Genomic DNA, 144,179 nt, shown 5'->3' with positions numbered 1-144,179 from the left:
GGAGAGATGTCTTGTCCGTTTATACTGATGACAGCTTTAATGAGCAGGAACTGCTGAATTAATCTGACATGGAAAGCAGCAGATATTGACACACAGTTGATGAAGCACACACTGCTAGTGAAGAAAACCACATAATAGAGTCAAAGTGATGGAAGAGAAAACATCCAGAGCAGAGGTGCGGCTCGAGTGAGCGGCAGCTGCTTGTGTTTGTTAACTAGAGTCTGATTTCTCCTTAACGAGTCAAAATGTCACTGATCACTGAAATGCCACTGGATAAACTCTCACAAAACCAGTCAAAAACACATACATATTTCACCCCAAAATCAAAAGAAAGAAAGGAAATAGATTTTATTTAATGTAAATGAAGCCTAATTAGGATGATTTTTTTGCATTGTGACATTATTTCCATGATAATTAATTTTAATAAGTACATATATTATTGGAGATTCTTGTTAGATTTAAAAAAAAAAAAAAAAATTATATATGTTTCCTAACAATATATAAAATTCATATAAAATTAAATAATAACATTTAAAAATGTATTTAATAAATACATTATATATATTTTTTTATTTATATATTTTACTATTTACTATTATATATTATATTATATATATATATATATATATATATATATATATATATATATATAATATATATATATATATATATATATATATATATATATATATGTTTCCTAACAATATATAAATTCATATAAAATTAAATAATAACATTAAAAAAAATGTATTTAATGTAAATATTAATAAATACATTATATATATTTTTTTATTTATATATTTTACGTATTTACTATTATATATTAAATAATTTATACATTTATATATTTTATATATACAAAAATGTAAATAAAATTTACATAAAAATATTGAAGATTACTATATAACATTAGTTCGCTACATTATTTAACATTATCTAAAAATGGAAAATACTGACAAAACATTTATACATCTCCATTAATTTTAATTACAACATTTACTAATACAGTATTAAATCAAAATGTGTGTCTGTGAATGGTTTTTAATAGATCTGAACAACATGAACTAACAATGAACTGTTGCATTTCTATTAACTAATCTTAATAAAGTTATATACATACTGTAACAAATGTATTGCTCATGGCTAGTTAATGTCAGTTAAAGCATTAATTAATGTTAACTAACGGAAACCTTATTGTAAAGTGCTTTTTATATATATATATATTTATGATTATTATGACTTCAGATTCCTGTCAAACACTGTCTTTCTGTGAGCATCACACACTCATCTACCACAAAATGAACCGGAATGATCTCAAACTCTGACACACAGGATCAGAAACACCCTGAACCTGTGAAGAGACACGACAACAGACAAGTTAAAAGAGGCTTTTCTTTATTCTTGATCACATCTCACCGCAGCATCAAAGCAGAGCTCGTCAGATGAGAGGCGACAGAACAAAGAGGAAGAGCGACTCCTGATAGCCGGGGTTAGGCTGTGCTCTTTAAGTCTGACACTTACTGCTGGCTTTTACATCAAGCCTGAGGAAAACAAGAAGTAAAGGGACCAAATAAAACGGCAAGTTTGGAGAACCAGCCCAGCCATAAAGCTAAACCATAACAATTCACAAGAAACCCTGGAGATAACAGATACAGATCATCTGAGACTGCAGGGGATTTATTTATTACTATTATTATTATTATTATCACTACTACTACTACTACACTTAAACAACAATATAAATAATATTTATAATAATAATAATAATAACAATAATAATAATAATAATAATAATAATAATAATAATAATAATAATAATAATAATATGTATACTAGTTGTATGTAAATATGTATAATATTTATAAGCATAAACAATAAAATAGTAATAATAAATATAATAATAATAATTATTATTACTAAATTGGCAATAATATAAGCATAATTAAAAAATAGATAGAATTATTTAATGATTTATGATTTATATAATAATAATAATAATAATAATAATAATAATAATAATAATAATACAATGATGATCATTATATAATAAATTAACAAATAATAATTAAATTGGTTATAATTATGAATATTTATATGTATAATATTTATAAGAATAAAAAACTAAATAATAATAATAATAATAATTGTTATATCTCACCTAGCAATGTTGCATCCTTTCCTCCACTTATTTTCTTATTAATTATAATAATAACTATATTAATAATCACAATATACTGTAGCTTTTTTTAATATTATTTTTATATATATTTTATATTATGTTATTAAAAATTAGAAAAAAAGATGCTTTTCCATGAAATATCAAGCAAATTATACCTAATTTTCTCATTAATATAAATGCTAAAAATATCCCACTCTCAATACATTTTTAAATATATGTTTATAATATTTTATTTTTAAATTGTATATTTATATGTAAATTAATATATTTGTTGCATATTTTGTGATTTTAATTTATCCTTAACAGGGTTCTCATACAGTATTTTTAGTAAATACAGTATAATCAAATCAGTCAACTATCGGAAATTTACCCAAAAACAATTTTTCACGATGCATTTAGTTGCATTATGGGTATAAGACTTTGCAAACATGCTTAACTGTCATGGAGGAATCTATTAAATATAGTTTTTTCTTTATATGAATTCTTTTTCTTTTTTTTGATATTTTGTTGTATTCTGCTGTTCTGTTGGCTGTAATAGCGATTCAGCCATTTAGAGGTAATATTGTAGGAAACACTTTGAGACACAATTGCTGCAGGGTTATTGCACCTGATTACACAAACGCTTGTTTACAAGCCGCTCAAATCAGTCCTGTGGCTGCTTTTCTGCCTCTGGTGACATCACACCATCATACAGTTTGTGTCTGATAACCCAATATGAAGATCCAGATTAGGGTCATGAAACATCCAATTTAATTTGAATCAAAAGCATGAAAACGGGGGATAATTCTGCTCAACTCGGCCTCTGCTGAATTCAGTGGATGCAAAATTACTACACGCTGAAAATTAGCATGTGTTTTGTGAGATTACAGCCTTTCCTAAAGATCATTGGAGTAATTAGTCTCAATTACAGGCGTTTATGTCAAATTGAGAACTGAAGCACATGGTAGCCTTAAATAGGCAACTGATCGAAGTACAAGCCTGATTTAACAAGTTTCATTACATTTCTGATTGTGTTTAGAAAGCAGCTCGAAAGAACAACAAAATAAGAAAGAAAGACTTTTAGGAAAGAGTCTTTTTCAGATGTACGTAATTAAAATATCTATTTAAAACAGCCAAAAAAAAAAAAAAAAACTGCAGTTACTGCAGTTTAAAAAAGTTTGTTTTAAAATATTTGTAAATTATTTTCTTAAAAATATTTTGTATTTTTTCTGTTTTAAAACAGAAACAAACAGTTCATTGCAACATCAGCAATAGTAATAATAATAAATATTTTATGAACTGTATATTTATTATTTTAAAATGTAATATCAAAAATTATAAATAAGACATCATTCAAATGATTAAAAACATTAACAAGTACTAAAAGGCACCAAACTAAAAATATAAATAAAAATTGTATTAACCTAAAAAAATTATTAATTTATAAACAATAAAAAAAAAACTATACAGAATGTGCAATCTTCCTACATGACAAAAAACAAGGCAGCTGTAATGTGTTATTTGTTTGTTTTGATGTTTTGATTTTGTTAATTAGATAAATATTGGTATTTTGGTAATGTCATAGCATAATTAGGACTAATAGGGTAATTGTGACAATTAGGTAAAGTGACCATTAGGTGTTTTTTTTGTTTTTAGTTTTTTTTTGTTTTTACTGTATTTTGTGATATCTTAATTATGTGATACTGAAAAACTTATTTCAAGACCACGACTGGCTATACAGAAAACACTGATGGATTTACTTGGAAATGTTTATGACTTTGTTTGTAAATTTGTGTTCGTTTTTTAATATATTTATGCTTGTTTGAATGTTATTTCCCCCTCTGACAATGTTAACAAAGTGAGGGTAATTTAAACTTCAATCGCAAAAGCAAATAGTCAACTGGCGCATTTCATGAAAACAACAGAAAGCGACTTCCTGTGCAGGAGTGATTTGCATGCAAACAGGTGGAGAATAAATGACCATCACAGACAGGCAATCACAGACAGAAAGAGAGAGTTCGAAACGAAACAGAGGAAAAGTGCAGAAGAGCAGAACGGCGGCATCTTCACTGACCTCTAATCACACTCAGTAATGAATGAGAGAGAGCGAGAGAGAGAGAGAGAGAGAGAGAGAGAGAGAGAGAGATGATTTCAGTTGACCACTCACTGCTTTTGAATAAATTAACGCAAAAAGAACATTTAAAAATTGAAAAAAATAGAATTCAAAATCTTTTCTAACAATACAAGTCTTTACTCAATCAATTTAACACATCCTTACTAAATAAAAATATTAATTTCTTTCAAAAATAGAAAGAAAAAAAATCTGCTGACCACAGACTTTTGAACGGTAATGTAAATTGTTACTGAACATTTCTACTTTTACAAAACTTTTTATTCATCAAAGAATCCTGAAAAATCACAGGATCACAGGTTCCAAAAAAATATTAAGCAGCAAAATACTATTTTTAACACTGAAAATAAATCAGCATATTAGAAAGATTTCTGATGGATAATGTGGCACTGAAGAATGGAGTAATGGCTGATACAAATTCAGCTTTGCATTAAAGAAATAAATTATATTTTAAATTATATTAAAAAAGAAAACAGTTATTTTAAATTGCAATAATATGTAACAATATTTAAAAAAAAATCTGTATTTTTGATAAAATAAATGCAGCATTGATGAGCATAAGAGAATTCTTTAAAAAACTTTTGAACGGCAGTGTATGTTTAAAGTACATACAAATTGAAGTTATAAAAAAAAAAAAAAATTAATTAAAAGAGTGACCACTTAATGCTTTTTAATAAATGAACATAAAAATAGCAAAAAAGGGACATTTAAAAATTATATATAAAAAAAAAACACATGAAGGTCCCAAAATAAAAAATATTAAATAATATAAAAATTAAATTAAATAATTAGAAAAAATATATATATTCAAATTATTAAAAAAGTGCAATCTTCCTACAAAAGTTGTGGTTGTTGCAACAAAGCAAGTTTGTTGAAGAACAAAGAAACATATTTCACAGAAACATTAGTCTATTAGTTTGCATTTACACTGTTTTCACATACAGTATTTTATTTTTTTTTCAATTATGTTAATCAGATTTTTTTTGGATTCCTTATCATATTTTTGAAATGTATTATATATTATATTTTTTTTAAATTGTTATAAAATAAATTTAAATTGTAATTTATTATAGTATAATAATTTTTTAAATTGTTGAAAGATGTATTTATTCAGTCAATTTTTTTACAGTAATAACTGAAGTGAAGCAGATTTTAAAGTCCTGACCCTCAATAGCACCTCAAGCCCAGGGACGCTGGCAGGCTGTTTGGATGGACGACACTTCAGATGTCAGCCATGACCACATAAACAGTGCAGGCCTGCTATTTATAGAACAGAAGGCAAAAGGGTCAGTATAACTTTGTGTTGTTTTTTCTGCAACTGTCAGAGATAGAAATAAAAAAAAGTCAAGATCAAGGTGAACATCAGTGAGACATGAAGGTCTCTCATTGCCTGAGCCACTTCAACAGCCATATGACATCATTATATATTTCTCACCATTTATGTCATGAAGCATAATTTCAAACAATCAGCCATCACAGTAAAGTATGATTCAAAATCTAAATAAATAAATAAAATAATAATAATAACAATAATAACAGAACTAACACACATTTAATTATTTATCATTATTTTACTTTTGTATTTAATTCTTTTTTGTCTTTTTTCATTTTTATTTTTATAATTATTTTAATGCAAATTTGCACTCATAATTTTTAAATGCTAAATAATAAATTAAATATAAATAATAATAATAATAATAATAATAATAATAATAATAACAATAATAATAACAACAACAACAACATTTTGTATAATGTAAAATCATGAATAATTCAAACATTACATATGAAAATATTTCTGGTATACATTTACATAAACACATTAATATATATAAAAAGCATAATATGTGTGTGTGTGTGTATTATAGATATATATATAGATATATATATATATATATATATATATCTATATATATATATATATATATATATATATATTATATATATATATAAATATATATACACACACACTTTTGTTTTTTTTTTTTTTTTTTTTTATTATTATTTTTTTTTTTCCAATCGCCCTTCCTCCCTCTAACATGACATTTTTTCACACCTGTTTCTTTCACTGCCAAAACTACAAAATTATAATCTCATTTCAATTAAGGTCGTCATTTACGTCATTCAGTCGTTTGGGAATAAGGTACTGTACGCATAGAGCAAATCTGAAGGAATTTTCTGCCTCGGCTCTCATCCAAGGACTCGTTTTATGTGGACGACTGCTGAAATGAGTTATTGAGTTACTGTGAGTACTGGAGCGAATCTCAAGGAAGGAGAGAGAAACGGAGAGAACAGAGAGATACAGAACCGCTCTCGATTCAGTCATGTTTACACTAATACTTCCACAGAAATGGGAAGGCCAAAAATGTAGAATAAGTCTCTAGAAAAAAATTTGATCAAATATGAAATGCTGAATAAAAATGACTCGTGAATTAACCCAGGGGTGGCCTTAGAGACAAATAATCTGGTAAAATATTCTAAAATACTATTTGTTATTAAATTCCACCATTTTTAAATCAATAACTGCAACACTTTACATTAAGTTTACATTAATTACATGAATTAACATGAACTAACATTAAGATTAATAAATGCTTTAGAAGCATTTAGAAGCATCTATTTACTAATATATTACTAAAATAAAAAGTTCTATCTGATAATATTACTTAATGGGCCTGAGACAACTAATAATTAATGAAATATAAATAACTATTATTATTATTGAACATTTTTAATCCTATAAATCACATATAATTTAAAAAAAATATGAAAATATGATTTTATATTATGTAATATATTTAAATAAATACAAATTTACACATGCATAGGCTCAAGTCCTACAGATTAAAATCCACAAAAATCTAAATACTGCAATTTTTTTTATTTCATTTTATTATTTTTTATATTTTATTTTATATTAATTTTATTTTATTTCAGGAGTCAAGGCTTATTATATAGACTGATAAATAGGTTTTGTGACAGAGATACTGTTTTTATATTTACATTTTATTTAGATAATTAATGTAATTTCACACACAATTTTCATACACAACAAAATATATCGTAATAAAATACTTATAAATTAAATTTAAATAAACATGTATATACTACATTAAATATAAACAATGTATGTATTATTATTATCTATATTAATATTATTGATCATATAAAATCGCACATAATTAAAATATATGACCATATTAAAATATTAATGGAATATATTTAAATAGATACATATTTAATGTATTATTAGTATGATAAAGAACAGAAATAAATAAAGTAAGTATTTTTGTGCGATATATTTCTTTCTTTTCTTTTTCTTTTTTTAAGTCAAGGCTCTTTATGTAGACAGATAAACAGATTCTGGAACAGAGATCATTTTTTCCCCTTCAATATTATCTCCAAGTTATAGCATCCTATGTGTCTCCGAACTTAAATGTCTTTATTGCAATGACATTGTGTTGCCAATAAAGATTGAAGCTCAGAACCTCGTGAAGACTGTTTTAATTTACACTCTGCAATAGATTCAGATCCCAGAAGAACATGAGCTTGATCTGCGGAAATTAGTTCTGATGAGAACACAGTCACATGCAAACACAACCACAACGGTACATTCTCCCATCAGTACCTAAAAACGGCCTCCTTTCTCCCATCAATATGATTACAAATGCACTGCTGCTCTAGTGTACCGTACACGTGCCTGCAATTACTGCAAATGAAAACTCAAGCAGGCACATCTTCAGTCCAATAAATATTCCAAACTCTGATTCAACATGTCTCTAATTGGTTATGGAACAAGTCCAAGCTCAACAGACAGTGTGTGGTTGAAAAGCAGACAGACGTTATTAGACTAAAAACCAAAAAAAAGCTGCTTTTTTTCATATCCATAGAGGAATTCAATAGTGGGACGTTTTTAGGCTAAAAAGAAAGTGTGTTAGTCATATAGATATAAAAGTGGGAAAAGTCATTTATATTCAGCTGCCATGAAATGAAAGGGAGGTTCTAGTCTTGTTTGTTCATAAGCATCCAAATCTGCCTTTAACGGTTTCTAAATGCTACTTTATTGACAAAGAGGGAGTCGGGCTGATACCTAGTGTAACTTGGCCTCCATTATGGAGTCAAAGTAATCCCATTTCCAACAAGAAGCAAATAACTCTGTGCTTATTTGGCATTTTGTTGCATTATAAAAGAGAGCCTCTCTGATCGCTCGAGAAAAGAAACATTCTGTCATTATTTACTCAGCAACAAACCGTTCTGGAACAGGGTTATCACACACACACACGCAAATATAATATAACATAATATAATATTTACATAGATAAAATTTTTTTTATTTTTATTTAGTTAAACCTCAAGTAATGTAACTAAAATAACTAAATTAACTAATATAACTGGTTGTGGTATTTTAATTTAATAAAAATGTATTGTAATATTTATTTTTAATATACAGAAATATGTATTTTTAAATGAAATTAAACATGAAAGCAGAAAACAGACAAATAAAATCCAATTCAAAATATTAACAAAAACCATAAAACACAAAAATAACAGGTTTGGAATGACAAGGCAATATTTTTCTATGCAGATTATTTTCAAGCATCCTTTACATGCAATGTCAGTTTAAATGTCTGTTTTTTTTGGGGGGGGGGGGGATACAAATCCATTATTAGTTTTAAAAGAAGTCCATATGATTTGTGCAACACATTTAAATTATTATTCTCCAGTCTGCATATTAAACATATTGACTACTTTTTTGTGCTATTTTTGTTTTTCTTTTTGGAGCTTGATTTTGCAGCTTGATGTTGCATGAAAAAAGCTTTAATATTTATTAGTGAACTATTCCTTTAACGGTAACACTTTACCATAAGGTTCCATTAGTTTTAATGTAAGTTAATGTATGAACTAACACGAACAAATAATGAACAATACATTTATTACAGTATTTATTAATCTTTGTTAATGTTAGTTAATGAAAATACAGTCGTTCACAGTTAGTTCATGTTGATTCACAGTGCATTAATGTTAACAAGCACAACTTTTGATTTTAATAATGCATTAGTAAATCTTGAAATTAACATTAAGATTAATAAACCCTGGAGAATATTGTTCATTGTTAGTTTGTGTTTATTAAGTAGTTAACTAATATTAACAAATGAACCTTAAGGTTCTAATGAATTTTATTGTAAAGTGTTACCCCTTTAACGATCACAGTGGCTGTCCTTCATAACGTCACAAATGAGAAAATCCATTTGTTTATTGCAACAGTAAACCAGGGAAAATAAGCAGACTCCCATCAGAATGAAATAATGGTGGTGCTGGTCATTTGCACATTTCAAACACAGTAATTTGCGGTTTGACTATGAGAAAATAACTCACAAAGACATAATCAGTAATCTAATACTTCTTTATCTTATAGTCGTTCTGTGTTGGGCTGTTCTGACAATCTAAGGCATAATGATAATGTTAAATACACATATTAAAATCATGCATATCTAGGACAGAAAAATCGCTTGTCACTTTATAGATTCTAGTCAAATTAAACATGGACAAGATGTGTGATGCCCTCATCCTTAAAAAACCTCAAAACTACACAAAGTCAAAGAACATACAAACCAGATGCCATTTAATATGAGAATATAAATCGTTTATAAAAATCAAAACAGTTTGAGCTGAAAACAATGTGTTTTGCTAAACAGTAATATTCTAGTACAATTTTGTTAATGTTCTGAATTAGATTTTATTTTTTCGATTTTATAGTTTCACTTTTATTTTAGTTAAAAAAAAGTAATTTTGGTGTTTTTATTTTTATATATATATTTTTTTTAATTTCTTGGTTTTAATTATTTTATTTGTATCAGAAACTACATTAAAAGGGAAATTTGGCCTTGGCCATAGATTATTTATTTACTTATTTAAATTTATTATAGTTCATGTTTATTGTATTTCTAGCAATAATTTTTTTATGGATTTTAGTTTTAATTTTAGTTAACTATTACAACCCTGCTACTTACTACTGAAATAAATCATCAAAATTAAAGAGACATTCATGCGGTGTAAAGTTTTAATGGTAAACTTAACTACACTTTAACAAGCAATACATCTGTAAAATGACAGGGATCTGTTACTGAACTAAAGACATTAAATATCACGTTTAATAAGTGCCAAGCAGCGAACCCTGTGAAATCACCATATTTATTTTTTCATCTGGTTGTAAACTCCCCTGATACACAAGCAGAAATACCGTGAAGCTCAATGTTCAACCCCCTCACACCTGCATCAGACAGATGTTCAAAGTAAATCAAGTTTAACCTCCGAAACATCTTGGCGTCTCCAGTGGAGGACAAGAAACCACAGCAGCTGCGGTTCAATACGGTCGCCGCTCCTCTTCAGAGAGTTTCATCTCATTCTGTTCACAGATTTCAGTTACTCACAGGAGTCACACATTCACACATGAAAGATTCAGACAGAGACAACTGCATTTGCATAAACTGAATAACTAGTGCAGTGAATGGGTGCCGTCAGAATGAGAGTCCAAACAGCTGATAAAAACATCACAATAATCCACACCACTCCAGTCCATCAGTTAACATCTGGAGAAGACAAAAGGTACATGCTTGTAAGAAACAAATCATTATCATCAGATGGACTTTTCTGCTGAAGGAAGTGTTATTATGGACTTGTATTTTAGCCAGAAGCAACTGTTTGAAAAAAAAAAAAAAATGCTTAATGATGGATTTGTTTCTTACAAACACACAGCTTTTGTCTTCTCCAGATGTTAACTGATGGACTGGAGTGCTGTGGATTACTTGTGGATTATTGTGATGTTTTTATCAGCTGTTTGGACTCTCATTCTGACGGCACCCATTCACTGCAGAGAGCTCCATTGGTGAGCAAGTGATGCAATGCTATATTTCTCCAAATCTGATGAAGAAACAAACTCATCTACATCTTGGATGGCCTGAAGGGGAGCACATTTAGCAAATTTTCATTTTTAGGTGAACTATTCCTTTAACAAAATAAACCTGCACAAACCACTTCAAGCTATTTTATCATATGCATTTCATATTTTATAACTTTGTCTATCTCTAACATAATTTTAAAGAGCACCACGGCACAAACTGTAATCCATCTATTGCAATGCTTGTATCTATTTTACAAAGCCCATCTACTGTCAACAGCTCAGTGATGTATTAAAGTAAAGCATTCGCGGATGCTGTTTAAATGCTAAGGCACAAATTGCCTTGTTAAAGTAATCATAAATCATCAACACCATCAAACACACTGGCACTGCCCTTGGCCAACACTCATTCATCTCTAAAGAGCAGAGAGCGCTGCCAAGAGCGCTGCGTGCTTGTTACACCGTGAAGGATTCATCACATTATAGTGCCACTTTAACACAAATGACTGCAAACGTTAAGATGCGTGGTTTAAAAATACAGCCCTTTAAAAACAAATCATGAACAGCATCAGCTCATCTATTGCTTGATGTAAAATCAACAGGAAAAACTGCCATTGCACATGTCACTATAAGATATTTCATGCCCAAGATGCATAACTGATTCCCAGCGCTGACAGTAATATTCCAGTAACACAACATGAGAGAAAAATCCCCAGGGCATCCATCACCAATTCTAGTCTGATATGATTTATTCAAAAGGATGCGATCTGATTGGGCGGTTAGTTTGCAGCTCTGTTGTCACCTGTGGCCTCACGCTCATACGATTGAGCTTTATGCATTAAATACAAAGTGCTTTTTTAGTTTATTATGAAAAAAGAAAAGATACTGTTAAACATATTTATGATTAGATAAGTTAAATACATACTAATTGTAGTTCAACTAATTTGGGGGGAAATATGTAACCGTTTCAGATACATTTATTAAATTTCTCTGAAACGGTTACATATTTCCCCCCAAATTAGTTGAACTACAATTAGTATGTATTTAACTTATCTAATCATAAATATGTTTAACAGTATCTTTTCTTTTTTCATAATAAACTAAAAAAGCACTTTGTATTTAATGCATAAAGCTCAATATGCATTACTCATAATAAAATACTTTATTCTCAAACATTAAATTATGGGAAAAGAGAGAATAAAAATGAGCATTTACCTTTTGAAAAAGGACAATACAGCTTTTGATGATATTCAAAATACATCTTAATATTTGTGAAATTGTTCTTGAATGGTTCAAGATTTATTTTCTCTAAATTAGAAGAACATGTACATAAACCTATACATAAATACACACACACACACACACACACACACACACTTATTTTATTTATTCTATTCTATTTCTTTTGATGACAGTCTATATCTTTGCGAATTTCCCCCAGATGGGATTTTTTAATTTATTTTTCCAAATATACCGCAATTGGTGCATGTTCAACAGAATCTTTTATTTTTTCTTGAAGAACAACAACAACAAAAATGCACTCAATATTCAAACAATGACAAGCCGCAGTATGACACAATGTGCATTCTGGTGCAGGAAGACACAGCACGCATGACAATGAGGCCGCTAATGAAAATCAACCATCAATCTGCGATACATGCACATTACACCAGAGCCTTGATGATATTCAGCACGCAGCACGGCTGTTTCTGTTCATCGATTTCCCATTCTGAACATAGAATATGGATGTCAGAGGAATTAGGACTAATATTTGTATGATTACAAACCTTAATCGGTCACGTAACAATCATGTTACTGAACAACTTCCTGTTCCATCAAATCAACATTAGAATTTCAGTATGTTTCACCAGAAACCATTAATTCAAATGCACAACATGCTTAATCTCTCCTTCACCCAGCAACAGAAAACGTGCTGTGTTTGAACAGTGAATGCTGGGTAATTACTTCACTCCATAAAAGAGCCTTTAAATCATTAAATGTAAAATCTTGTTTAATGATCGGGATAGTTTAGTCCATTAATTCTGCTAATTGTTACAAGCCAGGGTAAACAAGAGTTGCAAACAATTCCCTTTTTCCTTTTTAAATTCAACAGCACATTGTTTAGCCCACTGTCTTTCATGCAAATACAAAAGGCATAACTGTGCAGCTAATTGCGGGTTAAAGATTAGCACGGCGTTAATGAGAGTAACCTTTTGCATGATGTAATTCTGTTACATTTAATGCATAAAGAGCAATAAACATTACTTAATTCTAAATTATGGAAGAAAAAAAAAAAGAAAATTAGCTTTAATATATAGCTTTAAAAAAAACTGGGCAATACAGCTTAAAGTCTTTTGATGATTTTCTCTTTATATGATTTTCATTTATATTTATAAAAATAAATACATATATATATATATATATATAGATATATATATATATATATATATAGATATATATATATATATATATATAATATAATAGATATATATATATATATATATATATATATAAATTTATTATTTTTTTAAATTTATTCATTCATTATCTTAAATATTTATTTTTACCTTTTGATCTTAATATTTATGAATTTGCTCTGAAATGGTTCAAGCTTTCCCCCCTAAATTAGAAGAACTATAATTTATATAAATCAAAATGATTCGTGTTCATTAAGTAACAAACATAACTAACTAGAGGTTTAATATATTTGACTTCTTCCTTGGTTCCACTGAGGATTAAAAAAGGGAAAAAGAGAAAAAAATATATATTTGGAAAAAAAAAAAAACAATATTAATATAATAATGATATATTATTAAAATTCTAATAATACACTCTAAAAAAAATGCTGGGTTGTTTCAACCCAACTTTGGGTAAAATTTGGACTAACCCAACTTTTGGGTTAAAAATTTAATGTCAAATATTTGACCCAAAGTTGGGTTGAAACAAAGCAGCATTTTTTATTGTGTATAAAGAAAATCTAAGACTTCTGTGTAACACTAAGTGATGACAAACATCACTGAATCACAGTTTAAAATGTGCCCTAAGAACCAAATATTTGTCCATTAAAATGTTTCTACTTCTATTAAACCTACTACTGACGAAATCCAATCGAGTCAAATAAACCTTACTTAAACACAAAGACACGGCCATTGTTCTCAATCAGCTCCTCTCCTGAAACTGCATCATCTTCCACAACCCTGGTAAACAAAGAGAGACTGCTAATTGATCAAGCAGTCAGTCGCGCTGGATTCCCCCGAGCGAGGAAGGTCATCCATACTCACTCACCGACGGAGGGGGAGAAACAGCGCCGTTACTCCCTCGCTGCCATTTTTCTTCACTGACAAAGACTCCATCTGCCACCGAGCCATTTGCAGCCTGCGAGTCAGAATATCAATGCTTTCCAACCATTCTGCAAGTCTGCCTTCACCTTGGCGTCACCTTGACGAGTGGCCTGTGAGGGGGTGGAGGAGAGGTTATTGAATATATATTCACTATGTGGGGACGACGGGATGGCTCTCATCCTGCTGAGTGCCGTTTATGCGGCTCGAAGAGGAAAGCGGATATTATTGGAGCCATTTTAGACACATATCCCTAAAGCAGCAGAATTTTCTTGCGGCTGCTTGAGTCAATTTCACAGAGGAAAGAAAACAAGGTTGAAGATACTTACATCTACTCAATGCTACTTAATTTAGTTCCTGCAGCAGCTTGTATCACATTTACCATCGTCTTTTAAGATAAGAGTTTATTGCACTGTGAAGCATACAGTTTATTTGGTCTAAATACTATATTTTTTGTTTTTTGAATGAATTTATGAATTTAATTTCTTACTTCCATTTATATAAATCAAAATGATTAATTATCACTCTTTTTTTCTGTTCATTAAATAGTAAACAGTGTGGAAAACATGCCTTGATTATTATAACTAGATTTATAATATATTATTATTTTCTCATTAATGTTTTTTATTAATAAATATTAATTTAGTTTATATTAATGACAATTGATGCTATTAATATATTTTACTTCTTACATTGAACATTTCATCGGAAAAAACACCTTCAATGCAATTTCAATTTCAATAATCTTTTTCAACTATATGCACCATAATGTAATATTATAATACAATAGTAACTGTATATTTTTATTACAACATTTTAATAATATATATATTTATTAATTCATTAATTTTATTAATGTATTTTACTTCTTACATTTAACATCTCATTGAAATTAGGGCTCCTTTGATCGAAAAAAAATTAAATATTAAGTAATCATTTTCAGTTACGTACACCATAATACATAATATAATAGCAAGTAAATATTTATTTTTACTACAACATACTAGTTAATATAATTTAATAAATATATAAATATTTATATATAAATTAATAAATCATTAATTTTATTAATACTTCTCACACTTAACATTTCATTGAGATGAAAAAAAACAGCTTCAATTCAATATCAAATTCAATTATATGCTCAATAATATGTAATATGATGATACAATAATATGCAACTATTTTTTACTACAGCATTTTGATAAAAAAAAGAAAATCTGAGACTTCTGTGAACATTGAGTGATGACACAAACGAATCACTGAATCAGTTAGAATTGATTCACTGACAGTTTGAACAGATTTGTGCAAATGATTCAAACTTTCCACATCTAATGCTGTTTTGAGATACTAATACAATAGCTGTCTGAACACTTTAAAATTTTCCATGCTCTATTCAGTTTTGAATTCACTGCACTATGAAACACACTGTATCTTTCAGAACTCAAAACTTGTTTCCTGTTGAAAAATAAAAGCAAGACGAAAGGACTAAAGTAGGACGTAAGCCTGCATGCGAACCATTCCCTGCATGGAGCCTCCATTGGACAGGTTTGGACGTCAGATCATCCCTACCTGTGTGTTTGTGATGTTACTGAAGGAGGCCGACCTCACCTGACCTGCTGTAGGTTCATCCCAGCTGAGCCCCACAGCTACCACACGCTCTCCTCTAATGAATCGCCACTTCACCGCCGCGATTTCAGCACCACAAAACACACTGATTAGTGGCGAGATTGATTTTTCCAAAGATGGATCTCATAACGTTCTGCTGTGACCTCAGGCCACAATCATCTCAGCAGTGCTCAGGAAGAACATCACAAATGTTTTCATCCTCCTCTCTGAACACATCCAGTGCAAATAAAGACGCATACAATCACACCCAAATACCCAGAAGTCCCTCTGCTTTTGAATTTTATTGATTGGTTTTTTATATGTTGTTATTGAGAACTAAAACTATTAAAAATTGTTTTCAGTAATTGAAATGAAAACTTCAATTTGAAATGTGCTAAAAGTGCCTAAAATAGTAAAATTATAATTAAACTTAAATTAAAGCTAAATAGGAATATAAAAAAATTACAAATAGCATATAAAATTGCTAAAACAAACTAAATAAAAAAAAAAAAATCTAATTCAAAATATTAATAATAAAAAAAAATTGTTACTTGAAATAAAATAAACATTAAATTAAATAAAATATTAAATATACACATGTATATACATATATGCATACATATATATACACATATACATATATATACACATACACACACATATACATACATACACACACATATACATATACATACAGTATAGGGCTGTGCGATATGGACAAAATAAACGTATCACGATTTTTTGATCAATTTTGCGATTTCGATTTTAATCAAGATTTTGACACACACAGACATGCTTTACAGTCATAAATGCATTCAATATAAATTTAAAACATATTTCCAAAAGAAAACCAATGAGAGCTTTACCAAAAAGTTGTAACATGCCTCTAGAACAGACATAAGTCAAATTAATCACTAAGTAAAGATGTCAAACAAAATGTCTAGACATATGGCAAAAAAATAAAAATAAAAAAAAACCTGTCCAGGGCTTTTTTTTTTTTTTGCCATGCATTGTTCATAGAGCTCATTGTAGCGGTGCCTCAGGTGTTGAAATAGATTTGTTATACATTATACAGGTTCACACATACTCCGTCTGCAGTGCGTATACAGTATGTGTATGCGGTGCAGAAGCAGCAGCGAGAGTGCATTATTGTAACGCGAAAGCACATTAAAATAATGCGCGAGCGCGAATCTCTCCTCTCGCCTTTGCTTTGTCACAAAACCAGACACACGTGCTCCGATACAGGCTGCTCTCGTCCGGAGAGAGTGCGCGCAATTACAACATGTCTCCTCTCACTCACTCACTCACTCACTCACTCACAACTCTCTCTGTGCTCATGCGCTAGATATTCAATCTTTTCGCACCTCTCGATTTCTAACATTTTCTGTTCACATCTTTTACCGGGTACAGTGTGAATGCTCTGATCCATTAACATGGGCTCGGAAAAAATACGCATCACAGACAGAGTGTGAACCTGGTGTTAGGCATATGCTGTTCTGTTCTGTTCTCGCGCTCCACTTAGGTGCGCTGCATTCTGATTGGATCGGATAGCATACTGCGGGAGGTCGGGACCGCGGAAAATCGTGCTATAAAGCGATTTAGAAATCGCGCACGCTCAAATCGTGATTTTATTACGATTTCGATTAATCGCACAGCCCTAATACAGTACAGACCAAAAGTTTGGAAACATTACTATTTTTAATGTTTTTGAAAGAAGTCTCTTTTGCTCATCAAGCCTGCATTTTTTTGATCAAAAATACAGAAAAAAACAGTAATATTGTGAAATATTATTACAACTTAAAATAATAGTTTTCTATTTTGGATATACTTTTAAAAAATAATTTATGCCTGTGATGCAAAGCTGAATTTTCAGCATCATTACTCCAGCCTTCAGTGTCACATGTAACATCCAGTCTATCACATGATCATTTAGAAATCATTCTAATATTCTGATTTATTATGAGTGTTGGGAAACAGTTCTGCTGTCTAATATATTTGATGAATAAAAGTTAGTTAAAAAGAACTGCATTTATTCAAAATAAAAAAATTCTAATAATATATATTCTAATAATATATTTTCTTTACTATCAACTTTTTATCAATTTAACACATCCTGCTGAATAAAAAGTATTGATTTTTTATTTTTAAAAAAAAGAAAAGAAAAAAAAATTACTGACCCCAAATTACTGACCAGTAGTGTATATTATTATTACAAAATATTATATAATATATTTATAAATTAAATATTTAAAAACATAGCTTTTTTTTTTTTTTTTACTTTTTATTCATCAAAGTATCCTAAAAAAAGTATCACATGCTCTGAATGATCTATATTAAGCAGCAGAACTGTTTCCAACTTTGATAATGAATCATCATATTAGAATGATTTCTAAAGGATCATGTGATAATGATCCTAAAAATTCAGCTTTGCATCACAGAAATAAATGATAATTTAAAGTATAATAATTTAAAAACAATTAATTTAAATTGTATATCTCAATATATATATAATAATATATATATATATATATATATATATATATATATATACACACACACACACACACACACACACACACATATATACTGTACATAAACCTTAAACTTATTTCAGCTAGTTGCCAAAGCAATGTTTCTCATTTTCATTAAGTGTTAAAATGATTAAACTAAAATTAAAAATAAAACGTAATAATAATAAACTCTATAGGCATATTTTTAAAAAATTAACAAACAAAAAAACTGTGAAAACAAATTAAAACGAAAACAGAAAATAATTAATATTAAATAAAATTTTGAATTATTATATTAAAATATAATATTATATTATTTAAGTGATATTAACTGTTTTTTTTAAATTTGACATTATGAAATATGATATTTAAATTTATAAATAAATAAATTATTATTGAATTAAAATATTTCCAACACATTACTCAATATTTAAAAAACTTTTTTTTTTTAATTAACAAAAAAAATGACATCCTGAAATAAATTAGTTGACTAAGCTGAAGCATTGAACTCTACTTTAAGTGTGTGTGCAGCCACCTGCCGGCTTTGACCTTAGAGATGCGATCTGGTCTCTCTGATGAGTGTCATTACAGCTCAACACATTCCTGACCTAACGAGCCGTCTCTGATCGCATCACAGCGGTCTGTCACTCACAAAGACACCGCTGGAGGACAGACGCACGAGAAATCCACACGCAACACATGACACACGTACACAATCATCAACACGACATCCCTTCAGCTTCAAAATGCAGTTCATTTTGCTGTAATGATCGGCTGATTGGATTTTGGGGTTCAAAATGGGTTCAGAACAACTGTGCGTGGATTTTAGCATGTGTGAGATTTCACTTACTGTCAATGACGGCCTCTACTTCAGCTCTGTGACGTCACTGTGACATCACTGCTCCAGAACCTGGAACAAAACACACGAGGAACAATTACTCTCCACAATAAAAAACATTACTCATCATTTTTTGCGCGTTAAAGTATGTACAGTACAAGGGATTCATTGTTAAAGTGTAAATACATTGATGCTGCTCTACTTATTTAAGCAACAAGCTCATCAAAATTTTTCTTATTTTTTATTTACAATATTTAGAAACTTTTACTGGTTAACAAGACACACATAATATTTTTCTGCTGTGCATTTATGTCTCATTCATTACAAATCAAATCAGTTAATCTGCCAGTTCTCAACGTATTAAGATATTACCATATGAGTGCATTTCGTGAAAGTGTTAAAGGAAATGAAGCCACATGTATCTTAACATCTGCAATTAATCTTTCTAACCCAAACACACACTCATCATTCATTTACATCCAAAGAGGATATCACAAAGTACTGAAATCAACCATCTTTAGAGAATAAATGCTCCTTAAAAGGAATAGTGCAAACCAAAAAAAACTACAAAAAATGTGGCCATCAGATGATAAAATATGTTAATGTTAATAATAGTCACAGGGTCTCAAAAATGTGCTGAGAGTAGAAGGTGCAAATTAACCGCAAAGATACCAAAGACCCTTGAGTTTCTAGTGTGTCAGCATCTTCATGAAAAGGTGTCAGGCTCTTAGAGAGCTTTCTTAAGAAAGAAAGAAAGAAAGGTTGAACCACGACCCCCACCTTTACAAGATGAAGAGTTTTGTATATTTTTGTGAAGAGTGATGACTTGGGTTTTTAATAAGTTTGGTTTTTTGAGAAGGTTGGATATTTTAAGGTGGTTGGTGATTTTAAGGTTTGCAGATTTTCTGGAAAACACGTCCATCAAACAAGACAACAGCATTCAAGAAGATCATGATCATTATGCAGCACAATAAATCGCCTGTTTACAAATCAGACGCTGTATGGCTAACCAGAAAAGGCTTCAAAGAAACATCCACCTGAAGCACTTCCCAGAAAAGGGAAAAAATGGCTGGGGAAAAAAGCACAATATATATATTTTTTTAATAAAATACTATAACAACAAAACTATAATTATTTATTATTTTAAAAAGTTATGTTCATTGTTGCATGATAATTTATATTCTTTGTCAAACCGTTAACATTTCTACTATTAAATCGTTAAGTATTATTCTGAAAACTATATTGAAACAAACGTTGACAACCAAGTATTTGTTTGCAATGCATTGATGAATGTGCATTACGTGCATTAAGGTTCTATCCTGTCAAACTTTACTAGATATAACCTTATTCTTCAACATCATCTGAATTTAATTTCATTTAGCTGCAGGTGTGGAATCCCTCTCAAATTACAGATCATATGGATGAGCCGACTACATAAAACACTCGGAGAGAGACAGAGAGATGAAGGGAGACTGACAGACAGAGATAATGAAACAGGAGAGAGACAGACTGACTGAGATGAGCTTTACATGAAAGTCACGTCATTGCGTATGGTCTCTCTCAACACACTGACATTTATGGTGGTTATTACCAGATGAGGTGAGAAAGATGGATGGAGGGAAAAAATATTTTTGTTGTGTGTGGGAAACTCACTTTGAGAAATATTAATCAATGTGGAGGCTAAAAGATCCTCATGGACATCCTAGAACAGGATTAGCACATGCTCAAGTATGAGTGACAGAGATCTGGGGTCTGATGTTTAAAGGTTCAAAAATGTATTAACAAATAAAACATTGCTATAAAAAATGTTCATAAAAGGAAAATCTGAAAATGACCACATTTATAAAAATATTCTTCCTTATGTTAATTTATTTAGTGTGAAATAAAAAGTGTTTCTAAACTTTTTATATATATATATATATATATATGGACCAAAAAACAAGTCATAAGCTGAATGAATAAGCTTTCTACTGATATATGGTTTGTTATGATCGGACAATATTTGGCCGAGATACAATTATTTGAAAATCAGGAAACTGAGGGTGCAAAACAATCTAAATAAATATGGAGAAAAATCACATTTAAAGTTGTCCAAATTAAGTTCTAAGCAATGCATATTACTCATCAAAAATTAGGTTGAGATATATTTACAGTAAAAATTTAAAAAATATCTTCATGGAACATGATCTTAATATCCTAATGATTTTTGCCATAAAAGAAAAAAAAAGAAATGTCTATTATTATGACCTTTTTGGTTATTTTTTGGAATATTGCTAAGAGACTTAAGACTGCTTTTGTGCTCCAGGATCACACATATACATATGCATATACATATACAGTACAGACCAAAAGTTTGGAAACATTACTATTTTTAATGTTTTTGAAAGAAGTTTCTTCTGCTCATCAAGCCTGCATTTATTTGATCAAAAATACAGAAAAAAAAATGTAATATTGTGATATATTATTACAATTTAAAATAATTGTTTTTAAATTTATTATACTTTAAATTATCATTTATTTCTGTGATGCAAAGCTGAATTTTTAGGATCATTATCACATGATCCTTTAGAAATCATTCTAATATGATGATTCATTATCAAAGTTGGAAACAGTTCCGCTGCTTAATATTTTTTCAGAACATGTGATACTTTTTTAGGATACTTTGATGAATAATAAGTAAAAAAAAAAAAAAAAAAAAAAAAAAAAACCTATGTTTTTAAAATATAAATATTTTGTAAATTAACAATATACACTACTGGTCAGTAATTTGGGGGGTCAGTAATTTTTTTTTTCTTTCTTTTTTTTAATAAATAAAATCAATACTTTTATTCAGCAAGGGATGTGTTAAATTGATTAAAAAAGTGATAGTAAAAAGAAAATATATTATTAGAATATATATTATTGGAATTTTTTTTTCTTTTGAATAGATGCAGTTCTTTTTAACCTTTTATTCATTCAAAATATCTTAGACAGCAGAACTGTTTCCAACACTCATAATTAAATCAGAATATTAGAATGATTTCTAAATGATCATGTGATAGACTGGATGTTACATGTGACACTGAAGGCTGGAGTAATGATGCTGAAAAAATTCAGCTTTGCATCACAGGGATAAATTATTTTTTTTAAAGTATATTCAAATAGAAAACTATTATTTTAAGTTGTAATAATATTTCACAATATTACTGTTTTTTTCTGTGATTTTTGATCAAATAAATGCAGGCTTGATGAGCAGAAGAAACTTCTTTCAAAAACATTAAAAATAGTAATGTTTCCAAACTTTTGGTCTGTACTGTACATATACATATATATTTTTTTTTAAAGCATAAAAGCAAAATAAGCAGACCTGCAGAAATAAAACTAAGAATCCCTTTCATTTCTTCACAAGCAGCTTGTCATACCAGCATACAATGAGGGACATTTCCATCCTACACAGCATTTCATCGGATAACAATCTAGTAATGCTGCTTTGTGCATGATGAGCCATAAATATTTTTCACACAAGATAGAGCATGCAGATTTCAAATGCAAAAACACAGCGGTTCATCTGCCGTTAAGGAGCTCTGCGTTACAACAGGTCTTTCCTGCTTTTCCGAACAGCCGGAATGTGTGACAGAAGGACTCGGTTTCTTTCATGAAGCCCATGTTTTATCCAGTGCTGGAGGTCACTGCAAAGAAAAGCTCTTCCCACAAACTCTCTGAAGCACAGAGTTAAAGACACGGCTTGAGTTACAAATCGCCTCGCTGCCATTGTTACAAGAGAAAGAGAAATCGTCTTCTCATGAGACAGGACTCACAATAATGACAGTAAAGAATGGCTATGTTGAGAAAAGAGAGACTTTCCTGTTCATCCACACCCCACACACCTTTGATTCCAACAGAAGTGATGGATTATGAGGTTATACCATTTCCTGGTGACAGAGGAACAGTATCTCACTCAGACCTCTCATTTCAAGACTTTGTTTGAGTTCTCCACCTTTACGTCTGAATTGAGCTGTAATTTAAGAATGGCTAACCCAGTGAAGGCGAGGAATGCAATGCATAAAAAAAAAAAAAACTGACTGAGAAGACCAAATATTATGTTAAGCACTCATTTTTATACAGTGACACTACCAGATTAAGTGTCTCGTTTGCTCTTGTGTTCATATTGAGCTCCTAAAGCTTGATGGGGACAAAAGTAGTGCCTCCATAGCACTGTGACTGGCTGATTCACCTTTCAAAACCTCAATCGTAGTGCTATTTTAGTATACAATATAAAATAGTTTTTGTTAATATTCTGAAATATTTTAATAATTCAATATTTTTGTTGCATGTTATTTTAATTTTTATTTTTTATTTATTCATTTTTATTAATTATTTTATATCTAGATAGTTTTTATTGATTTTATTTTATTTTATTATTATTTTTATTAATTTTATTACATTTAAAAAAATTGTATTTATTAGGGTTTTTGTTTTAAGTTAAACTAAATGAAAATAAGAAATGTTGCCTTGGAAACTTACTGAGATAAAATATGGTTAATTTCTTATATTTAATTTTATTTCAGCTAACATTTATTTTATTTCATGTAACTTTTTTTTTTTTTTTTTTTTTTTTTTTTTTTTAGATTTTAGGTTTAGTTAACTATAATAACCATGGTCTATCATGTTCATAACTGGTCTGCAAATCAGCTTATTTTGGTGTCTGCATCAAATTAAATTTACAAAAGTGATTTTATATACATCAAAAGCATATTAAATGTAAGTAAAGTGTCTAATTAATGTTTCAAATTACTTTTATGAAAATAAAATGTCAAAATATGCATGAAATAATATTCTATTGCCATTCTGTGTAACAGATATATTTATGTAAAAATAAAACAACATTTATTCTGATATACAGGATTTTTACGTGATATTATCTTTTATTGCTGTTTTTATATTTTTGTACAGCACTATGGTCAACTGCTGATATGTTTATCGGTGCTTAATAAATACACAAATGAATGAATGAATTGCTAAAAAAAAAGGGAGAGAGATCAATTTCATACTGGAAACATTTCCATTGTCATTAACTAATGGCAGGTAAAATTATAGGGCATGTGTTGTCTCAAGAGTCAGTGAGTTACAACTCAGACAACATGCTGCTGTAATCCACGGATAAAAGACCTGTGTTTGTGTGTGAATGAAGTAAACCGCTCACGGAGATCTGTGGTGTAAAGTCAGCAATTACTGAGTAGAATAGATCCAGGGTGAGCAATGGGTTATTAAAAGGGCTGTAAGCTTTCAGAGAGGAAAAAACCAAGAGCAGCACATTTCACATACAGGTCACCTTCACATGAATCTCCATAATGAGACGCTCACACATGCAGCGATCTTATCTCTGCTGGTCTGTTCCTTCCTAACTTTAAATGGGCATAAGATGACAACCTGATCTAACAATCTATTAAAAATGTATATTCTGGAAGAGAAAGTGTGAATATAATTACAGCCATGCAAAATACTGAATCAAACTCACTCACTCACTCAGATATTTTTCAATGCATTTTTTACATTATAACTGCATGTGCACAGAGACAAATTGTAAATGCGGAAATCTCTCTCCATCGTTCCGACGCTCGATTACAATATCAGACATGATTTATTGTGTGCTATATAGCGCTGGACAATTTCAAGCATTCATAATAAATTTGCTGCTTTGATTTTTCGGGTGATATAAAATTAAGCAAAGTCATAAATGAACACAATATTTTAATGTTCTCTTAATTTCCTCATTAAGCTTCCTAAAGACGGTGTCATAAGACTTCAAATGTTGAGATGTTTCAAAAGCATCTCAGATTTAAACATCAGAAGTGAGAGTAGTTTTAGTTTCTTTGAACTTCTAATAGTTTTGAGGTTTTTAGCAGTTTTAGGACGTTTTATATTTAGGGACATGCTGCTGTTTATCACCTTTTAAACCAGCTACAATCTAATACATACCTATCCAGATAAATTAAAAGGCTGAAAATTTCAAGATAATTATTTAACTTAATGAAATTACAATAATAATAATAATTTATGACAACAACAACAATAATAATAATAATAATAGAATGTTTAGCCTTTGACAAATAGTGCAAAGCAGTAATCAAGAAGGTAAAAGACCTGCATTTTAACATGAGCTCTTAACACCACAGGAAGCCTCGCTCAGTGCCTCCCTGAGAAAAGGACATGTGACATCCATTTACAGCAGATACTTGAGTGTCAGAAAGACTGAAGAAAAAAATAAGTGTGAGAGAGGGAGACAGTCATTGGCCATCTTTTTAATGCCTCATGCTCACCGCTGTTACACTTAACCTAGTATCACACTGCCACACCTGTGACTAACAGCATAACATCTGCCACAATTAATCAAAATAAAACTGAAGTCATGTTATTGCTTATCGAGATTATCAAATCACAAGGGCTGTGATTCAATTAAACACATGCACTGCATGTTTCAGAGTGAAGCGCAGCACTGTGTTAAGTTACACATGAGCAGCTCAGGATCCGACGTGTTTTCAGAGTCTCAGAGCGACTCCGTTCACAGTAAATGCTGCTTCACACAAACTCCATCTCTGCATCATCGCTGAGTTTGGGTTGCTTTAATGTGCATTTGGGAGTGCATCTTCCCATACTTTAAGGTCACCATGCAGTCTTCGTCAAAATAAAAGTTTGATGGAATTTGATAGTTTGACATTTGAAAATGAAGAAATTAAGACAGCCATAAATACTAATATTGTAATTTTATAGTTGTAATGAAAAATTTAATTATTATAATTACTACTACTACTACTACTATTTTACAGTGAAATATTGCAATACTAATATTTATTTTGTATTTTAGTATTTTTCTATTTTTATGCATTAATAATAATAATAATAATAATAGCCTTTGCAATTATTATTATTATTGTATCCACATTATTATATACTGTAATCACAATATTTTGACAAATAGTGCAGCCCTATAAACAAACAGCAAACCTGGAATTTTTTTAAACTATATTTTAAATCATATCAATTTTTATAACAGCTCTGATTCAATGACCCATTTGTGTCATCGTTAAAAAAAAGTTCACAGAAGTTTGTTGTATTTTTTCACACATTAAACTGCATTAGTCCAATATATTTAGCTATATACTGTATTGCTTTTTATTGCCCTTATAGATAAGCTACAATCTAACACATATTCAGATATATCAAAAGGCTGAAAATTTAACTTAATAATAATTAAACATATAATTAGATACTTTAGATATTTAATTAGATTTTTAGAACTTTTTATAAAATAAAAATTAATTGAGTAAAAAAAAATTGTGCAGCCCTAACATCTGGTCCGTTTATTTGTGCCATCTGTACATCAAAAGACCAAATACAGTTTGTTTTGCGTTGTGTTCACATGTCTACCAAGCACCTCAAAACAAAACTAAGTATCTTCTGAAGATTAAAAGCCACTAACCATGCAAACCCCAGTAATCCTGCTAGTGACTAGTGCACTCAACTCCTGGAAGTTGCTCACTATCAGACAATCTGAGCTTGCAGTTTTCACAAGTTCTGCGCAGTTGTGTGCATCCCGCATCAGTGAACGGATCACAGGCGGTCGTGGGTGTGCTGTCTGAGACAGAGACTATAGTTAACTCACAAAAAGACTCATGTCACGTCTGCAGCCTTCCAAAACATCAACCAGAGACAAAGAGGAGAAATTGAATTATGCATTCAAAGCCGTGTCACATTTATTCTGCTGCATAGGGGTCTAACTGCTGTCTTCAGACCCCCAAACAGCTCGACAGAAGAAAGACCTCCCGAATCTAATCTAAATCATCTAATGACCTCATCTTCAACACCATAGCGATTAGTCATTCCCAACCAGTAAAATATCTACAAGGACTTCCCCTTCAAGAAGACCTGTACACAGGACAAAATGAATGCATGCACTATGTTGAAGTTAAATAAAAGGACTATTAAAGATCAACCACTTTCTCAGCTGAAAAACCTAGTCTCATATAAATACTTTGAGTATTGGTAAGAGGTCTTGTGCAGTTTGCAGCTAACACTGGCCAAATAAATAAATAAATAAATAAATAAATACAAAAACACTAAAACTGGAAAAGACCATCTGCCCAACATGAAAAGCACCCAAACACAGTTTCTTTTTATGTGCTGTTTGAAGGCGAGTTTATCTGAAACAGACTTTACTAGAGCTGCACGATTTGGGGAAAAATGTAACTGATTTTTCTAATAAAAATTGAATAATTTGACTAAAAAATAAAAGATTTGATTTAAAACACAATTTAAAAAAAAAAATCCATTTTTTTTTTTTTTTTAAGGGCTGCACAATTTAGCCAAAATGTTATGATTATCAATTTGGCCATAAAATAACAACAACAAAAGACAAAAAATATTATTATTAATATTAATACTACTACTACTGCTACATAAAATAATAAATAAAAACAAAATAAAACAAATTTCATTGTAATATTTAAGAAAATTAATAATAATAATTTTATTTTACTTTACATAACAACTGTAAAATTACAATACTAGTATTTTTGTCTTTCTTAATTTTTTCATTTTCAAACTTTTATTTTGACAAAAATCTGAAGATATTTTGAAGAATGTGGGTGACCAAACAGTTGCTGGTCTTGACTTTGATAGCTGAAAAAAAAAAATGCTATGGAAGTCACTGGTGAACAGCAAATGTTTGGTGCACCAAGTTCTTCAAAATAACTTTTGTGTCCAGCAGAAGAAAGAAACTAATTCAGGTTTAAAACAACTTGAGAGTGAGTAAATGAGAGAATTTTCATTTCACAACAAAAAAGAAAATCCCTCACTGCTCTTGACTGAAGAACTTGAATACAGTTGCTTTAATAAGAATCAATGTAGGATAATTCACACAGTGAGGTGTATATATGCTACTGCTAAATACACCTAATGAACCTGAATAATAAAGCACTGTTTGTTTTATTTGTATATTACGTGAATTTGTAATGTGCGTATTTGCTCTTATTTTTTTAATAAAGATAAAACAATGGCAAAGATTTTTATCTTTTATCTCCCAATTCAACCTAAATATCTGACTTTTTTTTGTTACCTTGTAAAGCTATTTTTAAATAGGGACAAAGAATCGTGAATCATGATTTTCCTGAAAAAAATAAATAAATCATGATGACATTTTTTGCCACATCACCCAGCCCATTCTTACCCCCCCCAAAAAAATATATAAATAATAATAATAACTGTAAAGTAAGCCTCTCATGGCTTTATCATCACTACATTAAACTAAAGCTGATAAACAAACAAATGATGGAGCTGAGTATGCTAATAGTCTCTGTCTACTGCGATCACAAGCAGCACAGTGTTCATTCTGCATTGAAAATGAAAGCATGTGTGCAGTATGCCAGTAACATTTTGAATAATCAGAATCTGAGCAGTGATTCTGCTAGCATTTAAAAGTGCTGTTTCAAGCACTATTACTGTAACCTTGAGCTAATGTTGTTGCCTGCCGGGAGAGCGGAGCCTGATAACGTGCAGCACATTCAAATGGCACCGTGTTATTTTTGCATCCCCTTAAATACCAGACTATGATGCAGAGCGGTTTGTATTCACGGGTGGTTGTTGCACTTTCAAGGATGGCAGTTTTGAATCGGTGTTGACCTTCTGACTGTAACTCTGCTTTATTATTTGAATCTCTGGCCAGATGAATCCACAGAACTGTCAGTACAATCTCATTTCCCCCATCGCTGTTGGTCTTCTAACAGTTTAAGCCATGCATTTCAAAAGCAGAATCCATCTGTGTACATGTGTGCGTGCTTTACATATTTAATTAGATTCACAAGTCAATTAGGTTGTGTGGATGAATCTCGCGAAACCTATCAAGAGCATGTCCAGGTATCAATCAATCAATCAAATATGTAAGTAATCAAAAGGAAATGTAAATTATTTATATAAATTATTATAAACATTATAATAATATATTTTATTATTATAATTTATTATTATATATAAATTAAGATTTGTATTATGATGTCCTTTTTATGACAATTAGGCACATAGGTCTGCAAAAGAGCATTACTGTAATGCAAATAATATATTATTATTTTAAACAAATATTATTTGATTATATCAATATAAAAAGTGTGCTTAATTGTCACAAAATAATACAACACAATACAGATTTTTTGGAGCAAAAATGATGAAGGGTCTTATTTAAAAAATTAAAATAAATGAAAACATGAGCCACATTTTGATGTCATTTTTCAGAGAATTTTATGTGCAAATTCTCATTACTGTCATGCAAATAATGTATTATTATATAAAAAAACAATGTTTGGTATTAATATTTAAAACTATTGGAAATGATTTCTAGGTATTTAAATGTCATAAAATAATTATGTCACAATGCAAAAAAAAAAAAATTGTTTGCTGGTAAAATTGTACTTTTTTCAATAAACTTAAGCCATATTAAATAAATAATTATAATTATTCAATAAACTAGAGCCACCACTTGAGCCTTTACAGAGATTTAAATTAAAAAGTGATTTAAATTAAAAAGTTTTTACCACTATTAAGAAATACCAACCAACCAAATAAATAAATAAAGATAGTTCAGGAATAAACATTTGGGGCAAAATGTGCCAAAATACACAAACACACACACACACACACACACACACACACAAATAAATAAATGTAAAAAAGACTTAATTTTGTTTATTGGTGAAATATAACTACTTTTTTTCTGATTTGGGCAAAAGAAATTGACCTGAGATGAACTAGGATCTGATTCAAATCACTTGAGCCTGTTTGTAATGTTTCAGAAGGATCAGCATACAGACACACACAGCAAAGACTCGAACACACTTTACTCTTTATTACTTCTTATGCTATTGTTAGTTCTAGCATAACAGCATCTATTATTTACAAAATAAATATACAATACAAAATAACTAAGGCAAGGGTTTTTCATGAATGATTCTGAGAAACTCCCAGAAACCGGTTTCAGCAGTGAGAAGAAGAATCTTTATCACCGAAGGCTTTGTTTGTGAAACCGTGTTTTCCTTTCCAAGTAGCAAAATAAAGGTACAACCACAAAACAAGTCCTGACAGCTGTAGATTCTTCCTGCAGCCGAGATACAACAAGTACATCACAGACCGCTTTTGTGTTCAACTGCAGCTCCACAAAAAAGCAACAATGGATATTTGTTTGAACTATGAAACGTGAGTTTGAGAGAATGTATTAGTATAATCCGTGTCTCCGAATGTGTGTGTGTCTAAACGGGGGAGGAAAAAAAGAAGAGAGGAGGGTCTTTCTGTTTCTTTCAATTCATTTCCACTAATGGCTTCCAAGCATCTTTACACAATCATGCAGCTGCTGCGTGGTCGATGCATCAGCGAGGACGAGAAGAGATGCGCATTCCCAGTAGAGATGCGAAGAACACTGAGCTAATGGGTGGCAGCAGCTGTATTGCTGAAAGACACCAAAGCAGAACTGCGCTTTAAAGCACTTACCACAAATAAAAACTATCCTGAACGTGGCTCAGACTAATTAAAGTAGCACTGTAACAGCTTAAATACATATTTGAGCAGTGTGCAGCAGTATACAGTGCCGAGACTGCATGCAGCTGGTATTGAGAGCTCAAATGCGGCGAGATTTAAGCTCATTTCACGGATCTCTCGTGGCTTACAGCACAATGTCATGCTGTTAGGAAGACGCTCGGATCTCAGGCTTCGTCCGCTCAGCCGATCTCACCCAAAAGAGCGGAGCATTTGCAGAAAAAAAGGCAAAGACAAACAGAGGGAGGGAAATGCATAGAATGGATTTCACAAACTGGTCCCAAGCCAGAAAATCCAAAGGAGAAAAGCTGAATTTAGACATTTTCATGACAATTCAGCACCAAATATTCATTAGACATTGTAATTCCTCTTATTCTCAATAGCAATTCTCCTTACTCTAACTCAGACTTATTTATAATAATAAAACCTCCACTTTTATCTTCATGGCCAATGACATGTCTGAAATCTGAATCGAATCGCGTCTTATGTTTGCGAGACTTGTGAGACATCAAGGTCTGATGGCCTTATGCCATTTCTCACTGTCAACGAAGCTCTATACAAGCAAACATAAGAATTTCAAGAGATCAAACTAACAATATCTCATTGCATTTAAAGAGTGATTATGGATGCATGTAACACTTCTTCAAAAGCCAAACAGATCAACAACAATGCATTGATTTAAACAACCAGACCTTACAAGCAAGCAAGCGTGAAAAAAAAAATGCATCACAATAAAGCTTTATAAAACTTAAAACGGTAAGGGTTGCATAAAAAAGCCACTTTTTCTGATGCATGAATCATCAAATCACAAAACACTAAAATAGGCTATATTTAAGTTACAAACTAGTTTATAATTATTCCCAATCTCTCTTTTTTCTCCCCAAAATTATGTATTTTAAGACTTATGTGCATTAGAAACAAATACCAATATCAAGACATCACCACCTTCACCAGCTATATTAAATTAATCAAATAATAATCAAAAAACAACATCTTAATAGGACAGTCATGTTGTTCATTTTGACTCGAATAATTTGGCTAATGTTATAAATATCCATAACGAAGATAACACTAAAGAAATCTTCTTTCTGATTGAAAGCAAAGCTGAATACTGTGCAAACGTGACACGATTTCGTGTTTCTCTCCTCTATTACTAACTGCAGTAGACATCAATGATGAGAAAATAATCTTAACAGTACATTTTTGCCGAATTATTTTGTTTTATTATAAACTCACATTAATTGATCAACGCAATATTTGTACTTAAATATCCATAATCGTATAACAATTTGATATTAAACTGTGAACAGTTAAAACATACACATTCCCTTATAAAATATATAGATTTTATTATATGTTCGGTTTTGAATAAGAAAAACCTCATTAATGTCAACTACCGACTGGCCAGGTGATGCTAGTGTACACAAAGGGACTGTCATGACAGAAAACTACTGTACGCACGGTTTTAAGATTGAAAAGCCGCGTTTTTATTGAAATACTTTGGCAAGTTTCACATGCATTCTATACCTGATGACTTTAACCACAGATTAAGATCAGGAACTCACCTCTCGGTTAGTTTGTGACCGTTTTCAACCTGATTCAGCGCGCAGACAACAAACAGCAAGTAGACACAAACCAGCACGCGCGCGCGGTCTCCTTCAGATTAGTGAAATAATTCGCTTACCCTCTGCTTTCACTTTATGATAAATCATCCAGAGACTTCGTAAAAGGAAACGGGTGATTTCCGAGCGGTTTCTTAGAGTCCGACAGCGGTATGAGGAGCCGGAGCAGAGCAGAGCAGCGCTGCCTGAGTGCGCGTGAATCTGAAGAAGTGAAGAAGCTTCACGTTCACGGTCGCGCTTGAAGGAAGCGGCGTGACGTCAACAGAGCGCTTGATCAATGTTTCAGCGCTTCATTTGTGTCATTTTCACTTTGGCTACATGTAGAACAAATCCGCAACCGATCCCTTCACAGAATCTCTCCGTTTGATAGGTTGATATTAATGTTTTATCTGAGTACGGTAAGCAGAATTGAATTGCAAGCCCTTTTTTTTGTTGTTATTTTTTTTTTAGGATGGGCTCTTTAATTTTTTTATTATTAGAATTCAGAAACAGAAGAAAAACAGAAATGGCAAAAAAAAGAAAAAAAAAAAAAAAAAAGATTCTTGTTGATTGGTTTATTTATTAGTTTTTTAAGATTTTTAAATAAATAAATAAATAAAAAGTCCAAGTCCACGCTTACAAATAGAAGATATATCTATATATATATATATATATATATATATATATATATATATATATATATATATAATATATATATATATATATATATATATATATATATATATATATATATATATATATATATTTTACAGCTTGATAAACGTGGTCACGATTAACTTGTGTTTATAAAAAAACTATTACTAACAGCATACACTGAGTAAATAATGACGACATTTTTGGTGAATTATTCCTTAAATTGAAATGAATTTGTTGCACTACAAATGCATTTAAACTGAAATATTACATATTTTTAATTTACATTTAGGCACAGTGGCACACTTATAGCCTACCAGTTTTGTTTGCTTGCCTAAATCAGAGATTTCAGATAGTAAAAATAAAAAATAAATAAATTGCCACATGCTTAAGTTCATATGGAGAAAAGAAAAGAAAAAATCCTGAAGTGTATCAGTCAGATGCATGACCACAACACTGGATGTGACAAAGTCATGCAGTGAGAACACCTGACTTAAACCAACCTGACCAGCTGACAAGTGTCCAAACCCCCCCTAAAACCAGTTTAGCCAAGCTGGGAGACCAGCTAAGCATTGTAGACTGCGCCAAAGCTCAAAACAGTTTGATTTGTGAATAAATGAACATATTATTAATAAAGAGCACCACTGCTTGGAGAGAAAATATCATTTGTGACCACAAGTACACCTACATATATATTTAGACTGCTTTTTACCAGCACAAAATGATGTGGTCGATATATTTTTATGAGAAGGTGAAAATGACCAAGTTAACTGTTAAAATATTGATATGGTGTTTTTATCCACGGGGCCTGTGATTTCACACCTCGCTCCTGCTAACAGAAAGAGACCAATTTACTGACAAAGTCACTCCTGAATTAAAGATGTGAAAAAAATCCTTATTCAGCTCGCAGAATTTAAAGCAGGTTGCCGTGGCTGTGCACAGTCCTGAGAGTTCGTTGATTTTACCCTCATATTCTTTTCACTGAGGTTCGTGTGTTGCGTGTTGCGAGTGGCGTCGGGGACCAGCTCGCCTGCCTCATCAGATGCATTTGTCACAGCTGTGAGATGCTGTGATTTTAATTGTATTGGGGAATCTTGATTGGGAAAAGCAGAGGGAGAAGTGAAAGCTCAAAGCAAATTCATTACCTCAGAGGCCGTGCATACTGAGCTTTTCTGCATGCAGTGAAAATGTCAGCCTCACCTCGGTCATTTGTAAAGTAATAAGCAGAAGCACAATGACAGCAAGGCGCAGCAGCGCAACGGGGGGAAGGGCAAATCTGCCTGTCGCCTTAAAAAGGATTTTTAAAAGAGTCTTGATTAGAAAGTATAATGAGATTGAGGGCAACGCTGCACACTATCTCTCCAGAGGCTGATGGAAAACAAATTAATGTAGCTATTTTGTTTTAATTCCTATTTTTCCACATTAGTCTGCGGCGCATCCTGAGGACTTGTCATCATTGTCCACCAGAGCCCATGCAGTCAGAGTTATTGATTTTCTTTGGACATATCAAGGGAATGCAGAGAGTAATCTCTTCTTTCCTGCAAAAACAAGAGCCATCCAGCACGAAAAAAAAGGATGAAGACAAAAGGGAAACATTTTATTCCACAGAAGTAGGCCTATCATTATCGTTCCAAACATTTTGACATCACATTTTATGAAATGTAATTTGATCAAACAGGCACAAACCAACTAACACTACAAATATTGCATATTTTATCAAATTCATTGACGATATTGCTGATGATGTTGTCACTTCCTGGAGGTTGATGATATTGGTTAACACAAGACCCAAAAATGAAGCTTTGCTGAAAATGTGCTCACCCTCAGGCCATCCAGCTGTAGATGAGTTTGTTTCTTCATCAGAACATATTTCGGGAAATGTAGCATTGCATCACTTGCTCAGCAATGGATGCTCTGCAGTGAATGGGTGCCGTCAGAACGAGAGTCCAAACAGCTGATAAAAACATCACAATCATCCACACCACTCCAGTCCATCATTTAACGTCTTGTGAAGTGAAAAGCTGCATGTTTGTAAGTAACAAATCATTAAGGCCAAAATATCCAAAATAAGTCCATAATCCATAACAATGCATAGTTCTAATAACAAACCTATAAATGATCAATTAAAACAATATTTCCAAGAAATCATGTTTTGTTGGAATAAATTGAATAGGAGAAAAAATCAAGAAAAAAATAGAAAGTCTATATTCTGGATTACAGGAACCTAACATTACAGGAATGACCCATACACAGTCTTCTTAAACACAGTGACCAAAGATTTTAACAGTTAAACAGTAAACCTAAAAAAGGCCAAACCACAATCACACTGTTTGTTTGCTATTGTGCTATTAACCTGCATTAAATTAAAGACAGAGTAATCATGGCTTTGTATCTTTGGTAAATGTTCTCTTAAATAGAGTAATTGCTCTTTTATTGCAGATGAATCTGACAGCGGCAGGAATTAATTACTGTCAGATTGTAGAGTGCGTATCATTTAGATGGGTGACTATTCAGTTGCTTGCTGACATGGAAAATGTATTCAAATATTCAAACGATTCATCTCTCAGTGGTGGTTTTGTATGTGTATTTATAAATTAAAAATACCCTTTTATTTCATTGCACAATTTACATATGCATATTAATAATTCATGCATTTGAAAAGGAACAAAAAACACTACATTTTGAATGGGAATCAAAGAGGGATGAGCATTAAAAGAAAAAAGAGCATCTGACTTTGATGGGTAAAATCTTTACTCATTTATATTACCCAAAACACAGAGAAACAGATTCTGACCTTGTAATACTAACAGAAATGAGATGTCGGGTTCAGTGACCTCTCAGACAAGCCTAATAACTGTGTCTAATTGTGCTGATCTGTAAGAGAATGTACAGTCAGCCGGTCATCATTAGAAAATAAAAGGTTGATCAAGCCCCCAAAGCACTAAACAAATAAATAAATCATCAGATGAAATGACCTTACTCTGAAAAATTTGTAACCTTAAAATAGTAACATCTAAATTAATTAGTTTTATTCAAGTTAAAAAATATTTTTCAACATCACTGAATCAACCTAAATACATGCCAATTATTTTTATGGGTTAAATTAGGTAGAAATAGCTTTTATTAAAGTAACAATTGCAGGTTGCCACTTTTTAGTGTATTATGTGAGAGGAAAAAGCATGAGTGACCACTGGTGCATGCGATGATAATTCTAAATATATCATCCAGAACAGAATCCAGTGTTTGGTTTTATGTTTCCACGAAAAACTAAGCCAACTAACAAAAAAAAAAAAAAAAAAAAAAAAAAATCTTCTAAGAACTTATTTTTTTTTTTACATATTCCCATTAAGTTTTGAAAATATTATTTCTGAATGCTATTCTATATTTGAATGTTCACAACATCCAGTTTTTTAAATATTTAAAAAATGTTTCTTTTTAAATTCCTTTTTAATGGAACATTCCACTTCGCAAACATTATCAGATTGTTACTTTTGAATGTTCTCTGAACATTCTGTAAACAAGATAGATTAAAAAAAAGTCCATCTAAAACATTTCAGAAAAAAAAAACCATTCCATGAACAATGTACAGTATTAATAATGTTTTTATGCTAACGTTTTGAGAACATTATTAAAGGCCAGATAACTTTGAACAAACATTCTATAAACAATATGGGAAGTTCATAACTTTAAGAAAATGCTGCAAGAATGTTACTTGGAAACACACACACACACACACAAAACTGAACATTATTGAGACCAAACAACCTATTTAATCTTTCATATCAAGAGAACAAATCTAGCCATTGCGAGAATCAAGTGTTATCTTATGACCCTGGAAAATCCCCAGCTTCTGTCAGGCAACATTAAGACCTGAGAAGGAATGTTCCATTAAGGAAACCCATATCATCCAGCAAACAGCGAGAGCCGTGTTGATTTGACAAGATGAATGAGTACAGGATCACAGGACTTGTATTACCCAGCAGCCTCTTGGTTCCTTCCGTGGCTCCTCCAGTGGGCGGCCTTCTTAAAGGTCCTGCTGGTTTTGGCTCTGTTAATTGGAGCATCTTCACAGATCAAGGCCATGCCAGAGACAGTAGAGCACGAGAACAGAACAAAAGGAAAAAGAAGCACTATTGTTAGGAAATAATAATCAGTTTAGCTCAACCAAACGAAACAAAAAGAGCAGATGCGAAAAGAAAATGTTTTAGACATTTCAACATGTTCTGATTAGCTGTGTGTTTGACCTTTTAAAGCCTCAATAGAGCTTTACAGGCCTAAAAAAGCATATGGTTTCCTTTCAAGTTTTGTATTATTGCAGTGATGTGTTTTTGTAGAACAATCCAGATGTTCCCTCTGGATTATAAGCACTAGGACCAACAAAAGTTTATGATTCTTACGTGTTTTGTTCATCGTGATAATCTTTACAGATGAACAAAACATAAACACTATCTGCGGAAATAAGAAGCTAAACTTGGGCTATAAACAAACTATGCCACGATCACATGACTTCAACGTCACCACCACTAAGCTTTGACAACATTTGAATCATTATTTTAAAAAAAATCCCTAAAAGTTTGAGTTAGAATATTTTGCATGGGCACACAATTATAAACTGTAAAAGTGGACTGGTGAATAGTGATGTCTCTGATGCTCCTTGAATGGCAGTCAAAAATGACTTTTTTTTTACTTCACTGAAACAGATTGCATTATTTTATGGTACTTTATGCTAGTTTTATTTATGCAGTATTTTATGGTAGTTATATTTATGCAGTAATATAATCCATTTTTTTTATCATTTGTTTTACCACTTTTAGACATATACCTGAAAATAAAATTTACAGCTTAAACTGTCATAAATCTCAAATGCTTGGTGCACAGACTTACATATGGTCTCTTTTTAAAGTTTATTGTTAATACTATTTTCAAATTTCACAAGATATATATATATATATATATTCCACTTGGGCTGCAAAGGGGCAGAACATTTCCGGTGAATTTACCAGAAATATTCCGCCCCTTTGCAAAGCCTTATTTTCCAAGTTTTGCTCAAAAACTTCAAGAATAAATAAATAATAAATCTAAATAAGTTGTGTTTCAATTTTGAGACTGATCTCAAAAAATTTTGGGCGCAGCTTCAAAAATGTCCAGTAGATAAAATTTGTTTCCCATTTGCTTTCAATGCAGTCGATTTTGAACCATGAGGAGGACAAGTCTGACCTTTTTTTGTTTGTTTTGACTTCACATAGCAAGTGCCAAAAACCTTTACCCTGTTTTGTACAAAATGGTCAAAAAAACCTAACGCCAAAAATGAATGAAGAGCACCAGAGGTTCGATGTTATGATTTAGATATTTTGTTGTTTTTTGTCAATTGTAAACTATTTACTTTTTCAAGACAAGTAAAATCTGTAATGCCATTCTGTGTGCAAACACCATATTGTCTTAACAAAGGATGTGAGAAAGCGGCACATGTCTGGTGGTGTGCATACAGCGTCTGGCGTGCATAATTCCATGCCAACTGTCAGTTTGCGTCTTGTTATATTAACACTGAACGCTGTCCCTTTTAATTAACGATGTCAGGTCAGCGCTAACCTTTTTCTCCTCCATGCATCAGCATGAGAAAGCGAGAGACGTGCAAACGAGATGTCTTCAGTGTTATTTGAATAAAAAACAGGCCATTACAGCCGTAATCATAATAGTGGCAGGCCTCTTGATAATATATGCTCCTCTGAAACCATCCATCTCCTGGAACAGAAAAGTAAAGAGGGAGACGGAAGACAAAAGCAAAGGTCTGCTTGAAAAATCAAGCACTGTGCAACACCATGTAATCAAAGAAGAAGCTGGTGGGATCATTTTAAAGGACTCTGGATTTTTCTGCATTTTTACCAAGAGCTCAATTAATTATGTAAATCATACAATTTGAGAAATGCAATGCAAGAGACACATACAGTAATTTATTCATTTCCAATGCTGTAATAGTTTTTCTAATTTCTAAAAAAAAAAAAGAAAAAAAAAAAAGAATCTATTTTAGGTCAGTTAAATGTGTTATTTTCATGACAGTTAAAACATTAAAGTTATAAATTAAAGGAGGTACATCAAACACTATCATTATGTATGCATTATTTAAATTATGAATAATATATCTTATTTTTTCACTTTGCAGTAATTTTGCATTATGGTAATGAAAATTTGTGGGGTTGAAGTATGCTTTATTGTTATGCAAATAATTAATGGCTGACTGATATGGGTTATTTAATATCTTAATGCAAATACAGAGAGAGCAGGGTGGCTGAAGCACGTACACATGTAAAACAATATAATGACCACAAATGGACATACATAAAATTGCTGAAAATTTTACATTTAAAAACCACTAAAAACATGAATTTTAAAATAATAGTAAAAAGATATTAAAAGAATTTATATTCTTTCAGCAAAAATATATTATAGAATTTTTTAATTTAAGCAAGATATAATTTTTCTTAATTCTTTCCTTTGATCACAGGGCAAAATATGATTCAGTTTTGTGAGATTTACCCTAAGAATACTGCTGCCAAGTTGAAATCTGAAAGATGAAAATGGACGAGTCACTCAAAGGAAAAACTTCGGTTTGTCTATTGTTTCATTATTATTATTAAACTCTGTCTCTTTCTGAAGGAGGGTCCCCTCCACACTGCCTGTCTCCCCGAGAGCAGCTATTGTGTCCCTCTCTAATAAATTAGGCTTTGTTGACCTGGCTTTTGTGGTGTCCTAAGAGCTCCAGACAGCAGACTGAACCCTGGGAAAACCAGAAACCAGGACAAATCACCAAACAATACTCAGCTGCCTGGAGACTGAAAGCATTTCTGCTCTTCGCACTCACAACACCCTAGCAACTGCGTAGAACCACACTGACTACCACTCGGAACACCTTAGCAACCACATGGCAATGCCCTGGCGACCAAACAGCCACATAGAAACACTAACAACCACACAAAACACTTTAGCCATCACATGTCAATCACCCAGAACACCCTAGCAACCCCATGTCAGTGCCTTGATCACCACATAGCCACAGAATAACGACCAATTAGTAAACCTTAGCAACCACATGACAACACCCTAGCAACCATATAGTGACACAAAAACAACCATAAACAATACCCTAGAAACCATATGGCAATCCTCTGTCAACCGCCCAAAAAACCCTAGCAACCACATAGCAACACACTAACAATCACTCAGAACACCTTAGCAACACACCAACAACAACCATAAAGAACACCGTAGAATCCACATAGCAACACCCTGGCAACCTTCAAGAACACCCTAGCAACACACCAACAACAACCATAAATATCACCTTAGAAACCACATAGCAACACCCTGGCAACCACCACAAACACCCTAGTAAGCACATAGCAACACACCAACAACCACTCTGAACACCCTAGCAACTCACCAACTAAACAAACCATATAGAACGCATTAGAAACTACATCCAGGCAACCACATAGCAAGACGAGCAACCACAAACAACACCTTAGAAACCACATGGCAACACCCTAACAACATGGAATTCTCCAGCATTTGCACATGAAAACACTTAGTCTATTTTTTCTAAGGTTTCATAAGACTGGAGACAAACACAGGAAGCACAGACTAAAGTATGTGTGTGTGTGTGTGTGTGTGTGTGTGTGTGTGTGTGTGTGTGTGTGTGTGTGTGTGTGTGTGTGTGTGTGTGTGAGAGGCTTTAGGTGGACTTTGCCCTGGAAGTTACTTCCAAAAGGATTAACAATGACTAAACTACACAAGAGATAAGAACCGCATTTCCCATCAACAGCACAGTGAGATATTCATTTTTTTTTCATCAGCTCACAATAGAATTCATAATGAAACAGCAGGACATGCCTTCTCCATGAGGAACAATCCAGTTTTTGGCGTAGCTGAAAAAAAAAAAATCAGTTGTAGTTTTAAAAAAAAAAAAAAAAATTATAATTACATATGCATTTTACAAATAGCACCAGACACATCATAAGCATGAATGTGTAAATGTGCAAAAATGTTTTTTGATACTCATCATGGTTTCTGATTTCATTACTCACAAAATGAGTCAGTCCTAAAGATTGGATTTGAAAAATAGATGTGTGCAGTGAGAATCCGCATTATAGTCATTATACTCATTTTGCTTGTTTACTAAGTGCAATAAAAATCTTTGACTTTGTGTCTTTCTACGCATCATAATTCCTGTAATTCATAGTTTCATCTTCCAGCTGGAGTTTGGCATTGTTGATATGTCTACAAGTCATTACTAATTCACCCAACATAAATATAAAACCCTAGAAATATGTGCAAGGTGAGCGCTTTCGGTTCCTGCCAGCAGCAGAGTAATTTATCTTTGGGGATCTGTGTGAAAGAGGCGTATCACTTAGAAAAAAAAACACCGGCAGCTTCCTTACACTTCAACATCCTGATCAAGACTGGACACATACGACTAACAGACATGAACTTTAACAGATAAGAACTGCATTCTTATTATGAAATGACAAAGCCCCGACAACCACATAGCATCACACCAACAACCACAAAGTACACCTTAGAAACCACATGGCAATGCCCTAGCAACCGCCCAGAACAAAGAGCACCTTAGAAACCATGTGTCAACACTCTGGCAACTGCACAGAAGACCCTGTCGACCACCTAGAAACACACTAACAACCATTTAGAACCATATAACAACACCCTGGCAACACACAGCAACCTGCCAACAATCACAATGAACACCTTAGAAACTACATAGAAACGCCCTGGCAACCATCCATAATACCCTAGTAACCACATAGCAACAAACCAACAACCAATTAGAACACCTCAGCAACAACATAACAACACCCTGACAACCATATAGCAACACGCCAACAACCACTCAGATCACCTTAGAAACCACATATCAACACCCTGGCAACCACCTAGAAACCCACAGTAACCACATAGCAACACAACAGCCACTCAGAACACTTTAGCAACCACATGGCAAAGCCCTGACAACCACATAGCAACACACCAACAACCACAAAGAACACCTTAGAAACCACATAGCAAAACCTTGGCAACCACCCAGAATACCTATTAACCACACAGCAAAACAAGCACTCATAACACTTTAGTGACCTCATTGTAGCACCCTAGCAACACACCAACAACCACAAAGAACATTGTAATAGAAACCATGTATAAACACTCTGGCAACACAGAGAACACCCTAGAAACCACATACTCTAGCAACACACAAACATCTTCTCAAGACACATTAGCAACCACACGACAATGTCGCACAACAATATAGCAACAAACCAACAACCATATATCAATGCCTTGGCAACCACACAAAACACCCCAGTAACCACATAGCAACACACCAACAACAACAAAGAACACCTTAGACACTACATGACAAACCCTTGGCAACACACCAGCAACCACAAAGAACATCTTAGAAACCACATATTAACACCCTGGCAACCACATAGCAACACAACAACAACCACGTCAAATTTAAGCCCCAACATGGCAACCACATTGGAACACTCTAGCAACACAACAACAAACACACACACACACACAAAAACACTTTAGCAACCACATGACAAACCCTTGACAACCGCATAGAAACACACCAACAACCACAAAGAACATCTTAGAAACCACATATTAACACCCTGGCAACCACATAGCAACACAACAACAGCCACGTCAAATTTAAGCCCCAACATGGCAACCACATTGGAACACTCTAGCAACACAACAACAAACACACACACACAAAAACACTTTAGCAACCACATGACAAACCCTTGACAACCGCATAGAAAACACCCCAACAACCACAAAGAACATCTTAGAAACCACATATTAACACCCTGGCAACCACATAGCAACACAACAACAGCCACGTCAAATTTAAGCACCAACATGGCAACCACATTGGAACACTCTCAACACAACAACAACCACACACACACAAACAAACACACACACACACACACACAAAACACTTTAGCAACCAAACAACAACACCCTGGCAACCACATATTAACACACTAACAAAAGTCATGTGTGCAGTCATAGTCTATTTCTTGGTTGAATCTAATATACACATATTGACATGAACAGGTAATCCTCAAAAATCATGATCATAACAGATAACATATCTTTTTTTTAATTAGTTACTCTAATTTTAGAAAGTTTGAAAAGTGGACTGAAATCTCTGATTGGTGAAGTACTGTAGACTCACTGGCCTGCACAGTCTGTCAACAGGAATCATATCATGAGTCACAGCGCTCTCTTATGGGCATCAGTGATAACCTGTAATATGATGATCAGAGGAGCACAGTACATTCTGCCGGTTGTCGTAACAAAAGCACCTTAATGGCTGCAGATCATCTGCCAGCGAATTACTTACTGCCTTTGTTGCTATTTAATTGATTACAGCCACGAGTGTGTAGAGTATACTTACAATTAAATCAATAAATACATTTATAAAAAAAAAAAATACACAAAAATTACTAAACAAACACATTTAAATAATAAATAAACGTAAATTAATAAATTTATAAACATTAATTAACAAAAACATTTAAGTAAACAACCCAACAAACAAGTAAATCATTAAACAAATACATTTAAATAAATAAAGTCTGTTTATTTAACAAGCCTAAAGAATCTCACAAGCCATATTTAATGAGGATGTGTGTTATTTTCACCAGTGGAACCACTTTGGAGATGTGCCACAATGAAAAGCATTAAAATACTTTAAATATAATTCTAATTTATAATAAAAATATTAAAATTCAAATAAGACTAACAATATATATATATAGATATATTACTATTTTCTAACTATATATATATATATATATATATATATATATATATATATATATATATATATATATATATAATTAATATTACACCATATTTTAATAAAAAAAATATTAAAATAAATAAGAGTAGGTTTTGAGAAGTGATTGTGTTCTTCTAAAATATTTTTTGTAACTGGTATAATCTAATACTGATGCTTTTACTGTGCTTTTTCCCCAAAATGATGACAGTGAGACAAGCAGGATGGAAAGTGACACTGAGGACACAGGAAAAACCTATAAAATGTATTATCAAAACCAAATTGTGGTTTAAATACAAACTTGTATGCACAAGCAATCATAATGTAGTAGCAATCATAACATGGCCAAACGTGTAGGTGAAGCAGCTGGAGATACGGAGGGAAACTGATACTTTCAGGGTAGAACAATAACAGTGATCTATAAAAACCCCAGAGGGTAATTCATCTGCCCTGAATTAGCTGTCCCACTTCTTCCTGATCGCTCTCTCATTACACATTCATCTGCAGCTCATCTGGACACAGACGTCTGCAGCAAAGCAAACATCTTCTGTTTATTTGCACGTGTAGAAACTGACTGCTAATCATCCTGCATGCCTGTATTCGCTGACACGTCTCTGGAGAGTTTAGCCTGAATTTGCTTACAGCAGCATTAAAGTCTGAGCTATTAAAAAAGGATCATGTATGTATTTGTGCATGTATGATTTTTGGGGGGTTTGGTTGTTCTTGGTTTCAGATCAGACACTAAAAAAACAGAAAACTGAAATGTTTGAAGAATCTTTATTCATTTTAAAAAACCAAGACTTGATTAGTTTCTCTTTTATTGTTCATGCGTGGATAAATAAAGCCTTGATCAATGTTTACACAATTGGATTCATTCATAACAATACAGATATGAAGACTGTTAGTGGCAAATCCAAAAATAAAAACAACAATAACATTTAAAAAATATTGCGATTGGCAATCATGATTTTTTTGTATTTACAAAACTGAGGTGCTTATACAGTGACAAACACATATTTGTGAGTGAGATATTCAGGTGAGAAAGCTGGGAAATAAATACTGGTCCTACTCCAAAGGAAGAAATCTGACAAAATTTCCTGTTTTTTGAATCTCACAACAGAAACTGAGACAAATTTGGCACAAACAACATTAACAAATAATCCAGAGCTTTAGGAGCTGCAATGAGGACTAAATTGAACTGATTTATGACTTAAAGTTTAAGATCATGCTTACTAGGTGAGCTTATCCAGACTGCTTCTGAAAAACAAATAAAAAAGATTGAAAGTCAAATTACACTTTTAAATCTTTACAGGCAAAGCATACCTAAAATATATCTTTCATAATGTTGGAAACCAAAAATATGCACTAGTACGTTCTTTCCACAATTGTACCATTTTATATTATTTTAGCAAAATTATGATCATTCACTGCACCTGAAACCTATGGATGGCCAAATTACTCAAAAATAAATCATTAAATAAATATGTGAACATGTAAGAACTAGAAAGTTGACCTTAACCCTGTTACCCAAAATTAAATGTCAGGAGCTTGTGCTTAAATTAAAAACAATGCAAAATAAAATAAATAAATTCAGATTCAGCGTTATGATTGGTCAGATCGCAGAAGGGTCAACTGTACTAAAATAAGACTGAAGTGTGCACTTACTCGTCTTACACACTACTCCGTTCTCAGGCTCGTCCGTGCAGCTGATGTTTTCCCACTTCCCTGTGTTGGAGTGAAGAATGACACACCTGTCCAAGAGAGCCAGATCAGTGTCATCAGAGCCGCCTCCTCCCAGTTACTATACAGCGCAACACGCTGTTATCATCATGCCACTTAAAGACATCTTTTGCAAGACACACACAGAGAGATATGCTTGTAATGAGATACATTTCAAAGAAATTCTCAGTGAAAACAAATGATGCACTCTACGATGAGGATTGGTTCAGGGTGGTTCAGATTTGTACTTTCTTTGCGATCATTTTCATGTGAAACATGTTTCACAAGTTCACCTGCACATATAAATGCATAAATCCCACTTGGGCAGCTTAATAATGAAGTAAGTAATAGAGTAAAAGAAACCGGATTGCCAGTACTGATGTAAGCAGCTGTTTATACATTTATTGTGATGCGTTATGATTGACAGGATTAGCTCCTGCATCCTTCATTTAAAACTCAATGACAAAAATTTTTTTTTAATAAAAAATAATATATATATATTTCTAAATATAATAATAATTAAATAATATTGTACATTTATATTTTATATATTTTTTAAATATAATAGTTTATAAAAATAATATATATATTCCCCACCTCACACAACACAACATTTTCTTTACCAAAAAACAATTTGATTAATTGTTTTGATTAAACCATTCAGGCCATTCTTACTGAGCCATGAACACATGATCAAAGTTCACTTTGTCCTCTGCTTCATTGTTCAATAACTAAGTGAAGTCTTTCATCATGAAGCCTAAACAGTCTGGTGCAAACATGTGGCATCTGGAATATGTTTCTATAGTTTTCACTTGAAAGCATCTGGGCTCTGGGTGTGGATGATGCATTCTTTGAATATACAAACCATCCGATCAGATTCCCTTGTGTTGTGAGACGACACGTGTGAAAATAGAGGAAGACAGCTCGGAAAGTTGATGGGTGTTTACATGTACATTATGTACGGACTACCAATAAAACCTGAAGAAGATACAGAGCAACTTTAAAGGGCCAGTTCAAAGAAGTTGTCATCATTTACTCACCATTTAAACCTGTCAATGTTGTCAAACCGGCACAGCATGTCAAAAAGCACCATTTGAATTGAGAATAAGCACAAAAGAACAGCCTGAACATTCTGCCTTAAATTTCATGTACAAAAGAATAGCTCAGAATAACATGAGAGTAAGTAACCGGTGCCAAAATATTTATTTTAGCATAAACTAACCCTTTAAAACTTAAAGTACATATGATTAACTCAATTAGAAGTGATACAAAGTGACAGCAACTCTAGACATGCTCAAAAATAACCACAGACTGGTGAAGATTTTCCAAAGCACTTCTCCTTTAACAGTCTCGACTAAAAGCACTGAGGCAACAGTCTGGTAAACAGCTCTTTGCCAAGGCCTCTGGTTTGAACAGATTAGTCAAGTTCAGCTGCATTCCAGTGTAGAGAAGCTGGACCACGTCCAATAATCTGCCTAAACATGTACGGTATAGTTTTTTTTTTTGGTCTATAAGGGAAAAAAAAATCTTATTTTCAGAACATTTTACTATTTGATTCAATGCACAAGTTCTATTTTACTTTATAAAACAGAACTTGCACAATGAATTAAATAGTTAAAAATCTTTGAAATTCCTTTAATATTTAATTAAATATGATTTACATAGCAAAGAACAAAAAAAGCTATATTGTAGACAAAAAATGCAAACATTTCTATGTTCAATTTTGATATAATTCTTTAGAAAAAACTTTTTTTTTTAATTCTGAAATTTACTTATTATAATTCCTAATTAATATTACATTTTTTTTTATTTCACACTAAAATTTTACTTCCTTGGTAAAAAAAAAAAACTATACTTTAAAATCAACATAAAATTAAATTCATAACCCATATCACTTCTGTAATCTGATGCATCTCTGAATGAAAACAGGATATTTAAATATAGCTGCAAGCAGCGATGGCGGGCTCAAGCCATCAGCGCAAACGCCACCCCGGTGGCATCAGGTAAACTGTGCCCAGCGGGCACATGCATTTACAGTAATCCTCTGGCACTCAGGTTTTAAGGGATACGGCAATTAACGGGTTAATCCGAAGCATCAAGACTTTGAAATCACATACACAGAACAATATTCATTAAGAAAGTGAAAATTAAATGATTAATAAACTATTTATTCGAACCCTTGCTATTTTCTATTCTAATAAGAGTCTTGGCTGTGGAACACCTGTAATAGAGTTGGCTGGCTGGATGCAAATAAAGTCATGCCTTTTATTTGTTCCCCTGTTTGCTATTTCACATTCCTGTGACTGAAGCGTTGTGGCCAAAGACACAGAAGGTAACTGAAACAATGTGGTTTAAGTCCAGGTGATCATAAGGGGTCCAAGCACAATGGTTTGTGTAGATGATGCAGTTAAACAATGGACGTGTCTCTTTTCAAGTAAATTATTATACGCACAACATGAAAATAGATAACAAAATATAGTGTCCCTTCTTCACTACTTTCAGTAATGCGTGATAACTTGAGAATTATGTTGTCAATACTATTAAAATAAGATAGAAACGTAATGGTATTTCGGAGATGATAGTTTTTGCATAATTACTATATTGGGCTTTATTAAAGTTTATGAAAAAAGAATGAATGTATATGCATTTTTGATTTATTTACATGAATGAAACATTTTCAAGTCTTTGAACAGATCTTGAAGTATTTGCTGTCCTGTGGCGCCATCGAGTGGACAACATTAGCATTGTGCCCTTCATTTTTGAACAACATTATGAAAGGGGCCAATATTTTTTGATTGATTATAAATATTTAATGATTAGTTTACTGATAATATACCCACATTAAAATCGAATTTACTGATTCTGTATCTTATTTCATGCTTAATCATGAGTTTAATTTTCAACTTACATTTTTAAGCAGTGTTGAATGATTTACTATGTGAGTTGCTAAATTTGTTTTGTTTTTACAATTATAATACATAAACTATATAATGATGAAAAATACAACAGTTATTGTTTTCATAATATTTACTATTGACAATCGTTATTCTGTATTGTAAAGAAGAAGGTTTTTATGACAACAAAAATGGTCATTACTAAAAATTAAACACTAATTTAATTCATAGTTTTATTTTTCTATAGGTTAAGCACCTTTTCGTAAATATGGCTGTTTCCCAGTTTTATTTATTTTTTTGTTTGTTTGTTTTTTTTTTTGTTTTTTTTAGGATTTGCATTTAAAAAAATGAGCCTACTTCAAACATTTTAAGCAGCTTGAACAAAACCTGTTAATATTTATTATAGACCACTGTAACTGTCTATTATCAAAAAAACAAACAAATTTATTATGAAAATAAAAGTGTGTACACCAGTTAAACTGGACGATAAAGAAATTACTAACAATAGTTTAGAGCATGTTTTAGGTTTATAGGTGTTTAGATGCAGAAATTTAATTTAATTAAATATATATTAATTCTTGTTAGAGCAAAAAAAAAATAATAATAATAATAATAGTAATAATAAATACATGAATACATACAAAAAAAGCAGGCAAGACGAATGATTTTCTGTTTTTATAGATTAAAATTAAAGACAGAAAGCAGCTGGTAAATGCAGTCACTTTAATGTTCAAATCCAGTATCATGATCCACTTCAGATTTATTTCTCAACTGTTTATGTTCACGTGACTGTTTTCGTTTATATTCGCCAAGCTATTATGTATTTTGAAATAACCTTGTTCTTGATTTGTTCGTTCTTGCCAGAATCAGCGTCCTCTGGAGCTCGAGAGATCGATGTTATTCTGCCCTTAGACAGTCTCGCGCTGTCAAATAGTCTTTCAATTTTCACAATCAAACAGCTCACAAATACCTGAATTTAGCTCTTGTTGTGTTCTTATGGGTGGATTGTGTGCATTCGCGGTAATATTTTATTTTAAAAAGCTCTTAAAACTATAAAAATGCTTTTATTGTGAGCTCGTGAGACAGCACGCGCTGATGCAGCGGTGATTTCTCTCTGGTCTTTCTCACTGTTCTGGCCAGACATCAATTATTAATGAGATCTGAGCCGGTAATAATAACATATGTTGGTACAGCTTGTCAGTGTGAATTAAATGTGTATTTATTTGTCCGTTCTCGCCGAAAAACCATCACCGTGTTCTGGAGCGCAGAGCAATCGATGTGATGTTCAGCCCTTAGACAAAGAAAATCTCACAAGCACCATAAACACTCATTTTCATCTCTATAATATGTTCTTCTAATTGTTATCGCCGTAATATTTTATTTTTAAAAGGTCTTAAACAAGAATAAACTCGTTTGTTGTGAGCTCGTTGAGACTGCACGCGCTGTTCGGAGCGGTGACATATTTCTCGTCTATCTCTCGTTTCTCTGTCGGCTGACATCAATTATTAATAAGCCCTGACCCGCTAATAATAAGATAATAAGGTTTAGCTTGTCAGTGTGAATTAAATTGATTTATTTAGTTGTATTTTTAACCGATGTAAAAGTGAAACTAAGCGAGACTCCTCCCTCTCAGTCCCGGGAATTGCTCCTGTAGAGGCGCATTTTCTCTCAGACAATGAAAGTCTCAGCACACATACATTCTTCACACAGAGCCAAAAATCCATATTCAAATCAAAATAGCCGACTTCCTGTTGGTCGTAGCTGATGACTGTAAATTAGAAAGTTGTCCGTCTTAATAAGAACAATATATGTACCGAGTTTGGTGTCTGTAGCTAAAACTAAGCCCCCCACTTTTGACAAAAGGTGGCGCTATAGAGTGCCTCCTCCACACCCTTTTATGACCTTTTGCCAGTGTCTAGCTATCATTAATACTGATATGTGTTCTGAGTTTCATGAAATTCTAAGCATGTTATCTGCCTCAAAATCAGAATATATTATACAGAAAAATATTCCAGTTTGATATGTTGCCATGGCAACACTATATTAGATATCAATATCCCCTCAACAGTTTTACATGGGCCGTGTTTTTGTCATTATTCTGATGAAGTTTGAAGCAAATTGAGTAAAAATAAGATGCTGAATTCAAAGCATTTTGAAAATGACACACTTCCTGCTGCCAGTTGGTGGCGCTATAATTTTGACTCCTAATAGTCACATATATGCGATCGGCATCATACAACGAACAAACTGATCAAGCTTAATTAAAATCAGGAAATGTATGTGGATGTTATTAGACACTTCCTGTTTCTCATTTCTCGCCATAATTTCAACGCCTCGCCACAAGCAAACCATTCGAGATATCAAAAATCCCCTGGCAATTTTGCATCCCCAATGTCTTGAGATCATGTTGACCAAGTTTGGTGGCAATCGGGTAAAAAACCTATGACAAGTATATCAAATTCCAGAGCATGCACTTTTTACATAGCTCTAAATAGCTGACTTCCTGTTGGGCGGAGCCTATGACATGCAATACGAAAGTTGTTCGGCACAATGAGATCTATATGTGTACTGAGTTTCATATGAATACGTGCAAGTATGTTTGAACTATACATCAACATTTCTGACTGTGTTCCAGGGGGGCGCCGTAGAGCCCCTGTGCCACGCCCGGGTCTCAGCCTCTGCAGCCTCCTAATGGCCACAGATTCTAAGGTGTGTGCAAATTTTCAAGAGTTTTTGAGCATTTTAAGGGCCCCAAAAGCCCCCACAACTTTGGCGAAAAATAAGAATACTAAACCCTAAATAGCCAACTTCCTGTTGGGCGGAGCCTATGACATGCAGTACGAAAGTTGTTTGGCTTGATGAGATCTATATGTGTACCGAGTTTCATACGTCTACGTGCAAGTTTGTATGATATATGGCCCTCCATATTCCAGGGGCCGCTGTAGAGCCCCTGTGGCAACGCCCGTGTATCAGTCTCTGCACGGTCCTAATGGCCGCAGGTTCCAATGTGTGTGCCAATTTTCAAGAGTTTTCGAGTATGTTAAGGGCCCCAAAAGCCCCCGAGACGTTGGAAAATAATAATAATAATAATAATAATAATAAAAAATAATCCTAAGGAAAACAATAGGGCTCTCGCCCTCCAGGCTTGAGCCCTAATAAGAATCTAAGGCGGGACTTGAATTAATTCAGGAAACTTATTGGCTCCTGAAATGTGGGTGTTACTTTCCAGAAGGAAAGGGAGGGGTTTAAAGTAAAAGGAATTTGTGTCATCAGCCAAATAGTAAAGCTCTTTCAGAGACATTTTGCTAAAAGATTATGAAAACAAATATTTTTCTGCACCGATGAAGTGTTTACAGTAAGAAAAGCAAATGTTAAATTCTGAAGTTTAAAGACCTACAAAGTGTTTTCAGATGAAGCTCAAACTTACCATCGCTGTAGTAATACATTCCAAGCCATACACTCTTTTTGCCTTTCCATACAGAAGGGCTGTACTTAATGATGAAGTCATTCTCCTCGGCACTTTTTACTGTCAAGAGATCTAAAAATGTAATATAGGGAAGATTAAACTGTACCATACGGTGCATAAAAACTATTTTAGATATTTCAGTGTGTTACAGTTTGGAAATTGTAAAAATGTAACTACCATATCCTCAACACATGTCTTTCGCATCTTGAAAGGAGTAGCTTTTGGCGATGTCCTCTTCTCCATGGACGAAGTGATAGCAGCTGAGGCCGAATGGCAACCACGTGCATCCATCTGCAGGACAATCTGCACGGAAAGAACTTTTAACATCTCAACAAGAGTCCTAAGGCAAAGGCAACAAGTGGTGAAAAGCTCTCTCTTCCAAGCTAGTTTGAGGTTTTGTTTTAACCAGCCATCAGGCAACAGAACACTTTGATGACATTTTGATTTATATTTTTTGCAAGTCTTGCTAAACAGTCCTGCCCACAGAGAAATGTCACTGGTTCAAAATCACCAAACATCATATAAGTCATGAAATGGCTGTGATTGTGACATGCAGCATTTTTTTCCCTCCCAAGAAATACATAAGAGGACATCTTGAACTTAAACAGCTGTGTCATTTGTCAAACTCGAAAAGGACATAAAAACCTCATAAAAGTGCCACAAAACATAATAATGGTAGTCCATATGACTTTTGCACTATTTCTGAAACAAGAAAAATAGCTTTCATATCTCTCAAATCAAATATAGTGCCAGGCAAAAGGTCTGAATAACATTTGATAACAAGAAATGCAAGAGCTAATGATGTTTGTTCGGATAATGTCATAATCAGTGTTGGGGGTAACGCATTAAAAGTAATGGGAGTTACATAATCAGATTACTTTTTTTTTGTAGTAAGTAGTGTAGTGATTTTTTTTTTCATGTATTCACTGACTCTCCTGTCCTCATGTCACACAAAAACAGATTCAGTATTTCCTCAAATGGATAAAAACATTGAAATGCAAACTCAATAAAATATGAAGCAAACCTACAATAAGTACATATGTTTAACACAAATACACTTTATGTATTTTTAATCTCATTTTATAAACCAGTGCCTTCGCTGCTGACCTTTGATTATCCAATGCAATCATACTAATAAGCAAAAATGACTTTAGATAAACATCAAATTTGTGTTCTTTCTTTTTTTTTTTTTATTGCTGAAGAGTGTTGAACTTTCTACTCCATCCTAACCCTACAGATGTGAATTTACATTTCCTTCATCCTGAGGCTTATTCATTTCACTTTTGGTTTGAAAGGGCTTTTACATGTGCCAAATAAGAACTTTTTAGATTAATAATCAAACAAGCAAGCCCAGGCCAGAGGAGAAAAAGTAGTGCAAAAGTAAGATAATCTATTACTTTCCACAAAAAAGTAACTAAGTAATTTCCCCAACACTGCTCATTAACGTCTAAAGTTATCTTATGGCTTCATAAGACCTGTAATATAGCGCAAACGTCGTATGGCACCAGGTGTGTACATATTTAAATTAATGTAAATAATGACAGAATTTAAATTTTTATATAACTCTAAAAAGATTGAAAGATTGCAGACTCTTATTGTTTGTTTGCTTATCATATAAACAAATACAATATAAACTAGAAGAGAAGTTTATTATTCTCCTTAATCAAAAGGACACACAAATAAAAATAATTTTCCCAGTGTTTTCCATTTTGAATTAAAATATTTAAAATTAAATTTAAATGGGTAATGCATTATAATTATAACATAAATTATTACATTTATTCAAGTTAAATGTACATTACAACCCACCTCAGTTTTGGGGTCAATACAGTTTGTACTTGACACTAATTTACACAGTTTAGGGACAAGCCTTAATTTGAGGGAGACGTGGAAATATGAATATTATTGATCAAATCTGAGACACATGAGTTACAGTTGTTTAAACAAACTTAAAGAATCTTGCACTCACCAGACGTCTTTAGAATAATAACAGGAATAAAATAAATGTGTAATCATTGCCAGCTCAACATTACTAAAAAAACATTGTGCTGAGAGCTTCTTCTTCATATTTTTTTTAAAGAAAGGTTTTGAAAGAATAGTGTAGACTTTGTGTAAAACAAAAACCTGCTGATATTAGAGCATTTATAAAATGAATGTAATTACAAATGAAAATAATGTTTTTATTTTAAAAGTGTCTTCAGATCAGTTTAGTATAATTAATTATACTATTATATTTATATTATATTATCTTTTTTTATATTTTGAATTTTTTATTTTGAATTATTTTTGAATAACATTTTGAATTTTGAATTTATATATATATATAAATTGAATTAGTTTTATTTTTGTATTCTTTGTTTTCATTTTAATCTTACTGAAAGTTTTAGTAATTTTGTTTTTTCTCCAAAAATATGTCTATATAGTTTTTACTCATTTTATTTCATTTGAAAGTTTTAGTTATTTTAGTACATAGCTAGTTAAACTAAATAAATATGGCAAATGTTGGAAGGAAAACTAGCTTATTTTAATTTTTTAATTATATTTAAGTTAATGTTTTTCTTTTCATTTTATTTATTTCAGGTAAGGTCTTTTTTACAGTAATAACCTCAGATCTCATGTGAGACACACACGCACACACGCACACACACGCACACGCACGCATGCGTCCTGTAGATGGCGCTCTCGCTGCATGGATTGATGTAAAGTAGTGCTGCTCAAACTTGTCCATCACTGCACAGCTTGAATGTTCCTCATCGAACACACCTGATTCAACTCTTATTCATCAGATCATTAGTAGACTGCAAGATGAACTGAGTGTTTTTCATATCAACCCTCAGAGCGTCAGTTCAATAAATGGACCGTGTTTGAGCATCAAGAGTGAGACTTACAAAGTAGAGTTCACAATATTCTGAGTCGGTCTGCATTAAAGATACGTGCAGTGCTTGTTCTGCTGGAATCTGATAGCAGAATAATCTGCATTACACTCCCATTTGCTCTTTTTATTCTCCAGTTTTTCAGGATGCAGCACTGCATTGTGGAGGCGCTTACAGTATCAGTTACAAAAGCAGCATCAAGATGGACATAACAGGTTCAGCTGAAATCAGCTAAAAAAAAAAAAAGTTTTGCTCTACAAATAACTCTGCACTTGAAGTTTTGAAGAGATTTAGGCCTTGTGAGTTGGTTGCTAGGGTGTTCTGGCTTGTTGCTAGGGCAACATTTTTTTAAATGAACAAAAATAATTACAAATTACAAAATAAAAGCTAATAAAAGCTAACACAAAATATTAATAAATACTATGGATATATACATATTACTAAATATTATGTAGATAATGACTAAATATTATGTAAATGTTACTTAATGTTTTTAATTATTAAAATGCAAATAGTTTTCTTTTAGGGTTTGTACAGTAGTATTTATAATTAATTTAGAATTTATTCATTCTAAATTAATTAATATATATATATATATATTAGAGAATACTTTTTGTGAACAAAAAACAAAACAAAAATAGTTAATACAAAAACAGTCTCCTCTGTGTCTCTCCATCACCGTATGCTGTGTATGCTCTTCTGTATCATCCGCGCCACACCACGCGCCTCTACGTGTATTTAGCTTTAATTTGAAAGAAAACAGTGCATCCTTGTGGCACGGATGATACAGAAGAGCATACACAGCATACGGTGATATGAAGAGACACAGAGGAGACTGTTGACAAAGGAATTGTTGAATAAATTCATTATTTTTGTTGTCTTCATGTACAAAAAGTATTATCGTCGCTTCATAACGTTACAGTTGAATCACTGATGGCAGATAGAGTATTCTGATGATGCTTTCATACTTTCCTGGACCTTGACACTGTTATTTATTTGGCAGTCTATGAGACAGTCTCAAGCCTCCGTGTTTTCATCCAAAATATCTTAAATTGTGTTCTGAAGATGAACAAAGCTTTTACAGGTTTGGAACGACATGGGGGTAAGTGAATAATGACAAAATTTTCATTTTGGGGTGGAGTATCTCTTTAACCCCTCATGCACACACACACACACACACACACACACACACACACACACACACACACACACACACACACACACACACACACACACACACACGAACGCACACACGTACACACACACACACATTCCATAGGCGTGATGGTTTTTATACTGTACAAACTGTATTTTCTATCACCGTACACCGACTCTAAGCCTACCCCTTACAGAAAACTTTCTGCATTTTTACAATTAAAAAAAACAACAACTTTGTTTACTTTATTTTTATACCAGTTTTGCAAACGAGGACGTCCCCAAAGGGAGGTTTTTGGAGATTTCGTCAGGTTTAGCTCACTTTTGGGTATAAATTTGTCCCCAAAATATGGTTAAGTAGGCACACACACACCTCCTCTCATTGTGTGAGTTTCCCCACTGATTCAGACAAAAGTCTCCACACACTTTTTTTTTTTTTCTGCCTGCAACACAAGAATCGGATCCAGAGAAGATGCTGTGTCAGTTTGTCACTCCAGACATTCACAAACCACGCCAGACCGCCTGAAAACTTCTCTCTGTCTCTCTCACACACACACACACACACACACACACACACACACACACACAAAAACCACCTTCAGCAGTTATTCATGATGTACAGTATGAGAACATCACAACACAAACACATGAGAGTTGAACTGACACGACACGTCGTATGATGAATGAAGATTCAGTCAATTAGCTATTCTTCAATCCCTAAATAGTGGAAGTAGAAATACTATGGTGTGCTGAGTGCTGTATTGGCAGTTTACATGATTTTATCAGTTGTTTTCTGTTGATTTTGAACAGCTTTGAGCTTCGGTTTCTTTTGGTGTCTGAAAATAAAAAACAAATGGAAATGGGAAATGTTTATGGTTTGTAGCGTATTTTATCTGTCAGCTCCAGATCTGAAGTGCGGCTGTAATTCTGACATCAGAAACACACTTTAGAACAGACTGAAAATGAGAACCTCTGGAAGAATAAAAGCGCAGGACATGAGAGAATTATAAAGAGAGAGAAAGAGTCTGCAAATGATCAATAAAAAGCACAATGGCTACAAACAAAATCACATACATCTCTACTACAGTATAGTAGGCATATGATTTCAGATGCAGCCAGTCTGTATCTTCACAATATTCATTACAAAACTCATCATCCCTACCAATTACACTTGATTTATGTCTTAACAATTATTATAATCATTATTTTGCATCTAATAATCAGTGTTTTTGAGTATTATTTATATATACTAGTATTAATTGATATTTTGAATTAGTTTTTATGTTTATATTTTATTTTAGTTTAAGTTTTAGTAATTTTGTTATGTGCTTTTATCATTTTTATTATTATTTTATTTATTTATTTATTTATTTATATATTTCTAAATATCTCTAATTTATGTATTAGCTTTATTAATTTTAATGTTTCAAATCAAATGCATTTATTTAAGTTAATTGCCAAGGCAACATTTCTAATTTTCATTTTTTTTCAAGTTTTGTTTGAGTTTTTATGTAACATTTATATTTTATTTTATTTCATCTTTATTTTGATTCAGTTGTTTCTATTCAGAGTTATTTTATATATTTTTATTATAATTTTTAAAAATATTTTTTAATTTGATTATTTTATCATTTTATTTCAAATTTAATTTAATTACCAAAATCTGAAAACAGATGAAAATCTCAAATAATGAACTAGCAGTGACTGTCTATGATTGGCTGTAAATAAATCACTGAATAAATGAGTGTAAAGTGTGTGTGTGTGTGTGTGTGTGTGTGTTTGTGGGGTCATGTCTCTGTACCGGACACAGGTGGCAGAGAGCGGGCAGCTGCCATCCGACTGTCACTCCATGTCTGCTGCTCTCAGCCTCCCGTAGGGCGTCATCACACACACACGCACGCACGCACGCACGCACACACACACACACACACACACACACACAGCCCTGAAACCCTCCACACACCCAAACATGACACCCCTCAAGGTCCAGGACCTAGTTGAGACCATCTGATATGTCTGTGGACCATGTGATGCTGCACAAATTCAGCTGTTCCTGAGAAAGCCCCGCATGACTGTCACTCATACAGCTGCCTGTAACATTTTACTTAAAGCCTTCACGTATAATGCACTATAAAGGTACTTATTATGTATATAATGTATAATGCATTGTGTTGATTTTTATTTTTTTTTGTATATTTTTAATACATTTTAAAATGCATTATAATATTTGAAGGTTTGTTTGTCATGTGTTTTAATGCATTGCACTTTCTAAAGGTGTAACAATGTAAAAGAACTGAACTAAAAATCAAACATCCTTGTCAAAACCTAAACTATCTGTTCATCCATCCAACCTAAAGACACAAATATTATATATATAATTTTATATATCTACTATTTTATACATTTTTCATTATACACACACACACACACACACACACACACACACACACACACACACACACACACACACACACACACACACACACATATATACAATAGTTAATTATATGCAAATCATTATAAAAGAACAGAACTGAAATCAAATATTCTTTTATATGTCAAAACCTAGCCTAATCTAGTCATCCATCCAATCTAATTTGATAGATTTACAATTTTATATAAATGTATCTATAATCTCAAATCTAACTTTTTTTTTTTTTTTTTTTTGCTAAAACACTGACACCTGCTGGTCGAGATGAGCTACTGCAGGTCGCCGGGCAAACAGCAGACTGCTTAAACTCACTTCATCCAAAAATGACTACATTTATTATTCTGTATTAATTAAATTCCAATCAATGGAGTTAACTTGTTGTATAACATTATTTATTTATTTTTGCATTGCCCAAATATCATATTTTATCATATTCAGTTGATTCTATAGAGCATAATTACAGCTCAATATAATAATGTTCAAAGAAAAGCTTTATACAGTATGCTGTTGTCAAAAATGTATTCCTGCATGGAAGAAATGAATGGCACTTTGTACCTCTGAAACCCGTCTGCTGTGCTCTATAAAGCAGAATTCATAGTGTGACATTTTTTAATAACACTGAAACAGAATAAACTTGTGGAAATCCCAGCATCAATCAATTACAGACTGAGAGAGAAGTGAAAACTCATTCTGTTCTCAGAACTGAACATGAACCGCTGAGAAAAACACCCTCTGAAAACCAGAACAAAGAAATCATTTTCTGATGCAATCATCCTTTCAGAAAATCTGTTCTTTCATGCTTCCGTTTTTGCTCTTCATGTGTGGCATAATATTGTCAGAAAGGACAAAATATGCATGCTATGCTTCCAGATAATTTAATTATGATTTCTATCATGTTTTTTATATAAAAAAATATAAATAACTATAAACAACTAGAAAAATATTCACTACAGAATTTTATTATAATTTATATATATATATACATACATTATATATATATATATATACATATATATATATATATATATATATATATATATATATATATATATATATATATATATATATATATATTATTCGTCTGATGTTTCCAGGTTTGTAAATCAACATTTTAGAATTTCTCTGATATTTCCTTGGATTTTTTGAATATACAAGGGGTTCAAAAAGTCTGAGACAGCGTTCAAATATATAATTATTTAAAAAAAAAAAAAATTATTCCTCATAAATAGGTTTAAAATAGATTTTTCTTACAAAGATTTTTTTTTAATATATGGGAAGTTATTACTTAAAATGAAGAAATATTTCAGACACTATTAAGGTGACTAACTACTGTAAATGAGTGTCATGACTTTTCCAGCTGGATTTTTAAAAATGGTTTTACATATAGCATGCATAAATCTATCTAGCCAAATAAATTGTATTTAATACTATAAGAATGATTAAAATATTCTCTACAGTAATGTCCATGACTTTTTAATATTTTATTCATCTATATGATGTTTCCAGGTTTGGGAATCAACATTTTGGAATTTCTCTGATATTTCCAGGTCTTGCAAGACTGTAAAAAATATGTAAAACAAACAAACAAATAAACAAACAATTAAAAAAAATTATAATTTTTTTTTTTAAATAATCATGTTTTTAAATACAGATAATTTAAAATATATAATACATTTTTCTATTGAAATAAAATAGGAAAACAAGATTTTAAATATGCAATATGCTTTTTAAAAATTTAATAATTTTTTTTTAAACTATTTAAAAAATATTTACGATACATACTGTAACTCAAATAGTTATGCTAATAATAATATAAATTTCTAATGCAAAATGATGCATTAAATCAGAAAGGAATGCATTTTCACTAACGCTCTCAGACGTTCGGTCTGTGAATGAAGACACAACATGAATAAAACAAAAATGTGTTTTTATTCAAAAGTTCTCAAAGAAATCAACAGAAATAAAGCTTAATTAACAATCTACTGGAAACAAAGAGGAAAAGGGAGAAAACGCATTTTTTTGGCTTAAACACTCAGAAAATAAAAGAAACAAATACAGAGGAAGGTTTCTGATAAACCGAATGTACAAGATACCACTGACATGTAAAACAGAGAAAGAAATTACAAAATCAACTCTCATATAGACATCTCTATCAAAATCTTTTTATTGTTTTTATTTTTTCAAACAGTCTGTACAAAACGTCTCTCTTCATAAATTATTACTTTTCATATAACTTAATGGCTGTCTAGTACATGATTTTTCATATTCATGAGCAATTTCTCTCTGCACAACAAGCCTTTCCAACTCTTTGACCCAGACACAGATTGGCACTTCGGATTCGGATGTTACTAGCAGCATGAGCCACACAAGAACTCCACAGAAACACACTCACACACACACACACACACACACACACACACAGATGCACGTCAAGAATGGACTCGGCTGTGAGCTGAGCACCGCGCATAACGCCGCTAAAAGTCTGTCTGGACTTGGTCTGAAAGCAACAGTATGGAAGCTTGTTTCCGACACGGGATAAAAAAAAAAAATTGCAAAGAGGAAATTGGGACTTTCTGACTTTTTTCTCACAATTCTGAGTTTATATCTAACAATTCAGACTTTTTTTTCTTGCAATTTCAAATGTATATCTCAGTTCTGATTTGTTTTTCTCAGAATCGTGAGTTTATATCTTGCAATTGCAAACTTAATATTTGTTTGTGATTGTTTGTTTTTATTTATTAATTGTCTTTTTTCTTGCAATTCTGAGAAAAAAGACAGAATTATGTAATGTTAACTGAATTGTGAGATTAAGTTGCATTACTGTTTTATTTTTTTATTCCACGATGGAAACAAATTACAACTCGCAATTCTTAGGAAAAGAAGTCAAAATTGTTATAAAAAGTTGCACTTACCTTATTTAAAAAAAAAAAAAAAAAGTTAAAATTGCAAGATGTTAACTTCAGAATTACAAGAATTCAACTTGCAATTATGAGAAAGAAATGTCAGAATTGTGAGATGAAAAGTCGCAGTGACCTTTTTTTTATCTTTTATTTCCTGGTTGAAAAAAATAAAAACAATATTGTGAGTTATAAACTCAAAATTCAAAGAAAAAAGTTGAATTGCGAAATGTAAACTCGCTATTACACATTTATAGTTTGCAACTGCAAGACATAAACTCATGATTCTGTGCAAAACAAATCAGAACTTTGAGATATACATTTGAAATTGCAAGAAAAAATTCAGAATTGTGAGATAAAAAGTTGCAATTACCTTTTTATTCTGAGGTGGGAAAATTGCAATTGCAAGAAGCAAACTGAGAATCCAGAGGGAAAAAAGTTGCATTTGTGAAAAAAGAAAAGTCGCAGTAATTTTTTTTTTATTCTGTGTCAGAAACAAGTTTCCATACAACAGTGATGTCTCGGAAAAACCGCAACTTTCAGCATCGCTGTTTCTCATTGGCTCTGTCTCTCTCTCTCGCGCGCACTTTCTTTTCTACTTCCTACGGACTACTGGAATATCTTGTGATGAAAAGCAGCAGTTTTTTTGCTTTCGAAACGATGAATCTGAATGCTAAACAACACTACAACAACACGTTCAACGCACAACTTTCCTCATAACGATAAAAATAATTAAAAAATGTTTCTGTTTGAAGAAGAAGAGGATTAAAGTATTTAAAAACAAAAAACCTGACAGAAATCAAGTGTATGTGGGCAGCTCCAGAGCTGGCCGTTTGGTCTGGAGGGGCGGGCTGAACCTGCTGCCCGACCAATCAAAACAGAGGACAACAAAACTCTGAGGTAGATAACCGGTCAAACAAGACCCACCAGGTCAAAAACACAGTCTTTTGGAAGACAAATTAATGAATAAAGCCTTAATAAACTATATTGTGAGTTTAAAAGAAAATAAAAACATTTTCTTATAATGGATACGATTATTATTTCAAAGGCTGTGTCCTAAAACCTTGTGAGCTGCCAACTGTATTTTCCAGAAAATCATGTATTTTATTACGTGTGTGTGTGTGTGTAAACAATTTACATGACGCAATTATTAACATCAAGCATGCAAAACATGTTGGTTGGAGTTACATGCTTGATGTTTATAGTAAATGTTTGTTTTATACTTATATTTTTCATTCCTGTTCTAAATTGCATCACATTTTAAGAATTTATTGTGGAGCGAGGGGAACTAAAACACATGCTTACAGTGTTTATGTTTGTAAATGTTAATTTTATCTGTAATTTACACTCTTTCTGAATGTAATAAAATTGCAAATTATCTGTTTTTTTTTTTCTTCTCTTTTCTTTCTTTTTCTTTTCCCCCTGTGACTTATATATACCAAAACAATGTATATAATGCAATTATATAATGCACCTGTATTTTTCGTTATTTCAGATTGTAATAATAAAACTTTTTTTTCTCTCAACAATGCAATTTTGACCCGGTGTGACTTATAGTGTGACTTATTTTCTGCAAAATACGGTACACAGGCAGTTTGATATCTACTTTTGTCACATTCTAAGGAAGCATCACACATATCCTTCACTTAGAAGACAAATTCATGATGCATTTTGGGTGAAAAATTCATCCAAAAACTGCTGAATATAAAGCAAATGTATCCAAAACAGAAAAGCAGCTAAAAATAGTTCAATTCTAATTAAAAACAACTAATATTTTTCTGTGCTTTGTACTATAATTTTACTGCTAATATTCCAATGCAAAACTCCAATGAAATCTATTTGCATGATGCACGTGGATCATGTAGAATTACTGAACTATGTCGGCAGCTCACGAGGGTTTTGGAACCGAGCCGTCGTTTCAACCTGTCCTCGTTCCATGTTTTAGTTTCAGTTGTCTCCGCTCTGTAGTGATGTTTTCGTTTAGTTTGTGGCACTTGCTGGATCCAAATCGTCCTTCAAATCGGTGTCCGCACCTCGCCAACTAAAGACAGCTGAATGCATATGTACAAAGAAGGCACATTCTCCACAACTGCAACCTAGTCTGTTATAAAGTCTCAGCGTGGCCTGCCTCGAGAGAAAACGACGTCACGTATACACCATCCACTTGCTGACTGTCTTTGGTGAAGTAAACTTGAAAGTGCCGAGATTTGTTTGCCTGCTATAATAAAACGAGCACTAAAATCTACACGTTCACCTCTCCCGAAGAAGCCCGCTGCTGAATGATATTCGATCTGACTGACAGGCCACGCCTCCCTCCCATCCCCTAATTAGAATACAAGACAAAGCTCCTCCCCCTCCCACACGAGCTCATCTAAAGCTAAACTACAACACCAAGATTTAATAAACGAAAAGGCAATTATCAAAAATGTGATCGTTCAGCAGAATTTCTACCACATTCAAACAACCAAAGGCTCATCGTCACCTCTGATTATAAAAACATTAAATCCTATTAAAACTCCATCAGTGTCACTCGAAAAGATCGGAAAAAGCAAAACACCGGAATCCAAGCGCGGCGAAAATTTTCCTTTGCGAGATGCTAAAAAAGCCCTATTAAGCTGATTTACAAGGCAGCAGCCGGACGTCTTTTCTTCGGCTACTGTACGGGAAAGAGTTTAAGGCAAATCGTATAAGACGGACAGATCGGTCAGACCGAAGATGAAGCACACGACAAAAACACATCAACGACACTCACACCGCAAGCACAAACGCATCTTTCTCAGGATGTCCGGCTGATAAATCTCTAAAAACGAACGTCTGTTTCAGTACAAAAGAAGAGAGAGAAAGAGAGAAATCAAATCTGAAATCATAAAAATAAGGAGAATCTCCATGCATGTCGAGTCGCATGATGAAGTTCCTGCATCTACGTGACGATCCTTGGTAAAAAATAAGCGTTGTTTCCTTAGTAAAATAAAACTTTTCTTTTACTTCCCATTTTGTTTTTTTCTTTGTTAGCATCCTCTGATGAAATTAATCCTTGATTTGCACCTAATGGAACTTATACCAAAATAGTTGAAGTAGTTTTATTATAAAAACCGAGGAACTCATCGTAGAACCTGTGCAAAAAGTGGATTCATCGGTAGAGCCGGTCCTTCAAAGGAAACTGTTATTGATTTAGCAGTCGTCTCCTTCCGTTCTCTAACCCCGGCAACCCTGCAAGAGAATCAGACACAACACTTTAAATCCACAGTGAACATTTATTCAGCAAGGATGCATTACATCGATCAAAAGTGACACTTCTTTAATGTTACAAAGATCTGTATTTCAAATAAATGCTGTTCTTTTGAGCTTTCTATTCATCAGAGAAAAATAAAATGTATCCTGGTTTCTACAAAATATGAACTTTTTTCCAACACTAATAATAATCTGAAATGTTTTTCGAGCAGCAAATCATCATATTAGAATGATTTATGAAGATAATGTGACAATGAAGTGATTTCAACATTGATAATAATTACAGCTTTGATCACAGGAATAAATTACATTTCATAATACTATATATTTAAGTAGAAAACAGTTATTTTACTGTATTTCTGATCAAATAAATGCAGCCTGGGTGAGCAGAAGAATCTTTTATTGAAAACATTTTAACTGATCCCAAAATTTTGACAAAGATATATATATAGCGAGAGAGAGAGAGAGAAAGAGAGAGAAATAGAGAGAGAGAGAGAGTTTAACTTGATGTACTAAAATAATTCAAACTAAAACTTGAAATAAAAATAAAATAGACATAGAGAGAGAGAGTATTTTAGATCTGAGCAGGGTTATAGTTAAAGGTTATAGGAAAATTATTTCCAGTTTTTCTTTCTCTTGGGAGTGTTACAAGCTGTTCGTGAATAGATAAGTTCCCTAAAGTTACAAAGACTAAAGTCTCAAACCCAAAGAGATATTCTTTATAAAAGTTAAGACTTGTCCACGCCCTCTTAAAACACCTCATTCAAACACGCCCCACATGTCTGCGTCACTGTGTGGGAAGATTTGCATAACGCTGCCCTAATGTTCACACAAAGAAAGAAAGTGTAATTTTATTCTCGCTGTTGCCGCCGGCGCCATGTCATGGACACGCTGTTTCGTTGTGAAAGCGAAACTACTTTGTTTGGTCTTCCAAAAGAGGACACAACTATAAATCAGTGGTTAAGTTGTATTTACAACAGTGTTCCAGAACAGTTCAACCCAAATATTCAGATGTGTGCAGCACATTTTACGGAGGACTGTTTCTTGGAAGAGTAGCCTACAATGCCGGTGTTCTGACAAATAATGCTGACTCACAGCCTGTAAGTACTTTTACATATTTAAAAGATTTGCCACTGATGATTCAAACGTGAGTTTTGAGCAGCGCTAGTTGTTTGTTGTTTCTCCGATCACAAATGCAGACGTGGTTTTATGTTTACGTGGCGTGATATGCAATGCAACACGTAAAAAGAAAGTATAAGTCATTATAATCAGTAATTATGTCCCCACTGGATGCTACAAATGTCTCGTTTGTAATGGGTTTTATTGGTTTTGTCTCGTCTAGCCGGGACACACATCACAGTATGTTAAGGGGCGTAACAATTCTGTCACACACTTTAGGCATTCGACCAATCACAATGCACGGGATAGCTGGCCAATCAGAGCACACCTCGCTTTTCAGACTGATGAGCTTTGTTAAAATCAATGTGTTTCAGAAGGCGGGGCATAGAGGAGAAACAATAATGTACAGTATGTGGAAAATAATGTGTTTTGAACCTTAAACCTCATAAACACACTTCATTACACCAAATAATGTTCTTTTTTAGCAACGTCATACGACCCCTTTAACTAAAACTAAAACTATATAAAAAAAAACATAAAATATAATAAATGTTAACCAAAATAAAATAAAATATAAAAAACTTATTTTATTTCAGCTAGTTTCCAAGGGAACATTTCTCAATTTCATTTAGTTTAACTTGATGTACTGAAATAATTAAAATTAAAACTTGAAATAAAAATAAAATAGACATATTTAAAACTAATAAAAACGACAAAAACACAAATGATAAAAAAAAAATTATAAAAAAATAAAGTGAAAATATTAACAAAACTTATAATATTATACTTCTGATACAAAATAACAGGATTTAGTATTTAAAAGAATTTTCCAGGCATTTAAAAATCTTTTTTTCTTCTTGCGGGTTTTCATCATTTACTCACTCTCATGTCATTCCACCCTCATAATTTTTCCTCTCTTTACAAATGTTTTCAATCACGTTCAATTGATGAATGATGCCTTTGGATGAATCCCAGCAGATCTGAGATCATTTATTCCTCCACATGACATGATTCATTTAAAAGTCAAATAAGTTGTATTGAATACTTTTATGATGCTTTTTGGATCTCAACAACATGAATCACCAGAGAAAATAATACTAGTCTGGAATGAGTAAATGATGGCAGAACTGTCTTTTTTTGTTTCCGACACGACACACGGATCAGGTTCATTGAAGCTGGACTGAAGAAAAGATGTAAACCAATAATGCAGCAACACTTGAAATGACCTTTTAACATTTACATAAGAATCAGGGACAAGGTTTCATCCTCCTGGAACCCAGAAAGTCATTTTGATCTTCTGCAGAGGACATTATTTAGTGAATGTCTTTGAGAATATACATTCAGTCCTGGTGCATCTTAAACAGGACATCCTGAGCTTTGCACACATACCAAACAGATTCGGGTTTGACAACTTCTGACAATTTAAGATAAGAGGAACAGCAAGTTTACTATTTTTTAGTTAAAGTTTTAGTAATTTTGTTGTGCATTTACAGAGTTTATTTATTTTTTTATTTCAGTTATAGTTATTTTAGTACACCAAGTAAAAAAAAAAAAAAAAAAAGAAATTCAGAAATAGGTTATTCTAAATTGTACTAATATTTCACAATATTAATGTTAATGTTTAATGTATTTTCAATTTCTCAGCAACAACAAAAATCATTTAGATCTGATTTTCCATTTTCATTTTACTTAAAGTTTTAGTAATTTTTTTTTTTTTTTTTTTTTTTTTTTTATTTTTTGTTAAAATGAATATAAAAAAATAAATAAATAAAAAATAGCTGAAATGTAAAGAGTTTGTATTTTATGTTAGTTAATGTTTATTTTATTTCAAACGGCAAAAATGTTTTTTTTTTTTTCTTTATGGTTTTAGTTTTGGTTAACAATAATAGCCCTAGTCCTTTCTGATTTTATTTCATTAATGTTCAAATAGTTTCTTGTAAATAAACATCTTATATGTGTGGATGTACAGATGTGATCTGTAGTACCTCTTCATCACTTGGCCTGCTGATAGGTATACGGTGAATGATCACTGGACGATTCCACCTGAGGTTGTGGACTGTTCTCCTACAACAAAACATGACGTTTAATTTCTCACATTTATGCACCAAACCAACACAACCTGCACCAATCATGCAAGTTTTCATGCAACCTGCACAAATCATGCAATTTACAGTGCTAATGTTATTAGGGATGCACAGAAATGAAAACTCTGGGCCGAAAAATTCTTCATTATTTTAATATATTGTAAAAATGTTTTATTGCAGAAATTAGCAGAAGTTAAATGCAACACCCACAATATTACCATGTATAAATACTTTAATAGCTCAATTTAAATAATAATTTACTGTTATTGTTGTTATTATTATGCATCACAGTTATAAGGATTTAGGGAGAACATGCTTAATTGTCATGAAAATAATCTAACAGTGTAAAACAATGTCATCAGTCCTAAAATGAAATAATACTAGATTCAAATAGAGTATTTTTTGTATTACTGTAAAAATAATATTAATAATAATATTATTGTAATACAATAATTTATTATTTATTATTGTAATATATAAAAAATTATATTATGCAATGCATAAAATACTACCATGAGGTATAAACATTTCAATTTAAATATTATTATTATTATATCTATTATTGTTATATTATTATTATGCATCGCAGTAATGAAGATTTAGGAAGAACATGCTTAATTGTCACGAAAATAACCTCACAGTGTAAAAAAAATCAAACAAACATTGTTCTTAAATCAGGGTTAATTTTTTTCTGAATTTTTTTTTTTATTTCTTTTCTTGTGAAATGTTCCCTGGACATGCTCTTCACAGGATTTGTACGATTCACTCGAGAACATTTCAGCACAGCTGCAAGCCCAGCCTGTTCCTGAACTTTTCTCCATTTATGGTGATCATGAATTCAGTGCAGGCCGAGGTTAAATCTGTGTCTGGGAAAGCGTTTTTCGTTATGAACCCACCTCTACTGAGACGGTGGTGGTCTGCATGTGAGTGTATGGAGGGATGTACTGCCCCTGGAGAGCTGGACTCGCTGGCATATACTACAGAGAGAGAGATGAGAAAGATTCACATGAACACACCAACATATGCTGCTACAAATCTGCACACACTGTGATTCGTGCTCTAATTCTGTCAGCAGTTTTTTATTTGGTTGCTTTTGTTGTGCATGAGTCACGCGTTGCCTGCATGAGTTTAAATGTATACATTTTTTGCAGCATTTGCCCAGTATATGCAGAATCAGTGATCTGTGTGTTTATATAATGTAAATAAAAATATTATTGCACTTAGATTTCAAACATAAAACTTAAATTTTGCATTATGTACAGAAAATGTTATTCCATGTTATGTTTTAATAGCAACTTGATTATTCACCAGTAGGTGGCGAAGCATTTAAGATCAGTCATGCAGCTTACTATAAACAGAATACTAACACTATTTCTGCAGAATATAGTATGCACACTGCATAAAAAATTATCCCATAATGCAATGCACTTACTTGACTCAATGCACTTGTCCTTTTTTATGTTTAATGGCAAATAATATCACAGTTGAATTCTATATTTCTATTCACTATTTGGGTTTTCATTAGGTTGCCAAATGTTAGGAAATTAGGACAGTTTAATTAAAAATGCAAATAAAACACACTGTGTAGAAAAATTATCCCATAATGCAATGCACTCACTTGACTCAATGCACTTGACTTTTTAAAATGTAATGACAAAAGTACAATCACATGTGTATTTTAATAATTCTATTTCGATTCATTATTTGGGTTGCCAAATATTAGGAAATTAGGAACGTTTGATTAAAATGCAAAATAACTTTTTATTTAACTGCCATTTACATTCAATGTGATGAGGTCATGTGACAGCAATATAACATAACTTATGTTTGATATATTTATCATTTCATAGTGCATATTGTTTCACAGTAGTAGGCAGTATGCAGTGTATACTGCAGTATGCACACGCTATTGCAATCTGTCTGCAGTTACAGATTTCAACAGCTGGAAATGATTTTGCGGATCTTGAAGAAACAAAACAGCGCATATGTAAGCACTCAAGTGTTGATTGTGCTCACCGTTCCTGCGCTGCCCAGAGAGAGGTGACTCATATGCTGAGTGAGAGGACCCAACATGGACGCAGGCTGCAGAGACATGGAGTGCTCTATAGAGGGCGATAACACTGCTCCCTGTGACACAACGGGACAGTTACAGTACATTTATTTATTTAGGAAGTAAAAGCAAAGAATTGCACACATATACACTTCCTTTCATAAGGTTCCTAAATGATGTGGATGTATTTTCCACGGATATTATTGTTAACTAAAACGATTAAAACTAATCGCCGTTAACTGAAATAAAGCTTTTATTACATTTTTTTATTAGATTAAAAATTTTAACTTAAAAAAGTCTGTGAAAATGAGAAATGTTAACAGAAATAAAATAAAATAAAATATTTGCTATTTTACTCAATATGTATTTTCAAGTATTGCTGGTGCTCTTTCCAGTATTATTATTAAATGAAACTAAACCTGTTGTTGTTCTTTGAAATAGTAATTGAAATAGTAGATGAAAAACCTAAACTTAAAAAAAAAAATAAACTAACTGAAATATAAAATAAAGTATTAATTGGGGTAAATAATAATTGACTATTTTACTCTGTATGTGTACTATATACTTATAAGCATAAGCGGTTCTAATTTGCTGCTCTATCAGTGTCGTTATTGCTAATTAAAACTATAAAAATTTGCTGCCGTCAATTAAAATTAAGCTGAAATAAAATGTAAATATTAGATGAAAAATCTAAAATAAAAAATAGAAAATGAGATGTTGACTTGGCAAATAACTGAAATAATGAAATATAATAAAAATGTAAAAAAAAAAATGATGTTGTGGCAATTAACTGAAAATAAATAAAATAAAATAAGATAAAATAAAATTAATAAAAATAAAATAAAATAAAATTATAAATAAAAAAAAAAGTTAAATAAAATAAAATTATAAAATAAAATAAAATAAAATAAAATAAAGTTAAATTAAATTAAATTAAATTAAATTAAATTAAATTAAATTAAATAAAGGACAAACTCCTCATGAAGTCCACTTGTTAGGGGATTTTTGTGTGATTTGGGTGTTGAGCCCTGGTTTCTTATTCCGTGAGTCAGACTCTGTAAATCTCTGATCTATCAGCGTCATTACTGGCCTTTAAATCCACAGTTTCCTCATTTCTGATTGACGACGCTCAGCTCTATAATTACTGACTCACACCAGTCATTATACACACACATTACTTACATATATTACACACACCCACACAAAAACAAACACACAAAGAGTCTCATCTAGACTCTCCCTGTATGACAGAGCCATTCATGCAGCTTCTCTTATTACCATCAGTGATCTCACACACACACAGTAATCCAGCATCTGGGTGTGATTAGGTGTTAGTGCACGCATGCAAACCCACACTCACACCAGTGTTTCCTGCACAACAGTGATGGCCACCGCTGCTCTTCAGAAGTAGGAAACCCACGTCACTGATCAAGGACAAAATGTCAACGGTTTGCTTTAGACAATGTTGCTTCTAAAAGCAGCTTCCCAAACAATTAAATTACTGAATGAAATAACTGACTAAAATCAAGGTGTCTGCTCTTTGTAGCAATTTTATTTTAGTATCATTGCTATACTATGATAGTTTTTGTTAATATTTTGAATTGTATTTTACTTTTATATTTTCTGATTTCACTTTCATTTTAGTTAAAGTTTTAGTAATTTTGTTTGTCATTTTTCTTAAGTTTTTTTTTTTAAATATGTCTATATAGTTTTTATTAATTTATCTTTATTTGTTTTAGTTTACTTAGCTTTAGTATTTGAAGATAAACTAAACAAAAATAAAACTGGAGTTTTTAATATCTCATTTGATTTCAGTTGAGAAAAAAATGTATTTTAATAAAGTTTTAGCTAACTACATAATACATGTGAAAATAATAAAAAATAAATAAAATAAAAAAATATTATTGTCTAACTTTTTCACAGTAATGTTACAAATGCAATTTTATTTAAGTTTACAGAAACTTAATTTTGTCAAATTTTTAACTGGTTGTTCATATGAAAGCCTATTTTTTGCTATTATAAATATTTTTATCAAATAACATAAATAAATGAAATGTTATACTATAAATAAAAACAAAATAAAAAAAATAAAACAAAATTAAATATATAAAATGAAAAAAATAAAAAACATAATAAAAAAATAAATAATAAAAAAATATATATATTTTAGCCAGTTATTATATTACTACTAAAATAAAAATGATAAAACAACATAAAATATAAGATATATATATAAAAAAATAAATAAATAAAAAACAATAATAAAAAAAATAATAATAATAATTAATAGTATAGTTATTAGTATAGCCATGTGTTATTATTATATTAATACTGGTGTGTATAAATAAAAAGAAACAATTCTTTATTTATTTATAATTGGAAACTTTTGAATTTTTTTTTGTTTTTGGATTTGCAGATTCTTTGATACTGTGCCCACTTTTCAGCTTAATAACTATATTATTTGGCATAAGCTTGTTCATTCTGATTACTCATAAATTTCTGTGGTTCCTGCTTTAGTATGTTTGTTTGGACTCTCTGTCCCTGTCGCCCACACTCTCAGTCTATGAGCAGTCATGATGCAGTTCAAGTGTATTTCTCCCACACAAACAAACAAACAAACACACACAACTCAGGACAATCAGAGACGAGACTCACCGGATTGCTGCGTGGATGTAGTAGGCGGTGGGGTGACCCAGGGAATGGATTCTGGAACCTGATCTCTATAACCTGAATAATAAAATACAGATTACCAGCGTCCCTTAAGAGAGTTCTGATGCATCCATCTCTGAGACCTCGATCTGTCTGTAAGCAATAAAGTCTGATCTGAACTACATATGTTACCTGGTATGTGGACACAGGTGAGATGTAAGGAGAAATGGGGGTCTGTGTGATCATTCTGTTTGTAATACTGTAGGCAGTCGGATAGAATCTGTACAAAGATAAAAATGGCATAATGTATGAGAGGTTGTGCAGTATTATGAATATTACTATTCACATGAAATAAACATCTTAAATTTTGAAAAACTAGTGGCCTTGACAACTAACTGGAATTTTTATTTGATATATATATATATATATATCTTATATAAATATATATATATATATGGGTTAGGTTAAGGTTAGGGTTATATATATAGATTATATATATATATATATAGAAATAAATCCTTTGCTGGAAAAATACCCTAAATTAAAAAACAGTGAGTTTGAAAAATGAAAAGAAAAAGCTAAACTTGGAAAATAAAAAAATAAAATAAAATAAATATAAAATAAAATACAAATAAATAAAATAAAATAGAAATAAAATAAAATAAAATAAAATAAAATAAAATAAAATAAAACAGAGTTTCTAGGAGTTGGAAATATTTAATTTAATGACTGTATGTTCCCAAAATAAAACTACTAAAACTAATTAAATTACTAAAATTACTAAAATTAATCTACATTTTAAATTTAAATAAACTACTAAAATTTTAATTAAAATAAAGCTGAATTAAAATAATCAAACAAAAACCAAAAAAAAAAAATTGAAACGCAGAAGTACTAAAATTACTAAACCAGAAATAAAATGCATTAAAGTGAAATAGAAATCACACATAATAATAATAATAATAAAATCATATAACTAAAATGAAAATGAAAATATAAAAATAAAAGCGAATTCAAAATACTAATCATTACTATAATAGTATATAAATAATACTACAATAACTCTGGCTTTTTCTCGGGACTCTTGATGTCTCGTACCCATTTTGCATAGCAGCTGTGGTTGGGTCGTATGTGAGTGTCATGCCAGCCTATGAGACAGAAAGAGAGAGAAATAAAACATCATTCTTACACCATTCAGCTCATGGCTGCTTCTGAAGTGATGAAAATGAAGTCAAAAGTGTTGTGCCACTTATAGCTTGTGAATCATGTGAACTTGAGAAGAAAAGACACTGAGCAAAAATGTAAGTGAAGAGAAAAGCTCCTGCAGCATTTCAACACAGATACAGACTTGCTTTGATATTTTACTAGCAAAAGCTATGTCATTAAGTGTGGCGTGAGTGTCTTTTTGGGGCTACCGTACTTGTTAAATAACATAAAGCTGAAAACAAATGACACTACTGCTCTCCCCTCGAGTTTGTAGCCAAATATTTCATGTTGTCACAGCCATATCAACATGTGGAAAAGCTTTTAAGATGTTTAAAAGCTTTGTGGACCAAATCCGACGCGTTTGTCCAGTCGAGTGCTGCGGATAAAACCCGTGAAACTGCATAAGGTTTAATGAAATTATCTGGCATGACAGAAAACACAGCGTGTTGTAATTACATGCCGTCCACGAATATGGCTTGCGCATGATAAGGAGAAAAAATGAAAATGTTCCAAGCAATTTTCATTAGAAAAACCACAGTATTGACTCAATTAAGTGATGTGATGTGATACATTTTTCTACTGATTTTCTTTTTATGAATGGTCATGTCATGTGAACACTGAACACAGGAACGTGACTCGCTCTGCTCCAAAACCTAGTGAGCTGACTATACAGGCAGTATTTTAAGGGAAAACTTGTGTGAAGACTGTTAATGCTTTGTTTTTATATATTGCAATCCCAGAATGCATTGTGACAAAATCACATGGAGGTTGATTATAAATACGAATAATTAAATCCCAAAGAGTAGTGATCAATATACATACATACCCACACTCATTTTAATTTAATCAAATTATTTTATTATTTTATTTTATTTTATTCACTGCTCAATGGGACTAGTTAATGACAAAATCACTTCAAGATAGCAGACAAAGCAAAATAAATGTTATTATAAATATGAATAATTAAATCCTGAAATAGATCAAATTAAATTAAAAATTAAATAGAAAAATAAATAAATAAAGTTTATTATAGTAATACTGGTGTGTAAAGATTTCAGACACAGAATGCATTGCAACAAAATCACTTAAAGATGGCAGACAAATAAAAAGACGTTAATCAAAAATATAATAAATTCTGAATAGTACTGATCAGAATAAAATAAAATTATAAAATAATAAAAATAAGTTATTATACTAAAACTGGTGTGCAAAAAATGAAAGAAAGAAACATTTCTTTGCAAACAATGCATTGCAACAAAATCACTTAAAGATGGCAGACAAAGCAAAAGAAATGCTGATTATAAATACGATTAATTAAATCCTGAAGAGTACTGATCAAAATAAAATAAAATAAAATAAAATAAAATAAAAAATAAATAGAAAATAAGAATATAATAATGAAAAACAATAATAAAATAAAATAAAAAGAAATTGTTTTTTAATACTGGTCAAATCACTTCAAGATGTCAGACAAAGCTAATTAAATGTTTATTATAAATATGATTAAATCCTGAAGTACTGATCAAAATAAAATTAAATAAAAAATAGCTTATTATATTAATACTGGTCAAATCACTCAAATTCAAAGTAAAGAAATGTTGATTAAAAATACAATTAATTAAATCCCAAAGAGTATTGAACAAAAAAACTGATTTACAAAATATCGGCGTGCTATAGTTTTTAATACTAATTAGAGTATCACACCACTAATAAAATCTTCTGAAGTCACTTGTCATGAATCAGTCACTTATGAGGGTACATTTCAGTTCACTAGGTTTTGGAACACCGCGAGTGTCATGATGGGAAATGACACACACACACACACACACACACACACACACACACAAACACACACACACAAACACACACACACACACACACTTCTCAGTATCACTTCTGTGGTTATATATGACTGTACTGGTGTAGCTTGTATAAACACACACACCCACACATCCCTGCTGTCCATGTGTTCAACAAGCTGAGGCAGCTGAGGCAGGTGATATATGTCCACAAAAAGTGATACGGACACACAACATGATGGTGAGAGCAAAACAGCAGTACTCACAAGTCTGGTCTCCCCATCTCTGGCCCAGGCTCGTCCATTCTGCGCATATTTATTTTGACTCAGACGCTTCTTCTGGCCTCCGTCCGCAAACTTGCACAGCAAGGGTTCTGACGGGGCTGCAGACACACACATGAACCCTCAGCGTGATGTTGACTGCTCACTCAACGCTTTAACCAAAACCATCATAGTGTGTGACAGCAGAAAAGGCTCGAGTACAACTGCTCAATGCTATTCAGTGCATTAAACATGGAGTGACATTTTAGCAACCTCTGAAACGACTTTCCTTTTGGATGACATCACAAATGCCTCTTATTTTTAGCCCCTCCCCCTCCGACTCCATTCTGGTATTATATATAAAACCCACTTTCCACAATCCGAATCAATTCCTGAGAGAGAGGCACAAATATATAACTGCACCATGTCAGGTGAATATGGCAATGTTTGATTTCATTTGTTTCTGCCTATTTCAAGATTTAAGAGTCATTATCTAGCACTAACTTAAAATGATAATGACAGATAAAGATTTAACCCTTTAGAAGTTCAATCTTTTGGAGATTATAGTGTAACATTACTCTGCTCTAAAAAGGAAAGCACTTTAGTTAGTTATTCCGCCACATAAAAAAAAAAAAAAATCATGCTTTGGTAAACCGTAATTATGAGATTTAAAAGTCATAATTATGAGATAAGGTGTAATTATGATGAAATGTCTAAATCTTTTGTCATAATTTAGATTTTTTTTGCCATAATTATGTTTTTTTGGCAATTTTGACTTTTTATCTCAGACTAAGAATGTCTTAATTCTCATAATTACGACTGTCATCATACATCGACTTTTTGACAATTATGACTTGTTTTATCTTATAGCTATGACTGAGAATGTCGTAATTTTGATATTTTATCTCAATTTCAACTTTTTATAAATTATGAAAAATATGAATTTTTCTTGTGTGGTGGAAATGTCAAAATAATTTTAAGTTGTTTTTATTTGTTTTTATGTTTTTTTTAAACAAATATAAACTTACAAACATTTGCAATTTATTAGCTTTCAGCTAAAACATTTACTGTCATAATTTGGACTTTTTATGTCCAAAATATGTTATAATTCAACTTTATATTTAGTAGGTTTTTTTCATATGTGTTGGAAACTTCAAAATAATTTATTATTTTATTTTATTAGTAATTTTTATTATTAATTTATGTCTTTTTTAAAAAAACAAATCAAGATATTGGTTATGACCGTCTTATTTTTTTATGACTGTCATATTTTTGACTTTTTATTTAATAATTATGACTTTTTATTTAATAACTATATTTATGTTATGATTAAATTATGACATTTTTTCTTATATGGTAGAAATGGGTTTTCATAATTTAAAGTAATTTTTACTCACATTTTTATACATTTTATGTTTCTTTTACAAGATAGATTTGCAATATCTACTAATTACTGGCTTTCAGCAATAATATTTAAATAATTAAAGCATCAGCCACAATTTCAGAATCGGTGCATCCTTAACTCCAGTTGCATAAAAACCCTGTGTTCTTCCACACTGAATATCAATGCTGCATGAAGAAACACGTCTATTTATGGAGGTAAAATGGGATGCAAACATCAGTTTCTAATGCTGCACACTGCAATGTTGCTTTGCTGCAAGTTATATTTTTTATTATGTTATATATTTTCAACTTTAATCTCTGTTTCTTTGTTGCACATGCAAATAACTGTCGTGTGACTATGTACCGCAGCATAAACGACGGTACAGCAAAATCTCCACCAGTTATACTGTATGCCGTCATCTCAAGGCCCTCTGAGGCTTCCTGGCTCCATCCGCAATGACTTTCCCACAATGCTTGGAGAACAGGCATCTAATTTGGAAGCTGTCTTCATGTAATCCCCTTCCTTTCTTTCTGACATGGTCAGTGGAGACTGTTTCAGTCTAATAAACCTATTAAAATGCTTAGAGAGGCCACGCCGGGCCAGTAAGAGAAAATTAGCACACATTGCTTTCACTTGAGCCCCAAACGAGCCTCCACTAATCAATAAGCTGCATCATGCCCATGTAGCTCCTCCCAGCTCTGTAATTTCAGCATTTCGTGCAGCGAGTCTAATTCTACATTCGTGCGAAAGCAGTTTGGTATGACTGAATGGTTGCGCCACATGCCCGAAAGCCTGTTTCCATTTAGACCCCATCCGAGGAGAATCATTACCAGAGAATGAATGAATGCGCTCGAACACAGCAGCATAGTGTCTTTATGCACAAACAAAACACACATTATAGTAGTGGTTCACCCAAACATGACAATTCAACCATTTACTCCTATTACATGCAGAAAAATATCCTTCAGATCTCCTTTTGTGGAGGAAAGAAAAGTCATGCAGGTTTGGAAACAATATGTGAACGCTGACATATTTTAATCTTTTCATGAGCAATTGCATTAAAGTAAACACGAAGCACACAGATGCACACTTACCCATAACTCCAGCTGGTGTTTTGAGATATTTCCCGTTGAAGTGAGAGATGACAGCTTCACATTTCTCTGTCGACTCCATCCTAGAGAAACACAATAAAGGTTTGCACATTTCACTCTCGGTTTGAATATAAAACATCATTCCCATCACCTGCACAAGCTGTCAATGTTGAGAAACATTAAAGTCATATGAAGAATAGCTAGGGGATTTTGCATTACTAAACTAAAGCACAATGCACTCATCTTAATGCATTACCTTAAGGCTGGTCATATAGTTTCATGATCCTTATTGTTATTTTCCTGACATTAAAACTTCTAAAAAGTTAGAGTTGCCAAGTTTGATTCATTTAAGTGAATCGGTTCAAAACTCTGATTCAATGATTAATGTATTTTTACGTATTAAAAAGTTTCGCAAAAATATTTGTAGTTAAATATTGCCGTTCATTTCTATATTTTGTTATATCCGTGCATAAATCTTGCTTCAGTTCATTTAGAGTGGAAAACACGCTCGGATTATTTTAACAGCAAACAAATACATTGCAATCAGTTTAAGAATAAATACAGAAATTTGTATTGCATATCTTTAGAAGGGTCATGCAAACTGAGATTTTCATAAATGTTTAGATATGCCTGGCTTTGAAACCTATATCAACAGAAGATTTGCCAATATATTTTGTTTATCATTTTAAAAAATGTCGTTATGGAAATGTACTTCTTGAAACACCTTCATCTGATGAAATAAACCAGTTCAGTTTCCTTTAAGGGGTTTTTCACTCAAATGAGCAGGAATAACCCTTAGGTTAGTACAATCAAGTCATCAAAAGAAGGTAGAAATGGACATTTTTGTAAATGTTTAGATATGCAGAGCTATGAAAATCATAAAGATGACAGGTTTTGCCAATGCATTCTGTGTTTGTCAGTGTTTTTTTCATTATTTATACTCACATCATTGATATTTGAAAGCATACTTCTCGAAACTCATTCAACTGATTAGATAAACCAGGTCAGGGGTTTCTCACTCAAGTGCGTGAGAATAAACCTTAGTACAAACACTACTTTGTAAATTCATGACAAGTAAAAACTTGTACTAAGAGAAGTTCGGAGAGTTCAGTTTCCTGGTTTGCCATGCTGATGTTTCAGATTCACAGCTATGTTTTCAAAGAACTGACTGGCACTAAGAATCATGGGAAGGTCTGAAGTGTTTGTGTTGTGGCGGGCACAACGCCAGGGGCTTTCCAGGACGCCTGATTCCCTGACGGACGCTGCAGACTTGAACTATGGTTGGTACATTCAAGGGGAATTCACAAAGAATGGTAGCATGACAACAAGAGTTGACCCGGTGATTCGGGGCCAAATAAAAGACCCTCACCTTGCAAATCCGACCCCTCGGCTGGCCCCGTTGGTGTCCCGCAGTATGCGTGTGGAGACGACCTGTCCGAAGGGCTTCAGCATGGCCTCTAACTCCTGTTCATCCATGGTCAGCGGCAGATTAGATATGTACAGGTTGGTGGGGTCCTGCTCTTGTTGCTGTCGGGAGAGAAAACGAAACGAAAACGGTGAAACTTTTGCCATTTTATTTGGTTTCCTGATGAAAAAGTCACTGCATCAAAATGAGCTTAACTCGTATTGAACCTGGAACATTTGTGTAAAGAAGAACAATTACTGTTATTTTTAGCACATGTAGGTTACACACCTATTCAGATCTTATTGTTCAGTTCATTCACACACACACACACACAGCCGGAGCTCCGTCACAGTTTATACACACTTTATCATTTAACAGAAGAACACCTGGAGATGTGACAACAGAAATCACTGGCCATCCACATCTGCCAGTCAATAATCGGCTGCTTTCAAAACCTAGTGTGCTGCATGCATGGATGCCTTCTCACATGTCCCAACAAACTCCAAGAGACAACTAGTCTGTCTGAAAATACATAAAATAATCACGACCAATCAGAATTTGATGTTTAAAATTCAGTTTTGCGGAACTAGATTTTAGACCAATTGGATTTGACTGTGGGCGGAGCTACCCAGTGCAACATAGGACAAATAGATTCCAAGCAGCCCAAAAATTCCCTGTGCTAATTTATAATAGAGTACAATAGGCATTTTAGACAATTAAGGCATTTTTTAATTAGACTGAACTACATTTTTATGCATATATGTATAATACAGAGTATTTAATATATATAATAGTCTAACATATATATATATATATATATATAATAAAAAAAAATTAAAAATTATTAGGCTTAAATCTGCAAAATACAGAATATATATATATTATATAATATATGCAATATATATAGATATATATATATATATATATATATATATATATATATATATATATATATACACATACATGTATATGTATGTATACTTAAAATATTAAATATTATATAATTACAATATTTTATCTTTAGGAAACTTTTTCACTAGGTTTGACTAATGCATTATGGGATAGCTGCAATGATGTCTACCTTTTGAAACAGGCTTTGTGTCAATGCGTTAGAATGCTGTGTAGGCAGCTCACCTGGTTATAGTAGAACTTTGAATGAAGACCATCTCTAAATACATGGTACAGTTGAATTAAATTCATAAAAGAGGCTAAAGTGAAAACATGTCTCCCTCTCCTGACTCTCCAGCTAATAAAGGGTGAGCATTAATATTGATGAGAGGCTCATTTGCATGTGGCTCTCGGTCACCCCCAATCCATGCGTAGAAACCTCGACTGATTTCCTGCCGTGGTTTCCCTTCCATCAGCAGAAACGGAAAGCGAAACAGGCAGAGAGCGAGGGAGAGACTCTCCCCGGGGACTAAAGGGCTGCTACATTAATATTCATTAACATCCTACTGTGTTCAATCTCCACCCCTAAGAGATGGAGCAAAAATGAGCAGAACAAACAAAGAGAAGACAAGAGAGAGGCGGGATTGGATTACTAAAGTAATAATAGGCACTGGGGATCCTAAAGGGTCATCATAGAAGGCTGTTTTAAAAAAAAATATTAGCTATTGGCAATGTTATGACAATGTCCATAACTAAACACTGAAGGACGAATGCTGAAGCTAATAGCGAGTGTTTTATGGGCCATTTTTGAATGGCAAATAAATTCACGATGTGCTTGGCTTGCTCCAGAGGGAGAACTAAGACGCTGGCGAGGCTTTAAACAGACTTACACCAAACGAGACCTAATATCAGAGCCACGTACCAGTGCTACCCCGGCTCATCAGGCTCGGGTTACAGCAGCCATACGCAAAATCTTATTTAAAAGATCCTGGAAGCAAAATAGCATGAATTAATATGTACTACCGGACTAAAATATGCAGAATTTTATTTTAAAAATGCATTGAATGCAGGGATGCATTACATTGATCAAAAGTGACATTAAAGTCGTTTACTTTGTTACAAAACAAATTATATTTCAAATAATCAAAAATATTCCATGGCTCCAGAAAAATACAACTGTTTTCAACATATAATACAGATAATAATCAGAAATGTTTCTTGAGCAGCAAATCAGTATATTAGAATGATTTCTGAAGATCATGTGACACTGAAGACTGCAGTAATGATGCTGAAAATACAGCTTTGATCACAGAAATAAATTACAATAATTGTAAAAACTCTAATAATATTTCACAATATTACTGCATTTACTGTATTTTTGATCAAATAAATGCAGCAGTGGTGAGTAGAAGAGATTTCTCGCACCAACCAAATATATATAATACATAAAATATAAACATATATTTAATCATGAATTATGTTTATATTCAAATACAAAATATACGTGCATTTTGTACACAAATATAAACTGTCTATAAATCTCTTCATTAATCTTAATAAATCTTCCATGATTTTGGACTATATAGAGGAATGAACACAAGAAGTTTTTTTTTCCCAGATTGTAAAAATATTGATGTGTCTGTTGCTCCTCCTTCCCTGTTTGGTTTGTTTGAATGGATGTTGTTTTGTTACAAATAAAACGCAAATAAAAAAAGTTGGTCACAAAAAAAAAAAAAAATTCTTAATAAATCTCATTAAAATAAACTGGATTAGCTGAAGTGTTTTTAGTAACATTGATATACTATTATAGATATTATTAATATTTTTAATTAATTTGTTTTTATTTTAGTAATTTTATTGTGTTTTCTTAATTTTTAAATATGTCTATATAGTTTATTATTTTTTATTAGTTTTTAGTTTATTAGTTTAGTTATTTTAGCACTTCGAATTAAACTAAACGAAAATGAGAAATGCTGCCAAGGCAACTAAGCTTAAAAAAAAAAAACGTTTTTAAATATTTCATTTCAGTTCATTTATTTTTTAAGTAACAAAAATGTTCTATTTGTTTCAAGTGCGCATAATTTCCAAAATTCCATTTGTGTTATTTCATGACATTTTTAAGACTATTATTTCAAAATGTGCTCTAAAAAGAATAATAATAATAAAAAAACTTGCTACACCTGGGCTAAGTTAAGCGGGACTGGTGCATCTGGCCTCAGATTACTGGACAGAGCGAGGCTGCGCAGACATGGAAATCAGCTCAGTGCTGGAACGCTTCAGACACGCAATGCTGAAATACATCTCTCAGGTCAGGCATTCAGAGCTTTACTCTGATATCAGTGTACAGATGCTGAGGAAAGAGGCACTTTTCCCGTCACATCAATCTCACACATGCACATCCCTATCAGCTGATCACATTAGTAACCCAAACACAATACAAATCAGTCAATCTTCAAAAAAAGACAAGTCTAAAATATCACAATAAACTAGTATGAACTAGAATAGCAGTGCATCAAACACTGTGTGTGGGCTTGCATGTGTGTCACCTGCTAACAATTTACTCAACACCAACCATGTGACTTTGACAGAAAAAAGAACACCATATGGGTGTGTGGAGTAAGTGTGTGTCAGACACAGATGGTACGAGAGAAAGTAAGAGAAAAAAACGAAGTGTATATGTGTGAAGGAGAATGCATGGGCATATGTGAGAGAGTAAGAAGACTGTGTTCAGAATAGCATCCCAATCTTACTATTCCTGCAGTACATACAGAATCAGCCCCCTTTAAAATAATCGCATTTTGTTGCTTTGCAGCCCGAAATGAAGACACAGTTTTTGTTCTATCCAGCTGTATTTACTGAAAAATGGATCATCCCCCATCCTAAAAATGACTTGTAAACTCAATCAGGTGTAACTAATTCACCTTTTTAATGGCACACAAAGCTTGTGATCAGCTGTGCTCACTTTGATCAGCTCAGCATGAAAAGAGCTTTCCTGGAGCATTTCAGTCCTTGGTAGTGCAACTGAAGCAAACAATCAAAAGATCTCCGGGATAAAGTTGTGGACAGGCACAAGTCAGGAGATGGATACAAAAAAAATGTGCCACTGCAGAGGATCCAGTGGTGAGCAAGTGATTTCTCCAAATCTGTTCTGATGAAGAAACAAACTCATCTACATCTCAGCAAGTTTTCATTTTTGGGTGAGCTATTCCTTTAATGTCTCTTTCCTGGCTCAACATTTGAGAAAAACGGCAACAAAATCAGATTTAAATTGCAGTTTTTGATATGATAACTGTAAGACATTGCTGAATTAAGCATGCACCGTAATGAAATCATGTGACAGCGATGCAGTATAAGGTTTATTGTTGCATAATGTGTTCTGTGCATCACATTTATATATTTGTAAAACACTGGAAGTATAAAGGACATGCTTAAATAAAAATGGTAAGCCAGTTTTCCATTGCAAACAAAGCCAGAATGCAGGGTTCAGACACAGTGCCATGTCACCAGGTTACTCCGGGGGCTTCCTGTCTGAGATATTAATGTCCAACCATCTGTTCCTATATCATAAACAAGGTGAAAGGAAGATACATCCAAGGACAACAAGCCAAGAAGTATGCAGCAGAACGAGAGCATGACAAATGCATGACTCTCGGCCGAGCAACTCCATTTCTAATGCACTGCGCACGGAGAAAGACAAGACTTCCATTTTCTAGGTGAACTATTTCTTTGAGACAGAGCCTTATTAAAAAACATAACTCTGCTCTTGAACGGATATTTCCAGACATAAAAATTAGATGTCTTGGCAACTAGCTGAAAAAAAAAATATATTTGTTCATTTCAAGTAACAAATGGTTTTTTATGGTTTTATTTTTAACTATAACAGTAACCCTAAACCTCAGTATCTAAAGTCAGTATGAGTTGTCTTTGCATTTCTTCGACAAAAAAACTCCAGGCTCATCTAACAAAACATTAAATTTAAATGGAAATAAGATTGGGGCAAGACCTTAAAATGCTGCACATGCAGGCAGCTCACTAGCTTTGAGAGTCCCTGATTCATGTGAACTACAGTAGTGAGTGCAATGAGACACACCCTGACTGAGGCTTTTATAGGCTCCAGACAAGCCGTCACCATGACAACCTCCAATTATTTACTTCCTTTTCTTCAGCGTAGTAATGTAAACTTCACAACTGCAATGCAACACAAATGCAAAGCTCTACCTTATATGCATTCATTGTTCATAATGATATTATTTTCATTACAACTGAGTACATTTTCTCAAATTCTACCAAAACAAATCCAGGTGTTTTAAAATGATTCATAACAGAGATTTAAAAGTAATGATTAATAATGAGCATAATAATTAATATATTTTTCTTTTTATAGTTCCCAGTAATAAGATATTTCTTTTGTTTTGGTTATGTAAATCAGCCTAAATTAACAGCCGAACAACAAATAAATATATATAGCAACCCCCTTTTTTTAATCTTTATTTGTGTTTGCAATAATGAGAATTTGGTTGAAAATGTGTTTCATTATCAGAAAAATGTCAAAGCAAAATATCTTGATGATCACAATTTTCTTTATAGAACAGATCATTTCTAATATCATTTGTAAGGCCAGAAAAATAAATTGTAATTGTGCATTATTATATTATTTTCATTACATTTGAGTGCATTTTCTACCAAAATTAATCGGTTTAAAAAAAAAAAAATTATTCCTATTATTCGCAACAGAGATTAATGAGATTAATTTTTTTTTAAAATAATTCCCAGTAATAATATTTTGTTATAAGGCTTTTGGTTATTTAAATTCGCATAAATTAAAGGCTGATGTATACAACATATATATATATATATATATATATATATATATATATATATATTTCATGCAGTTGTGTATTTTTGTTATCCCAAAAGTTCCCAAGGATTTGTAAATCCAGAGAAATTCCAGTTTTAAATTATGACACGTCCCTGGTCATTGTTGCCTATCAATGATGCAATATCGGTAATATATTAATATATATATATATATATATATATATATATATATATATTTATTGTGCAAGTAATAGTCATATACAGGTGATTTAAATAGATGCACATGAAGTTACACTAAGAATTTCCAGAATTTTCCTGTATTATAATTAATATTATCGTTATAGGTATTGTTAATTGATGACATCTCCCATCATTCCATGCTCCGTCAATGCGTCATCGAGCATTTGTTTTGTTTTTTATTGTTTTGAAAATGCGACCTCTAGTGGCGAAACTTTTTGTGCAGTAAGAGTCGAGGGGGAAAAATTAAAGGTGGGGTACAATGCTGTTTCATGCATTCAGAGTTGTTTACACTGTTAAAGAGTTGGATTCTCATGCTACACATGGACGAAGTTTCAAAAAACAATTTGGACATATGACAGAGTATTTCTGTGCCAAAGATATTACTTTGGGTTTCGTACAAGTTTGGGAGAGTTTTATTTTCGATCGTGGCTCTTCATGATGTAAACGAAGGAGGAACTATATATATATATATATATATATATATATATATCTATATATCTATATATATATATATATATATATTATATATATATATATATATTTGTTGTATACATCAGCTTTTAATTTATGCATCATGATGCAAAATATCTTGATAATCTAGAAGACAAGTCTTCATTTACTTTATAGAAAAACATAATTTCTGTATAATTTGCTGGCTGTTAATTTTAGTGGTATGTGATCTGGACTGGCTCCTGTTTGTCTTTCAACCAGTCAGCCGGCTCGTCTGGATGCTGCACCTGTACGGGTGTGTCCTCCTCACACTCTCAGGCATCTGCCTCTGACATCACAGTCTGCTGACGTCACATGACTCGTGAAGCGTGCCAGATGCATCTCGCTGCAGGTGAAAGGAGGAACAGGTGTGTTCTTACCTTTGCCATCTGAGCCTGAACTCCGCTGGTCTTCAGAGCGCTGACGGCTTTCTGAGCAGCGGCAGGGCTGTCAAAGTCTACAAAGCCATAGCCTGAGAGAAAGACAAGCACAGCATGAGCCGTGATACAGCTTTAAAGAGACGGCACACAGTTCTGACCTGAACAAACAAGGTGTACTACAGTGACGGGGTGAATCTCATGACAAAAATACCCATCTAAGATTTCAGTCTAAAATAAAATGAAAAATAAATAAATATGATGATGATGATGATGATGATAATAATAAAATAATAATAATAATGAGAGAAATAAGGAAATAAAATAATAATTAATGTAATAGAAAAATAAAATAAAGAAACAAAGAACATTTAAGACCAATAAATATTTATAAATAATTTTTAATTAATGATATTTATTAATAATATTATTATTATTTATTTTTAAGAAATAAGAAAAGTGAAAGAAAAATGAAAATGAGGCATTTAAGACCAAATAATTTTTTATAAATGCTTAATAAATGCTTAATAAATACTACTACTACTACTAGTAATAATAATACTTGTATAGATATTTAATAACTACTACTACTATTAATAATAATAATAAATGTTATTTATTATTACTTTTTTTGCATTACATATTCTGTTTTTGCATATTTTTCCCTGTAATTCCTTTATTCTCAGTGGTAATTCTCATACATAAATTTTCCTAAAAATAAAATCCCTCTTGAAATGCGCAAATGGTTTCAAATCATCACATCACGTCTACACTATAAGTGAGCTGCACGCTGCACAGTTGACACAGGAATTGTCATTTGCACAAACGAGGCAGTGTCGCATTGTCAATAAAGTTTATAATTTGCATTTCTTTTTAAGTCTTGCCAGTGTTTAAATGGTGCGCTCATGCACACTTAAAGAGTGCACACATAAGGCCACCTCACATTCGGCTCTCAAAATCAGGCTTGTGCTGTTTGTAAGCTATTGTGCAACAATTGTCCCATTGTTAAAACAAAAATGCACTGCATTATCAAACATTTAGGTGAGAATCATATATTTTTGAAAAACAAATATCTAAAATATCGGCAGACACTGCTTCCTGTGATCAGTGATCAGGTCAAAAATCCCGATCGGAGCACCCTTAGGAATTTCACACAACAACAAATGACGTAATTTACAAAAAGACAATTTACCAGAAAATAAAGATGCAAGGCTCAAAAGATCTTAAATGACACCATCTAATGGATACACTGATGTTTTATCGACGAAAGTGTTGGAATTACAAAGTGTGTATTGGGTAAAAACACTTTAAGGGCCGCAGGAGGAAGCAAAGCTCTGCTTGTAGAAAGCATCTCAGTAAGTGTGCTGTGAGTCACACTGTATATCAGAGAGCCAGGAGTTAGAGAAGTGCTGCACTATCAGTGTTTGCTTCCTCTAATGAGAACAATTAAACAGACATGAGGAAGCGGATCCAAGATAAGTCCTTGCGTTCAGCTCCACCCTTCACACTCCTCTGCTGCAACTGCTGCTTTATTAAATCAGCTAACAGGTCAAACCACAAACGCAGGTCATCCTGAGTAATAGCTCAAATATATGTGACAAAGAAACACTCACTAAACGCAGCTATGATCCATCCGCACAACTAATAATGATAGTCTTTTGATTATATACTGTATATGGATTTGCTCAGAGTGGAACCATCATACATTTATATTTACCAATATAAAAATATACAGAAAGGAACATTTTCCTACACGTTTACTAAAATATTTTAATATATGAAAAACGGAGAGTGCTGTTGAGTGATTCATTGAATCAGTTTTAAACTGATTCACTGAAATAGACAGTTTGGAAAATTAACCCTATAAATCCTATTGTATAATGAATTTCTAAGGCCTCTAAATGATCAACATGATCAACTTTGCGGAATAAAACATTGCACACAATCTTTCTTTCATCGTCTGATTGGTTCGTGCTTCACATGTCTTTTTTCCTGTGAAATCTTTAATGATTTTTATTAAGTAAACATAAGAATAACTTACATATTGTTAGTAACATTTCAAGATGAACACTTCCTTAACTGAAGTAATTTTTTACTTGATTACCCATCATTGTTTTTTTATGTTTAAATGTATCAAATATGATCTTTAGGCTTTTGAGGAATGTTTATTTGTTCATCTCTCAATCATTATTGTATTGCATTGCATTATATGTTTTGATCATAAAACTAAGCATTGAAATATCATCTTACTAAAACATGCTATAGGGAGATATAGAGTGACGAATGATATTTACATCATTTTATGCAATTGTCTGCTGTACTGTTATAAAGATCTCACTGATTTACATTACAACATCAGAACTGAATCTTAACTTTAGTCCATATAAATATCAGCATCTGCACCAAATTGCATACTTTTGCTTAGTTTGGGTCTCTGATTAAAATGTAGGTGTTTTTTCCTCCATATTCTTACTATATCATACTATACGAGCCATAGAAAGCCTGCTGTATCAAACATGATACTCAAAAACAAAAATGCAATCACTCTTTTAATATATTTTGCTATTATTTCTACTATTATTTCAAGCATTTATTAACATTGTTAACCAGACTCAACCAACTTAACTGTAAAGCTAGACTAAACTAGAATCATTAGTCAAATAAAAAGCTTATTTTTACATTTCCAGCAAAATCATATTGTAACTATACAATAAATACAGTATTGCCCAGCTTAATGTTGAGCAGTTTAATGTGAAAGTGAAAGGCTCTGCTGGTTAAACTATGGGTTGGGTCAGTCGCTCAGTGGCATTTAGATCATTTGCATTTGTGCATCACCATGATACTCTGGGTTAATATTTTCCATCCGGCTTCTTTAAATTTGGCTGGGTTGAGAGGGGCCTGACTGAAATTACTCAGCACATAAATAATCCACAGCGCTGTGACTAAACCACAATCTCCGGGGCAGTCGTGCCCTCGAGGTGCCAAAACCAGGAACTGAGCCAGATCCTGGACTACAGCGGCCTGGAACAAGCCCAGAGGCCTCAGTCAAGACAGCGAGGCCAGGACAGGAATAACAGCGAGGGGTCTGGGAAGCAGCGACAGACTGACTGGGTATCTGTTTCCTGATACACCCACGCCAGCATAGCTGCACAATGACGCAAAGCAGGGCATGCAAACACACTCACACCAATGCATGCATAAACACTCACACAATACATAAGTGTGCTTACAGATGAAAAACTCGTATTTACACGCACTTATATAATATATTGCAACGCTTTTGATGGGAATATATGGAAGCCTGTTTCTGCCACACTGAAAAATATTGACTTTTTATCTTGCAATTCTGACTTTCATTCTCACAATTCTGACTTTGATTCTTGTAATTCTGAGTAGAGCCCGAACGATGTGGATTTTTTGGGGCCCGATACCGATATTAGGGAGTAAAAAAAAAAAGACAGATACCGATATATCGGCCGATATTCTTTATGTGTAGGCTATATTATAGTATATTATAGTCAAAAGTTTGGACACTTCCCATTCGTGTGTTTTAAGTTACTTATTATAAGTAACTTACATAACCCAAATAGAACAAAATATATATAACTTGAATTAAGAAATTAAACAAGTTAACTGTATAGGGCAAGCAAGCTACTGCCAAACCAACAGGGACAGGTTTATGCAGGAAGCACAGCTTTTCCAAATGTAAACATCTAAAATGAATAAATAATAATAATTACTAATATTCTTTTTCACAAACTTTGTGCTGTGTATTTTCTGGTAATCCAATGAACATACAGAACATTCATATTTATATCGTCTTTTTGCAGTTTAATATTCACAGACACAGTTTATATATATATATATATATATATATATATGTATGTATGTATGTATGTATGTATGTATTGACCTGTTTTTATTTATTCATCAAAAATAAAACAAATTCCATGAAATTCCGCATTATACAGTAAATTCCATTTTTATGACTGAATTCCACGATTCCATCCATGTTTTCTGCATCGTGGAAATCATAGGGCCCTACTAATGTAGCAAACAAATATGATAAGCTCATTCTGAGAGTAAAAGACGGGGACATTGTTGTTTATTTACTTAGCATTGAGTCTCTCCAAACTAGGTGACAACGTAGCGTTAAATCACCATTCAATAGACTCGAGTCACCACCGCACTGCCATGTACTGGACTGCAGAAAGATACTAACCTTTCAATCTGATACGTTACTGACTGTACTGACAAACTATGCTGACACTGTGTCTGCGCCGCAACAGGACATGACAAAGCGACCATTGAAAATCATTTGAACTTCTGTCAGTATGTCATAAATAGAACAAGGCATCAGTTTACTGCATCCAATGTAGACAACATCACTGATTGAATACAACAGAAATCCAGTCAAAAATCACTTCTATGCAATGTTAATACATGACTTTACACCATGAGCTGAACTATATATAGAAGTATGGCTGGGAAAAAAAATCAGTTTTTCAGCAGCCTTGGATCTGGAATATTTTTTCCAGTAATTATTTTTGATTTGGCAAATGAACATGATTTTTATTTATTTATTTATTATTTATTTAGATTTTTTCTAAAAGGAATGACATGTACGGATAACAGGCACATTATTTTTTATTAAACAATGTTTTTGTTATTTAAAATTGGTTTCTCCATGTAGAAAATGAGTTGGATTTATACCCAGCACTTTACTGCAAAATCAGCTGCGTTCTTTCATTATCTCAGCCATATAAGCCATTTTCAGGATCTGTTTTAATTAAAAGTTGGTGTGCACATCCATACAATGTGATGATTCTGAATTTTCTGAACCAAGCAGCTCTCAGAGGAATATGATATCCTATCTTAGGGCAAAAGTCTAAACTGCACAGATTCTGAGCCACATAAATCAGAGGGCAGAACATAAACGTACAGTACGTACCTTTGCATTTGTTTGTGGTTTTGTCTAAGATGGCCTTGGTTGATACGATTTTTCCATATCTACAACAAGAACATACAGAGATGCGTTAAGAATTTTGAAACACACAGATATAAATAGGCCAGTTTGAACAACACCATATTTGTACCATGATTATAATCTAATAAAACTAAAAAAAATGTCATGACTTGAAATGAATTTAACATTATCTAAAATAAAATATAAAAACATAAATTTCAGCTAGTTGCCAAGGTAACATTTCTCATTTTTTCATTTTCTCATTATTTTGAATTAATAAATAACTAAAAATAAATAAATTAAACAACAACAACAACAACAAAAAACATTACACAATCTATATACACATACTAAAAAAGAATAAATTAAGAAAAATAAAAAATACAAAAACTTTAAAATTAAAACAGAAAATTATAATATTATATACAATTATTATATAATATTACTATTACATTAACACTATAATAGCATCCCAATTTATACAAAAATAACACTGATATGTACTTGCATTTGAATATTGAAGAATGGAAACAGCACAGTAAAATCATTCACAAAATTACTTAAATTTGCAGAATGTATTGTGAATATATTTAATATGTCACTAGTAGGAATGCAGCTGTGTATTCCAGTTGCTAAGTGAACATTTAAAAGACCTGCAACAATAATTGAAACTAGAAGATGGTAAGCAACCTCTCTCTTTAAGATTTATGTCTAATCTTTTACAATGAATCTTTAACAATGCTTCGTTGTATTCTTTTCACTTCTAAGCCAGAAACCAGCACTGCAGGAGAAGGCGTCTCTGGAGGAGAACAGAGCGGGCAAAGGAGTCCTTGGGGGGAAATGTGACTGATTTATGAGAAGGTTATAAAAACTGCAGTGGAATGCTGCAAGGCACATGCGAGTGAAAACACGACCTTTGACCTCACAGCACGGGCACCAATACGACCTCACGAGTCACAGCCACCGATGGCCAGAAAAGAAAAAAGGGTCATTAAGCACTTTCAATTAATAACCAAATAGAAACGACTTCATGAGATTTGAAATCCAATTACAGCAGATGACTCTTAAAGCCTGTGCCAGTCTCTCCGGGGCCGCGGTGACCTCATGCTCTGATTCTCCTGGGGGATGAAGAGTTTGCACCAATTGACCTAATATTAATCAATTACCAGGATCTCACATCTTCCTCTTCCTGAGCCGCTTATGGAAGCCGTGCTTCAATCAAAAGCTTGAAAGCGTTAGGTGACAGAAAAAGAAAGTAATTCAATGCTTTCAGGGACTCTGAGGACATTCTTTCAGCATCTTGGTTCCAGAAGTAATTTTCCCACTGGGATTTTTAAAAAGACTTTGGTAAAGAGTTTGACAGGCCGTGATCCAAACCAACCAGCTACTAGGAGATTCACAACATTACAAACTTTGATTTGAAGCAAAAAATGCTTGAAAATCAGAGAGAAAGACTGTGAACTTTTTGATAGCAACTATAAACATTATTCACTCCATATAATATATATATATATATATATATACATACACACACATATGTATATGTACACACACATAAATACACACCTAAATTATAAATTAAAATTAAAACTTATGTTTTTTATTCATACAAGTTATATTATTATATAAGTAATCTTATACATTTATAAAATATAATTTTTTGCAAATGTTTCTCTTTAAATACACATTGATATTTTAATGTTTATATATATATTTTTTTCTTTTTACCAATTTGTAAAATAAATAAACATGTTTTACAAATGCTTCTCTTTAACTGCGCATTAACATTTTTTAAAGGATTTACAAAACATTAAATAAATGAATATTACTGAATATTAAATTAATTCATTATTTTAATTTGACAAATAAATAAAAAGTTAAATAACTAAAAAATAATATAGTATATACATGGTTTTTGCAAATGTTTCTCTTTGCCTACACATTGTTAGGAGTTAGAAGCAATAGTTTTTTCACATTTATTTTGCTCATAGGGATTAAAAAAAAAAGTCTTTGTTAAAGCAGTAAAAGCCATGAACCAAATCAACCAGCTATAAGGAGAATCACAACATTACAAACTTTGGTTTGAAGCAAAAAAAAAAAAGTGTTTGAAAATTGTACAGAAAGACAAAGGTACAAGACTATACATAATAGTTTTAGTGTGGGAAAGAACTACAATCCCATGAAGCACTGCGAATGACAAATGAAATAAAAACAGATAAACATCAAACTACTGATGTAAGGATTATTTATTTAGAATCCACAAATATTATAAATTTAAAAAAAAATACAAACACACAGAAGTTTTAGCGTTTAGTGTGAGCTAAAGAGTTCTTTTGGTGCGATTTGCCTGGAGATTTCTCTGCAGAATCATAGGAAATGTAGTTTTTCACCAGGAATTCTGATGTTAAACACCATTGTTTTAAAAATAAGTTAAATAATGTGGCTGATGGCTTCAACAAAAGCATATAGCATCGATTAACAACCTCATAGCTCACAGTAGGTCTGTCTTAATGATTTATAAGTTACTGTTCAAAATCAATTCTCCTGTGGAGGATATGAATGTGACTGCTGTGCTCTATAAACAGAAGTAAACACACCACACACAAATATTGAATGAAAGACATTTTAAGGCCGTCATTAGAATTAGCCAAAAGAAGGCATCTTATGACTTTCTGTAGGCAGCTCACTAGGTTTCGTAACAGAAAAGTTGACAAATGCCATTCATTAATCTTGTTGTCCACAGAGACAGCACAACAGCGTTTATGGGCCTTTTTATGTGCTTCATCGTCCGGTTTACCGGAAAACGACGAGGCCATCATGAGGAAAAACCCATCCTAATAGGCCGCCTCTCCATTAGCCTGCACTGAAAATCTATTGCAATTGAATTGCAGAGGCCAGACGGTGGAGAAGAGGCCGAGAGACGGATAGAATGTCGCCCCTGAGAGGAGGAACAATGTGACTGGTGTTTCACCTGCCATTTCAAGCCCAGTCTTGATCCCATTATAGAGCTCCAGTTTCCCTCCACCATGAGCTTATTGATCTCCATACTAAGAGCTCAGGGCTGCGTTTCATAACACAGCTTAAGCAAACACCAGCGGCCTGTTCTTCTCTGTGACTACGGACCTCATATTTGTGATTTAAACATGTAGAGATTAAAAAGAGATGCACAATATTTGGAGACCCTAACAGTGCTGGTATGTTTGAAAACTGTATAGATTTAAAATGCAATTCATATAGGGTCCCACACTTTCGGACTACTTAATTTCTATGACTTTTCCAGTCATTCGAGAGGATTTTGAAAATGTATGGAGCTCAAATAGTCTCAAAGAAATTGCATTTTTATTTACTCAAAAATGCATTAAGAAGATATAGATCCACACAAACATGACAATCAGGTCAGACTATGAAACTAGTCAAATGACAGTTTTTAGGAAACATCATGATAAACTAATTTACAAAATTGCAGAAACATTCAGAAAACATACTTGTGCATTTATGAACTGTGTTTTGAATTTGTGAATTTTACTTTCAAGTCAATTCATCGGTTTCTGCTTTGTGAATATATTTTGCTTGTGCATTTGGAAACTATTTTCAGAATATGAATTAGTTGAGTATGAGTTTGTGAATTTGCAAATATAAAAGCGAAAGGAAAATTTGGGAATGTAAATTAGCATATGGACTATTATATAACTATAATACACACATTTATATTTAAATATATGTGTATTTCTTAAATATATTAAATATATTTTAAATAGAATTAATAATTATATACAATTAATAATTACATTATACAAATACACACACAAGAGAAATCTCTAGTCTTTTTAATTCAAGCATAACTAGAAATACTGACATTCAGTTTCATATATATATATATATATATATATATATATATATATATATATATATTTTTTTTTTTACTATTTTGTAAATTTCCATGATTGGTAATATACAATTTACAGGTTTGAAAATTACAGCTAGTTCTTCCTTCATCTCTTCTTCTAGATGAAGATGACATCATTACCAAAATAACACTCCAAAAAGTGACTTTAGTGTCACTACAAATCAAATGATTTGAATCTTGCATCACAAATTGTGTAACACTCCAAAAAGTATGCAGCATGGTTCACCAATGATATTTTCAGAGATGAGGATGCATTTGTGCTTTCCAAAATCTAATTGTATTCCTGTTTGGTTTCAGACTGACCCGGCTCTTTCCACATCCTCAAAACACATCTAAAACATTACTATAAATCAAGAGCTTTCTCTAGTGTGCCAGTGCACAAGTCTGTAAGCACAAATAATTTAACTGTCTACACAATTACAATCAGCACATATCTGATGTTAAATATTCAGTTATGTGCAGCAGGATTTCAGGGGGATGACGTTGCAGAAATAGAAACAACACAACCAGAAAAGTAATCAGATGTGATGAGTGACAGGACAAGAGACAAACTCAGATGAACCAGGAAGAGTTTGCTTTTATGTCGTCTCATTATTGCACCACGTCTGGTTAGGACGCAGTGTAAAGTGACCACTGAAAAATGTTTGAGGAATTTTTCCTCCCTGGTTTTGGCTCATTTCCAGCTAGACAGCGTTTCCTTAAGGACAGGCTCTTTAATCTGCTCTAGTGTGGATATGTGCAAAGCGGAAAGGGTCTTGAAAGCCATATCCTCTGATTTCAATGAAAATGTGACTTACAGATGCTTACATTAAGTGTTTTATTTGGAGAGTATAATCCTCCCAGCAGCAATTCACAAGCATAGTTATGATGCTTTTTTTTTATATATTCAATAACGTACAGGATTGGAACTTTTCTACCTGTCTATCTAAAAATATAAAATGACAGACAGATAGATAATATATACTATTTATTATACTATTTAATATGTTTAAATAATTTATCTATTTATTATATTTTTCTTATGCAAGTAAACTGAACAAAATTATAAACACAACACTTTTGTTTTTGCCCCCATTTTTCATGAGCTGAACTCAAAGATCTAAGACTTTTTCTATGTACACAAAAGGCCTATTTCTCTCAAATATTGTTCACAAATCTGTCTAAATCTGTGTTAGTGAACTATTCTCCTTTGCCGAGATAATCCATCCACCTCAGAGGTGTGGCATATCAAGATGCTGATTAGACAGCATGATTATCGCACAGGTGTGCCTTAGGCTGGCCACAATAAAAGGCCACTCTAAAATGTGCAGTTTGGTGTGCGAGTGGCCCATGGTAGCGGTGGGGTTATGGTATGGGCAGGCGTATGTTATGGACAACAAACACAGGTGCATTTTATTGATGGCATTTTGAATGCACAGAGATACCGTGACGAGATCCTGAGGCCCATTGTTGTGCCTTTCATTCATGACCATCACCTCATGTTGCAGCATGATAATGCACGGCCCCATGTTGCAAGGATCTGTACACAATTCCTGGAAGCTGAAAACATCCCAGTTCTTGCATGGCCAGCATACTCACCGGAAATGTCACCCACTGAGCATGTTTGGGATGCTCTGGATCAGCATATACGACAACTTGTTCCAGTTCCTGCCAATATCCAGCAACTTCACACAGCCATTGAAGAGGATTGGACCAACATTCCACAGACCTCAATCAACAACCTGATCAACTCTAGATGTGTTGCACTGCGTGAGGCAAATGGTGGTCACACCAGATACTGACTGGTTTTCGGACCCCCCGGACACCCCAAATACAGTAAAACTGCACATTTTAGAGTGGACTTTTATTGTGGCCAGCCTAAGGCACACCTGTGCGATAATCATGCTGTCTAATCAGCATCTTGATATGCCACACCTGTGAGGTGGATGGATTATCTCGGCAAAGGAGAAGTGCTCACTAACACAGATTTAGACAGATTTGTGAGCAATATTTGAGAGAAATAGGCCTTTTGTGTACATAGGAAAGTATTATTTGTTTTTTTTGTTCTGATGATGAATGGTGGGGGAAAAAAAAGTGGTGTTATTATAATTTTGTTCAGTGTATATTGGCTGGATTTATTGATATTCGACATCTATATTGAATTTATAGGGCTCTATGAAATCTGTTTTATTTTTTTCCAAATACATTTTTTTCATTTTGAATTTTTCTGGATTAAATTTTTTTCTGTACTCTGTTTTAATGGTTAAATTAAAATGTATTCATCAAAAAAAAATGTCTAATTGATTGAAATCATGAAACTTAAAACATGTTAACAGCAATTTATTAAAAGTATAACAAAAAAAAAATCAAACTTTTTTTTTCTCAAATTCTGTTTTATTTTTCACCAACTTCTGTGTTTTCCATTTTTCTGGATTCAATTTGAATGGTTTAATTACATTTAAAATTATTAAATTTTAATAATCAAAACAACTTTTTTTTACAACAATAGCGCCATGAAATGTGTTTTTTAATTATTCCTTGAAAATAAAGTTTTAATAATAATGTCATTAGTAGAAGTAGTTGTAAAGACACATTCTACTGTACAATAGTAATATATTTCTGTCACAATTACAAGTTAAATTGCACTTTTAATTTAACGGCTTGCACTTCTACTGTAATGAAGTGACTCTCAGAGTATATTAGCTGAATTTTGCTGATATTAGTCATTTCATTTTCATTTTCATTTTTTGGCAATAGTGACTGTTTGACTATAATGATGGCTGAAATAAGTAAATAAGCATGTAAATAAAAATTTTTTTTTAAGCATGCAGTTTCAGAGGAAATACAACAATATCAAGATGCAGAATATCATCAAAAGGCTGGAAAATATGTAATTATATAAAACTAAATATATAAAAATAAATATATAAGCAGTCGTCTGAAGCCAATAAATGAAGGATCGACTCAACGCACTGATCTGAGGTTTCATGGTCATATTATTTGATTCTCAAAGCTCCATAAGCTTGTGTTATGACATCGATATCTCTGACCTCATATCGTTCCCAGGGAAGTGACCTGGAAAAGGTTACATCCCAAAGGTTAAAGGACAAATCGCTTTAGCCATCAGGATGAGATTAAGCTAAATCCAGTGACGGGTTAGATGATCACACCACTGAAACTCCAGTGAAAAGCCCAACACTAATCCAGAGCCTCAATCACAGCCATGCATGAACTGAGCCATTCTCTCTAAACCGCAGCAGCTTTCTAATTAAAGACGCCGATTCAGTTCCTTTGAGGACAAACCTGTGAACATCACAAGACATACAGTCTGGGATTTGAAATGTTATTTGCAGTGATGCAAATATCAAAAGCTGATTTCTCAAAGAAGCAAAGACATTGGCCTCCGCATTCAATAGTATTGTCCCTATAAATGAGACACATTAAGTCACTCCCAGTTACTCCACATGCTTACAACTGGATGTGAAGAAGCACTTTAGATTTCTCAAGGCTAAAAAATAAGATCATGAGTAGATGGATGCATGTAACTGCAACTTTATTGCCTAGAAAAAATTAAAAATAAATATGCGTGATGTGATATATATTAAATATCAATATTAATATAGATATCAATAATTTCACTGGTGAGCAACATATTTTTAAGTGTCATAAAAACAGTATTTATTATAATATATATAATATTTAAATTAAAATGTATTTATTTAGCAAATAGGTTTTAAGTAAAATAAATACAATTTAAATAATAATAATAAAAAAATAAGCATGATGTGATATTTATCAATATAAATATTTATCAGTATTTTCACTGGCAAGCAACATATTTCATAAAAATAAAAAAGTATTATAATTTGTATTTATTTAAATTAAAATTTATGTATTTATTAAGCAAATAGGTTTTAATTTATATATATATATATATATATATATATATTATATATATATATATATATATATATATATATATATATATACACACACACATACATGATGAAAAATAAAATCAGTAAAAATCAATAAATAATGCACTGGCAAGCATCATATTTTTAGGTATTTTTGGTAAAAACAAAACTATTTATTATAAAATGTATACTTAATGTATTTATTTAAATAGGTGTGTATGTGTATGTGTATATATATATATATATATTACGTTATTACTATTTTTATTAATCACTACTTAAGTATTTATTAAGAAAATAATGAAATCAATAAATAAATGTAATATATATATATATATATATATATATATATATATATATATATATATATTGGCAGGGAAAGCACAAATATATATGTATAGTTGAGTCCTGCTTTCATTCTTTAATAATCAGATCCTAATTAGGAAACAAAATGGCCATGTTTTTCTAAGGTGTGTGTTTGTGTGTGTGTGCACGCACATAAGTGGGAGGAAGTTTGATGAAGGGCTCGGAGGAGGAAACTGAGACTTCAAAGTCACATCAGTGGTCTTTCATCCAGTCACCATCCGTGGTTCAGTAACTGGATCATTCTGCGCTTCTGCTACAGTGATGCACCAAAACAAACCTCGTGGTCCTTTGAAACAATCCCTCTCTGAAAATCTTACCCTTGTTCTTAGTGTTTGAGCTGGGTGGGAAAATTATACATACAATATGACCACACAATCATGTCTGACTTTTGAATACTTTTCTACACCCTTTACATTATGATTTGCTGGCTAGACTGCTTTACTCAATTTCCTTGTGACAGCAAAGAACAAATATAGAGTGCTCAAAAATTCAGAGCGGGATGTGTCCTAAATAAATCAAGAGGAAGAACTTGTTATTGAGGAGTGTTTTGCATGACAAAAAGCAGTGTTTAGTGGTTCACAGTTGCAAAGTGTCGCATTAATATAAAATTCAACTGATGTGCTTCACAACGTTTCCAATGTAGAATTTAGAGCCTGAACGGTTTTATAATTTTACTTTTACTGTGTTGAGTAATTTAGTTTTTAACTCAAGTATTTCACAATGTAAAGCTGTTTTTGCACTGATTTCAGACTTCAAATCTAACCACAATCCAAAAAAAAAATAAAATAATCAAATGCGATGAAGCACTTTTCATTTATAAAAGATAGATTTCTTTTTATTCAGTTGTTTCATTATGCAAAGCTGTTTTTGCACTAATTTCAGACTTTAAATCCAATCAAGATCTGAATAAAAATTTAATTCATCTTTTGTTTATAAATAATATATTTGAATATTTGTTTGCACTAAAGCTGTTTTTGCACTAATTTCAGACTTTAAATCCAATCAAGATCTGAATAAAAATTTAATTCATCTTTTGTTTATAAATAATATATTTGAATATTTGTTTGCACTAAAGCTGTTTTTGCACTAATTTCAGACTTCAAATACAAACAAAATCCAAATAAAAATGAAAATAAAATGAGACGAAGTACCTTTAATTAGTAAATTATGGAATTGAGTATTCAGGTTTTTTAATCAATTGTTTCATAATGTGAAGCTGTTTTTGCACTAATTTAAGGTTTCAAAACCAAACAAAAACCAAATATATATAAAAAAATAATCAAATGATATGGAGCACCTTGCATTTGTAAATTATATAATGAAGTTTTTGTTTTGAAAAATGAAATGAAAATGCAAAAATGATAATAATAATGAAAAAAAAACAAAGCACCTTCCGTGTGTTATTTAATTGAATGCAACTGACTATCCTACAATTTATACACATAAAATAACCAAGCATTAATGAGAATTGAATTCAATTATCTATTCATATATATTTAATATATAACATTTTTTGCATTGAATTCAGCAAACACGACTAGCTACTTTGATATAATACTGTAATTACTCATATCGTTTGGTCATCCCACCCACCCTAATTCAGACTCACAACAGCATGTTCTTTTTCACATTGGATTGTTCTGTTCATAACATAAGTGTCATCTGAGTCTGCAGTAATGCAGTGTGGTCTATTAAGTGTCTATCTGTAAAATCTTCTAGTGCCTTTACTCACAGGAGTCCTCTGAGGACGGGTCCTTTGATTCTGCTTGAAAATCACTTCAAATCACCCAATAGGCTCAGAGGGACACAGCATATGCCTCATCTTTTATTGATGGCATTCATCCCAGACCTCTTAGAGGGGAAAGTCACCCTGCAGCCCTTGACACACAATGACCGAAATATGAGAGTTCACTGAGCCGCAGTGCCAGGATGAGTGAGATTACAATACTAAGACCAAAGAGCGGCCAATGGAGCTTTCTTTATCCAACCCCGTCCCAGATACTCCTAGAAAATCCTGCATGGAATCCTGGAAGTGCATAAGGGATATATACAGAATGCACTGATATTCAAATTCTGGCTGATACAAATCAGTCAACAATTATCATATCATGGCCAATAATCAATTAATGTGCCATTTTAAAATTCTACTAATAAATACATTTATAATAAGTAGTGAATAAATAAATTAAACTCAACTCAACTTTAAATTATGAAGCTTTTTTTTATTTTTAAGATTAAGATTTATGAGTTGACAAAGATTTTATAATTAGAGGTAAGGAATTCCAAAGTACGCCTTAAAAATATTAAAAATGAAACATTGAAAATCAATTGTTTTAGATGCTACAAGTGAATTAATGCATTACAACATTATAGTGTAAAGTATGAAAAAAAAATCTATATTTTTTTTTTAGATTTGTTAAATACTAAATCTTAACTTTAAATTATTAAAGTAACTAAGTTTTTTAATTAACACTGTATTTTTAAAGATCTACTTTAAATGAGCATAAGATGCAATCTATAGTAATCTAAATATAAAAGTAGGAGAAATCAGCATGCACAATTAAATATTGGGAATCATATGTAAAATATAGACTGATTATGATACATTTTAAAAACAATCTTTAATATTACCAAATAACTAATATTCTGATAACCAATAATCCATTATCTGATGGCCAATACTAAAAATGGCCCATATTAAAATTATATTAATAAATACATTTATAAATGTAAATAAATTAAAAATAAAACACTGAAAATTACTTGTTTAAATGCTACAAGTGAATTTATGAATGAATAATATTTTTTAGATTAGCTAAAGATTGCATTTAACAGTCTAACTAAATTAGTAATGTAACTACATTTTAACTATTAAACTATTTTTAAAGATAAGAGCACTAGACAGCAATCTAAATGTAAAAGTAAGAGAAATTAGCATGCACTATTGCACAATATATGTAAAAGATACACTGATAACGACACATTTTTAAAAAAATCTTTCATATTAGTTGATAATCAATATGATTCCGATATATCATGCATCCTGAGAAAATACAGTTTTAGATATTTTTAGATAAAGTAGATATAAGACTTTATACATGTTAATATGAGACTAGTGTGAGAGAATCAACATGTGAAAATGTGTAAAGTTGTATCCTATCTTTTATTTTCAACGTCAAAAGTGCATAGCTAATGTCGGTCACTTTAATACCAGATGCCAGAAAGAGATGTTGAAAACGTGAAGAATTACACCAATAATTAATAGAACATTGCCGCAAAATGTACTATTAAGATATTATGATATATATAAGATATTAAATACACACACACACACACAAAAAAACACACACAAGCTTCTTTACAATGGAAATGTGGCTCCATAGACTTTTATTGTCTATACTGCTTCACTGTAACCACAAACTTTGCCTTTTTATTTTTTAAAACTAAAAAAAAAAAAAAGAGTCAAAATGATTTTCTGTGATAATCGGCACCATGCCACAGATGCTGAACTTGGGTTGAGTGCGAAACAGACCTTAGATCTCAAGCAAAGCAATTACACTCAATAATGTGCCTCCATTTCTGAACAGAGAGTCTCTGATCGATAGACTGACCTCAGAGCCGTTCAACCACATGTTGAAGCATTCATCAAGCAATAACTGCACACAGATTCAGAGAGAACTGAGAATCGACTACAACTATGACCCTGTAAGCACTAGCCCTATGGCCACAGTAATCAATCTCCATTTCCAGGAGCCACCATCTCGCAGTGAAACTGGGCTTAATGAGGCACATCCGGACAAACCGGGACGCTGGAGGCCACACTCTTCATCTTATCTTCCTCTACAGCAAATAAAACACCTCTCAAAGCTGGGTTTCTTAAAGTTATAGTTCACCCAAAAATTTAAATTGATTCTGGAAATGTACCCACCCTCAGGACATCCAAGATGTAGATGAGTTTGTTTCTTCATCATCACTTGCTCACCAATGGATCCTCTGCAGTGAATGGGTGCCGTCAGAATGAGAGTCCAAACACCTGATAAAAACATCACAAGTAATCCACACCACTCCAATCCATCAGTTAATGTCTTAAGAAGTCAAAAGCTGCTTGTTTGTGAGAAACAAATCCATTATTAAGACGTTTTTAACTTCAAATTATTGGTTCCTGCTATTATGTTATTATGGATAGAAAACTCTTATTTTAGCCAGGCGATGGATTTGATTCTCAAACATGCAGCTTTTGGCTTCACAAGTCATTAACTGATGGACTGGAGTGGTGTGGATTACTTGTGGATTATTGTGATGTTTTTATCAGCTGTTTGGACTCTCATTCTGACGGCACCCATTCACTGCAGAGGATCCACTGGTGAGCAAGTGATGCGATGCTACATTTCTCCAAATCTGTTCCTGTGAAGAAACAAACCCATCTATATCTTGAATGGCTGGGTGAGGACATTGTCAGCAATTTTTGGGTGAGCTACCCTTTTAATTGAACATGTATTTCGGTACTCTTTTAATGAGGATTGTAAGATATACAGTAGCTAAAAAAATAATATCCTGATATTTTTCAGCTTTCTTTCAGTATTCGATATAGGGTGGTACTCACGGCTGGCAGAGCTTGACCAGGTCATGGTCGGTGGTGGTTGGCAGTAAACCACGAATGTAGAGGTTAGTTTTACTGAGCTGCTCCCAGCCGGCTGTGCTGCTGCTGCTGCTGCTGCTGTGGTTGGTGCTGCTGTTGGTTCCAGGACTGGGCGGAGCCATCGGGTGGAAGGCGGGGCCAACAGGGGGCTGGAGGGAAGGACACAAAACAAACTGTGGTCAGAGACGAACAAGGTCAACAAACTCAGTGTGGAAATATTAAATATTACTGGTGTAGGCCAATCAAACATTAAATTAGTAGTGAAATTTTAGCTTCTGAAAATGTTTTAAACATTTGGCAAGGTAATAATATCTCATGCACAAAAGTGTCAAATATAAAATGTCTGTTCTGACCACCAACAGAATAACTTTTGTTTTGCACATGCTTATCAAAATCCATAATTATTAATAATTAATTTTATGAATAAAACCCTTTTGGTTTCAGTTTCTGGCTGAATGAAAATGGTAATTTCGGTTTCGGTAAAAAATGTATTTCAGTGCATCATTACAAATAAGTGATGCCTTTACAGATTCTACAACCCTTAAAAAAGTATCTCCAAGACTAATCTGGTAAAACAAACAACAAACATCAGCTTTATCTGAGAACTTAGAGAGAAAACATAAGAATAAAAGCAAAACAGGAAAGCAATTTGATAATTTTTAGACCCCCAACAGCTGTATTTGATTTCGAAACTGAAACAAATCTGGATTCAATTCAAATTTTAAGCAACAGTGCATGCATGCAAATCTGTGGCAAGTTAAGATGGTTCATGCACACATTTTGTAAAGATTGCAAAACATGTAAAATACAGTATGTCTGTTCTGACCCACCAACAGAATATGTTTTATTTTGAATATGCTTTTCAATAACCATAATTCTTAATTCATTTTATTAGTAAAACCCTTTCAGTTTTCTGACAGAATGAAATTAGTCATTTCGGTATTGGTAAAAAATTTATTTAATTGCATCATTATAAATAAGTGCTGCTTTTACAAATTCTACAACCATAAGAAAAAAAAACAAAAAAAGAGTAACTACAAGTCTTATCTACAAGAACAAACACCAAACATCAACTTTATTTGAGAACTTATAGATTATTAAAACAGAAGAATAAAAGCAAACTGGAAAGCAAGCTCCTGCCCCTCACAGTTGGGTTTGATTTTGAATCCGAAACAAATTTTGATACATTTCAAATTCTCAGCAAAAGTGCATGAGTGCAAATCTTTGACAAGTTGAATTTTGCAAAGCACAAATTCCGTTAAGATTGTAAAATATGAAATATATCTGGGGATGTGAATCTGGCAGCGCTGTGATCCATATCTGCAGTGCAGTCTCTTCTTCTTCAGAAAGCAGTTGTCAGCATAAAGTGGCTCCACAGGGGCCGGAAGCTCTGACCTAGGAGCACAGTTGACGGAGAGGACGCTACGAGAATCTAAAGGAAGCGAATGCGGCACTGTACATTTCTACGTGCTGAACCCTTTTGTTAAAGCTTTGTTCTTGGACGAGCTTGATAAGCAACAGACCTAAACCCGTTCGTTTTATCTCAACGCAGGTGAATCCTGCTAGTTTTATAGAATTGAACTTCTATGTCGTTCTGCAACAACTTCAAGAGGAACATCAGGAATTGCTATTCCCGTGGTAAAAACTCATTATAATTTGGGTTGAATTTGCAATATTCAAAACATCCGCCCCGCTACACCGTTTGAGCTAGAGACTTACAATTTCACAAGAAAGTCCCACTTCTCACGGGGAACGATTTTGCCTCAAGGACCCATGTGTTATGTAATCAAAATGTTCTCATTATTTCACATTTCAGGTAAAACAATTTTCTCATGAAACACTCATCCAATGAATCAGAGATTCTTTACACGTCATCTTTGGATCTAGCTTTTATTCATATGCACATTTTAAACAGATTTATTGTGAAAAATACACTCTTTTGTTTAACACGATAGTTTGCATGAGATTATTTTCAAATGTCGTGAATATCATAGGAACTTCATGTTTTCTCGTCACCTTTCCATCATCAAGAACCACACAGCAACTCAATGAGGAGCTAATAATAACCCTTTCCTGAAGATATGACCAACAGGAAAAGCCAGAGATCATCCAAATTGTGTCTTTCTCTACAGTCCCGACAACCATTTAAACTCAATCATAAGTTTAAATAAATTTGATGCAATAACAAAAGGCAATTTTTCATGCAAGTGATATAATACAACAATCTTAGCATGAACGTGGCTTCTGTGAATGTACAGTTCTGATTCAAAATAAAGTCTACAGAAGTCTATAAGTACTAGAGTCAAGTTGCAAAATTTGTCAAGTCATCCCTTTGGACGTATGCAAAATCTGAACAGATTTGGAACAAGAAATTATAACCTGAGATCATCAATGCAACTCCACAGATTGTAATATTAAATGTTATTTTAAGAAAATTACTTGAGTGAGTTTTTAAAAATAAATCTAAAAAGAACACAAATTGGACATCATATATATTAAATATACATGCATATTTTTGCATTTGCATTTTATGGTTCTCACAAATGCAATAACGGTATTTTTGAATCTATTTGAATAGATTTGTTGAGGTTGCATAGTTTTAGAAATTAAAACCCAAGACCATCAACACAACTCCACAGAATGTCATATTAAATGTCACTTTAAGAAAACAACTTGATGCTCCAATTAAAGTCACCACAATCTAAAACAAAGAACACAAACAGGACGTAATATACTTTTGCATTTACATTTTTTGCTTCTCATGGATGCAATAAAGATATTTTTAGTCATAACAGTGGTGAAAGTGTTGTTGTTTAGCATGCATGTTTTGTACACATGCAAAATCCAGCTATTTCTCTTAGAGAAAGGGAAGAAATGAGATCCAATGACAGCAAAAGCCTACAACATGAAGAACTCAAAAATAAAAGAGACTGATAAATCATTGTACAGTGAAAACCGGAACATTTGATTGATTTCTCACAGATGCAATAAAGATATTTTTGGTCATAGTAGTGAAATTATTGTGGTTTATCATGCATGCTCTGAACACATGCAAAATTCAGCAATTTCTCTGCACAAAAGGGAAGGAATATGAACGAAGTAAAACAAAAGTCAACTACATAAAATACTCAAGCTTTATCAGGCATTAAAGAGTTAAGTCATTGTACAGTGAAAACTGGAACTTTGGATTGATTTCTCACAGATGCAATAAAGATATTTCTGGTCATAACAGTAGTGAAAGTGCGATTTATCATGAATGTTTTGTACACATGCAAGATCCAGTATTTTCTGAGAGCAAAAGGGAAGGAATATGAACTAACCAAAACAAAAGTCAACACAAAATACTCAAGCTTTATCAGGTATGAAAGAGTCAGACTGATTTCTCAAATGTCACGCAGATCCATTCCAAACTTTTGGATTCAAATCGTTGGGAATTTCTGAACGGCAATGCTTTGCTGGCTTCATTCTCTGCACTATAAAGGAGTTCTTGTAGGCAAAGACATCACTTCCGTCCTGTTTGTATGGACACAGATGTTCTGAGCTGCGGAGGTCTTCCTGTTCAAGTGTCCTCGCAGTTCAACTGTGATTATCCCGCTCTCTCTTTTGTGGAAGTAACAAGGAGGAGGAAGCGTTCGGAATCTCTGGTATGCAGCAGTGACACAGTTCACTGGACGAGATCCAGAGAGAGGAAAACTGTCCTCCTGTGTTCCCATCCTGCCTTTTACACAACTTCTGATCCAACAGAAACTTAATTGTGAAAATACATTCCATTTGTTTTACATGATATTATATCATGTCACATGAACTCATCATCTTTCCATCCACAAGAAGCCAAAACACCTTAATAAAGGATCTAAGCTGAAGTCTGGTTTTTATTCACGAAATTCAGTTTTGGATTTACTTTGGATCAGTTTTCACTCAGAAATTGCTAGTAAATTTCCACAAATAATTACAAAGAAATGGCACACTGAATTAAGTGAAATTAAAAAGACTTAAGTGGTATATTTATAGTTCCAATAATCTGTGGAGACTTCAAAAAAAATCATTTTTACAGTGATATAAGTACTGGGGAAAGGCATTAATCTTCCACTTCTGTCTTTGTCTGCAGTCCTGAGATCTATTTAAACTCAATAATAATTGTAGTGCAATAAAAAAGAGGCGATATTTGATGCATACGACAATCTTGACATGAATTATGCGATATAGGTATCATTCTGATCCTAAAGAAAGTGCATGCGCAATTCAAGTTTTTAAAGACATAAAAAAGTAACATGGCTTGGCTTAGCAGAGGAAAGTCATTTAAGAAACCAGTTTTTAAAAAAATGTTCCGCATTATGCAATTTATATGCAAATGCAAGATTTTCAATTGAGTTCAACACTCATATAATAGCTTATTAATATTGTTTGTACTGCATATGAGGCATATAAGTTAAATAAAATATTGGGAATAGTGCCATGGGTTTGTTTAGATGAATATTATTTTATATTATGCTGTCATTGAGCATTGCTGTTTACATTACTTTGACTCACAATTAAAAGAACAATTCACCCCAAAATGACAATATTATCATAATTTACACACCTTCAACCTCCTTGGACTCTGTGTTATTTTCTTTCTTACATGCTTAAAGTGATTCATATGATTTGTGTGCAACATTTCATGTTTTCTGAAATCATGTGACAGCTTTGTGTGAAGAGTAGACTGAAATGTAACCATCATATAAGCTACTGTTTGCAGTTTTTTTTTTTTTTTTGGAGTGTATTAATCACAATCCATTTTCATGAACATGGAAAACAAAAGCTTGGAGATTCTCCTGTTATGTTTAAGAAAGTCATACAGGTGTGAGCAAATGATGACTCCTTTTAATTTTAGGCTGAACTGTCCCTTTTATTCCCACACAAAAGCAGAGACAGCAGTGAAAATGACCAAGATTGGCAGGTGCTGAAAACCACAGACCTGAGCTCCATGAAATTCAGTAGTGCTGAACAAAATATCATTTCATTAAAGGTCTACATAACAAAGACAGCATTTATGGGCCAGTGTCCTATTGAAATGGCCTGGCAACCTTTTGGGTGCTCTTTCTGCTATAAGTATATATATTTCTGCTCTAGCTGCGTAAAGAAGTGACTACAAGACTGGATAAATAAGACAAGCTTGAGTTTAAAAAGCGGCGGTGGATTATTAAAGGTCAAAAGCAACACTAAATCTGCCTTGATATGGATTGCTCCAACACTGCTGATTCTAAACATTACACAGGGTGATAAAAGTGCTTTCTATAAGTGGCATGTTGTGACTTCTGAAATTAAACATGCTTTCTGGTTTAAAGGCTTAAGGAACAGCAACTTCACACATTCAGCAAACAACCAATACTATGCATTTTAATGCATAATGAAGTCACATCCCAGCTGTTTCTGAAAGCCATTTCATGAAGAACATTCAAAATTTTTACATTTTAAATATGTTTCTTCTGGTTTATGTGAATGTTAAGGGAAAATTCCATTGTATCATTTTGCTAATGCTACTTTTGAATGTTCTTGGAATGTTCTGAAACAAGTAGTAACATTTTAAAATACTAAAACTAGAATGTTCAGAATTTTTATTGGTTTGTTAAGAAATAAATTTTATCATTTTAAGATAACTAAACTAGAACATTCCGAGAACATTCCTTGTTTGCTAGGATAAAAGTTATTCAAGTTTAACTCAAGTTCTCATTCTCAAGTTTAAAAGCATTTCTTAAATTACTTCAGAAAATTTAATACAATAAAACAATATAAAGCTGTCACTTTTAGCCAATATTCCTCTATTCACGCCACGATAATTACATTAGATCACATTAATGTGAACGTAACAAGATAAAGAAAGGCAACAGAGATGATTTACTTGGTGTCACTACTGGATAGTGAAAAATGAATAATTAAAACAACTTTGAAATATTGGTTTTGCTTTGTTCTTGTACTGCTTTTAACTAGTTCATTTTTTAAAGCAGTTCAAAAAATGCTTGAAGAACTTGAGTCAAACTTGATTAACTTTGACGTTTTCAATAATTAGTACGTTAATATACACGTCATAAAATGCATAGTACTGGGTGCTTGTTGATTGTGTAATGATGATTTCCCTCCATCATTTTGGAGATCGCATTCTCATCCTATTTTTTTTCTGAGAAGTCACTGCTTCCCTGATCTCAGAGAAAATGCCCCTGGTTTCTATTTTAGATGAAAATAAACTTGTCTTCCTGTAAAGCACAATGCCTTTATGCTATTAGTCAAGCGTTCTGAGAGGACACGCTGGAAAATGGCACAGTTAGTCACGTCGCCGGTCAAGAGGGAAGTCCTTGAAGCGTGCTAATCTTTTTAAACGCTCACAAAATGAATGGTTTGACAGCATCACGTTTGGACATCCTAAACTGCAGTTCATGCCACATAAAGAAGTGCGTGAAATTTTCCTATCAGGCCAAAAGCTGTGTCGCATTTCTATTTACTTCAAATAAATAACCATATTGAACAACATGCACTTTCCAAGAAAACACCAAGTCTGTTTTTCGACGTCAGGACAGACCTCAAAAACAAAACAAGACAGCTCATCTGATCTTTGCATTGGAGAAACAGCCGTGCAAACAGGAAATGAGGCACAAAAATGTGGTATAAGTGTGGAAAGAGAATATTTTTGGGGGAGAGGAGAGTGTTTTTCCTCTAAGGTGGTCTTCTGCCGAGTGTGAAACCCACACATTCCCAGAGTGGAACGGGCTTTTCTTAGGAACTCAAAGCCTGTTTGTATCTCACATCTGTTTGACTATTCAGCTCGGTGGGGAGAGACTGGCTTCTTATCAGAGCACCGCAGACCTAGCCAGCCCATCATATCCGTGCTGGAAATACACTGAACTTCCAGTTACCGCCCTCACCCTGCGAGAGATGCTGCTCTGCTGCTAAACAGCCAATGCATATATGCATAATCCTCTTGAGTGACTACCAAACCCTTCCTCTTCCTCTTCTATTAAGAAGTCAATCTGCAGATAAATCAAATTTCATCATTAGGCGACGCACTATAAGCATGCCATTCACAACGTGTGTCTCATCAAGGCTTTCACAGACGCTGCAGGTCGAAAAAGCAACACTATTTAATCCCGTCATGATGCGCTGATATGACAACGTCACCTAAACCCGTCTAACCCAACCTCAGAGTCAACTGTAAAATAGTGAATCGCATGGAAACATAAGCAGGTCATATCTGACCCCAAAATCATGTTAAATATAACATTGCATTAAAAGCATTGATTTTATTTTCATGACAATTAAACACACTAGTAGCCTAAATTCTCATTATTGTAATGCAGACACTACTTTTCAGTTTCTTTATCAATCCTTTTATTCTTATGTGTTGTTACTGAGATATGTTATATGATAATGTTTCAATGTAAATTAGTTACAACAAATATAGCATAAGTAAAAAGTAATAGCTTTTTGGCATTAAAGTAAGGAGAATTTGAGAGGGAAATGTGTGTAATGTCATGAAAATGTTTTATTTTCTTTATGCAAAATCTAAAAATATGGCTGAAGTATGACTTTGACATGTTCGCTTACAGGTTACATCCAAAGGATTTAAAAACCGAACATATAACCACGAGAGCCACAATCAAAGTCAAATTAATTGTTTTTGTTTACAATTATGCATCATCCTCACTGTGTGCCCAGAATTTGCAAAAAAAACTAAACAAAAAACATCCTTAACAAACAATGGATGAATAAATGTTTCTATCTTCTACATTCTCATCATAAACATTTGCATTTTCTTTATGCATAATCTAAAAATAAGACTGAAATATCACTTGAACGTTGGTTTCACCCAAAAGACTTTATAACTGCACTTTCAAGAACATTTTAAAGTCAAACAATATTTTTTACCCGTTTATGATTATGCAACATTCTCACTGTGTGGCCAGAATTCGCAAAAATCATCCTTAACATCCGACGGATATATAAATAATAATACATTTTTATCAAATGTTTTTTTTTAACAAATCTTGTATGTTCTCATTGTTACAATTAGTCATTTTCTTTATGCAAAATCTACAAATAGGCTGAAATATGACTTGCATGCTCTTTTATAGGTTTCACCCAAAAGGCTTTATAATATAAGATTTTCCCTGTTTACAATTATGCAACGTCCTCACTGTGTAGAAGAATTTGCAAAATAATATCCACAACAACTGATGGATGAATACATTTTCACCAAATGTTTCTATTTTGTACATTTACGTTGTTAAAATTTAGAATTTTCTTCATGCAAAATCTAAAAATATGGCTGAAATATGACTTGGATGCAGTCTTTTACAGGTTTCACTCAAAAGTCTGCATTATTGGACATAACGAGGGCCACAATTAAAGTCAAATATGATTTTCACCTGTTCACGATTATGCAGCATCCTCAACACTGTGGCCAGAATTGGCAAAAATCATCCTCAACAACCAATGGATGAATACATTTCCAGCAAATGTTGCACGCTCTCATCATGTGTCATTTTCTATATGCAAAATCTAAAAATAATGTTCTTTTACACGTTTCAGCCACAAGACTTTATAACTGCACAAATATCCACAATAAGATTTTTACCTGTTTACAATTATGCAACGTTCTCTCTGCCAGAATTTGCACAAATAATCCATAACAACCAATGGATGAACAATCTTTTATCTTTCACCAACTGTTTCTATATTGTACATTCTCATTAAAATTTTCTTTATGCAAAATCTAAAAATAAGGCTGAAATATGGCATGGAGATTCTCAAGGCTGGTAGTGCATGTGAAATGCATGCATGCATGGGGTGAGATAGAGAAGGATTTAATGAAGGGTGTCTTACGTGCATCAATTCACCACTGTGACTTTTGACCTTTACAGGACGATAAAGCAAATTAACCAGTGAAACCAAACAGTCCATCAAAAGAACAGACAGGCAGGGCAGTGAATGTATATTCCCATCAGAGCAAAATGCATCGACGTGCACGAGACACGTAAAAACTTGATCAAGTAGAGGCCTATTTTTAAATTGGTGGGAGGGGTTTGAATGGGAGGGGAAAGGTGTGATAAAACTGTGAATGAGAGCCGGTGCCTTAACACAATCAAATTAAACCCTAGCACAACAAAAACACACCCATCGGAGGGGAGCATCTGATTGGAAGGGAACCAATGACAGCTATTCTTTATGGATTAGTTTCATGGAAGTACTGCTTTTGGACACTAGTAGTCTTTCATCCGTCAATCATCACTGGAACGTTCCATTTTTTGTTATTATTACAATAAAAGTGCAAATAACAGATTCCACAAACAGATTAGCATGGATAATTTTAAATTATGACTTTAAAACCCCACTTTAGACAACAAATAACCATGAGGGCCACAATTAAAGTCAAAGAAGGTTTTACCTGTTTACGATTATGCGACGTCCTCACCGTGTGGCCAGAATTAGCAAAAATCATCCTTAATAACCGAATATCCACTGACAGATGAATAAATTTCTACCAAACGTTTCTATCTCTTACGTTCTCGTGTATCCAGGAGGGTAAAGTTGTATCTCTGGCTCTATAAAGCATAGAGACTGAGCAGTGCTGTCATAGAGTCTCACTTTGACGTATCTTTAAGACGGGGGAGAAATAATAGGTGTTACGGAAGGGTGAGCAGCATATATCCCATGGACGCTCGCTGTAGTCGGCTTGCCCAGCCCGTCTGTTTCGCTCAGTTCATTGATCTGCGGTGACTTCTCCACAGAACTACACCTCCCACTATGGAAGAAGCCACTGCGATCTGTTTAGAGGGGGGGATGTGCACACAAGCAACACTTAAAAACATCACAAAACAGACTCTTCACTCAGACACTAATGCATATTGCATGTTAAGCATTCATGAATGCATTTACATCCACTGTATCATGGGCAACGCTCTGGTTTTAAAGCGAGAGGATATGACATTTTATCAACCCCCCCTTGGCTGCTCTTGGTTTCCTTTGGCCCGCATACTTCACATTCCTGAGTGAGGCCATTAGGTTTTGTGGTTTTACAATTTCATATGTGCTATATGGACTGATTTTACACTCCGTTTAGAATTTGAAACCAAAATGAGTGTACACGCATGAAAATCAATGGCAATGAAATATAGATATAATCTAAAAAAGGGCCATTTATAGCTTTTCGGTGTTATCTAACTGCAGGAAGAGCTGGTATGTAAACTGACACTCCTCTGGGGGTGGAAGAGCTGGCTGTGTAGTTAGGGTGAATATATATAAATAACCTTAAAAAGTGTATAATGAATAATGAAATTAGATTTTGTATTTTTTATGTGTTGAATGATGTAGGATCATTAAAGCTTTTTTGCATTGAGACAGAATTTTCATGACAATTAGACACAGATGGCCTTAGGAGTGCTTTACTTTTTCACATTTATTTTTAATTAAAGTAATTTGATTAAATAATATTTAAAAGCAAGTAATACAGATAAATATATTACATGGCATTTAATTTAATATATAATTAATTATATTTAATGTAATAAAATAGTGGGGGAAATGTATGTATGTGTGTGTATGTTGTTATATTATATATTTTTATATAATTTTCATTAAAAGAAAAATAATAAAACACATTTACATATATATATATATATATATATATATAATTATAAAGAGAATAGAAAATAAATAAATATAAATAATAAATAAATAAATAAATGTGTCAGGAGCTTCAGTACAGACACAGCCCTAAATTTTATTTAGGCTGATTTGTGAATGTTATTATAGGATATTAGTAGTATGGTTTTTGAATGTGAATATTTAGTTTTAAGATAAAAAGGTTTTATAAGTTTTATATATATATATATATATATATAAATGAAATTGAATACATTTTGGGGGAACTGTGTGTGTGTGTGTGTGGTGTGTGTGTGTACGTACATATATATTTAAGTAATTGTATTAAATTATATTAAATTTAATTAAAAGTTAAATAATATTAAATAAATTAAATATTATTTAAATGAAACATTATAATTATTACTACTACTACTAATACTAGTCTACAGAATTCATATTCTATTCAACCAGATTTGGCAAAATCTGTCCAAACATTAAAAAAAATAAATCAAGCAAACGCTAAATGTCCACAGCATAAAATCATATCTGTGTCCAAGTAAATCAATTAATGCGTTGATGTTTCTGTATTACTGACGACAAGACTTCGATATCTGAATTAATACTTCATTTAAACTCAACTCACACGAGAAACTATATTAAAACTATGACATAACAGATAAAAGGATGTCTGGCAATAACGTAGCGACCAAAACATGTGACACAAATGCATCCTCTCTTATATTTGAGCTTCTTCTTGGTCTAGATTTCAGCTCTGCTCAATCTGGACATTCATCAAGTGCATCAATAAAGGAGGAACATGCATGCTAAACACTTGATGATGCTTTTCCTTCACTATCTGCTGCAACTCATACATTTAGACACAAATAGACAGAAAAATGTAATTCTCTCAATGCACACAGCACGTCTTGCCTTTCTCCGTCGCTCTTGCTCTTTCTCTGAGGCTGTGATGAATGTAAGGCACGTCCTCACACCTAAACACTGCATTTCCTGTTGTCTTCTTAAATAACTTCCCCTGAGCTCATCAGTTTTCGATTTCACTCTGCTGTTTTGAATATAAATTTGATCTTAAGAGCACTGAAAACACCTTGCCCGGCTGTGCTTAGACATCAGTTTACGTCGGATAGTTAGGATGTAAATAGCTCATTTACAATCCCACAGAGAGCAGGAGTAAGATCTTTGCCCTTGGATTCTATCCTTTTCCTGTTTGTGACCAAAAATATCTGATTAGAAAACATCTGCTATTCATGACAGAGCAAACATGAGCACGTCAACACCAGCCACAGACCAGATGAGAAACAAAGCAGTCAGGCATCAAATATTTGGCTCAATTAAACACAAAATAGCTTCTATCCAAGCAGTGTCAGAAATTAACCAGTGTTTAGGGTATAAATACCACAGAAAGAGACAAAACATTCAAAATCAAGTCAGCTGAAGCATTTGAAGCAACAATAATTTAATGAATACTTTCATTCAGCAAGAATGCATTCAACTGATCAAAAGTGACAGTAAAGACATGTATAATATCATACAAATTTCTTTGTCAAATAAATGCTGTTCTTTAGAACATTGTATTCATCCAAGAATCCTGAAATATATATATATATATATATATATATATATATATATATATATATCTCAGCATATTAGAATGATTTCTGAAGGATCATGTGACACTGAAGACTGGAGTAATGATGATGAAAAATCAGCTTTGATCACAAAAATAAATTACATTTTACAATATATTCAAACAAAAACAACTATATTTTAAATAGTAATAATATTTCAAAATATAACTGATTTTATTACTTTTTTGATCAATTAAATGCAGCCTTGGTGCAATTTCATTACCTCAGCATAAGCATTCGGCTAATATTTTCATGTATTCAGACGTTTTCAAAACAGACAAAGCGATCCAGATGCGTTTTAAATTGTTACATAAGCAGAGAGGTGCGATAATGTGGTTTTCTGCACTCAAAGGACACTCAGGGTCATTATGCTGACCTGCTGGCACCTTTCACACTGCCGGGTACGTGTTTGTATGAATGATGGCAGCATGTCAACAGGCAAATATAGCAGAAAGGGATGATTCAGCAAAAGCAGAGGGTCAGAGAGCAAAAGAACAGAGAGCAAAGAGGCAAACAATTTATATTAAAAAGTGAACATATACATACACATATACATGTATATATATATATATATATATATATATATATATATATATATATATATATATATATATATATATATATATATATATATATATATATATACACACATGCATATATATATACACTGACCAAGAATTCTTCAGTGACCATATATATATATATATATATATATATATATATATATATATATATATATATATATATATATATATGCATGCAATAAATAGTTTCTTTATCTATCTATCTATCTATCTATCTATCTATAATATATATATATATATTCACATGCATACAAATGCAAGATAATGGCACATAAATGTTCGGTCCACAAGGCACACCTTTGTCATTTGCAACCACTATGTGTCAGATCGGACTTCACAGCTGACTATTACCTAAAATGTAGACTGGGAAGAGGACTGTGAGAGAGAGCCATTTGGGACGGGACCAAAGTCAAGCACGACCATCCCAAAAGACTGAGAGATGGAAAGTGAGAGTGACTTCACATAAACCCTGGCACAACGTGCAGCGATATTTAGAAATGCCCTGTCAAAAATATTGACTCGATATGCAAATTATTGAACATAAAAATCATCTAAAACAACTCTTATTTTCTGTTATTAGCATTTAACTTTAGACATTTATGCTCTTAGCAGGAGCATTCTTAGAATATCAACTTTCAACTTCATCAAAATTCAACAAAACAACCGCGTAATTTACGTTATCATCTTCATTGAGGAAAAACACAAAGTGGGAAATTATTTTATCTGCCAGGAACTGATTCCATCGTAAAAAAAAGAAAAAAAAGTGGGCATTGAGATCTGAAATAAAAGGTCTTGATGACATCATCTGAACTGGAAAGTCGTTTTAGATTACAGTAAGTTACATTAAATTTAGATAAAAGATTAAGAAGTCAAGTAAAATTTATTCGTATTATGCTTTTCACAATACACATTGTTTCAAAGCAGCTTTACAGAAAATCCAGATGTTAATGTTTATTATATGTTAATATCTTCATGCCTTATTAGGTGCATTTAGCAGATTAGAGCTGGACAATAATATAGTTTACGTTTTAGTACAATAACAGCAGAGATTTGCTGTATAGTATATATTGCTTTAAGTGAAAATACTGTATGTATACAGAAATAGTTGGACATACTTATAAATCCAACTTTATTTAGGGAGCTAGACGATATAGGGAAGCATGTTTCCACCACTGAATAAAAAAATAAAATACAAATAGACATAGAAAAGTATTCTGAGGAAAAACAGACAGAACTGCGAGAAATTATAAAAGAATTGCAAGATGTCAGTTTGCAATAATGTGTTTTTATTCCAAGATAAAGGAAAGGAAAGCTGCTAAAATGTAGCAATTAGATATTTATTTTAATTCCATAGTAGAAACAGGCTTCCATAGTTATAATATAGTTACACGCAGCTGAGATTTGCTATATAATATATATCTTGCTTTACTTGAGTGTGCTGTATATAAAGAAGAATGTACTTGTAAAGTACCAATACAAATATTTATCCTTTGCAATATCATGCAAAATGTGAATTAAGTCAATTTCGGGACATTTTTGTTGACATTGTATGATAAACATCCGAGTCCAGAAGCAAAACCAGTCAAGAACCGCTGGTTTACAATAGCAAGGATGTTTAACAAAATCTAGAGGAGCTTTAAACCTGCAGGAAAGCAGCCCACAAATCAGCCCTAAAGTAGCCCTGCTTGACACGGTACAGCTGTCCTTGCTGAATGTGCAAAGAAAACAAATGAAGAGAAAAGCGTTCGCCTCCCCCTCAGGCGATCAGAGCGACTATATATCACACTCCAACCTGCCAACATGTGAGCACACATGCATGTGCATAAATCCATGCACACTTAGACTGTCTCTGTACTGTAGTTACGGCGCCCTCCAAACACCTTTGACTGCTGAACGAGAAGCTTTTGAACTCCAATGCAACTCTGCGCCGTCTAAAGCGCCACGTTAAAGCGAGCGAGCAACTTGCCCAGACCACATTCTCGACATTCTCCCTGCCTTCCACCGTAATGGAGAAACATTTCAGCCTGTGACTTCCTATCTTGTTCAGTCTCGGTACATTTGCTCTGTATAAATAAACATTGCAATTTGTGCGTTGTTGAAACAGTGCCAGCATACGTACCTTCTTTCCTCTGCCGTCTGGCTCGAATCGAGGGCCCCATCTTCTTGGCGGGGGCCACATTGTAGTCGTTAACAGCGACAGCTTCGAGTTTGTCACGGCAGGCGCTCGCTCACTACGAAAGCAGTGTGTTTACATGTGTGCGTGTGTCTTGTCACACAGGAAGACGCCTCTTTCACACGGAAAGAGAGAGAGAGAGAGAGAGAGAGAGAGAGAGAGAGAGAGTTTGGATGTGTGCAGGGCTGGTGGGAACAAAACACTAGCTTACTGCTTACTACACAGTATGCACTCTATACTGCATCTTAAAAATAGTGCATTATGCAATGCTTAATGTTTCAAACAGCAGTATGTCTTATGAGCTCATCAAGATGCATAATCTTGATAATCTTCTATTGTACTCGGAATCTAATTTAAATATGTGGGTAAACTATCCCTTTAAGGTACACATTTGTATTAGTTATTGCTTTCTCCAGGAAAATACTCAACTTTTTGCAATCCAAGCAAACCCTGAGTCATGGAAATTGATGTTAAAATCGTGGCTGTATTTACTTCCAGTTCATTCACATCACATTAGAAATGAAAGTAGAAGTTGAGGGCGTTGCATTGTGGGATGCAGTATCCTGTGCAGTATACATACTTAAGTGGCAGTCATTTTTATGATATATATAGAGGTCAGGTTACCAATATAAATGCATATATATAGAGAGAGAGAGAGAGTGAGAGAATTTTCAATATAAAAATTAGACAATTTTACTTTATTCTCAGTATAAATTTACTGTTATTAAATATGACTCTGAATGGCTGATTTTAATCAGTAGTGCAATCAAAAAAAGATGAGAAAATGAATTGACCAGAAGATCAGAATGCATAGAATTTATTTGTGTAATTATTTTGCACATAACACTGCATTCTGAGATAAGCTTTACCAATGTAGACAACTTCTTGGATTTTAACAGGAGTGCTCTAGTTTCATCCAAATACGCTGGTGGCATTCAGTTTAGACATGGATGTTGTGCATGCTAGGTTGCAATCTTTAGTGTTTGGTTTTGTCTAAACTGGAATTTGAATGGGGCTCTGAAAGAAATCAAGTAAAATGAGACCCTCAAAAATTCACGTCTGTAATATGATTTGTGTATTTGCATGACACAAAACAACATTTCGCTCCCGCGACCCACACACGTAATTTTAAAATGATCACAACACATGAGACATTCTCCAGAATACATCTGAAGATTGAAAAATGACGAGAAGATGATTGTGATGGGTTTTTGTTGCATCAAAACCTGACAATCACAGCATTGATAATCCAACTGTCGAGTGCAATATTCATATGTAAACTGATTATCTGCAGAAAATGAGCATATGTAAATTGCTCTGAGGGAAAGACAGTGACACTGTGACATATCAGTTCTGATGCTTTCATAAACAGTGATGATGAATCCAAAGTAAATTAAATAAATATATACATACATACATGCATTAATATTAAATAGCTTTATTTTTGGATAATACAGTGAATGAAATACTTCTTATTTGATTATTTTGTCTTTTTATTTGGAACTTAACATACCAAAAAAAATAAATAAATTGATATTTGTGCAACAACAGCTTCACATTGTTAAAAAAGAAAAAAAAACTAAAAAAAAAAAAAAAAAAACGTATATATATATAAAACTAAATAGCTTTATTTTTTTGATAATGAGTAGATTAAAATGAATTAAATATATGTAAAATATTGAGTAAAAGCTTGACATTATGAAACACTTAAGTTAAAAAAAATATTAAGCTAATTTTATAAAACAAATCTGACTCTAAATTCACACTGTGATCTCACAGAATTTTACATTAATAAAGAAAGCTGCAATGTTTTTTTTTTTTGCATTGTCACGTTGTCTTACGTCATTCTCATGTGTAAATGGTATAAAGTCATCCTGTCCACTGATACCCATCACAAAAACATCTTCCGCTACAACAGAATCTCTACCAGCTGACAGATTTTGCTATATAGCGTCATCCGACAGTCTTCAAATAGCTTCTTTCCACGGCGAACCTATTTTTACCCCATTCAGTCTTCACATATTTACTTACACATTTACTGAATTGCCTGTATACACAAACTAACAAAGCAGGTCTATTAATACCAGACGAGTATGTGTGGCTCTCATTGACCTTGTCAGTTAAGCTGAAGGGCTTTTCCAGCTCTCCGCCTGTGCTTGAGAAGACAGGCCCTTGGCAGAGCGCTTCACCGCCGTGGTGGGTAGTATTGTGAGCCGGTCCCTCATTTTCCTCATGTCAAAAAGTTCCCAGAATGACTATCGTAGGAGAACAATTGGAATTCTTTCAGCTCGGAACACACATAATGAGGCCGCCGCGGCGCTGGTTAATTGTGTACATTCTGCTGCCAGGCAACTCTTCAGACTTTATTGTAAACATTGTATAGGGCTTTTTAAGGCCCTTCACAATGGCTTTGTTTGCAGGCTCTGTGTGTAATGTCCAATGGCAGTTAATGTGCCAAAACCCACCCCTCGATCACAGGCCCACCTACACTGACCAAAAACTGGTGATTTTTTATTATTATTCATATTATTGACGATGCATTTTTGAACACTGGTGATAATGCAACAGCACGTCTCCCTTGACTTGTAAATTTAACATGAATAAATTGTTACAGTTCAGCTGCTTCTCAAATAGCAGAATACAGAATTCCTAGTCCATTTCATGCATTCTCAAGAAAATGCAAACTGCAATCTCACAAAAACATGTCCAGGTCGCGTTTAACATCAAAATGCTGAATTTTTTTTATTTTTATAATATTTTGCATAAAGAAAATGAAGCTTATTTTACTACCATTTATATTAGTTGCACATTATCTTCATTACAATTAAGCAAAAATTCCCCTATATATCTCAGTGCCACAATGCAACTGAATATACATTTGATTTTTTTTTATTTTTTTGCACTTCCATTTATACTCTTACTAAAACTGTTTTGCACAGACTGTAGATAGATCTACTGATTGTTCACTATTGCACAATTTATTATTCTGCAACACTTACCAGATTATACTTCCATTTACATACACTTTTCTAAACCCACATGCACTTGTACTATAATGAAAATTGTTCAGTGACAATAAATTGAATTTAATACAAGCTAACAATGTCAATAAATGGCTGTTAAACAATAACTTTTATTTAAATCAGCATAAATTAAAAGTAAATACTGCTATGCATTACAGTACACACAATCTGGCAAGAACTGTGCTTAAAAAAATCATAATGCAAAAACCTTAATAGTCCTCAAACATGCTTCATTTTTTCTATGAAATAAAATATAATAGTGTGAAATATGATGTGTAGATGTTTTTGACACTTTTGACCCTTCTGATACTTCAATCTTTATTTTTATTTTTTGCATTTGCATTTGCATATGCTGTTCTAAACTATTATTCACTGAAATTTGTTTAACAACAACATTTGTCTAAATTACTGTAAATGGTTGTAATACAATCATTTTTATTTAATTCAGCACAAATTAAAAGCAGTAAAAAATACTGCTATGCATTACAGTAAGCATAATGCGCATGAAAATAATGTCAATGTAAAACCTTAATGGTCCTAAAACATGCTCTATTTATGCGGAACATAGTGTGAGCTATGATTGAAAACGTTTTCAACAGGTTATGTGAGTCCCATTTGACACTTCAATTAAACAGTTAATCACAATCAAATCTGCTCAAATTCAATGCATATGATTTGTTTGTAGCTTACGCTGTACATCATGCTGTAAACAGTCGAGTAGAGCGCCATATAAATGTGTTCTACCTCTCCACCTCTCAAATAAAGACAAAAGCTGTTGGCTTCCAGCCTTGAAAGAAATCAAGCTGCTGTAATAATAAAAAAGCCCGTTCCTCCCTTCCTTGTCAAAGCTTATCTTACAAAAGCATCTCAACTTGTTCCAAGCTCCTACAAGGGCATGTGCCCAAAAATAGCAAAACAGTCGACGACAAAAAAAAAAAAACAGTGTGAACTTTCTGAATCAGAAATGCAATTCTAATTACAAAAATAAGAAATGAAGGAAGATAAATACTGTGATTTCAAAATGTGGTCTATTTATTCTGGCCACTTCATTGTGGAGTTTATGGACCTGTATAACTGTAAGTATACTGCAGTGTTTGGAGGTTCAGGACACTTTTGCATATACTGCTGGCCTCACATAAAGTCAACATGCTATACAACAATCCAAAGCTTCATGGCATCTCATGTGCAACCCATATCTTGTCTGACTCCATTTGAGCCAACTGCTACAAATTAAAGATGCAAAAAATCTAATTTGATCCTATTTATACCTCCCCAAGTTCCTGGTCTTATTGTACACTATTCATCAGTGCATATTATTATAAAAAAAAAAAAAAAAAAAAGTTTATCCTTACAAAATGTATATGCTATGCAACTAAGTCAACTTTAATTTTTGGATGTCATCATTCATGCTAGGGATGCATGATTTGGGGGAAAATTAATTCTGATAAAAATTGTGATTGTTATTTAAAATGTGACTAAAAAGAAAAATTCCGGGTTTGCTGCGCTTGTTTGTACGGCTGCACAATTTGGCCCAAATGTGTGATTATATATCAATATGGCTATAAAACACTGTCAATTAATAATAATAATAATAATAATAATAATAATAATAATAATAATAATAATAATAATAATAATAATAATTCCCATTAATATTATTATTATCAATTATTAAGATATAATTTAAAATAATAGTAATAATTATTATTATTATTAATCAACAATTATACTTAACATTATTATTATTATTAATTAACTAAACATTTTCATTTTATTATTATTATTATTATCTCCTATTGCAACATTGCACTGTAAAATAAAAAGTTGAGTATTTAAGAAAAATCATATAACAATACATTTTTGCATTACTGTAAAATTACAATTTATGACCATCTTAATTAATTTTCAAATGTTAAATCATCATACTGTTATTTTGACTAATTTTTTTTAACGTAATATCCATGTTTTACTATCAAATCAATTTCTGATCAATAAAGGAAAACTTTCCTCTTCTTCCATATTAATAAAGCAAACTAGTCGGATCAAACAAGCAGCCACTGCACTAAATGTGACATGCAATGCTTTGATTGACAAAAATTTGTAGTGCTTAAGATTTATGTTTCCAATGCTTTCATAAAGCTCTGTGATACAGTACGTGACATGTCCAGAAGGAACTGGATCTTTAGATAAATGAAACCCAGTTAGCATCATATCTAAAGTCAGGCAGTATAATGGATGTACTCCACCCATAGAGTGCCTCAGTATTGATCATCTGTGATGATGTCTCTGATAAACAGCAGCAACCTTCCTCTCTGCTCCATATATCTCACATGCCAATTCTCACCTTGTTCTTTTAAACAGCCTTTTAACATGACTGAAATCAAGCCCTGTGAAAACGGCATGTCTTTTTAGCTTATTACAAATATTGGAGAAAAGAATATTAAAATTACAGGTCCACTAATATCATTTTTAATGGAAGATGCTGATGGAGGATGGTGTACATGAGGAAATATACTCCAAATTGAGTATAATATTTGAAAACATTACATGGCATGGTTTACTGTTAAATGTACTAAAAATATTTAGCTGATTCCACTAAATAAAAAAGAAAGCACCATTTAAAAGAATACAGAAGATCAAGACCAACCAATCCGCTAATATTTCACCATTTTTAAAAGATTATCGGCCAGTGACTTTTGTAAGGTGACTCAGTGACTTGACTGAAGAAGATAAAGAAAGACCTAACAACAGCCTCGTCAATGTAAAGAAAACATTTTCGGTTTTGTTTTGTTTTGAATTTGAAAGCGAGAGATTTTGAGTGAATATTGTGTTTAAAAATGTGTATTTAATAATATTAATAAACTAATAAATTAATTCAATATATTTAATCATTTTATCTTGTAGTTTATATAATTTGCCATGATTCATTTTAATTATCTAGCCTATAATATATAAGTATGTCAGCCATCAGCAGCCTGCTGGAAAAACTCATATTAATCCACCACATTATTTTTTAGTAAATAGAAGAATACGTGTTAATACATTTAATATTAAGATTTTTATATTATAATTTATCTCACTTGCCATTATTTATTTTAATTGTCTATAATATATCAGTATGTCAGACATCACCCAGCCTGCTGAAAAAAACTCATATTAATCCACCACAATTTTCTTTTATTATTATTATTATATACTATATCGGCCTTATATCGGTCATTGACCACCCACTAAAAACACCACATCGGTCAACCAACTGTGTAAACAAACAACCCAGCCTGTCTTCTCACAATTAAACTATGATTACTTTGAACTAAAAGACACAACAATGGCTGTTAATGATTCAAAAGTGTTATAAACGAACAAGTTCACAGGAGAATCGATCACAACAAAAGCACACTAGACCAGAGTTCACCGACACTGACTTCAGCGCGAGCGCGTCATGTCACAGGAATTCACAACGCGCAAAACACTGAATAACCTTAAAAACGACGACCACAAAGACTTTCAACCAGCACTGCATACAAGGCAACAACGATTAGCTCATATCTGTATCTGAATGCTCATATCTGGTAAAGAAAAAATGATTTAAAATGTCCGCCCGAAAGTACGCACGCTACAAACTTACTGACTACAGGATCGACCGATTCTTTAAAATAGCGCACAATATCCAATAAAACATGACGCACAGCAGTCGGATCTACAACATGAGGTGAAACTGATCCTCGTACCTTGGCTTGCAGGTAAGTGGGGTAATAGTAGGTGTATTGGGGGTACATCTGCCTCCACACCTTGCCCATGAAGATACGCGGTAAATGTAGACGCGGATGTTACTTCTGTCAGACCTGAAGCGCGGAGAAAAACCAACACCGACCGCTGCTGTCGACGTCCAAACGCGGGGCTGGTGTAGTGGGCGGTGGAGCTGCAGTGGAGCAGAGCAGACGCCCTCCGGTGCACACAAACTCTGCTCAACAGTCTGCAACACAGACTGATAAACAGCAACCAAACACTGTGCATCTAAAGCAACGTGTAAGAGTCTGTGATAAATGGTTCAGTGTTTTTAATCTTGCAGTATATGGTAAAAAAAAAATCACAAATGTTCTTGGCCTATTAAGAGGTTGAATTATTACTGCAGACATTGTTTTTTTTTTTTTAGGCAAGACATTAAAATGTATGTGCCTGCCCATTTTGTTAATGAGCCAAATAAAGGAGATGGGGGCAAGTTGTCACAATTTTTTATGGCAGTAAATATTATTAATTGACACACATAAACCTTAAAAACTTAACTACAAAAAATAAACTTTTGTATATTTTTCTCTTATTGACTATGAAAAAAACATGCTGACCAATAACGCGGCATATTGTCACTGTATCTGGGGTAAGTTGTCCCAAATGATGACTAGCCTATAGGCTTTTCAGCAAAACTGTAACTTTTTAAACAATTATGAAATACAGACAGATTTATAAAATGGCAAAGAGGGTCACAATAAGGGAATAATATCAAAATAAGTATCAATATCATGTAGCCAAATATTTCACTGAATTGAGCAAGCATGTTTCTAAATAGTAGATCTTGATTAAACCCTGACTTAATGCCAGTTAATGTGCAAATATGTTTGGACATAAATATAAAGTAATGACATCTCTCTAAGTAAACTTTTTAAAGTATAAAATATTAAATAATTATGTTTTTAATACATGACTTTATTCATGCCCAACAAATTACATTGAATTGTGAAATAAAAAAACAATAATAAATATGCACACACACACACACACACACACACACACACACACACACACACATATATATATATATATATATATATATATATATATATATAGCTAGAAAACATTTATATGAGGTTAAACATTCAAAGTATGTTTTACTTTTACATTTCTTTTTCAACACAGAATGATTAATGAAACAGCAAAAAAAAAAAAAGAAAAAAAAGGGGGGTCACTTAAGGGTATAAATAATTATCAAATGATTTTGACCACTGACTTTTAATGGAGGCTTTTTGACAGGACATGTGAGGCTAAAGAGCAAGTTCATGCTTCAGAGCATCTCCGATGGCAGGCTTCTGTTTCAGAGCCATCCTTATTTTTCCCTGTTACTTTATTAAATGCTGACATTAATTGGCATTAAATCACTGTTTTATCAAGAACGCCAGTGAATGATTTGAAACTCCACATGTGATATAATAATCTATGCAAACAGAGAGTTAAATGCTGCTTTCACAATATTTCTGCAGGCCTCTAGTTTGGAGTCCAGCCAGATGCTCGTGTGAGTGACGCTTCCTGTTCAGCTTCAGGAGACAGGAAGCATCACGCATGTCTGAGCGCCCCGTGAAGAAGGGTTGGACCAAAGCCTGCTGTTAAAAGCCATGAGCGAGTGAATCCCCTTAATCTAGACGACAGAGAGAAAGAGAAGGGAAAACGATGACTAAAGCTATAGTCATATAATTAGGTGTGTTATGTACCTGAAATTAAATGTTTCAATGAATAGCTGTCCCTTTCCAAGTTTACATGTGACCATTGTCTTAACTGCCTTGCAATTAGTCTCAGACGGCACTCCCACAAACCTGTCTGATGCACATTGTGCAAAAAAACAGGACTTTATTGCTTAAAACTTTTTGATATGCATCAAACCAGTTCAGAGCAGCTCCTCATCTGTAGCTCTTGCTTTTGCATGCATGTTTTTGTTGAATGTGCAGTAATCACAGAATTAGACACAATGTCGTCCTGTATGAGGCGTGGGAAGGGCCTCTTCAGGTCACCTTGTGTTTTTTTTGTTTCCGTCCTGCCGCGGTTCCTCTGCCCTGATTCCAGCTTCCAGATGGAGCCACATGACACAGTCATTTATCATAGAAAAATACATACAGTAATTTATTGCAATGAGACATTCATTTGCTTTAAGTTCAACAAGAAATTGTTCATATTTTCTGAGTGAAACAGGATATTATCTAAGAGAAATGTTGATTTTGTCAATTGTGAATTGTAAGGGAAGATTTCTCCATTCATATACTTATGGACCATCTTTAATAATACTAATATAATACCTTGCCCAGTGTTTGGTGTAACAACAAGTTCAGGTGAGTAGAGTTTAATATAGAAGTCCGTTTCTGCCACGGTATAAAACAAATAAAAAATTAGATATAAAGTCAGAAATGCAAGTCATAAATACTGTGAGATATAAACTTGCAATCCTGAAAAGAAAAGTCAGAATTGTGAGATTTAAACTCACTATTGTGAGAAAAAAGTCACAACTACTTTTTCTAAATTGTTTGTTCTATGGCAGAAACAAAAAACAATTGCGAGATGCAAACTCAGAATTCAGTGAAAAAAGTTAGAATTGTGAGAAAAAAGTTATTTATTTGTTGCAATCTTTTTTTCTCAGAATTGCACATTTATATCTCGCAATTCTGCATCTATATGTCACAATCCTGATATTATAATTCAAATTTTTTACTTTATATCTCAAAATTTTAAGAAAAAGTATGAATTGTGATATATAGACAAAGAATTGCGAGATATAAACTACAAAAGTTATAATTGAGATATAACCCTAAAAAAGTTGCAATAAACTTTTTAATTTTTTATTCTATGGCAGAAACAAAAAACAATTGTAAGATGTAAACAGAATTCAGTAATAAATAAATAAATAAAATAATAAAAGTTAGAATTGCAAGATATAAACTAACTGTGAAAGAAAAAGTCAGAAATCTGACTTTATATCTCGCATTTATGACTTTATATCACAAAACTGCAAGAAAAAGGCCAGAATTGCAAGAAAAATGTGCAATTAACTTTTTTATCCCATGGTAGAAACATGCTGAAGCCTTAAATGCAGAAAATTAAAAATGTAATTCAAAGTTTTTAATTTAATTCAAAGTAAATAAGATAGAAAAAGCACAGAGGAAACCCCAGAATTCACCAAATAAACTGCATAGCAAAGACAATCACATGGGTATGAATATGCTAGACACCTGAACACAATCAGAGAGCAAATTTTATGATCTTAATATTTTTTATTTTTATTTTTGACATCACATATGATAAACTATTTTGGTGCATTGTTGGTTCCACCACATAATGTTCAAAGTAAAATCTGAGTGCTGAAGTGAAATCGGTTGTGAGCCACTGAGCTAGATGAATGAAAGCACATCTAAATGTAAGTTTCAATGCATTTTATTAGTTGCTGATAACTCAGATTTAATGGAGTTCTTATTTGTGACCTTGGACCACTAACCAGTCCTAAGTGTCTAAATTTGAATTCTGAATAAATAAGCTTTCCATTGATGTATGATTTTTTAAGATCAGACAATATTTGGCCGAGATACAACTATTTGAAAATCTGGAATCTGAGGGTGCAAAAAAAAAAAAAAAAAAAAAAAATTTCGAAATATTGAGAAAATCACCTTTAAAGTAGCCTAAATGAAGTTCTTAGCAATGCATATTACTAATCAAAAATGAAGTTTGGACATATTTACAGGAGGAAATTTACAATATATCTTCATGGAACATGATCTTTACTTAATATCCTAATGATTTTTGGCATAAAAGAAAAATCTATAATTTTGACCCATACAATGTATTTTTGGCTATTGCTACAAATATACCCCAGAGACTTAACACTGCTTTTGTGGTCACATTTATGTTTAAAAATTACCAAAACTGACCTGGATGAGAAAACTGTTATCATACAGTATAGACGAAATATAACTTGATGAGTTGGTAGTGGAAAATTTTAATGAAAAATGACTTTTGATTGAAGACTTTGCTATCTTTGGCAAATCTGCGCACAGTTTGAGATCTTTGTTGAGACGTGATATTACTGGGACGTTTTTCTTAGGAGAAGTGCAAATCTCCGTTTGATCTTCATTCGCTGTCACTGCTGATCTTGTTTGTGATTTTCTTCCTGTTTATGTATGTACACCATATCCCAATCTCACTTTATTTTGGGGCAAATGCAGGAACGTAATTAAGTGTCATAGTTCATATAAAGAAACGGCTCTGTGAATGCATGTGTTTCTGAGGACGTTCATTCTGCTGACCTGTGCTTTGTGTTGTCATGGCTTTTTGCAGAGCTCTCATTCTTCGGCTTGTTTTTTCTCTCTTGTCCATCAACTCTGTGACCTTTGTGATGGTACGAGCTCATTGGTCAGCCCACTCCATAGGCCACACCCCCCAGGATGTTTAGAAAACAGCAGCAACTTTTTTGAACAATAGAACAATGTCAGTGACACAGTTGATTTAAGAATCTGTGACACAGTTAGATTCATGTGACGGGAAATGACCGTAGGGAAAATCTCAGAAGAAAGCACTGACTGCTCGAGTTTCACTTTAACAAAAATAACTCTTTGTTACACGGAATACTTGGAAATAGAGTTCAGTAGGCAGGTTTCAGACGTAAACATCAAAATTGTTTTCTCTATAAAGATTTTTATTGATACTATTTAACATTTCAGACCTGCCATGAGCTCTGAGGTTCGACAGTGATGATATTTGCTTAGCTATAAGTCATAATTCAGTAAGTGACATGATTTATTAATCCATGTGACTGAATATTTTGCAATAAATATATATTTAGAGATGCACCAAAATTAAAATTCTGAGCAAAACCAAAAATACTTATTTTAATTTATTTTTTTTGTATAATTCTATATTGTTTTTATTTTTATTTAATGACTTTAAATAAAAAAAATATTTTGTACCATCATTTTTATTTGACAATGCTTTATGGAATCATGCTGCCTTCATTCATAATATAATTTAAATGCAAAAGTCTTATACCCTTTTTAACGGATTTCATATATATTTTTAGCTTTAAAATCAAGCATGTTATGATTCATTGTTTTAGTTCATGACAGAACTATTAATGTTTTTAAATCCCTAAGAAGAAAAACAGTGGGCAAAGATATATATAAAAAGTACCAGACTTTCTCAGCAGCCTTGGTTGCATTAGTATTTTTCCCACTGTGTGAATTTTAAAAAGGTATTTTCCATTGGAAATTGACTAAACGTTTCCACATTTTGGATATGAATATCTATGACATTTCTTGGTCATGCACCGCTCAAACATATTATATTAATAGAAAGTGCTCTCTTTTTTAATGCAATCTCATAGTTCAAATTCACAACATTACATTTAAAAATAATTTTCCAGAAACATCAGCTGAACAAAAAATTGTGTTTTCTTCTCTCTTCTATCTTCTCTCTCTCTTCTATGAATTTTTTCACTTATTTGAAAATCTAAAAATGCAGAAAGTTAGGATGAGGGGATAGAAAATACAGTTTGTACAGTATAAAAAGCATTACATCTATGGAGCGTTCCCAGAATGATGGGAATATCAGTTTGGATGTGTGTGTGTGTGTGTGTGTGTGTGTGTGTGTGTGGTGTACAGTAAGTGGAACAACTTATTATTATATATATTGTGTGATGGCTTTAGTTTGGACTTGTTAGCATGGTATGCTCTAGTTATGGCACAAAGAAGTGAAACTTCTGAGCAATATGACGCCAGTTGAGTCATCACCAAAAATAGACATTAAAAATCCAAGCCAAATGACTAAGTTCCTTAAATGTTTATTTTTTTATTTTTTTTGTACAGTACTTAAATGTCCAAGTAAGTAAGATCTTTGTTATTTTCCCTGACAAAAGAAAACTGGGGTTGTTAGCCAAGGTGTTGATATGTGGTTGCCAGGGTTCTCAGTGGTTTCTGGTGTGTTTCTGTATTGCCAAACCTGAAACATTAACATATGACCGCCCTCATTCCCACGTCAGTGTCTATTCAGTGTTCAGGAAACTAGCAGGATAGATACTTTTATTCTCGAACAGCAGGAGAACTAGTGAACGTTCTCTCGGCTCTTCCTGTGGGTCCGTGAAATGTGATCTTCTGTGTTTTCTCTGCATTCCAGAGCAAGATTCCTCATTATGTCTCGCTCCCGTGGGCCGGCCGGCTCTCAGCTGTGCCCTTTGTTTGATCCCAGACCTACAGCAGTCTGTTTATTCTGTGGTCTCTGAGACATGTGGGGGAAAGCAGCCGATGAGCCACAGATTTACCAGCACCGGCACGTCAGCGTGTCATTCTGCATCACCCTGACTGTGTGGTAAAGAGTGAACGAGAGAGAGAGAAAGACAGGATAAACAAAGAGATAGAGACCCTTGATTTTCTAAATGCGTTAATTAGTGCTTTCTTTGTTTACTCTGCATTTTTCAGTGCTTGATGCCAACATGCCACTCAGGTGTAGTTCCTACAGTCAGTTATGTTTTTTGTAAGATCTTGTTTGGGGAATATTTGACCAATTGAAATAAGAAATAATATTATTTTAATACCGTCACTCGATGCTTAAACGTTTGGCAAATTAGAAGATTTTAAATTCAAATTACTGTAATTTTACATTTTTCTTCTTTTACTTTAATGTTTGTACACTAATGTTTGTCGATCTTAATGTTTTTATGGTTGTGTTAATGACTGGCCAGAGGACTACAGTTGACAGTTACCCAGCTGGCTAATACTCCTCATATTTACAGTACTGTTAATTAATATACACTGTTATCTTAAATAAACAAACCAACAAACTAGAGATAACTAGAGATTCTTCTGGATATACTGTTTTACAAATAGAAATTGTACAAAGTATTTTTTCTTTACAACCATTGAACAAAAATGACTCAATACTGAACAATTTATCAGCTAATATGACTGCCAGTAGCTATTTTGGTTTTCCTGTTTTATTTAACTTTTTTATTATTATTATTTTTTAACTTTTTTTCTTAATTACTTGTTTATTTAATATAACTTTTTATTAATTTGAATCTAAATTTGTTATTTGCTTGTTTTAAAGGAATATTTTGCCCCAAAATTAAAATGTGCATAAATTTACTCCCCCTAAGCCCATCCAAGATTTTGTTTCTTCATCAGAACAGATTCCAGATTCTTTATTAAGATTATTTTAACTTCTAATTTTTTAGTCCTCTATCTATAATGTTGCATTGCAGTGAAAAAGTCACCTTGTCTGAATCAGGACAGAAGTGTGCACAGATCAAGCACTGTTTACAAGCCAAAACGTTTTAATCAAACATGTGGGTGGATTTTGATGTCAACAGGAGATGGACTTTATCACTGGATTATGGACTCATGTTTTAGCCAGAAGTGAGAGTTTGAAGTTAAAAATGCCTGAACAATGGATTTGTTTCTTATAAATACACACCTTTTCGCTTCACACGACATTAACTGATGGACTGGAGTGGTGTGGATTATTGTGATGTTTTTATCAGTATCATTCTGACGGCACCCATTCACTGCAGAGGATCCATTGATGAGCAAGTGATGTAATGCTACATTTCTCCAATTCTGATGAAGACACAAACTCATCTTGGATGGCCTGAGGGTGATTTTATTTGCACCATTGCTAGTTAGTTTATTATTAGTATTGTTAGTTTGCTTTGCACAGTGTCTGATTGAACAGCCAGTGGGAAATCTGTACCTACAGGACTAGAGATAAAAGCAGTCAGGCATGACCCTTAGCTAACACTCATGTCGCCCCGCGACTTCAAAGGAACACAATGTAATCATTACACTGACTAGGACCCTGCAAAAACTCTGAGTCACACTGAGATCCATGAACTGATGAGGCCTTTTCTCAACGAATCTGAAAAAGATTACCAAGGCCATTGCATGTGATTTTGATCTGCTTTTGAGATTTGTACTGAGCAGTGATGTCTCCATGTTTGAATAATTAAGATTTCCCCTGGAAAATACCTATGAGCAATTACAGGACGCTGATTCGTCATCACCTGACCAGGCACTTGAGAACGGTGCTGTCAAACATGATATCCTACAGAGTATAAATTCAGCTGGACGTGCAGAAAATTGTGTGTCAAAGAAATGTGACACGTAGACGTCAAGCGGTAAGGAGAGCTGCTGATCTCAGGTTGTGGTCGTGGTTTCACAGCCACTGAAACTTCACTTCAGAAAAACACTCTGGCAAAGGGTGCAAATTAAGATTTTGTATTTTACACATGACAGAGTTTCAGCAAATAAATAGCAATGTCCTGACATGTACAACAGCATAATTTTTTACAGGTGACACCACTTAAAATTCCTTTATTAAAAAAATTAAATAATGTCAAGGTGCAAAAATATTTAATGGTCCTAAAATTATACAGAATATAATTTCTTACATTTTTGTTTTACTTACGGATGAAAAGTTATTGAAAATTCTATGTATACACACACACACATTCAAATTAATAAATATATGGGTGAATGTTGTGAAACCTGTCATTCAAAAATTTTTGTAATCCATGTAAGCAAGGATCATTTATTTATTTATGTTGTAATGTATGTAAGCAAGGATTATTTATATGTTTGTTTTGTAATGCATGAAAGCATGATGATTTATTTAATTGTTTATTTTTAATGCATGTTCTATTGATTCCCAATGTTGAATGCAGGCTTGATGCAAGCTGTCTTGTGTTTTTAAGTTTTAATAAATGTGTGTAAAGTACAGTAAAGTGCAGTTATTCTTAAAGAAAACATAATCACTACCTTTCATCAACTCACTGTCGTCTTAAGCTTCCTCGGTTTGAGCAGAAAGTGCTGAGAGATGCTGCTTTTGTGAGTTTCTCAAATCAGGCTAAAGAAGAGCAGTAACCCCATCTGTGATCTACACGCACACACACCTCACACACACACACCTCCTGCTTAATTACAGAGAAGTGAGTGTTAGTGTGAATATGTGAGTGTGTGTGATTAAAGCACGAGGCTGTGTCCTGAAGGAAGGGTGCGGGAACGCTGTAGATGACAGGGCAAGGATACATGATAAGGAAAACAGCAGCAGGGGCCGGTCGGTGGGCAGATGGCTGTGTTTGTTTGCAGTAAGGAATCACGGCACATGGAGCATTGGTTGTCAGATCACTGATTGGGACACTGCTGTCACGTGGAGAAGAGCATTGTGCTCTTGAGTTTAGTGATGCATTGGAGTTTAGCAAATGCATTGACATCTAAGACCTTGGATTACTCATAAGTGCAACTTAAATGATTCTTTCACAGTTTATTAGAGATAAAGAACTGAAAATAAGATGTTTATGCATTCGGATTATTGCAAAGTAATTTTATGCTGTATTTAAGATTAAAAAGACACACAGACTATGCATGTGCAAAGGTTTGGCCTTAATTCAGCACTTTAAGACCAGATGAAATGCATAATGATGTCCCTTTAACTGTTCTCTCAGTAGCATTTCAGGAATTCTTCTTCTTGTGAATTTTAGTAAATGCCATCACAGGTTTGAAGATTTAGTGGATAATATGTATGAATAGTTCCTCAAAGGTTCTTGGCAGCCAGAAGACCATTACCTTTCACAGCTGATCCTAAAATGCGGCAGTCAGTGATTCAGGCCACAAAATGGCTTATAAGTGGAAAAAAAGAAGCAAAAAGCTGTGTGTTTGTAAGAAACAAATGCTTCATCAGGACGTTTTAACTGTATGTAACTTTATTGCTTATCCTCCAGTAAAAAAGTTGCTTGAACTGAATCAGGAGAGAAATCTGCACAGATCAAGCACCGTTTACAAGCAAAAACAGTCCAAAACAGCTCTAAACAAATATGTGGGTTGATAATGACTTGAAAGGACAACAGGGGATGATTTTTTTCACTGGAGGAAGAGATTATGGACAGGTGTTTTGTCCAAAAGCGATGGTATGAAGTTAAAAACATCTTGATGAATTTGTTTCTTACAAACACACAGCTTTTGTTTTCTCCAGATATTAACTGATGGACTGGAGTGCTGTGGATTACTTGTGGATTATTGTGATGTTTTCATCAGCTGTTTGGACTCTCATTCTGACGGCACCCATTCGTCACAGAGCATCCATTGATGAGACACTGATGCAATGCTACATTTCTAAAAAAACTGATGAAGACACAAACTCATCAACATCTTGGATGGCCTGAGGGTGAGTGAATTTTCTGCTATTATTATTATTATTATTATTATTATTATTATTATTGAAATATTCCTATAAAAGTAAAACATTCATGCATTTTAATAAAAATGAAAATAATGCTGCAGTGTAAAACATCTTGAATGTCCCATCATTTTATTCATGCACAATATGATTTCTTGTTTTTCTTATAGGTGAAATGTGACCTGGACAAGTTCCTGACATGATTTATGATGCACAAAGGGGTGAATCTGTCTGTGTTTTAGAGCTCAGAACATGAAAACACACATCAGAGGCCTATTTCATGCAAGATGCGTTTTATTGCCAGTTTTGTGAAGCCAAGTACTGGGCTTTATCCTGCTAACCTCTCATGCTGCCAGAATGTTGTGCCAAATGCTGAAGTTGAACCTGGTGACCTAGCACTGTTCTCTCTGTCTACAGGTCTATTTGCAGCAGCCTGTCTGTACCGTTGCCCAATTCAACCCCGATTAATGGCTCTAAATGCCCGTGGATTAATGATTGACAGGCCTCATTGATGACAGCACACGCTGGCTTCAGACGAGGATTTGATGGCACATCAGTGTAGGTTCAGGTTACTGTGTGCTAGTGCAGGTCAGCTGGTTTGATTGACTGCCAAAACAGACTGAATGTACCTGATGCGTTCAAGTTTGAAATGAATTGCAATAGTTTCGTTTTAGCACAAAGATTAGACATTGTATTGCTCCGTAAATATTTAATTTGTGCAATTTTTTTAAACCATCTTTATTGCATGCTTTATATATGACTATATAGGTAGTAGTCAGAATAGTATTTATTTATTTATTTGTTTGTTTATTTTATGCATGCATACTGTACATGCAAGCATGAGATACATTTTCTGTGGCTCGTATACAATCAAATGTTTGCAATTTTATACTTACATTTTGTTGTAATTAAATAAAAATGAAAAATGAAATACATATTTCCGTATTCATTATTCCTGGGTGTAAATAGGAACATTCATGAAGGCAGAATCAGCTGAGGCACATGACTACATGCAACAAAGGTATATACACTTGTACTGTAGTCCTAATCATAGAGCAGCAGTCAAGCGGTCATTTGGACACATTAACATTCATGCCGACACAAAGAGAACTATGCCTGCTTCAGAGAGCCAGACCAGCCAGTTCACCTCGCAATTTATCCCAGTACTGTAATGAATTATTCAGGATGGCGTCTCAGACAGTAGCCGAGGCGTCAGACTCACCTGCTAAGACTCCTGGACCGTTAAAGATGAGCAGATCTTCACTTACACTTCATATGTACTGCGTCTGCAAGACCAGAAACTTTAGCAACATTGACAACCTCAAGGGGAAAATAGAATTTACAAATGCAAATGGTGGCCCTCTTTTCTGCTGTCAAAAAATACACTTTAGCATACTTTTAAAAAAAGCATACTTTTTAATACACTTTAATAGCATACACTTAAGTGCAAAATGAATGTATTGTTTTCAGAAACTCAAGTGCATGCTATTGACAATTAAATAAACACGTTTTACAGTTTAATATTAAATGTAGTTAGCTGAATGTTTTGTTGCTTTTAGACCCACTTAAATAGACTTCAGTACATCTTTATATCATAATTACTTCTTCTACTGTTTTTAAAATAAGTGTACTGCCTAAAGTACTATGAGCATTTATGGCAAACTATGACTATATGTCATTTGAAATTTGTATATCATGCATTTAAATATATTTGTAATGAAGAGGCTGCAATTTAGTACATTTAAAATATAGTGTATCAGCTTTAAATGTACAGTTAAAGTTATAATCAAATGCTTTATATGTGCTTTAGTATGTTAGTACACATCAAAATAAGTGTACTTTTTAAAAGCATGACAAAAGATTATTAAAACATAATTTGACATTATTACAAAGTGCACTTTTTGAAAGTGTGTTTAGAAACAGCCATGAATGTGTCTCTCTTTAAACACACTTCCGTGGCCTTCTATTTCATTAATGTTGAATTATAGTACAGTTTTTTTACTTTTAAGACTTGAAGTTCACTACATGTGCACATTCACTACAATTAAGGCTTTTTCACAAGACTCAAGAAATGCAAATGTTGTCTTTTCTGCAGCACAGCCTGATTACCAAAGTCTCTTTGTGTGTTAAAATTAAAAACTTTCAGGCATTTGTAGTAACCAGCATCCACACGGGCCAAATTCACAGAAACTGAGACGTCTGTCGTCTACATGCGGGTGTCTACAGTGGAGTGTTTTACCTTCAAACAGCAGCCTGGTGTGATTGAATTGTACTTCCTGTCAGTAAGAGCAGATTCTTCAGTGAGATATCAGTGTGTGACAGGAATGCCAAGCATGCGTGGAGTGTGTGTTGTTTGAATGTTTGGTTTTAGGGCGGTGTCCCGCATACTGCTGAGGTGGGGCACATTCTTCATCTGTATCGTACATTCCTTCAAAAACTGTTTGTGTGAGATGTTTCTATTGTACACTCTTAAAAATGCAACTTACAAAAGGGGAGTTTCGCAGCAATGCCATTAAAAGCAATGCTTTTCTTTTTCTTAGTGTGAAGAACATATTATAATCTAAAGAAACTTGTTCCGCTATATGACCTTTTGTGCAGTGAAAAGGTGCTACATGAAACATGAAACATCAAACGGCTATCAGGGAACATTCTCAGAACATTCTGTCAAGGTTCTGAACAAATGTTCTTCCAGTAACATTAATAGAATGTTCGTTCAAAGTTCTCTGTTCTTTAATAATGTTCTCAAAACACTTGCACAAAAACATTATTTATACATCATTCATGGAACATTTTCAGTTGAACGTTTTTTAAATGTTAGCTACTACTTGTTTCAGAGAACATTCAAAAGTAACGTTCCCATAATATTTGCAAAATAATAAAACAGAATGTACAATGTTTTAATGTTCATAAAAATGTTTTTAAAACATTTAACAAACTGATTTTTGTGATGCAACATTTTCATAACTTTTTGGGAACACTGAAAAAAATGCTTTTAGAACATTTTTAGCTGCGAATGGCAATAAAGAACAATTTTTTTAAGGGTGTATGGAGTGATTGAGAAAGCCTGTTTTACGACAACTTTCACAGCTCATCAAACCTAAAGGAAATCCTTCAAAAGAAGGAGAATTTGAACAATGCATATAGATTTATACTGTAAAAGCTGCTTTCCTGAATGCAGATTAGGCAGATTTAGTCCCAGACCAAAACACAGATTTTCAATGGTGGATTAAGACCACAAAAACAATATATAACACTTGTGCTGTGCTGAAAATCCTTTATCTGGTGTTTCCAGTCAAAAAAAGCCTTGCAAAAATTGCTTGTAAATCTCTCATTATGCTCTGTTATCACCAAATATCAATCTTTTTCTCAACTTGTTTTCTTTTAATTAGCACTGGTTTTGTATTTGTTTTTGGCATTGATTGATCGTAGGCCTCCTGAGCTCATTTCTGAGTGAAAAAAAAAACATGATTTGTGGATAATTTTAGAAACGTTCACTCAGAAATTGAGATGATAAACTCAGAGCAATGAGGCCTAGTTCCAAAATAAAATACAAAACCAGTGCTAATTGAAAGAAAATAAGTTGACATAAAGAATCCAATATTTAGGAATAATGTAACACAACAAGAAATTTATAAGCAGTTTTTTTTTTTTTTGACCCTGAACAGCACAACAAGGTGGGGGGAAAATTCTAAAAAAGTACAGAAATTATCAAAACATTTTAGTGAAGTTGTCACACAAACTGGCATTTTCAGGAAAAAGAAAGTCCTCTCCGGGTCAAAATGACCGGAACACAACATAGACGTTAAATCCATGGCTTAGTTTGTCTCTGGAAACATTTTCTTTGCTAAACCAGCAACATCATAGAGCTGTAATGCTTTTCTGAATATGAAAGCTGGATGTTGAATTATTTAGCAGGTTGTGACTACTTACACAGCAAACACTTGTCTAAACAGTCGCCTTAGGCTCTGCATCTGGCCCTGGGAGGACAGAGATGGGAAATAAACCTGAAAAGGCAATTAATATGCAACTGCCAAAAAGCAGGGCATAGACAAAGCAAAAGAGGGACGTCATGCACTCGAGAAACACACGGCAGCAAAAACAAGCCTCTTTATCCATGCGCTGACAGCAGATCTCCACAGCGGCGTCAGATATGTGTGAAGTCATACATTAATGCATGCACACATCATGTCTATGTGTTGTTAAGCATATTCTGTGGTGAGATAGTCTCATCTGAAGAATGCAAGCAATGCAGAGCTGCAGTCGGATGTCGTATGTCTGGTGATGTGATGGAAATATTTTACTACACTAAACACCTGACTGGATCACTTTTAATAGCTGATCAGTTTCTAAAAAGGCACTTTTGTATGAACTGAGAATTTTTTAGTAGTATGCTTTTTAACTAAAAAAATAATAAAACCAATTTTGTTACTTTAAATAAAATAATGTAATAATAAATGTATATATATATATATATATATATATATATATATATATATATATATATATATATATATATATATATATAATAAATGCTTATATTAAAATATTTGTAAAATAAAATGTACAATGAAATAATAAACATTTATATATAAATATATATATTCTTAAAAACCGGATATACATATTAAAAAGTAAATAAATTTCGAAAACTTTTCATAAATTTAAGATGAAAACTATTAATAGTTTTCAAAACTCAAAATGTTAATAAATAGCAATATTAGTATTTAATTGACTCTAAAATAACACATAAAATTATTGTTATTTTGTTGTATCTTATTAGTGTAAATGATGAATCGGTTATGATAATAGGCCTGTCAATCTAAACTTGTACTCAATGTGATGCAGAGTTATTTTAATATTAAATGAAACACTATTATAGTTTCTATTCATATTTTGAATACATTTAAAATTTTTCTTTATTTCCTTATTTTTCTGTTTTCATTCAATTTTGGTTAAAGTTTTAGTAATTTTGTTGTGTTTTTTCATTATTATTATTATTGTTTTTTTTTTTTTTTTATTCATTTTATTTCTTTTTTAGTATATGAAGTTTAACTAAAAGAAAATGAGAAATGTTGCCTTGGCAACTAGCTGAACTAAAATAAGTTATTTTATTTTATTCCAGTTAAAATCTATTTGATCTGAAGTAACAAATGTTTATTTATTGCTTTTATATATTTACAGTTAACTAGAATAACGTGTGATGATGCAAACATGAGCAACCCTGCCATCTAGAGGCCATTTTTCTGACAGGACATCCAGAACTGCGGCCGGTTTTCTGAATCGTGGTGAGCTCCAGGTTCGAATACAATGAAATGCTTGTTATTTGCATCAATAGAAATCCCCATCTGAGGAAGATCATCAGTGCTTTCACTACTCAGTCATTCCTCCATGAGCTTATTTATAGGCTTTCATATTTACTAATAGAGACTGCAGCAAAATCTCTTCATTAAAAACTATCCATATGTACTGAAAGTGTAGCAGATGACGAAGCTGTCAGTCATGTAACACTGACAGGATGTGACTCTTGTTACATTCTGACGGATGGCTGCATGGGGAAGTCTCACATTCTTCTGCACAAAAACCAAACAAAGCTTGATGAACTCTTATGGGTTCTCCTGTATTTAGAAAAGCTCATTTAAAGTTCATTTCTGTAGGATTTTGAACACTGTAGGGTTAATAAATTGCATTGTGCCTTATAGTAAGCACTGTATGTTGTGACATTGTGCTTTCAGATATTTTGGTATTTTGAAATCGCCTCCCACTGAAAAACTCAAGAAATATAAGATGAAATACATCTATTTGTTCTTGAAAAGTTCACTTCCTGACAGGATGATGATGATGTCGTTTTGACAATTTTGTTGATTTTGATGGAATATTTCATTTTAAAAGAGAGAAAATAATGGATGATATATAACTTAAATTCTTTGTGATAAGTAAAATATAGTATATACTGAGCAGGGTTATTTTAGCATCATTAAGATGCTATTATAGTTTTTATTTGTATTTTTATAATATTATTTTAGCATTAAAATAATAAGTTAATATATACTAATATTATTTTCTGTTTTCGTTTTAATTTTAGTTAAGGTTTTAGTATTATTTTAAATATTTTTATTTCTGTTTTCATTTTAGCCATTTCAGTACATCAGGGTAAACTAAATGATAAAAGCTTTGTCTTTGTCAACTATCTGAAATAAAATGATAAAATAAGTAAAAAAAAAAAATTATATATATATATATATATATATATATATATATATATATATATATATATATATATATATATATATATATATATATACATATATTATTTATATTATATTTTATAGATAGTATAGAGATGTTTATAGAATAAACAAAGTGCTATTTTATTATTACAAAAAATAAAAAAATAAAATAAAACATAAGTTATATATTAACAGATTAAATTCACTGTATAATTTGTTTATGTGACCGGCATCAGATAGCCTAGTCGTTGTTGAAGACATTTTTTACACTAAACTAACTTTTAAAGAGAAAGAAAGAGATAGATAGATAGATAGATAGATAGATAGATAGATAGATAGATAGATAGATAGATAGATAGATAGATAGATAGATAGATAGATAGATAGATAGATAGATAGATAGATGGAAAATAGGCCTACCCTTGACCTCTCAGTAAAAACTACAAATCACGCATTAAACAAGATATTAATTTATGACCATTATGTAATTTGTAATGTCAAACCAGTGCAAAATACGTCAAAATAAAGTAAAATACCATGCATACGCACACGCTATTGTGCGTTTCAACAGCTCAGACTGGATACACAAGCACACTGATATATATAACAGGCGCGCGCGCACACACACACACACACACACACACACACACACACACACACACACACACACACACACACACACACACGCACGCACACACAGAGGCGCAGACACACACACTCGCCGCTGATTGGCGGAGCGGCGGCAGGCGGAAGTCGAAGGCGCGCGGGGATTCCCCGAGGGAAGTTCCAGCTCTTTGTAAAACATACAAAATGTTCATTTGTACGAAATAGTTCATTTCCTCCCGTTAAACGCACACATATACGTGTAGCAGCGTCGCGATGTCCAAACTGCGCTTAGCTTCATGCGTTTGTGCTGTTTCGGAGTGAAGGTAAGGCGCCAGTGCTGCACACTAATGAGTGCACTTCACTGTGTTCAGATACGAGGATGTTTGACGGCTCGCGCTTGCGTTTAGTTGGTCGAAAACGCTTCGGGATGTCTGTCAGTGGGACGTTTGGTTGTCTGTTGTCATATTTGTGTTTCTAACTTGTGTTACTAATAGGAAGAGTGTAACGTTTGCTGGAACACTTAGTTTTGAAGTTTGAACACACAGTTTGTTGTAGTATCTAGGCCGGGGCTAGTTGTCACAAGCTCTATATTTTAATTGAGCTTTGCGTTAAAACATGCATTGCATTATCATCATGTTTTTATCTGTTGGCTAACAAGTGAGCACAATACGAAAGAAAAAATTAACTTGAATTGCAATTATTGTACATAAATGTCAGATTAGGGCAGTGTTTTGATTAATGTTGGGATTTTATACATTAGTATTAATCGGACAGAACAGTGGTGTGTTATTTTGGCATGTTGCCTTTTACATTTCCGCTTTTTAAAGAATACTTTTGTGTGCAAGAAGAGCTTACAATAGGTCCT

At 32.8% G+C, this 144,179-nt stretch overlaps 2 protein-coding genes and 1 pseudogene across 3 annotated transcripts in view; 1 reads left to right on the top strand and 2 right to left on the bottom strand.

Moving 5' to 3' along the window:
• Positions 1 to 44,586: 44,586 nt before the first annotated feature.
• On the bottom strand, positions 44,587 to 58,110 carry LOC109095811 (annotated as a pseudogene).
• Positions 58,111 to 62,009: 3,899 nt separating this feature from the next.
• On the bottom strand, positions 62,010 to 114,351 carry LOC109095804 (RNA-binding motif, single-stranded-interacting protein 1-like). The gene is made up of 13 exons (XM_042764337.1): positions 113,886 to 114,351; positions 104,432 to 104,616; positions 91,645 to 91,703; positions 86,697 to 86,788; positions 79,846 to 80,003; positions 78,480 to 78,559; positions 76,008 to 76,123; positions 73,835 to 73,884; positions 72,880 to 73,016; positions 70,054 to 70,160; positions 68,934 to 69,014; positions 67,939 to 68,017; positions 62,010 to 64,813 (listed from the first exon to the last, which is right to left on the bottom strand). Exons 1-12 carry the CDS (start codon positions 113,937 to 113,939, stop codon positions 67,946 to 67,948), a joined length of 1,191 nt encoding a protein of 396 aa, XP_042620271.1. The 5' UTR covers positions 113,940 to 114,351; the 3' UTR covers positions 62,010 to 64,813; positions 67,939 to 67,945.
• A 29,083-nt stretch (positions 114,352 to 143,434) lies between these two features.
• LOC109096091 (TRAF family member-associated NF-kappa-B activator-like) overlaps positions 143,435 to 144,179 on the top strand; it is a 25,672-nt gene continuing 24,927 nt past the window's right edge. The window contains exon 1 of one of the 2 annotated variants that reach the window (XM_042764336.1): positions 143,435 to 143,637. The gene's annotated coding sequence lies outside the window, so the exon portion shown is untranslated. The remainder of the gene's footprint in view (positions 143,638 to 144,179) is intronic. The other variant, XM_042764335.1, reaches the window with a different exon arrangement.

The sequence above is a fragment of the Cyprinus carpio genome, chromosome A9 (assembly GCF_018340385.1).
Source record: "Cyprinus carpio isolate SPL01 chromosome A9, ASM1834038v1, whole genome shotgun sequence".
Lineage (NCBI taxonomy): Eukaryota > Metazoa > Chordata > Actinopteri > Cypriniformes > Cyprinidae > Cyprinus > Cyprinus carpio.
The sequence above is the reverse complement of the archived record's forward strand: the minus strand, read 5'-3'. Positions and strand labels throughout refer to the sequence as shown.

Excerpts from the sequence above, each read along its gene's own strand:
- LOC109095804 (XM_042764337.1), bottom strand. The coding sequence starts at position 113,939 with ATGATTTTTGCTAATTCTGGCCACACGGTGAGGACGTCGCATAATCGT. Across the intron at positions 73,017-73,834 it reads ACAGCTGCTATGCAAAATGG|ATTCTATCCGACTGCCTACA; the intron begins GTACGAGACATC and ends ATCTTTGTACAG. Across the intron at positions 69,015-70,053 it reads CTCTGGGCAGCGCAGGAACG|TATATGCCAGCGAGTCCAGC; the intron begins GTGAGCACAATC and ends CTCTCTCTGTAG.